The sequence below is a fragment of the Ovis aries genome, chromosome 6 (genome assembly GCF_016772045.2).
Source record: "Ovis aries strain OAR_USU_Benz2616 breed Rambouillet chromosome 6, ARS-UI_Ramb_v3.0, whole genome shotgun sequence".
Classification (NCBI taxonomy): Eukaryota; Metazoa; Chordata; class Mammalia; order Artiodactyla; family Bovidae; genus Ovis; species Ovis aries.
In genome coordinates, this window is record NC_056059.1 from 84916550 (window position 1) to 85060728 (window position 144179).

General features: G+C 37.7%; 3 protein-coding genes, 1 long non-coding RNA gene, 1 other non-coding gene and 1 pseudogene across 11 annotated transcripts in view; 2 read left to right on the plus strand and 4 right to left on the minus strand.

The window, feature by feature from the left end:
• The first annotated feature begins 15217 nt into the window (after positions 1-15217).
• Positions 15218-53788, plus strand: YTHDC1 (YTH N6-methyladenosine RNA binding protein C1). 6 transcript variants are annotated; one of them, XM_012180082.4, is made up of 17 exons: positions 15218-15514; positions 26338-26439; positions 26803-27131; positions 27260-27686; positions 32851-32940; positions 33406-33459; positions 34038-34132; positions 36236-36344; positions 36454-36571; positions 43767-43851; positions 45022-45188; positions 47727-47809; positions 48970-49006; positions 49079-49142; positions 49251-49313; positions 50799-50933; positions 52783-53788. In XM_012180082.4, the coding sequence occupies exons 1-17, from the start codon at positions 15487-15489 to the stop codon at positions 53005-53007; spliced, it is 2211 nt and encodes a 736-aa protein (XP_012035472.1). In that variant the 5' UTR covers positions 15218-15486; the 3' UTR covers positions 53008-53788. The 6 variants fall into 6 exon arrangements, with proteins under 6 accessions (XP_012035472.1, XP_027826836.1, XP_027826839.1 ...); XM_027971035.2 differs by having other exon boundaries at positions 49103-49142; XM_027971038.2 differs by having other exon boundaries at positions 26803-26924.
• A 2233-nt stretch (positions 53789-56021) lies between these two features.
• LOC132659961 (uncharacterized) lies at positions 56022-64750 on the plus strand. Its single transcript, XR_009601054.1, has 2 exons — positions 56022-56716; positions 63572-64750. It is a non-coding gene; the product is annotated as an uncharacterized LOC132659961 (long non-coding RNA).
• A 493-nt stretch (positions 64751-65243) lies between these two features.
• Positions 65244-89742, minus strand: LOC101122029 (UDP-glucuronosyltransferase 2B31-like; annotated as a pseudogene).
• A 6013-nt stretch (positions 89743-95755) lies between these two features.
• Positions 95756-117160, minus strand: LOC101116729 (UDP-glucuronosyltransferase 2B31-like). The gene is made up of 6 exons (XM_004009869.6): positions 116382-117160; positions 115625-115773; positions 103811-103942; positions 100979-101066; positions 99836-100055; positions 95756-97389 (listed from the first exon to the last, which is right to left on the minus strand). Exons 1-6 carry the CDS (start codon positions 117145-117147, stop codon positions 97110-97112), a joined length of 1635 nt encoding a protein of 544 aa, XP_004009918.4. The 5' UTR covers positions 117148-117160; the 3' UTR covers positions 95756-97109.
• A 12355-nt stretch (positions 117161-129515) lies between these two features.
• UGT2B7 (UDP glucuronosyltransferase 2 family, polypeptide B7) overlaps positions 129516-144179 on the minus strand; it is a 16135-nt gene continuing 1471 nt past the window's right edge. The window contains exons 2-6 of one of the 2 annotated variants that reach the window (XM_060416659.1): positions 143868-144016; positions 137508-137639; positions 136943-137030; positions 133542-133761; positions 129516-130596 (exon numbers count right to left, since the gene is read on the minus strand). In XM_060416659.1, coding sequence (XP_060272642.1) covers positions 130320-130596; positions 133542-133761; positions 136943-137030; positions 137508-137639; positions 143868-144016 — 866 coding nt within the window. In that variant the 3' untranslated portion in view covers positions 129516-130319. 2 annotated transcript variants of the gene reach the window in all.
• TRNAS-GGA (transfer RNA serine (anticodon GGA)) lies at positions 140792-140863 on the minus strand. Its single transcript has one exon. It is a non-coding gene; the product is annotated as a tRNA-Ser (tRNA).

A 144179-nucleotide genomic window follows, 5' to 3' on the forward strand; every position in this document is an offset into this window, starting at 1 on the left:
ACCATCTGCAGTGATTTTGGAGCGCAAAAAATATAAAATCTGACACTGTTTCCACTGTTTCCCCATCTATTTCCCATGAAGTGATGGGACTGGATGCCATGATCTTTGTTTTCTGAATGTTGAGATTTAAGCCAACTTTTTCGCTCTCCTCTTTCACTTTCATCAAGAGGCTTTTTAGCTCCTCTTCACTTTCTGCCTTAAGGGTGGTGTCATCTGCATATCTAAGGTTATTGATATTTCTCCTGGCAATCTTGATTCCAGCTTGTGTTTCTTCCAGTCCAGCGTTTCTCATGATGTACTCTGCATAGAAGTTAAATAAGCAGGGCGACCATATACAGCCTTGACATACTACTTTTCTTATTTGGAACCAGTCTGTTGTTCCATGTCCAGTTTGAACTGTTGCTTCCTGACCTGCATACAGATTTCTCAAGAAGCAGGTCAGGTGGTCTGGTATTCCCATCTCTTGAAGAATTTTCCACAATTTATTGTGATCCACACAGTCAAAGGCTTTGCCATAGTCAATAAAGCAGAAATAGATGTTTGTCTGGAACTCTCTTGCTTCTTCCATGATCCAGTGGATGTTGGTAATTTGATCTCTGGTTCCTCTGCCTTTTCTAAAACCAGCTTGAACATCAGGAAGTTCATGGTTCATATACTGCTGAAGCCTGGCTTGGAGAATTTTGAGCATTACTTTACTAGCATGTGAGATGAGTGCAATTGTGCAGTAGTTCGAGCATTCTTTGGCATTGCCTTTCTTTGGAATTGGAGTGAAAACTGACCTTTTCCAGTCCTGTGGCCACTGCTGAGTTTTCCAAATGTGCTGGCATATTGAGTGTAGCACTTTCACAGCATCATCTTTCAGGATTTGAAATAGCTCAACTGGAATTCCATCACCTCCACTAGCTTTGTTCGTAGCGATGCTTTCTAAGGCCCACTTGACTTCACATTCCAAGATGTCTGGCTCTAGATTAGTGATCACATCATCATGGTTATCTGGGTCGTGAAGATCTTTTTTGTACAGTTCTTCTGTGTATTCTTGCCACCTCTTCTTAATATCTTCTGCTTCTGTTAGGTCCCTACCATTTCTGTCCTTTATTGAGCCCGTCTTGGCATGAAATGTTCCCTTGGTATCTCTAATTTTTTTGAAGAGATCTCTAGTCTTTCCCATTTTGTTCTTTTCCTCTATTTCTTTGCATTGATCGCTGAAGAAGGCTTTCTTATCTCTTCTTGCTATTCTTTGGAACTTTGTGTTCAGATGCTGGTATCTTTCCTTTTCTCCTTTGCTTTTCACCTCTTTTCTTTTCATAGCTATTTGTGAGCCCTCCCCAGACAGCCATTTTGCTTTTTTGCATTTCTTTTCCATGGGGATGGTCTTGATCCCTGTCTCCTGTACAATGTCATGAACCTCATTCCATAGTTCATCAGGCACTCTATCTATCAGATCTAGTCCCTTAAATCTATTTCTCACTTCCACTGTATAATCATAAGGGATTTGATTTAGGTCATACCTGAATGGTCTAGTGGTTTTCCCTACTTTCTTCAATTTGAGTCTGAATTTGGTAATAAGGAGTTCATGATCTGAGCCACAGTCAGCTCCTGGTCTTGTTTTTGTTGACTGTATAGAGCTTCTCCATCTTTGGCTGCAAAGAATATAATCAATCTGATTTCGGTGTTGACCATCTGGTGATGTCCATGTGCAAAATTTTCTCTTGTATTGTTGAAGAGGGTGTTTGCTATGACCAGTGCGTTTTCTTGGCAAAACTCTATTAGTCTTTGCCCTGCTTCATTCTGCATTCCAAGGCCAAATTTGCCTGTTACTCCAGGTGTTTCTTGACTTCCTGCTTTGGCATTCCAGTCCCCTATAATGAAAAGGACATCTTTTTTGGGTGTTAGTTCTAAAAGGTCTTGTAGGTCTTCATAAAACCATTCAACTTCAGCATAGATACTCAGATGCTTACAATTCAAGTCTATTATTTGTACCTAAAGTGGTTTTATCATAATCAAGTTATGATCTACAGGCTTTGTGTGAAAGTCGCTCATTCATGTCCGACTCTTTGTGACCCCATGAACTATAGAGTCCATGGAATTCTCCAGGCCAGAATACTGGAGTGAGTAGCCTCTCCCTTCTCCAGGTGATCTTCCAAACACCTGGATAGAACCTAGGTCTCCTGCATTGCAAGCGGATTCTTTACCAGATGAACCACAAGGGAAGCCCAAGAATACTGGAGTGGGTAGCCTATCCCACTGAGAAATACTGGGGTGATTGGTAGTTTAAGGACTTCATTGTGCTTCACCTACAGTAAGAACTAAAATGTTCAAACTTACTAGCAAAAAATTAGAAATTTTAAAATGATGTGTCATTTTCCTTTTTAAAGGAAATTAAATTACACTAATTGCGATTGACAATATGGAACAGGACGGTTGGAAAGAATATAAACTGGTATAAATTTTCAAGAGGGGAATTTTGCAATAATTATAAAATCTTGAAAAGTATACCATTTGAGATTCTACTTAGAGGAATTTATTTATTTACCAGGGGAAAATATGTAACAACCTAAAAGTCTAAAATTTAAGGAATTTAAGTAAATCATAACAAAGTTCTACTTGCATTCCTGTCTGCTTCTAGTATTCTTTCTGTGCCTTCGAAGTTGGAAAGTAAAAACTACATTTCCCAGATACCCTAGCTGTTGGCGTTGGGATGGGTTTAGGACCTGCCACTCAGAGACCAGAGATCAGTGAACGCCGGAGCGCAGCGGGAGCGCAGCCGAAGCTGGTTTTGATGCTGCGAACCCTGGCGGAGCCTGTATTGTTCTGTACCCCATACAACCTCGCGGTTTCCTAATGGCAATGCTACTTGGGAGTAAGGGTTGGCGGTGTGGTTCTGGTGAGTGGAAGTCCTTCCCGGAAGCTCCCGGATGCCAGAGTTTAAGCCACCTAACACCGGGTAATAAATGTCTCCTACTTGGGCCAGATAGAATGGTATGCAACCATGGCTAACAGCTCATTCATACGATGGAATACGACACACATCAATTTAAAAATTACGTGGTCAAAATTTGATCACATAGTAAATTCTGTAATTTTATTTTTAGGGCTCAATCGTTCATTTTTTTATAGCTTAATCATTTGCCTCATAAACTGTTTACTTAAAGGCCCTCTGTTGCTGCTGCTGCTGCTAAGTCGCTTCAGTCGTGTCTGACTGTGCGACCCCATAGACGGCAGCCCACCATGCTCCGCCATCCCTGGGATTCTCCCTCTATAATAGCTTTAAGAGCTAACAATTGAATGTGGTTGTAGGAAAATTAAAAATGATTTTTTTTTTAACAAAGCACTTTAAAAGAGTTCCCTTCTGCTTTTCAGCTAAGCCACGATTCTGTTGCTGTACCACTCACTTTCCAGCAAAAGCATTTGTTTTTAGGTATCTGTCTGTCCTGTATCATTCAAACAAATTTGGCTAAAATCCACATAAATGGTAGAAATCCTGCTCTCCTCCATGTTGTTTTTGCTCATCTAATTCTTGGGAGAGAGAAGGAATGTGGAGGGTAGGTTTAATTTTTTTCTGAACAATTCATCAGTGTTTTTTCTGCTTGTTCTCTTGTGTTAAATTAATTAAACAAGGTGACAGTTACATGTGTTCGTGTGTAAGTCACTCAGTTGTGTCTGTAACTCATTGTGACCCCATGGACTGTAGCCTACCAAGTTCCTCTGTCCATAGGATTCTCAAGGCAAGAATTCAGGAGTGGGTTGCCAGTCCCTTCTCCAGGGGATATTCCCAACCCAGGAATCAAACCTGGTTCTCGCACATTTCAGGCAGATTCTCTACTGTCTAAGCCAACAGGGAAGTATGTCCTACTCTTCTTCCCTCTAAAAAATAGCCTTTCAGAAAGGCTGGCACAATTTAAGTCCAAACTTACCCAACTAAAAACTGTCCCAGTAACTGTCATTACTACTATCAGTAACGACAAGAACAACAACAATAAAGACTTCCGTTTCTTTAAGTGCTTACTTCTGTAAGGCCACATATGCTTTACTTGCTAAATCTGCAAGTCTTTGAGGCGGATACTGTATTCTGATTCCCATATAACCTCAACATTAGGACACAGAACAGAAAGGGGTTAATTTAATCAATAGCCAAGTGGCAGAGTCTGGATTATAACAGAGAGCCTGATTCCAGAGTTTTTAAAGAGAGAAAAATTTGTAGAGTCATGCCTGTCGAAAACCAAATTACTAGATGCATAGAGAAGTTGATAGAGTTATCATATTTAAAATGATCCAATCATGTTATTCCTATCAGTCACTCAAGATGCCTGTTAAAATTTCAAGTTCCCAGGTTTATAACAATCCCCTGAATCTGATTTCTGGGTTCAAGGCCAGGAATCTACATTTTCAATAAATTTTCCTTATGAATCCTATGCATAGTATACTTTGAGAACTCTAGATCAAGAGGGTCAAGTTCAGACTCTGTATTTTGGGACAAAAACCAATGTCTTGGGCAGTACTTGCTGTGTAACAGATGTACAATAAATACTTTTGGGAGAAACCCAAAGGGGCAAGAAGGGGAGGAAGTAGGTTCGGCTACTTAAGTTTTGGATAAAACTAAGGCTTAAAATGGAGATAGGAAGACAGAATAGATTTCTTGCAGAAATCCTGTACATATTCCAGGATTTGTTTTCTGTCCTGTTCTTTTTTCTCCAAAAGATGGTAGCCCTTGAAAAACAAATGCATTAACTTAAGCATAAATGTAACTACTTACCTTTTAAATGCCTTTCATTCTATTCCTTTTTATCTCCCCTTTCTCTGCTTGCACTGGCATGCAAACTGGTTGTTCCGGTCAAATGAGTCAGTTTGGATGGAAGCAATGATGTACAGGAGCACAGCTTGTGTTGACACCCCAGTCAGACATTTACGAAAGTAGTGACTGCAGTCACTACTAGACTGTGGTGCAGTCACTACATCTAGAACAGTAGGTCTGTTCTAGTTCGTCCATGGAATTTCTAAAACGTTCCCGGAAATTTGACCTGAAAGGTGTTTCAGAAAGGCTGGCACAATTTAAGTCCAAACTTACCCAACTAAAAACTGTCCCAGTTATCTTAAGACTATATTATTATTATTTTTAAAATATTTATTTGGCTGTACTGGGTCTTAGTTGCAGCATGTGGGATCCATTTCCCTAACCAGGGATCAAACCTGGGCCCCCTGCTTTGGCAGCATGGAGTCTTAGCCTCTGGGCCACCAGGGAAGTCCCTAAGATGACATTACTATTTTTTAGAGTAGTTTTAAGGACTGCAAGGAGATCCAACCAGTCCATTCTGAAGGAGATCAGCCCTGGGATTTCTTTGGAGGGAATGATGCTAAAGCTGAAACTCCAGTACTTTGGCCACCTCATGTGAAGAGTTGACTCATTGGAAAAGACTCTGATGCTGGGAGGGATTGGGGGCAGGAGGAGAAGGGGACGACCGAGGATGAGATGGCTGGATGGCATCACGGACTTGATGGACGTGAGTCTGAATGAACTCCGGGAGTTGGTGCTGGACAGGGAGGCCTGGTGTGCTGCGATTCGTATAGAGATTTCCATTATTAACATTCCCCACCAGAGTGGTAATTGTTATAATTGATGAATCTATACTGAAGCATCATAATCACTCAAAGTCCAAAGTTTATCTTAAGCACATTTTCAGTGTTGTACATACTTTGGGTTTGGACAAATATATAAGGACATGTATCCATCGTTATAGTTTCAGAGTATCCACAGCCTTCAACCCCAGATAGCCACTGATCTTATTGTCTCCATAGGTAGACAGTCTTTTCAGATTAGCGCGATTCCTCCATTGTCTGGAGTACCATAGTTTGTTCATCCATTTACTTACTGAGGAATATCTTGTTTGCTTTCATATGTTGGCAATTATGAATAAAGTTACTATAAACATCCATGTGCAGTTGGGGTGTCAACTCCATGGGGTCACTGAGGCAAATTAAAAATCCTGTTTATATGAGCAAAAAATAGATTCAAACTGCAAGTAGTTAGGAGCACTTGACTGAAAAGAGTCAGGGGAAAGACTTTATATAAGAAAGCACAGAAGCTTATAGCTTAAGGCCTAGATGGTTATTTGTGATGTGTTGCACTTAGTGGTTTGATTTCGTAAACTTGAGACATTTACAGGTTTAGGATTTGGTTTGCTTACATCAGCCCCTATGGTGTTAGAGCCATCTAAGAATAATGGCTTCCTCATTTAATTAATTTCACAAAGGTAAGATTATCTGTCCAAATGCAAGGATAAAATGCAGCTAAGTCTCAGAAAGAATTGCAGCTGAAAACTCGAATGCTGTAAGACAACCACAATGGGTATTTTCCTTTTCTGTTTCCCCTTTGCATTTCTTCCTTACTAGAAGATCAATCTTACCTGCTACTCAGTCCACATTGTGGTGATTAGTTCAAATATTCAAGTGTTAATTATAGCTCAGTCACACAAAGAAAATGATCCTTGGTCTTAATTCACTCCTAAATCCTGCATTACTCGCATCACCTGCGGCCAGGAGCGACCATGACATTATACAGATATAGCCACTGGGAGCTGTATATGTGAGCGCAGTGGTTTGCTGGAACTGGCTTATAATGACTTGTGTGCGTGTGCTCAGTCACTCAGTCATGGCCAACTCTTTGCAACGCTATGGACTGTAGCCTTCCAGGTTCCTCTATCCATGGAGTTTTCCAGGCAAGAAAACTACAATGGGTTGCCATTTCCCACTCCAGGGAATCTTCCTGACCCAGGGATTGAACCTGCATCCCTTGCATTGGCAGGCAGATTTTTTTACCACTGAGCCACCTGGGAAGCCCTATACAAGAGCTAATTGTAAATTTTCAGAAATTTTGCAAGCTGGTTTTTAATGGGATTATTTAAAATTAGATTATATATGGAGTCCATCAAGTATATTATCACCATGTTTATTTAACTTTATGCAGAGAACATCATGTGAAATGTTAGGCTGGATGAATCACAACCTGGAATCAAGATTGCTAGGAGAAATATCAACAACCTCAGATATGCAGACAATAGCACTCTCATGGCAGAAAGTGAAAGGAACTGAAGAGCCTCTTGATGAGGGTCAAAGAGGAGAGTGAAAAAGCTGGCTTAAAACTCAACATTCAAAAAACTAAGATTAGGGCATCAGGTCCCATCGCTTCATGGCAAATAGAAGGGGAAAAAGTCGAAGCAATGACAGATTTTATTTTCTTTGGCTCCAAAATCACTGTGGAAGGTGACTTCCTGCCATGAAATTAAATATACTTACTCCTTGGAAGAAAACCTATGACAAACCTAAACAGCATATTAAAAAGCAGAGACATCACTTGGCCGCCAAAGTCTGTTTAGTCAAAGCTATGTTTTTCCAGTAGTCACATATAGATGTGAGAGTTGGACCATAAAGAAGACTGAGTGCCAAAGAATTGATGCTTTCGAGTTGTGCTGGAGAAGACTCTTGAGAGTCCCTTGGACAACAAGGAGATCAAACACATCAATCCTAAAGGAAATCAACCCTAAATATTCATTTGAAGGACTGATGCTGAAGCTCCAGTACTTTGGCTACCTGATGTGAGAAACTGACTCAATGGCAAAGACCCTGATGCTGGGAAAGATTGAGGGCAGGAGGACAAGGGCCAGTAGAGGAGGAGATGGTTGGATGGCATCACCAACTCAATGAACTTGAGTTTGAGCACACTCCGGGAGACAGTGAAAGGGAAGCCACCTGGCATGCTGCAGTCCATGGGGTCACAAAGAGTTGGAGACAATTTATCAGTACTGAACAAAAAAGTTGTAAATAGATTATTTTAAAAACAAAAGTAATAAATTTCAAAGCTCACCACTTTAATTCTTTCAACTAAAAGTTAATGCTGTCTCTGTTCTTGAGCTTATTTATATTTTCATCGATTGCATCTGTGTTGTGAAAATACTACACAATTGTGTTACTGCACACTTTTCAACTGAACATATCACTTTGTTCATGATATGGTCTTACTTTGGTAGCTTGAAATAGGTCATCATGGAATTATCTATACCATAGAAATTGGCAAACATTATAAAGATAGTTTTCCCTTCTGGAGAGCTGGTTGTTAAATATCTACCAGCTCACCACCAATTAAAGGAATCAAAACCCTTTATTATCTCCTTCCATTGTACTAGAAGACAAGTTCCTTCAAACTAACTGTAACACAATTGATAATACAATTTATGCTTCTACAGTTTTTTTAATTATTTTTTTAATTGAAGTATAAAGTGAAGTTGTTCAGTCATGTCCGACTCTTTGCGAACTCATGGACTGTAGCCTGCCAGAATCCTCTGTCCATGGGATTTTCCAGGCAAGAATACTGGAGTGGGTTGCCATTTCCTTCTTCAGGGGATCTTCCCAACCCAGGATTCAAACCCAGGTCTCCTGCACTGCAGGCAGACTCTTTAACTTCTGAGCCAGCAACGAAGCCCCAAAATTGAAAATAAATTGAGGTATAGTTGGTTCAAAAAATAAGATGGTAGTTTTAAGATTATTACTGCTAAGAGATGACTATGAGTTTGGATAGCTAGATAGCAGTTTGCATAGCCATGTTCACAAGTAACCACAATGAGAACAGCAAGTGTCATGGGACTACAGGGTAGACAGTGATTACCTGAGACAGGCTGGATGATATATTAAAAAAGAAAAAAAAAGAATATATAAATGTTTGTGCTCAGATGCTCAGTCATGTTCAACTCTTTGGGGCCCCATGAATCATAGCCTGCCAGACTCATCTGTTCATGGGATTCTCCAGGCAGGAATACTGGAGTGGGGTGCCATTTCTTCCCCAGGGAATCTTCCTTCCCCAGGAATTGAACCAGTGTCTCTTTTGTCTCTTGCATTAGCAGGTGGATTCTTTACCAGTAGTGCCACCTGGGAAGCCCAATATACAAATAAATACATGGTTTTCCTTTATAGAGTTACATTTCCTGGTGGCTGAGATGGTAAAGAATCTGCCTGCAATGCAGGAGACCCAGGTTTAATTCTGGGTCAGAAAGATTCCCTGCAGGAGGGCATGGCAACCCTCTCCAAGATTCTTGCTTGGAGAATCCCATGGACAGAGGAGTCTGGTGGGCTACTTCAGTCATAGTTGGACATGACTGAAGCAACTTAGCACACACACATACATGTATACTATGAAATGATTCCTGCAATCAAGTTAATATACATCTCTATCCGTTTACATAGTTATAGTAACTGTTTTTCCCCCTTTGGTGTGGTGAGAATACTTGAGATCTACCCTCTAAGAAAATCACAAGCATGTGTAAAATGAACTATGAACTAGTCACCATGCTGTACATTAGATCCTAGAACTTAGTCATCTTAAAGCTGTTGTGAAAGTGACAGTGAAAGTGAAGTCGCTCAGTCGTGTCCAACTCTTTTCGACTGGACTGTAGCCCACCAGGCTCCTCTGTCCATGGGGTTCTCCAGGCAAGAATACTGGAATGGGTTACGATTTCCTTCTCCAGGGGATCTTCCCAACCCAGGAACTGAACCCACGTCTCCCGCATTGCAGGCAGACGCTTTAACCTCTGAGCCACCAGGCTCTCCTAATATTGTATTCTCTTATTTTATTAATCTTATTTTTAAAAATATGTGTGTATGGATGTGTGTTAGTAACTCAGTTGTGCCTGACTTTTTGCTGCCTCATGGACTATCTAGCCCACCAGGCTCCTGTGCCCATGAAACTCTCTAGGCTAGAATACTGGAGTGGGTATCCATTCCCTTCTCCAGGGGATCTTCCCAACCCAGGGATTGAACCCAGGTCTCCTGCATTGCAGGCAGATTCCTAACCATCTCAGCCACCAGGGAAGTCTCTTTTTAAATAGATGTATATGTTTGTATTTAGCTGCGTCAGGTTTTAATTGCATCACGAGAGATCTTTCGATGAGGTGTACAGGTTCAGTAGTTGTGGCTCACTGGGTTTAGTTGCTCCTCATCATGTGGGATCTAGTTCCCCAACCAGGGATAGAACCCAGGTCCCCTGCACTGCAAGGAGGATTCTTAACTAGCGGGCCACCAGGGAAGTCTCTGTTATACTAAACTTTTTGATGTTATTATTTTATAAAGATACTTCATCCTTACCAGCCATAGGTGAAGATGGGAAAATAGAGAGGCAGGAGCATCACATCAGGTCCTATTAAATTAGCTCACATAGTACTTTACAGAGGCACTCAGGCTGGCAGTAAAAAGAAAAGAGGGTGGAAGATGAAGGCACGCTAGGCTTTATGCATCTGGAAGTCCAGATAAGCATTTCAGTAAAAGATACAGACTCCTATCTCCTGCTCTCCTCTCACCTACATGCACTCGCTTAGAAATAGGAAATGTCCTCGTCTGCATCAAACTCTTCAGAATGAGCAAATACAAGGCCTCTAGTGGAAAAGGCCACAGACAATGACAGTGGGCTCTCGGCTTCTTTACTACTGCCTTGAGCAACTATTTTAAACACAATTGCATGCTGCTCAATGTTAAGTTCAATTTAGAGATTTGCCTAAAATTCTTCATATGTAATTTTTAAAAATGAAATATTTCAAAGACACTGAAGACAGTAACATAACCCTCATATTAATGTATTAATAATTAATAATACTTAATGTAACATGTATTAGTATAATTGCTTTGACATGTATTTAAGTTCTTTCTTATCTTTAAATAAAGCATATCTGATGAGCATTAACTCCTCCTTGTACCCTTTCTCAGTTCTATTCCTTCCTCACATCCCATAATTTTTTATTTTTCATACATTATTTCTGTATAAAATAATACATTTTATGTGTTTTTAACATTTAAACAATATTACGACAGCAATCTGAAAGCTCCTGTTTCACTTAACATTATGTTTTTGAAATTCAGCCATGTTTTAAATGTAGCTCTTGTTCATTTTTAATGCTGTGTTATGTAACTGTGTATGAATATAACACAAATTATCTATACATTTAATTCTGTATTCCATGCCTAGGTATGATTATATCATACTTTCAGTTCAGTTGAGTTCAGTCGCTCAGTCATGTCTGACTCTTTGCCACCCCATGAATTGCAGCACACCAGGCCTCCCTGTCTATCACCAACTCCCGGAGTTCACTCAAACTCACGTCCATTGAGTCGGTGATGCCATCCAGCCATCTCATCCTCTGTTGGCCCCTTTTTGTTCTGCCCCCAATCCCTCCCAGCATCAGAGTCTTTTTCCAATGAGTCAGCTCTTCACATGAGGTGGCCAAAGTACTGGAGTTTCAGCTTTAGCATCAGTCCTTCCAAAGAACACCCAGGGCTGATCTCCTTTAGAATGGACTGGTTGGATCTCCTTGCAGTTCAAGGGAGTCTTCTCCAACACCACAGTTCAAAACCATCAATTCTTCAGTGCTCAGCCTTCTTAACAGTCCAACTCTCACATCCATACTTGACCACTGGAAAAACCATAGCCTTGACTAAAAGGACCTTTGTTGGCAAAGTAAGGTCTCTGCTTTTCAATATGCTATCTAGGTTGGTCATAACTTTTCTTCCAAGGAGTAACAGTCTTTTAATTTCATGGCTGCAATCACCATCTGCAGTGATTTTGGAGGCTCCCCCCCCCAAATAAAGTCTGACACTGTTTCCACTGTTTCCCCATCTATTTCCCATGAAGTGATGGGACCAGATGGCATGATCTTCGTTTTCTGAATGTTGAGCTTTAAACCAACTTTTTCACTCTCCTCTTTCACTTTCATCAAGAGGCTTTTTAGTTCCTCTTCACTTTCTGCCATAAGGGTGGTGTTATCTGCATATCTGAGGTTATTGATATTTCTCCCGGCAATCTTGATTCCAGCTTGTGCTTCTTCCAGCCCAGCATTTCTCATGATGTATTCTGCATATAAGTTAAATAAGCGGGGTGACAATATACAGCCTTGACGTACTCCTTTTCCTATTTGGAACCAGACTGATCTATTAATCTGTCTTACTTTACCACACTGTGTTACTATAGTTTTATGATACGTGTTGAAGTCAGGTAGTGCTAATCCTCCAAATTGTTCTTGTTTTCCTAAATTATTTTGACTCTTCTAGACCCTTTTCACTTCCCTACAAATTTAATTTCACCTTGTCAATTTCTTTTAAGAAACTCCACTGGGATTTTGAATGAGATTGCTTTGAATTTATAGATCAATTCACGGAGGGTTGACATCAATAGTGAGTCCTTCAATACATGATGAGTATCTTTTCATTTATTTAGGTCTTCTTTAATTTTCTGTCTACAGTTTTATAGTTTTCAGAATTCCTAAGTATCTTATATTTTCAATGCTATTGTAAATGTTTTTAAATTTTATTTTCCAATTGTGTGTTGCTATATTTAGAAATACAATTGATTTTAACATATGGCATTTTATATTACTTCTCTAAGTACCATGTAACAACATACCCCCAAGTTTAGTGGTTTCAAGAACAACCTTTGTTATCTTTTGTCATTTCTGTGGGTCAGGAATTTCAGAACCACTTAGCTGGGTAGTTCTGGCTCAGGAAATTGAGGTCAGATTAGGGCTGCAGTCATATGAAGGCTAATCACCTTGAACTTCTTTAGGTTGCATATTTATGTTTTTTTAATCTTTTCCAATATTCAAGACTCAACTTCCACATTTTGCTTCCTCTTGTGGCTAATTCTGGGCCTTGGTTTTAGTCTTTCTGCTATACAAATTAGCAACCATTAATAACTACTGTCTTGATCTGTTTATCTCATTCATGGTTATAAAATGATGATGTCCTAACTTCTAACATTGCTTCACCCTGGACACATATTAACTTGAATACCTCCCTAAAGAGAAACTTTCTTTCATCAACTACTTGCCTGGTAACCATGAGATACAGTTCTAATTTGAAAGACAGGTTAAATGATGACTTCTCTTGTTTACCATTTTTCAAAATAATGAACTGGTTCCCTAGCATCACCCAAAGGGGACTGATAGATTTTTTTGAACTATGATGAATTCAAGGATTTAAACATATTTGGTATATTTCGGTCCACTGCAATTTTATCTTTACAGCTGCTCAAAATGCCTCATAGTTTGATAGGGCCCTAGCATTCTCTTGCCTGGAAAATCCTATGGATGGAGGAACCTAGTAGGCTGCAGTCCATGGCGTCACGAAGAGTCGGACACGACTGGGCAACTTCACTTTGACTTTTCACTTTCATGCATTGTAAAGGAAATGACAACCCACTCCAGTGTTCTTGCCTGGAGATTCCCAGGGACAGGAGAGCCTGGTGGGCTGCCATTTATGGGTCACACAGAGTCAGACACAACTGAAGCGACTTAGAAGCAGCAGCAGCAGCATTCTCTTAATGACAAGATGTTCTAGGTTCATATTGTATATTCCCTTTATTGATATTGTCTAAGACTCTGTACTGAGTTTACTTTACTCTTCACTCTATATAACCTTCCCAGGGCAACAGAATCCAACTACCTTTTTTTTTTTTTTTTTTCCTGAATTCACACACTTCATTGATACATACTTCAGTCAGTAACATTGGACAAAGGTAAGGCAGTTGAAAGGGATGGTGGAGGAAGAGTCTTACTGGAAAGTGCCTGCCCCAATTAAAGGAATTAAGCTTCAGTAAAAGCACACAAACACTGATGGTTCAAGATGTCTTAGGTTAGCAGGCACCAGTTTGCAACCTGTTCTATAGGACCTGGCCCTGGTCTGATTTAATAGTAAACATTGCAGAAAATGTTTCAGAGATGTTTAAGATTTTGCTGTTTTCCTGTTAGATGTGCTGCTCATCTTGAACTTGTGTTGGCTTATTTTCTCATTTTATAGGTGTGGATCTGTGGAAAGCCAAAGGTGTTTTCCATCTCTGTCCAGGGGGCTCACCCCTGAAATTATTTCTCTCTGTAGATACTGAGCTGCTTTTGTTTTCGGTTGGGTCCTGATTAGGCCCTTACTCCTAAAGATGTGGCCTGTCTCAAACATTATCTCAGCCACTTGCTCTCTCACTCATTATCTGGGTGGTAGCTCAGTGATGTTCTTTGTGGATCCTTGACCACACCAAGGTCTCTTTCCTGATCAGAGCCTTTGGGTGTGCTGGTCTCTGCTAGAAGACCCTTATCTCCACCTTTTTCTGGGTATCAGTCTCAACTCCATCTCCTCAGGACTTTATATAAAAAGCCTTCACCTATCCCCCCTGCCTTGCCATATTAGCTTTTCCTTTCATACAATTCATCATGATTTTTAATTTTTTACTTATGCTTTGTCTTCCTCAGTAGAACATAAACTAACTCCTTAAAGAGAGAAACCAATCAAGGTCAAAGAACAAGGCAGCATAGATCCTGTCTTTCTTTAAATTTGTCATTAGTTTGGTTTTTTATCTTAACAATGTTAACCTTTTCTTTTTTTTGCGTTCAAATCTTCTTTCCCTTGTAAACTCAGTTATGGAACAGTGAAGCAAAATTACATTTTCATCCCTAAGACAATGAACTTTAAGCAAGTGTCCTCGAAGATCTTACCCTATCATGTAAAAGGATTTTTGGTCACTTTCGTAGTTTTCATTTCTTAAGTCTGTTTAACTCAACTGTGTACCCTAGGAGCTCGATACATGTTTAAGTCAAATTTATGTGACTTACAAAGCTATTTTAAAATACAATATAATTCCTTTCCCCAGTAAAAAAACTAGTAGGCTTTTGTTACAAGTATGCTGATCGCATCCTGAGCTGCCTTTCGGTAAGCCTTCAGCACCAAATTAGAAAGTACATCCTGTACTTAGTGGAGAAAGTGGTGGCCGCACAGGGACTGGCCCAGACTTGTGCTAAATAAACCTTCAATTTTCAGAACTGAATCAGGTGTCCCGCGGAGAGACAGGAAGCATCTTTGCCTTGAGGCTGGAAGGTACTTTAATAGGCGCTTCAGGTGACAAAACCTGGGAGTACACAGGATAGCACGTAACTCGAAATACTTAATCACTAGAAATGAAACTCATTCCAGAGACTTCCGGGGTGCGGGGGGCGGCACGACGTGCGGACGTTACGTCACGTTCTCTTGCCCGTCCCGCCTCCTCGTCCCTCTCCGCACTGTGACGTTCCCAGGGAGGAACGTAGCGTAAACAGCGCAGGGCACTTCGGGAGCTGGATTGTTTCACGCAGGAAGCAGGCTCCATTTTAGCGCCGCCCGCCGTCGCCATCTGTTTCCCTCCCCCCAACCCCCCGCCTTCCCCCCCGCCTCGCGTCTTTAAGCCCCAACGGGAAGGCTGGGCCTAAGCTGCGGGTGGCTAGAGTGAAAGGAGCGAAGGGGAAAAAAGAGAAAGGGAAGAAGCGGGGAGAAAGGGTGAATCGGGAAGGCTAAGTGTAGAGGCCACGGTGCGGAGCGCGCAGCCCAGCGGACGGACTGACGGACGCGCCTGTTTTGCTGCCGCGCCTGCGGCACCCGCGCGAGTCGCCTCGAAGCGGCCCCGGCGGTAGCAGCAGCAGCGGAAACAAGAGGGGAGCAATGGCGGCCGACAGCCGAGAGGAGAAAGGTTAGTGCGGAGAAAGGTGGCGAGCGGACTCGGGGCTCTGGAGTAGTCGCCCGAACCGTGGCCGTCATTGTGAGTTGGGGGTTGAGGAGGTTAGCTTACCCCGCGCGGAGCCGGTCTCCTCAAGGACCAGGCCTGCCCTTTCGTCCTCGGTCTCCACATGACCTAACACTTCATCTAGCCTTGGATTTTTTCTTTGATCCTAATTTCCTTCTTCACGTAACGTTTATGCGTCCTGGGCGCGGCTGAGAGAAGGCCTCTTCTGAGTTGCAGGCCCTTTGGTTTATTTCCTGGTAGTATTATGCGGAGGTAATGCGTATTTTCAGAACAATCTTTTCTTTTAGGCTGAATTTCGAAAACCCTTAATGCCACGATTAAACCTGGTAGTCTAGTAAGTAAAGATGTTTAAGACGTGGTATAGATAGATGATTAGTCAGGAGAAATGTCGACAAGTAATTTCTGGCTGTTCCTGTTAAGTAGGCAGTGGCAGGAATGGCCTATTTGGTTACATATTTACTTATTATGGGAAAGGTAATGTTTGAAAAGATGATTATGTGGTTCAGGCCAGGCAGAAAAAATCTTGGCCCCTATTCTGAAAGACACACGTTTTGCGTAGTTCCTGGAGGGTAACTAGGAACAAATGTAATTTATAGAGTCGGAGGGATACAGTTGCTTTGAAATTTGGGAGGAACTGATGTTGCCAGAATGAAATATCAGGTCTTTTGAAATACTGGCCTTCCTGGCCTAGAAATGTTAATGTAGATCCAGAATCAATGCAAGTCTGAAGAGTAGTCTAGATTGGGTGGTGCGTTAAGGTTTTTTACAACCCAAAGATTACTGTAATAGTTTTGGGAAGGATATAGCTGATTATTAAAAAATGTATACATAGATGGCCAGCTGCTGCCCTGTATTTCTCGGATCTACCCTTTTGTGTGGCTAATTTACTTGGCGAGGGGAGCAATTTGTTAAATGGACTGTAGAGTCAAGTTCCATTAGATCTGTGATCTCTAATTTTGCTCCTTAAAAGAAGAAAAAGTCAGTGAACTGGAAAAATCAGTGAACTGTTCTAGGGATACGGACAACCTTGGGAAATGGACTAGGTGGGAATATGTTTAAGATAACTGCTCCTGGTTTAAGCAGGAGATGGTGACTGGGTTTAGTAGTTGAATTTTCCTTCCTTAAATGAGTCCTAAAAATCCTCTCCCCTCCTTTTTAGCAATCCAGAAGGAATGCAATCATGGGATTGATTAGGTTTTAGTAGTTGAATTTTCCTTCCTTAATGAGCCCTAAAAATCCTCTCCCCTCCTTTTGAGAAATCCAGAAGGAATGTGATCATAAGATTGCATGATGTTGGTAAATAAAACAAACTGCTTTTAATTAGAAGTATAGTATTAAATAGATGATTTTAATCAGTAAGAATTAACTCAGTCAACAATTGTTTCAAGAGTGTAATCTATGAGCTATGTGTGTGGGGTGGCGGTTGTGGTATTCGAGATGAGCTAGATAAAAAATGAGTAAAACTTGGTACTTCGCAAGAGTTACTTGTCTCAAGATGAACATAGTTGTAAGTCAGTTATGGAGTAGACACAGTTGTACACGAGGAAAAAGAGTAGGTGCTATATTGAATTTTTTGCTTTAGAAATGGATTTAGAGGTGAAAATGTCTAATTACATGAATACTTAGGATAAATTGTCCAGCTTTTGAAAGGCCTCACATTTGTGTAGTTTTTAAAAACTTAATTTTCATAATTGAGCTTATTTCAAAATTTATGATAAAAGGGCTTATCTTATAGTTTAAGATTGTCTATAATTTACTGGGAAAGCTAGCAGATACATACCCTACTGGAGATGCTTATTTAATTTTGAAATGGTAAGATTTCTAGAATAGCCTACTTTGCAAATAAGTAAACTGAGGCCTAGGGTGTCTTACTTTCTTGATATTTGTCAAACAGCTGGAAAATAGCTAGAATTAGAATTAATACTTGACTTTATTTTCACATTGAACAAGGAAAAATGAGCAGCTCAGTACTTACTGTCATCAGTTGTCTTGAATGAAACGTTAAGAAATTATAAAGATAAGCCCTGTAAGAATCTTAGACATGGCACAAATCTTAAGCCTTTCTTTAAAGATTCTATAAGTGGTGTAAGATCTTGATAAGAAATGAGTTTAGGTTGCAAAAATTTGCTATAAATAAGAGAACAGTTCAACTTTTGGTCATAAACCCCTTGTATTATTGGGCTTTTGCACATTTGCTACGTAATAAGCAGACATTACCTTGTATAAATGCTTCTGTAATACCTACACCTGAAAGCTCAAGCCTGTAATTGGAGAAATTGCCTGCTTAATTCCTGTGGTGATTATCCAAAGTGGAGATTTGGAAGATGTTGAAATGTTGGTGGTATTATTGAATGTTATTTGCTGCTTTTCTGTATAAACATCTTTGCATTTAATTTAAGTTCTTAAAAAGTCCTTTCTGGAGAACAGTTACACAAGTTTAATATATCTAAAATGTGGATAATGAGGTACCACTTTAAAAGGTAACATGTTTTTTTGCGTGTTACCCAACTGGAAGCTCCATGAGGGCCAGGAATATGTCTGTCTTGTTTACCCTATTCCTGGTGTACAGTAATTGTCTCAGTACCTTGAATAAATGATTTAGAAAATTGTAGTTAGTTAGTTCAAGGTTGGACTTCATTAAAAACTGGTTAGTTATATGATATTTGCTATTTATGTCCAAAGTTGAGTTTCTCAGTTTATACATAACACACATTCATGCAAGTACATATAAATATGTGCATTTGGTAACACACACGCACACACAAGTCCTCACTCTAGTAAGTCCTTAGGGCTAGATAGTGTTTGTTCACTTTAGTTAGGGCTTTATAAAGCATAGATTATGTGTAATATTCCAGTGTATTTGTTTTATCCATGATAGACGTAGGACAGAAAGCTACAAATGCTCTCCGTAGACTTCAGTTGTTTGTTTTTTGAAAGACAGGAAGTTTGGATGGGATGGGAAATCCAAGTCTCTTCTTTGAGAGGAGTGACAATTTCGAATGACAAAAAAATAACTGAGAGACTCGTCTAATCTAAAACAAAACAGAATGGGAGGCTCCAGGAAATGTTGCTCCATTGCCAAACCCCGCTATAACTATATTAACTGAATTAAAATAACAACCGTAATGTATTGGTGCCCTATGTTAGACACAAAAAGCACAATATATTTAACTGCTCAGTTTTTTTTGTTTTTCCTCCCTTTAAATACTTAAGGTCTTAGTCTGGACCTGGATCCTGAAATAAATAGTACTCTGTATCTCCTGATCCAGAAGCTTCCAGAGTCCAAAAAAACAAAAAACGAACCATTTCTCAGATAAAGATTATTTTCGACACTGATATCCCTGGAGTTAAGGACTGTGGCCTTTCAGGCCAGGAATTTCAAGGTTGAGGTGTAATTCTGGTAGAGTGGAAAGAGTACTAAGTTGCAAAAATTTGCTGTAAGTAACAGAACAGTTAAACTTTGGTCATAAACCCCTTGTATTATTGGGCTTTGCACATTTGCTACGTAATAAGCAGACATTACCTTGTATAAATGCTTCTGTAATACCTGTACCTGAAAGCTCAAGCCTGTAATTGGAGGAATTGCCTGCTTAATTCCTGTGGTGATTGGATTCAGAACTGTGAGATTTTATTCACAGTACTTGAATTCATTGGGCTTTTTGGAATACTTGTTCCATACATAACCTTCTAAAGGTTAAAAACTACTTTGAAAGCCAGTTAGATTTTAAAGTTCCTGTGCTTATCTTATCCAAACAAATACTCCCATCTACAGAAGACAAGCCTTGTTGACCAACACAGTTTTGAACAGGTTCTCTAAAAACAGTGATTTTTTTCTTTGTTTTGTTTGTTGTATTGTGGATCTGTATATTTATCTCAAAACTCAGTTTGTTAATAGTTTGTGATGGTAACATAAGATGATGCTCGCTTAACCAGCGATGATAATGAAGTCCATGTATGAACATCATATACTGCATATGCAAAGCATTCACAGATGATTGTATTTCCATAAGGGAATCAAGCTAGCAGCAGCGTGCTTTGTTTTGTTTTAAATCAAGACGTATTTGAAAGTCAGAGAATTCAAGTAGAAATCTGAATTTGGAAATCCTCTTGAAAATTTATAAGCTCTGACAGGGTACTTGCATTTCTCTTAAGACAGTGAATCCACTGGAGTTGAGTAGGGTTGTCCCCTTTAGCATTCCTACTCTTTCACAAGATATCTTGTGTACTAAAAGTATATATGTTTGGTGTTCCTGTTACCTCAGTGTCTTGAGTTGAACCTTAAATTTTTTTGTAGTTACTTAATATCAGTGTTGCTTAAGAGTTATGGGTATATGCATTCTAGGGTCAGGCAGATAAAATGCTTTTTTAATAGAGTGTGTGTTGGCAAATAGATGGAGAAACAGTGGCAGACTTTATTTTCTTGGGCTCCAAAATCATTGCAGATGGTGATTGCAGCCATGAAATTAAAAGATTCTTGCGCCTTGGAAGAAAAGCTATGACCAGCTTACACAGTATTAAAAAGCAGAGACATTACTGATAAAGGTCAGTACAGACAAAGCTATGACTCTTTCAGTAGTCACGTATGGATGTGAGAGTTGGATTATAAAGAAAGCTGAGCGGCGACGAATTGATGCTTTTGAACTGTGGTGTTGGAGAAGACTCTTGAGAGTCCCTTGGACTGCAAGGAGATCCAACCAGTCCATCCTAAAGGAAATCAGTCCTGAATGTTCATTGGAAGGACTGATGTTGAATCTGAAACTCCAATATTTTGGCCACCTGATCAGAAGAACTGACTCACTGGAAAAGACCCTGATGCTAGGAAAGATTGAAGGCAGGAGGAGAAGGGGACGACAGAGAATGAGATGGTTGGATGGCATCACTGACTCAGTGGACATGAGTTTTGAGTTGGTAATGGACAGGGAGGCCTGGCGTGCTGCAGTCCATGGGGGTCGCAGAGAGTCGGACACTACTGAGTGAGTGAACTGAACAGTGTGTGTCTTAGTCACTCAGTTGTGTCTGACTCTTTGTGACCCCATGGACTGTAGCCCACCAGCTCCTTTGTCCATGGAGATTCTCCAGGCAAGAATACTGGAGTGGATTGCCATGCCTTTCTCCAGGGGATCTTCCCAACTCCGGTCGAACCCAGGTCTTCCATATTGCTGGCAGATTCTTTACCATCTGAGCCACCAGGGAAGCCCTATGTAATACAATAGGTAATGGCAAGGGGTAAGTATGGTCTATGTTCAGGAAGTATTGGTAAATACCCTGATGAAACATAAAGCCAGATTGTCTCATGCACAGCTTTGACATAAATTACCTTGTCTGTGTCTTTACCAAAGACTCTCAGGACTGCTCCATCTGGTGGTTTTCAGGTAAGAATCTGGGCCCCTAGTGATCAAATAGTCTTTTATTAAAATGTAGAATTTATGTTTTTACTTTAAACCCTTGGAGCTTTCAGAAACAAACCATCCAAGAGCTAAATTCATTCTACAGGCTCTTAATGTATAAGTTTGAATAGATTTGAACTTTAAATGGGAATACTGTTTGTGTTTCATTTGAGTTACTTTGTTGCATCGACACATTGTGAAAAATTCATTTTTTGCTGTGGCTTTAAAAGGGTCTTTTTTTTTTTTTTTAAAGACTTTATATAGATTTCTCAAAAAATAAATAAAGCACTTTAAATACTGCATTTGAGGGGCTTCCTTGGTGGTCCAGTGGTTAAGAGTCCACCTTGCAATGTAAGGGACTTGGGTTCAATCCTTGGTTGGGGAAGATCCCACATGCCACAGAGCAGCTAAGCCCATGCGCCATAACTGTTGAGCCTGTGCTCTAGAGCCCAGGAGTCTCAACTGCTGAGCCCATGTGTTGCAGCTGCTGAAGCCCTCGCACCCTTCTGCTCTGCAGCAAGAGACGCTGCCGCAATGAGAAGCCCATGTGCCATCACTCCTGAGCCCAGATTCTAGAGCCTGTGCAATGAAAAGCCACCACAATGAGAAACTCAAGCACCACAAAATAGCTTTTGTGCAGTGAAGACTCACCACAGCCAAAAAATAAAAATAAATAGATCTTTAAATAAATGAATTCATCTAAAAATCCTATTAGGAAATGCTGCATTTGGGTTATATTTTATATAGAATTCTTAACCAGGCATCTGCTAACCTTTGTTCATTTTATTGCTAATATTCTTATGGTGCTGCTGTCAAACTACTGTGACGAAATTGAACATGTGCATATCACTGTGCAGAATAATGTTAAATTTCAGGATAAAACGAGTGATTTAAAGCATAAAATAAGTCACACTGGAGAACCAGTGGTTGTTACTTTCTTCTTCCCCAAAAGGATGTACCAGGGGTAGGTTAATCTTTCATAGCAGTAACTTCTGAGATTAGTAAAATAATCCTTTATAGCTAATTCATTTTAAATTAAAAACATGAATTAAAATACATACAAAGTGTACATTTTCTGGCCAATGAATGGTCATAGGAAGCAGTTAGCTTTATAACCTAATACTCTCTAATTATTTTAAGAATACATCTTACATTTATAATTAAGCAAAACTAAGCAAGTGGTGATAGTTTGGATAACACCTTCCAAGTATTTGGAACATTTCTTCCACAGTAGTTGGAGTCCCTGGCTCCTCTCTTTGAACCTAAGTAGACTTTTATGATTGTCTTGGAGTAAAATAACTATGGCCCCTTTTCTTTTGGGCTGTATTATCTTTAGAGCTCTAAACCACCACGAAAGAGGTTGACCTATGCTGAAGCTGTCATGGTAGAGGGTGCCATTTGAAAAGCATGCCCTAGGAGCCCCAGCTGTTTTGAATCTATCCAGCCAGTGTGAATAAGCAAGCCTTCAGATGGTTTTAGCCATCCTTTAACCACAGCCACCTGCGAGACTTTAGTTGAGCTTCAGAACCATAAGCAGTAATAATAAATAACTGTATTGTTTTAAGTCACCAAGTTTTGGGATAGCATGTTAAATTTACTGCAATAGTCAGAATATTTATATATTTGTGTTATTGAGGAAAGAGGATTTTGTTTTATATTCAGGACTATATTTTGTGTATCATGTACCCTAGTCATTATTAATGCAAGGTTCAGGAGGGTCAAATACCTGCTCCCCCCGCCCCTCCCTGTCCCCACCCCAAACAGTGATCCTTTTATTCTAAATACCTCTTATCAGAGGTGAAGAAACTGGAGCTCAGATTGGGACTTCCCCAAAGATACCTAGCTCTTGAATGATGACCTGGATTTTCTTCCTTTCAAACACAAATCTCATCTGTATCATATTTCAGCAAATAAAAGATTTCAGTGGTGGAGAAAAGTAACAAATACAATCTTTTATATCAGGGAGTCAGAAAATAATATTTTAGGCTCTGGAGGCCTCATAAGGTCTTTGTCGTATATTCTTTTCTCTTTTAAAAGCACAATCTTAAAAATGTCGAAACCATTCTTGTCTTGCCAGTCAAAAATAGGCCGTGGGCTGAATTTTGTCCTGCAGGTCTTAGTTTTTCAATTTTGTGATAAAATCAATCACATTTTTGTTGTCCTAGAGTATAAAGTGGGTAAAAATTTGTAGACATCAAATGAGGATATTATAGTTGAACTTAAAGGAAATTTAAGATGCTGCAGTGTTTGGGATACAGGGCTTTGTGATGCACTAATTTGAAATTAATTACTAGTGCACCCAACCTTTCAGTGATGCTTTGTGGTTTTTTGTTACACTTTGTTTAAGGGTACTTCTATTGTTTACATGTAATTTAACCATATATTTAGAAAGCCTGAACTCTAGACAAGTGAGTTTTTGTAACTTCTGAGCTTCTTATTTCTTTATCTGCAAAGTAGTCTATCTAAAATATACTTTATGTGTATCATGTATGATATGTATGAAAGTGATAAAATGTTGGAAAAGCAAGTATTGGTTAGTATTTTAAAAATTTGTAAATACTTTCTAAAACGGCAACTAATCTTTGGGTTTGTCTAATACAATTATTTATTGAAGTTTTTAAAGAGTATAGTACTCTTTTTGTAGGGTAACCATAGTTTAGGCATGTCTAAAATTTAAATTGATATAATCAGCTTCACAGTATTTCTTTCTGTGTTAGATTTAGCGTGTATAAAAGTATATAATTTCATGTGACTTCAAGCTTTTGGGTGGATATTTCTAATCAAGAACTAGCAATTTCTTGTAAAGATTTAGGTAGCACTGTATTAATTGTCTTATTTGCTGTCATGTCATAGTTTTTTTTTTTTTTTTTTTTTTCCTTTTGGTTCTACAGATGTCTTATCTTTCAGGATTTGTTGGACCCACTTTTTTACTGCCTAGAGAACTTTGACCCAAAGATTGCTTAATATCTGAAAAACATGGATTTCTAAAAATCAAATTATCTGTTTTTATTCTTTATTTATAATATAAATGGCAACCCAGTCCAGTACTCTTGCCTGGAAAATCCCATGGACAGAGGAGCTGGGTAGGCTGCAGTCCATGGGGTCGCTAGGAGTTGCTAGGCATGACTGAGCGACTTGACTTTACTTTTCACTTTCATGCATTGGAGAAGGAAATGGCAACCCACTCCAGTGTTCTTGCCTGCAGAATCCCGGGGATGGGGGAGCCTGGTGGGCGGCCGTCTCTGGGGTCACAGAGTTGGACATGACTGAAGCAACTTAGCAGTAGCATCCAAAGATTGTATTTGCACTGTTCAGGTTTCGAGGGGATTGTCTTCAGTGAAAACATGAACCCATAGGATGAGAGAAACCATCTTGGTTTACATATCTTGATTTTCAGTAACATTAAAAAAAAAAAAAGGAAGCCGTCCATATAGTATATATTCATTTTAGAATAATAGTAAAGTACAGGGAAGCATTTTTATGGTTCAAAGAAATCAGTTACTATGCTGTTTCAGGCATACGTAATTTTCAGTGTTCTAAGTAGCAACTGTGGCTCCAAGTACAGAAGATTTGTTTTCTGTATTCTCTGTCACCTTGCTTTTCCTCTTATTTTACCTACATTATCTGCTTTAGTTCTCTTCAGTCCCTGATTTCTATTCCTCTTTGGGGAAGTTTGAGTTATATCTAACCTGTTCAAAGACCTCAGGTTAATAAACCTTGTTACACTTTGAGTGGGCTTTGCTGTTTGGCTAGAGCCATGGGTACAGTTGTCCTGTCTCATCAGTTTTAATGATTTTATACCTCTTGTTATGGCACCTTAAATTTGAAAAGATATTTTTGATGCTTGTATGCTTAGTGTTTAAAACGTTAACCATTAGCTTAGTGCCTTATTTGGGGGGAAAAATCAGTTTAAAGTAGTAAATACATAATTGCATATATTTCTAAGAATTTTTTTGTCCTGTTAGACAGGATGGGGGGGTATGAAGGGGGGTGGGATGATGAAACTGAGTTGTAAGTTTTTGTGATCATTGGAAGTATCAGTTATAGTCAGTGGTTCCTTTGTCTGGACAAGTTATACTTTTTATAGTCCAAACCAGCAGCCTCAAATGTTTCTGGTTATGTACCCCATCACTAATTTCCTTCTTTTAACCTGCTTCGACTTTATTTCAGACAACAGGATAGCTGTAGCAATAGTACAAAGATTTTTTTTGCTTTTCAACCACATTTCACATGTTAACATTTTTTTACCATATTGGTCTTTCTAATTCATTCACACTCCATCTTTTGTCTGTTGCAGACAGGATGCTTCTTTGGTCCTAAATACTTACATATGTATTTTCTAAAAAGTAGAATTCTCTTTTACTTAACAGTAGTACTATCAAAATCAGGAAGTTAACATTGATACTTGTACTCTGCAGACCTTACTTAGATTTCACTAGTTTTTCCAGTTAAGTCTCAGATCATGTGCTGTATCACATGTCTTTTAGTCTCCTTTAATTATTTGAAGTGTTTTCCTACTGTTTGTATTTCATGATATTGATGTTTTGGGATGCCTCTAAATTTGGGTTGGTTTTGTATTTGTTTCTTTATGTATAGGTTTAGGTTTTGTATTTTGCATAGGAGTATTGCAGAATTGTTCCATGAGTAGTGTGTCATGCCAGGGTCCATGATACTGCTTTGACCCACTGTGGGTGATGTTAACTTTGATTACTTGTTTAAGCTGCAGTCTACCAGAGTTTCTGAATTGTAAAATGGTAATCAGTAAGTATTTTCCCAAAATACACAATCTTTGATAAAGACGCATGCTGTCTCTTCAGTTGTGCCTGATGCTCTGTGACCCCATGGACTGTAGCCTGTCAGGCTCCTCTTCATGGGATTCTGCAGGCAAGAATGCTTGAGTGAGTTGCTGTGCCCTTCCCCCAGGGATCTTCTAGACCCAGGGATCAAACACATCTCTTCACATATCCTGCATTGGCAGGCGGGTTCTTACCACTAGCACCACCTGGGAATCCCTTTGATAGATATGTTTATTTAAAAGTTATGCACCTGTATTGTTGTTTTTTTTCATTGTGTACAGTTTAAAGCAGTTGACAAAAACTAGAGATGAAAGGATGATGCACAAATAAGTTCTCACTTTTTCTTTTTGTACTCCAGTATATCCTTTCATACCCTATGTGATATATACTCTAGGCTTTGTAGACCAGGGCTCTGTATCATATCCTCTACTTTGTATGGTTTTATAGGAATTATTCTTGTGTCTTGATCCTGAAATAAAAGCTCCTTAAAGGTTATGTTCTCATACTTAAATAGCTTCACAGTAAGTACTCAAAAATAAATACTTAATGATTTTTCCCCATTGCTTTTTAATTTCCTTGCTTTCAGATGGAGAACTTAATGTTCTAGATGATATTTTGACTGAAGTACCAGAACAGGATGATGAACTCTATAATCCAGAGAGTGAACAAGATAAAAATGAGAAAAAGGGTAAGATTTCTCTTTATTTTGTTAAAATAACAGTGTACATAGAGATAAATATCTTAAGTCTTTGCTTTCGTACTTGTTCCTTGAGGCTCTTAACACCAAAAACACAATCATAACAAGCACTGGTACCCAATTCCACATGAAAGAGAGTAATATATATTTTTTCAAACATGTGAAATGTCTCAGATAAGTGAATTTATTCCAGTATTTGAAAGCTGTGTTTTCTTTATGATTAACTTTGGAGTACAAATATTTCAGAAGACATTTTAAAGAAATGAGGCTTTTTTTTCTCTCTGATATATTTACTTGTTGAACTTTGGTGAAATAAGTCTTAATACCCAGACTTTTTTTTTTGGTATTTTCAAGGTTCAAAAAGGAAAAGTGACCGAATGGAATCTGCTGACACAAAGCGACAAAAGCCTTCTGTTCATTCAAGACAGTTGATTTCTAAGCCACTGAGCTCATCAGTTAACAACAACAAAAGAATGGTTAGTACAAAAGGAAAATCAGTCACAGAGTATAAAAATGAGGAATATCAAAGATCTGAAAGAAACAAGCGGTTAGAAGCTGATCGGAAGATTCGTTTGTCAAGCAGTGCCTCCAGAGAACCTTATAAGAGTCAACCAGACAAAACTTGTCTGCGGAAAAGGGATCCTGAAAGGAGGGTCAAATCCCCTACACCAGATGATTCTGAGGTAGTAAATATTATTGCAGATATAATACAGAAAGCAATTCTTTCAATTCTGTTTGAGGCTAGAACTGTTTATTCACTCTGACCTTGTCTGTTGTATGACTGCTGATTCCCTTTTTCTTTAAACATCAGAGAATTGGGCTTGAAGTGGATAGACGTGCAAGCAGATCCAGCCAGTCTTCTAAGGAGGAAGTGAACTCTGAAGAATATGGCTCTGACCACGAGACTGGCAGCAGTGGTTCTTCTGATGAGCAAGGCAACAACACTGAGAATGAGGAGGAGGGGGTGGAAGATGTGGAAGAAGACGAAGAGGTAGAAGAAGATGCAGAGGAAGATGAAGAGGTGGATGAAGATGGAGAGGAGGAGGAGGAGGAAGAGGAGGAGGAGGAGGAGGAAGAAGAGGAGGAAGAAGAGGAGGAAGAATATGAACAGGATGAGAGAGACCAGAAGGAAGAGGGAAACGATTATGACACTAGAAGTGAGGCTAGCGACTCTGATTCCGAATCTGTTACCTTCACGGATGGGTCTGTCAGATCTGGTTCAGGAACAGATGGATCAGGTACTAATTTTTATATGTAAAAGTTTTTTAATTGACCTGATTGATGTTTTTTTTGAATATTTTAAAATTGAATTATGAAATTTGAGGCACTGTGGGATGTTAGTAAGACTGTCCTGTGTTTTTGTTCTTTTTTTAAAAAAATATGGTGTGTTTTGGGATGTATTACGCACTTGAATAAGATTTACATTTCTTAGTAAAGGTGTTTCTCAGCTCCAAATTGATTGTATTGCAAATGCACATTACTTTATTTGTTACTCTAATAAGGAAATACATCTGAGGTTTTTAATGTTATAAATTCTTAGATTTACATACTAGGCGACACCACCTTTTTTAAACACTGCTGTACTTAAAGTATATTCATATGGAACCTATCTGCTAGGTATTACAGTATTTTCATGTTAAATGCCTCTAGATTTCCATAATGTGGCAACGGAAATCAAAATAACTTTGTTTTTCTCTTGGGAGCATGAAGTTTTATTTTTATACCTTTGGGTTGACTGGGGCAATGCCTCCAGAGGGCTGGGTGTAAAAGATATTAGATGGAAAATAAGAGTATAAAATTCTTATGAGAGACTAGGAAAGGATACTAGATGCTTTGCCACTTTCTCTGACCCAGGAGACTTAAAGTAGGAATAGTAGATAGTTGTAGTCAGTAGGCTGAAGGGACCCTCTTTGGGGGAGAAATTCAGAAGGTAGAGCAAGGAGAGGTCAGGGTCCTTAAAGAACATTGGCCACTAATGATGATTCTAGTCCCATGGCTGTCTTAATGTAAAGGTGCAATCAGATCTGCTACATAGGCCAAATGTAACAAACATTGGAAGACAAGAAAAGTTCTATTCTTTTGATACATGTGATAGTTACAATGTCGTCATAGAATTTTATCATTTTAGTAGTACATTGTTGGTTAATCATATTCTTAATAGTGTAAATGTTAGAGCAGATGGCCAGGTATTCTCCAGTTGGCAGCTGAAGTAGTGCTAGCCTTTTACTCACCAGAGTCTAGGTTTGGGAGTTAGGTTTTTGAAGGTGGTTAAAGAGTTAAACTGAAAAGATGGGTAGTTGGGTTTAATACAAAAAAAACTTGTGGAATCTGTTACTATTATTCCATCATACTTTGCATAGACTGATGGGATATGCATTTATAATTTATGATAATGGATGGAGAACACAAATTGCATTGAAAGTATGAATGAGTGTTCTTTTATTTTGGAGAATGTGTGAAAATGTAGAAGTAGGGGACATTTTATTGTAGGAATCTTCTTTTTGGTCTCTACATTAGGAATGGTATTTCTTAGACTTTGAATGTTTCTTATTTAAGTTAAATAGGGGAGACTTATTTGGAGAAGGGAATGGCTGGCTACCCATCCCAGTATTCTTGCCTAGAGAATCCATGGACAGTAGAGCCTGGCAGGCTACAGTCCATTGGGTTGCAATGAGTCGGACACGACTGAGCGAGTAAACACGCACGCCAAGGAGATTGTATAAATAGATCAGATCTAAAATCATGTGTATTTTTAATAAGCTCCTAGATGCTAATACTTAGCAAGATACTTATTCATACTTTTATGTTTTTTTGTAGATTAGATATTTTGTATTGACTACTAGCCAATGGTTTTTAGAAAACCTGGGTATTAAAACTGTTAAAGAGATTTATTGTTAGAGATACCTGGAACTCTTACTTTCCTTATTAAAGGAAGCTTTGCGATTTTCTTTGGAAGAACTCTTACATGGAACATGTTTTAAAGACTGTTTAGTATGCAGGATATTATTTTTATCACGGAGCAGTTTCTGTTACTGTGAAAGAGAAAGAACCTGAAACTCTTTAAAAGAATACAAAGGATGACAGTTTAGTTTCCTTGTCATGAATTTTCTAGACTCTGGTTTATTTTACCTTATTTTTTCCTCAGAACTTTAGAAACTTCCTTTTATAATAAAAGTGACACAGTTGGTGCTTGTTAAAGGTTATTTTTTAGGTGAACTGTTTTTTTGATTTGAGAATAATAGGAGAGGGGATCATAAACTTAAGATCAGTGGAAGTTAGTTGTACAAAAAAGATAAAAACTCCTTGGAGATTTTTCATGGTAATAGAATATTTAACGTTAATATAAAAAATTGTTGGGCAAGATCTGCTTCTCTTATTTTTCCTGCATTATCTTAGTTGAGATTCTTTTAGTACTTAGAATCATAAATTATTATTTTTAAACAGCAATAGGAGTTGTATTATTTTTTGTGATCAATTTGTAATGTTTGGAAATGTTAGTCACTCAGTTGTGTCCGAATCTTTGCAACCCCATGGACTGTAGCACCCCCAGGCTCCTCTGTCCGTGGAATTTTCCAGGAGAGAATACTGGAGTGGATCACCATTCCTTTCTCCAGAGGATCTTCCCGATCCAGGGTTGAACTTGGGTGTCCTGCATTGCAGGCAGATTCTTGACCATATGAGCCACCAGGGAAACCCTGTAATGCTTAGATTCCCTAGCTGTTCAAATAGGAAAAAGTAAAAGAAACATGTTAGACGTTTTGAAAGAAATAATTTAGAATGATTTTTTTAAAACAAAGTTTATTTTTCTAGTCTCCTTCATGTGCATGTTAATTGATTCAGTGAATTCAGTTCCTTCTGTATGCTAGACGCTATATAAGAATGTGTAGTCAGTGAACAAAACAGACATGATGAGAAAGAGATTTGGGATGTGACAAAAACTCCTGTTTCTCATCTGTTTGGTTGAGGTTTTCAGTTATTTTGTACCAAAACTTCAGTTTAATTTCTTTTGAAGTCTTAACAGTTTACCCCAAGGGAGAGGATTTTAAAACTTGAAAGTTAGGCCTCATTCAAAGCTGGCAAGCCTAGGAATACTTTTTTCTATAGCTAATTACATGAATATCATCAGTATGTTCCCTATGGGGTCACACAGAGTCGAACATGACTGAAGCGACTTAGCAGCAGCAGCAGCAGCAGTATGTTCCCCAGTTGCTAGCTTTAAATGGGCTTGGTTTTGAAATTGTGTCAGTATGTACTGCCTTGCCTTTCCTGTTTGCCAGAGTTAGAAACATCAGCATCATTTATAAACTTCTTGTTAACAGTCTTATTTGGAGAAGGTATTAGTAGTAAATTACAAGGGGGACAAATGCTTACTTAAAAGGAACTTATTACCTTGTAGTTTTCCCTCTTTAAACTAGCTTAAACTTAGAATCCACTTTCAAGAACAGTAGTAAAATATCTTTTCTATTCTCTTAATAAGAATAGAGCTCTGGGCTTGTACTTTCAAGTTAGAAACTAGGATCTGCCACTCAGAAACCATGGGACCCTGCCCAAGTTTCCTAACCACACCACTAAGTTGAGGTTTCCTTTTCTATAAGTGAGAATAATGGTATTATGTATCTCAAGAGTTTGTTTTAAGGATTAAGGGAGATAATCTATTTAAAGCTGTTAAAATACAAGTTTATATGAAAGATTGTTGATTATCATTTCAACATTCTCTTATTTTTATAAAAATAAGTATATGTGTTTTCTCCCATCATATTTGTTTTTTTTAGCTGTAAAGGTGCTTATCATGATGCAATTAAAATACTGATAAACAGTGACAGGAAAGCCTAATTCCATTTTATGTCTTCATTTATATGCTTATAAAGTTCCAAATTAAGCTTGAAGTTGTTTTTATAAGTAATACAAACCTTTTCTGTCTATTAAAGAGTCCCAGCTTTTTAACAGCACTATACAGACTATCACTGAGATTTTTAGAGATAAATTTTGAATTGAATTTGAAAATAAGCGGTAATTCAGGAAGGAAATGGTCAAAAAGAATGTATTTGAAGACACAGAAGCAAGCAGTAGCAACCAGAAGGGAGTTACTAATTTAGTGTAATTTTTTGTTTTGAACAGTTGAAAACCTTTGAGTTCTGGGGTTCATTGGACATCTCAAATCAGACTTGGAATTTTGCTGAAGAATGATAGTAAACTTTTTAAAAAGAGGACTTAAAACAGTGATACTTGGTGCATAGAAGGGAACATTGTAATTTTTTTTTTTAGTTTATTTTTTGTTGGGGTATAGCTGATTAGCAGTGTTGTGCTAGTTTCAGGTGAACAAGGAAGGGACTCAGCCATAAATACACATGTATCCATTCTCTCCCAAATTCCCCTCTCATCCAGGCTGCCGAATAACATTGATCTGAATACCTACTCTGCTATACAGTTGGTCCTTGTTGGTTACCCATTTTAAATACAGCAGTATGTACGTATCAATCCCAAGCTCCCTAACTATCCTTTCCGCTCATTCCCACCTCCCCACCCCCAACCATAGGTTGGTTCTTGAAGTCTGTGTGTCTGTTTCTGTTTTGTAAGTTTGTTTGTATCATTTCTTTTTAGATTCCACATATAAGGGATGTCATAAGATATTTTTCTAGGTCTGATTTCATTCAGTATGACACTCTCTAGGTCCATCCCTGTTGCTGTAAATGGCATTATCTCATTCTTTTTAATGGCTGAGTAATACTCTGTTGTATATATGTATCACATATTCTTAATTTATTCCTCTGTTGATGGACTGTATGTTGCTTCCATGGCTTGGCTGTTGTAAACAGTGCTGCGGTGAACATTGGGGTGTATGTATCTTTTTCAATCGTATTTTTCTCCGGATATATGCCCAGGAGTGGGATTCAGGGTCATACAGGCTGAATGCTCTTTAAGGAACATCCATACTGTTCTCCATAGTGGCTGTGTCAATTTGCATTCCCAACAAAAGTGTAGGAGGGTTCGCTTCCCACACCCTCTCCAGCATTTATTATTTGTGGGTTTGTTGATGACAGCCATTCTGGCTGGTGTGAGGAAACACCATAAATTTAATTGAAAGAAAAGTAGTGTTTGCTTTGCAGAATTTTTTTTTCCCCCCTTTCAAAACTTTTAAGACTTTCTTTTATATATAGGGTAAGTAGTTTTTAATTAATGGCTGTGCATTTTTATTTGATTCAAATTGGTAGGAGAAATAAAAAATGTGCTTAGCTTTTGAACAGTGTCTGAATTGGAACACTTTCTTCTGAGGAAGTTAAGTAGGTCAGGAGAGGTTAGTAATGAATAATACTTATGGAAAATCCAGACATGATGATACATTCTTATTTGATTAACTTACATTGTAATGTTTTTAAAAATCTTGTCTTAATTCTTTCTTAGATGAGAAAAAGAAGGAAAGAAAGAGAGCTAGAGGCATATCTCCTATTATTTTTGATAGAAGTGGAAGCTCTGCATCGGAGTCATATGCAGGTATTCTCATTTACTCTTATTTGTGATCATATCTGACTGATTCTAATGTAATCTGCTGTAAAAAGTGTGGAGGCTGTAGTTTAGCGTGAACTTGTTGATGTTCATTAGTATTGATTTCTGGCATGTTCAGTGTAATAATTCTAGAAGAAACTAAGCTTTTTCTTATTATTTTAATCCTGTTCTGTTACTGCTTAAGTGGAATTTCACTTTTTTTTTTTTTCTTGGAAGATGATGATTCAGTGACTAGTTTTCTGAGTGAGAAATTGTTCAAATATTTTTAAAAACATCCAAACAACCCAAAAAGCAAAACACTCGTACACATTGAGAAGTATTTTTTTTGTGTGTGTGGGTGCGCCAGGAAGAATAATTTGTCTTGAATGAGAACTTTATGTGACAAGACTGTAGAAATTTTGTCTTATCTCTATTAAAGCCCAATCTGAACAAATGTACTTTGGCTAAATACAGGTTCAGAAAAGAAGCATGAGAAATTATCATCTTCCGTTCGTGCTGTCCGAAAAGGTATCATTTAAATTTGAAATTGTTTTCATTGCATGCTGCTTTAAAGTCATTATTTTGCCTTATTGGTTCTCCATTAATAGTTGGTTTTAATGTAGTAATGTTCTGATATATTGCATTAAGGGGGGAAAAATAATGTCTTACACAGAGCTCCATATTCACTTTTTATTGCCATATCTTTTAGAAAATAGCGAACATCTTCAGCTATCTTAGTTTCTGGACAGAGTGGATGGGGTGTGTGTGTAAAATATATATATATTTTTTAATAGCATAAGAATTTATTAACAATTTTAAATGATTAATGTGATAAAAATCCATAAAATTTATAGCTATTTTCACACAAAATATGGATCTGATATATCAGAACATTACTATATTAGGTTTGCCTTCTTGCAAAATGCTGGTGTCTTTTCTTAGCTTTGCTTTACTATGTGTTGTGGCTTAGCTTTTCAGGTTGAATGGGTGATTATGAATTTTAAAAGTTTAGCTGGGTTGCGGAGGGCTAATTTCAGTTAGTACAACTTAAATTCCTCTGTGTGATAATGGCGTCTGGTTAATCAGTTTGGATTTCTTTTTTTCAGATCAAACCAGTAAACTCAAATATGTTCTACAGGATGCAAGATTTTTTCTCATAAAGAGTAACAACCATGAGAATGTGTCCCTTGCCAAAGCTAAGGTATTAGCATCAGTTCTGTTGAAACTATTCTAACCTTGAAAATTTTAACTGTGAAGGTGGACTTAAGTATCACTTGAGTACATGAGATACTGTAATATTCATTAAAGCTTTAAAGCTCTCTCCCCCAGTTGCCCTGCAGGATCTGCTTTTTTTGACTGGTTAAGCAACCCAAGTAGTAACTTTAAGTTTTCTTTTAAATTTTCTGAAGATGAGTTTAGAAGTAAAATTACTCAATATTTGAAGAATATATTTCATTATACATTGTACTGCAGAAGTGGTTCAAGTTTTGTGTTTCTTTATTCAAGTTGCTAGCTTATTATACCAACACTTTTTAAAAAGGTTCTTTAGTCAGCCAGTTTTTGTTTTATGTTACTGCTTGTTTTCCACCTTGAGGTTTTCTTGGAAAGAAGGTGTTCCTCTATGGAGAATCTCAAAAGTAAGATCACTTGGATTTCAAAGAAAAGAGAAGACTCAGTTTATAGGCCTACCCTAGCCTTTACAAAAGGGATGTACCTGGTTGCTGTCAGATGTTGTAACATTAATTTTTTTCTAATGTCTTTGCTATAAACTACATCTACTTTTTATACAAAGTATTACAGTATTTTCATATTTTTGGTTTAAGACAGTTTCCACTGACTTCAAGAAAGGTAAAACTAAACTTTTTTTTTTTTTTTAAGATATTTCTGTCAGTATTAATGATCCTGTATTTCTGATTTGAGGTTAACCCATTAAATTTTACAGATGGAAGGAATAATATGCCAAATGGAATATCTAATGGAAATTTATTCTGTTCCTTAGCTGAAGTGGATTTAGGCAAAAGTATTTAAGCATCTAATGTGAATTAGATCTAGTATGTATCAGCAGATCAAACTGAATTGGAGCTTTTGCTTTACTTTACCATTCTGCCTCTTAATCTTTCATGAAGAAAGAATTGATTAAAATGTTTTGGAAATGGTAGCTGTGTTCCAGCTCTACATAAAACACAAGTCTTCAAACTATTGGTATATGAAAATTTGAACTTAAATTGAAAAGAGAAATGATTCAAACTTAAAAGAAATTCTTCCCTGTGGTTTACTAACATATTTTTTCATCATTAGGCAGTTTTTATTTTACTTATTTTTATTTTATTTTTTAAATTAAGTTTTTTTTTGGCCCTGATGCACTACATGTGGGATCTTAGTTCTCTGACCAGGGATTGAACCTGTGTACCCTGCAGTGGAAATGCAGAGTCCTAACCACTGGACCACTAGGAAAGTCCCTGAGCAAGTTTTGTTTTTGTTTTTTTAAATTATGAAACTAGGATAACACATTTATTGGAAAATTTCCACTACAGATTACAGTTAACTTTTTAAGGAGATAAATTAAGATTTTTTTTGTTGGAGTTTCAGTATTAAACTCTAAAATTAATAGAGTGAATATACAAAAGTAGAATGGTATAGTAGACGTGAAAAGCACTATGAACCAATTCAACATAATTAAGATTTATACAGTTTTCACACAATAGCAGGGTACAAATTCTATTCATGTTCCCATAGACTATAATCCAGGAGACAATTGGAACATATCCAAGGATGTAAAACAAAGTGAAAAATTTCATGGTCTAAAGGTATTGAAATCGTACAGTCTGTTCTCTTATCATTGTGGAATTATGTTAGAAATCAGTGTCAAGAGATATTTGGAAATAACACATATTTTCAAATGCATTTTTTGTGACATTTACCAAAAGAGATCTCTGACTTAGCCATTGAAAGTCTAGACACAATTTTTAAAGAAGAAATGTACACATTGTGATTCACTTTCAAACAAAATGTTTTTCTGGTAGTAAAAGTAACTGTTGGTGATTGTTTTTATTGTATAAAATTCTAGCTCATATGTTTTGGTCACCTCCTGCCCTCATGTGTTTTCACTTGTAGTTTTAATATTTTTGTTAAGTTTGGTTAATTTTCTCCATATTTTTCCCGAGTATTATATTATTTTGATTGCTGATAAATAGGACCTTTATTCATAATAGCTTATTGGTAGCCTTGGTCTTTTGCAAATATAATTGGAAACATAAAAGATTTATATTAATTTCAATCTGTGATCTTCACGTCATTTATATAGGGTGTATGGTCTACACTGCCTGTAAATGAGAAGAAATTGAATGTTGCATTCAGATCTGCAAGGAGTGTTATCTTAATATTTTCTGTGAGAGAGAGTGGAAAATTTCAAGGTAAAATTTCAGTGTTAATTTTTCAAGGGAAATTTCAAGGTAAAAATAATTTGGATATGTAAAAACATTAATTATATTTGCATGAATACATTATAATTTATTCCCTTAGGATTTGCAAGACTTTCTTCAGAATCACATCATGGAGGATCTCCTATACATTGGGTACTTCCAGCAGGAATGAGTGCTAAAATGCTGGGAGGTGTCTTTAAAATAGATTGGATTTGCAGGTAAATTATACACTTCACTGTAGATAATTAAAATTGCCCTTGTTTTGAGTGGGCTACCAGTTGATAATGTTAACATTACAGTTATGTAGTTGTAATTTATTATCCTAATTATTCTCCCCTTTTTTGGTCTTACTCCTAATCTGATTGGGATCTGTGGGGTTTATTCACCAATGTTGAAAGTAAAAATAATATTATATACTTTATCGCCTTTATCATCTAAGGTGAATAGGGCAAAGATTTAGTCAAGAGTTTTATGTATTTCATTGGTTCTCTGTTAGTAACATAGCAGAAATTTATGAACCAGACAACTGCTTGGAATGTTATTTAACATTTATATTTAGTGGTTTAACTTGACATTTTATTACTGTAAAGTGGGAAAATAGTCACTCTTTGGCGTGGCTAAATAACATTTTGGAGGTGACTAATTGAGTTGTGAACAAGTAGTGTTTTTTAAGGAAATTAGCAAAGTCATGTTAGTAAGCATTGTGATCCTTGAAACTGAAATAATTAAGATTTAAATGTTTGTTATAAAAATAGACTTATTTTGAACTTAGAGTTATTTACTACTTTTTTTGACTTTACTGAATGATTATACATTATTTAAAAAAAATGATTAAAGCAGTCAGTTTAGATAATGCAAAAAAACTTAACACTTCAGGAAATGGACAGTTTGTTGTCTAGAACTGCCAGCCGGGGTGAAAGCAGAAAGCTTTTATAGGATAAATAATAATGAACAAGAAGGATACTAATAAGAGATTATTTGATTGGGTGGGGTAACATTGTCAACGTTGCTTGGGATGAGGAAGCCCAGAGCTGTCTTCATGTTTGGGGATTGGCTGACAGGACATACTGCATTTCTGGTCAAATGGAGCATTTACAGGGACATGAAAGTTACCTAAATTTGTTTGCTGGTTTGGCACCTTGGGCAGGAGTGACTCCATTTTGGGCCTAAAAAGGTATTTCAGCAGTCTGAAAAGCTAGTTATTTAAGTGATCTTGGCATGTGCAAATCTACTATTTGTAAAATTAATTTTAGTTAAATAAGAATTATCTGAAAGGGACCATATGGATTTTTTGGTATTATAAGTTGACTTAGGTGGATTTTGAGGGGGATAGAGGAATTAGATAAGAAGGAAAAATAGCTATTCGTTTTCAGGAAGGCAAACTAACACACAGGAGAACTAACACAGAGAAGAACCATGAAATCAGAAACCTTGGGGGTGGGAGGTGGGGTATGTTGGGAGCCACCTTTTTAATGAAGCAAAGTCAGTAAAGAGAACAACAAAAGGCAAAAATTATTATTAATGTGGGTCAGCCTAAGGAGTTAAACTTTTACTTTGGGACAGTGAAGAACTAAGAAAATGCACGGGCAGTGATACAGCAAACTATGTTGATATTTAATAGAGTAGTGAAATGCTAGATACGTACAAATATATCACCATTACTTTCTATAGGGAGAAATTAGAAGCAATCTAAATTCTCCTGTATAGGAAATTGGTTACGTAAATTATGGTTTGTAAGGTAATACGGTACCATGGAAAGATTTAACAGATGAAAGGATACATAATTACATTGAAATGCATTGTTAGCATGGTGAGACTATAGATAATATTCCCATACTCCATTGTACCCAGGGTTTTAAAATGTAGTTCTTTATTTCTAAAATTAACCAATCAAAATTACAAAGTTTAGAAATCTGGTGGTAGTTTATAAGGAAGACAAGTTATTTTTCAGAGATAAGACATTTTTACTTATAATTTTTTTGATAGATAAAGGCCAAAGGAAAGGCTTGCTAAGTCTATGGTTTTATGACTAGAGACATTATTGGTGTTACGGAAAGATATTTGGAGATGATGCTTTCTTAGGAATAGAAGAAAAGTAATTACCCAGTTTTAGATTGGGTGGTAGCAAATTTTATTTTGGATGTTACTTACCTAACTTTTATTTTCAAATTATTGATAAGGAAATTTCTCAGTTTTGGAATATTAATTTATACACAGATTATTGTCTCATTTTCTTCCTCATTGACTTACTGGCAGTTTTACTATCTTATTTATATTAGCAACAAAAGAGGTAAAAATTAAAATAGTCCATCCTTCTAGCACTTTGTGCAAAATTTTAGGTAGTAATTCTTATTTTTAAGTAAGTTTTAAGGTTTACCTGAAAAGAATATTTTTAAATTTAAAAAATTACAGCTTTAAAAAGAAAAAGTCACAAGTATGTTCAAGAGTAATTTTATAGTACTTGAAAGTTCTGAGGAGGCACATGATGTTATTACATTGATACTTCCTTGGGTAAGTCACTTGAACTGTTCTCCACATGAAATGAGAATTACTTTTAACTGTTGGTGTTAAAAGGATTCAGTTAAGTCACTCAATCGTGTCCAACTCTTTGCGACCCCATGAACCACAGCATGCCAGGCCTCCCTGTCCATCACCAACTCCCGGAGCCTATCCAAACTCACGTCCATTGAGTCAGGAATGCCATCCAACTATCTGATCCTGTCGTCCCCTTCTCCTCCTGCCCCCAGTCTTTTCCAGCATCAGGGTCTTTGCCAATGAGTCATCTTCACATCAGGTGGCCAAAGGATTGGAGTTTCAGCTTCAACATCAGTCCTTCCAATGGACACCCAGGACTGATCTCCTTTAGGATGGACTGGTTGGATCTCCTTGCAGTCCAGGAGACCTCAAGCATCTTCTGCAACACCACAGTTTAAAAGCATCAGTTCTTCAGCAGTCAGCTTTCTTTATAGTCCAATTCTCACATCCATACATGACTATTGGAAAACCATAGCCTTAACTAGACAGACCTTTGTTGGCAAAGTAATGTGTCTGCTTTTCAATATGCTATCTAGGTTGATCATAACTTTCCTTCCAAGGAGTAAGTGTCTTTTAATTTCATGGCTGCAGTCACCATATGCAGTGATTTTGGAGCCCCCAAAAATAAAGTCAGCCAGTTTCTGCTGTTTCCCCATGTATCTGCCATGAAGTGGTGGGACTGGATGCCATGATCTTAGTTTTCTGAATGTTGAGTTTTAAGCCCACTTTTTCACTCTGCTCTTTCACTTCCATCAAGAGGCTCTTTAGTTCTTCACTTTCTGCCATAAGGGTGGTGTCATCTGCATATCTGAGGTTATTGATATTTCTCCCAGCAATCTCGATTCCAGCTTGTGCTTCCTCCAGCCCAGCGTTTCTCATGATGTATGTAGTCTGCATAGAAGTTAAATAAGCAAGGTGACAATATATAGCCTTGACGTACTCCGTTTTCCTATTTGGAACCAGTCTGTTGTTCCTTGTCCAGTTCTAACTGTTGGCTTCCTGACCAGCATACAGATTTCTCAAGAGGCAGGTCAGGTGGTCTGGTATTCCCATCTCTTTCAGAATTCTCCGCAGTTTATTGTGATCCACACAGTCAAAGGCTTTGGCATCATCAGTAAAGCAGAACTAGATGTTTTTCTGGAATTCTCTTGCTTTTTCGATGATCCAGTTTAAAAGGATTAAACTTTAATAAATATAAATCAGATATTATAGTTACTAGAGTTTTATTTAAGTGCCTTTTGGATTTAATAACTGGCTCTGAGTTTTTTTTAAATGTGGTCCTTGGATCACTTGCATCAGTAGTATCTGATTATTAGAATGTAGGATCCTGACATGCGCCTCAAACCTGTATGCATACACTCATGGTCACTCACTCAGTTGTGTCTAACTCTTTGTAACCTTTTGGACTTTAGCCCGCCAGACTCCTCTGTCCACAGGATTATTTTCAAGCAAGAATACTGGAGCGGGTTACCATTTCCTCCAGGGAATCTTCCCAACATGGGGATAAAACCTGAGTCTCCTAAATCTAGTGTATCTTCTGATTTGCAGGTGGATTCTTTACCACTGAGCTATCGGAGAAGCCCCGTAAGGCACACTTGAGTTTTTAAGACTAGATGGTGCATGGTAGCACATGAGGAAGGAAGCATGCATAAAAAGTCATTCATTTAAGTTGCCACTGGGAGTTAGATCAAAATAAGATTAAAATTATAAAATATTATTCAACCAGAATTATATCTGTGTTTTAGCGTCACCCGTATCATGTCCATTCCAAATAACCCATTTCTCTTTTCTTTCATGGTTTCTCTGCTATTCCTATTAGCTTTAATGACCACCTATTATTTAGTACATGCAGTCTGTGTACAGTTCATGTTCTTTTTTTAAATATGTCACATTTACTAAGCTCCTCAAAGTAGAGAATCACTGCCATGTTACCTAGAATACTCACAGTAGAGATAATCATATGTAGGCCTCTTCATTACATGTCTGCTCAAAAGCTAGTTTTTAGGATGCCTGCTCTATAATCGTGATAACCACAGATGTACCATTTCTCTTAGTTTTAACCTGAGCCCTGTTTTACTTAAGGCTGTGATATTCAGGCTGAGATTAACTAATTTGTCAAAACAATGGGCACATGTCTCTGGAATCCAGTTAGAACCAGTGCCATCAAAGAGCCACCGAAGAATTTTAACCCCGAGTGACTCAACCAGCTCAACATAAAGCCTTTTTTTGGGACCAAGAGTAATCCATGGCTAATGTTTAAATAACAGTGACAATTCTGTGTAGTAATAGCTTGAAACCTTCCTTTGCTTTGGTAGTTGAAAGTGAAAGTGTTAGTTGTTCTGTTGTATCTCTTTGTAACCCCATGTATTGTAGCCCTCCAGGCTCCTCTGTCCATGGAACTCCAGGCAAGAATACTGGAGTAGGTTGCCATTCCCTTCTGCAGGGGATCTTCCTAACCCAGGGATAGAACCCAACTGGGTCTCCTGCATTGCAGGTGGACTCAACCATCTGAGCCACCAGGGAAGGTTGTAGGTTATTCCTTTCTGTAACTTATTAACTGGCAATTTAGAAGAAAAATATAAGAAACTATTAAAATACAGTTTTTAACTATAGATCTGTGTCTGGATATTCTAGGCTTTGGTATAGATTTAGTCTAGCTTAATGATGATCTCTTTCCTCCCAGCCCTCCCTGAAGTGGCGGGGTGGGGATGTGTATATATATATATATATATATATGTACACACATATTTTTATTTGTATACATTCTTGAACCACTCTTGATGTGTAAGGTAAGATGTCTTTTAGATGAAGATTCAGCCCTTTTAGTAGTATCTGCTGCTACTGTCGCCAAGTTACTTCAGTCGTGTTCGACTCTTTGCGACCCCATAGACAGCAGCCCAGTAGGCTCCTCTGTCCCTGGGATTCTCCAGGCAAGAGTACTGGAGTGGGTTGCCATTGCCTTCTCCAGGGCATGAAAGTGAAAAGTGAAAGTGAAGTTGCTCTGCTGCTGCTGCTGCCAAGTCACTTCAGTCGCTCTAGTGGGCATTTATTTTCACCACTCATTGCTCACTTCTGCCATACATTGACATCACCACCACAACAGATCATGCCACTTTGTAACTTTAATCTTTTACTGTAGATGTTAAAAATATTTTCTGAGGTTTAAAAAAGTCCAAACTTTGAGCATTTAATATTCATCTTTAAAAAAATTCGCATAAGGCTAGAAGTAAATGGTTGTATAGCTTGTCCATTGGACCAGGTCATTTGCTTGTAATTTTTCTTCTCCGTTATGTCTTCCCTCAGGTCCTTTTCATTGCTTCAGAAGTATCTCTGCTTTACCTTTCTACCTATGACTTTTCCCAAGTCACTTTTCTTTCAGGCTTCTCCCTTAGGCCACCTTTACCACGAAGCATTTCTGTTTGTTTCTTTCTTGCTTGCCAAGATAAATATGACCATTCACATTAAAAGCAAAAGTTCTATACTCTGCTTATGGTATTCATTCTTTTTACTTGTGTGTGTTTATTTATTGTTTGGTGAAAGCTGAAAAAAGGTTAGGAATTAAAGCTTTTATCGTACTCATCTTTGTATGTCTTTTGAGCAGTTTTACTTGTAGATATAGTTCTTTAATTAAAGCTTTATTTAATTTACTTTATGCACAAATAGATAAAACATTATTGAATGATGTTAATTTCTGATTTTTTTGGCAACAGGTATTTATTACATGTCATGTTTATGGTTCATTGTTGTGCTATAAAAATGCAGGGTATTTTTTTTTCTCTAAACTTGCTGAGACTATTTTGCCCTGTGGCTCAGAAACTGGAGCCTATAATACAGAGTGAAGTAAGTCAGAAAGAGAAACACCAATACAGTATATTAATGCATATATATGTAATTTAGAAAGACAGTAACGACGACCCTAATGCAAGACAGCAAAAGATGCAGCAATGTAAAGAATAGACTTTTGGTTGGTCTGTGTTGCAGAAGGCGAGGGCAGGATGATTTGAGAGAATAGCCTTAAAACATGTATATTACCATATGTAAAATAGAGGACATGAAGCAGGGTACTCAAAGCAAGTGCTCTGGGACCACCCGAAAGAGGGTGGGTTGGGATGGGAAGGGAGGTGGCAGTGGGGGTTCAGGCTGGGAGGACACGTACATTCGTGGCTCATTCATGTCGATGTATGGCAGAAGCTACCACAATATTGTGAAGTAATTAGTTTCCAATTAATAATTAAATAAATGAAGTATAGCATTGTAGTGTAAGAGGAGAGGTAGTGCATAATTAATACATGTGAATATGTAAATTTATAATATAAAATTTTGTATTATCAAGAGCTAGTCTATGTGTGGTAGAGAATATTGCTTTAGCAAAAGGGGAGGATAATTGAATCTGGGAAAGCAGTCTTGAACCAAGGGTAGGGAACGTGTATTCATGTGGTATTAACTACCTGGTTAAAGTTCATCTCTTTATTGATCAGTTATTAAAATATACAAGATTTTTAGTATATAGATGTAAGATGTAAACATTTGATGTGTTATTTCATTTGCAAGCTACCTAAAACAAGTTTGAAGAGAGTGGCGCTATCCTTATAAGATGAAGAAACTCAGGCTCAGAAAAGTTGAGAGAGACCAAACTGTCTTGGTGTCTTAGCTCATGTTTTTAAGCATATTTAGCTTTTTTTTTTTTTTTTTTTTCTCCTTTTTGAGAATATAGGAGAATGAAAAGTGTGTCTCTGAATGTGGCTTTGTTTCTGGGAAGTAATCTCTATCTTATTTAGTCGCATTTAAGTCATGATTAACAGGAACTCACTACTAAAGTAGTATAAGGTCTTTAAAAGATTCTGCAAAATAATATAATTGATATCACTTTGTGTTTAGGCGTGAATTACCCTTTACTAAGTCAGCTCATCTCACCAATCCTTGGAATGAACATAAGCCAGTAAAGATTGGACGTGATGGACAGGTTTGTTGTTTTAATTGATTCTAAAAAACATATTTAATCACTGTTCTAGAAATCTTTATTGAGTTAGTTTAAAACCATTTTTGAATGAATTTCTGGAAATGATTGGGGAAAATATTCTTATTTGGAGTTTGTGATTACTGTAATTATGACTGATTGAATGACTTCCATTAATGTAGAAAGGTAGATTTATGTGCTACTTGATTTATACAATTGAAGGAAAAGTTTTTGAAGAGAACTGGCATGATTTTAAAAACCTTTTAGGTTTAGGTTTTTCATTGTATTATTACTGTTTAACAGATTCTGATACATTTTATAAATGCCACTTAACATCTTTACTGAAGTTTTCTGAATAGAAAGAAACTTTATTAAAAGGAGATGAATGTGTGTATATGCAGGTTGTCTAGTCTGTAGATGAAATTAAAAATTTGCCGTGATTTAAAATAAATGTAGGCCTGTGACCCTTAGTTTTCTAAATGTAATTTTGAACCAAGTTTTTATTGCTCATGAGTGAAAATGTTGGTAATTTAAAATAAAAATTATACAAAGCCCATATTTTAATTTGCCCTTGTTAATATATTTCAGTGCATTTTGCAGTTCATAAACATGAAAATTGTTGACACACACTAAATATTTTTTCTCCATTATATTTAGATGGATGACTTCGTCCTGATACTTAATGTATTTTGCACAAAGAAATATTCCTTTGTTACAGAGGTGACTGTCACAGATTCTCTAGTTAACCTTGCAGATTCTGTGCTGTGCTTAGTCGTTCAGTTGTGTCTGACTCATTGCAACCTCATGGACTGTAGCCCATCAGGCTCCTCTGTCCATGGGAATTCTCCAGGCAAGAATACTGGAATGGGTTGCCATGCTCTCCTCCAGGGTATTTTCCCAACCCAGGGATCAAACCCTGCTCTCCCACATTGCAGACCGATTCTTTACCGTCTGAGCCACCAGGGAAACCATTTTTCCCCTTACATAAATACATGAAACACTTTTGAAAAGTTTTTTTTTAAATCATTCAAGGAAGTTGATCTCATGTGATCATCAACCTTGGGAAGGAAACCTCCAAGTCAGCCTGTTTTTGTTCTGTACATCAGGAAAATAGAACAAGTCTATCAGACGTTTCTCCCTTTTTTCATTTTGTAAATTACTGCTTTCTTATTCCAGGAAATTGAACTTGAATGTGGAACCCAGCTTTGTCTTCTATTTCCCCCTGATGAAAGTATTGACTTGTATCAGGTCATTCATAAAATGCGTCACAAGAGAAGAATGCATTCTCAGCCCCGATCAAGAGGACGACCATCCCGTCGAGAACCAGTCCGGGATGTGGGAAGGTTAGAAACGTTCTTTGGACTGATAATAGGCACATATATCAGAATAACATGATGGAGGAATGTGATTCGTCAAAAGTTTGTCCTGCGGTAAAGAAGAAAGAGAAAATCCTCAAATCAAGCTGCATGGACTAGTTTGTGGCTTCATTGAGGATTTCAGATGGTCACCTTGGTCTCAGTCATTTTTCAAGAGGAAAATGGGGATCTTTCCTTATGCAGAAAAAATTATCTGCTAAAGAGTGATAACCAGTTTAGATTAGATAGTAATCTGATAATCCAATGTATATCATTGAAATGAGGTAGGCCTTTGTTGCTAAGAACAGGCTAGAAAGGAGGAAGAGGAGGAAGTCTTTATTTGCAAAAATTGTTAATATTTTGTAAAAAGCCTTTTCTTTCAGGTGTGTCTCTGGATAAGCCTTATCAGATATGGGACTTTTATAAAGGATCACTATTATTTTTTCAGAAGATGACGCCTCATTTATTAGAGGATAAAATATTTTAAGTTATTTTGATATTCAAGAGGAGCATTGTTGGGACTATTTCAGATTTTACCATCGTGATGTGTTAACCCCATTCTCAATATTGTCTAACATGTACCCCGTGAATTCACACATCTTGCTGAGCTTCTGAAAACAATAGGTTCTTTCCAAAGGGGATCAAGTGGCCCTGGGAGACCCGGCAACAAACCAAAAAGAAGGGCTGTTGCTGTGTCTGTTTACAGCTTTTCCAGATGCTGGCAGTACCTGTGGACTTAAAAGTGTTTTTTAGAGGATCGCCATGGTTGTTGATCACTACTTTATGAACTAAACAGCATTTTCCAGGAAAAGGGGTTTTAACTTGTTACAGAATTGGAGAAGTCTTTGCAAAGGACTGATTTAAGCCCTTCACCCAACACCTTACCCTGAGTAGATTTGCATACAGCTAAATCTAAAATATTCTGCTAAAGACTGTTGGATGTGTGGTTGATGGGATGAAACCTTTGGTTAAGTTTCCTTTTGGTGGAAACATCCTGTGGTAGGTACAGATAATCCAACAAGAGTCCCCATTTCTTTGAGCTTAAGAAGGACACTGTCAAGTAGGTAGGAGGAAACCTGGCAGAGCCCCCTTACTTTTGGCCTAAAAGGACTGATCACCAAGATGTCTTTTGAAGTTTTAAGCTAAGAGATTTCCAGTGCAATACAGTACATACAAGTGAAGTTTTTACCTCAGATTTGCAATGGACTGTAAACTATACTTATTACACCACTACTCCTCTCAAGCCTGCCAGGGCCTCCATATTTGTATGTGGCTTACAGCTTAAAGTCAGTAGTTGGACTACTTTATGAACTGTTACTATCATGTTTTATACCGGTCGTAAATGCACTCCCCAAACTACAGGAAAGCGGTATGTTTATTTTTTAAACCAGTTTTTAATTTTCTTAGTCTTATTTATTGTAGATGCAACTGTTTTATTATGTTGGGGGGCTTGGGTTTATTGCAGCTTTGTAGTTTGAGTGAACTTGTGTTGCAGAAGTTTATGAAAGCAGTAAACATTCAGAAATAACTGGAAAGCTAGTGATGCCCAGGTTATTACAGAGATTTTGACAATAAGGGTAAAAAGATATATTTATTATTACCTTAAAAAACTTGAAATTTTGTTTTTTCTTTTGTGTAGCTCTTTATTAAATGCTAAGTAAAATGAAGTGTATTTCATGATGTATATACATTAACCTTAATGGTTACATTAACCGTTGAGATTTATGGAAGATCATGAAGAGCAGCCTGCTGCAGATAGTAAAGTTTCACCTTCTAAAGAATACATTTTGAATTTGTATTATGAAACTCTGTTAAAACTCTGCCCCATTATTTTCCAGTTTATTTTAAGGCATTGTTTCTGGGAAAAAAATTCCCATAATTTGTAAATGTTATTAACTTTAAAAATTAGTTTTTCAAAGTATTTAAACATTTTTAAAACTTTCCTGTAAAATAGCTTTTAATAAGTATCAAGTTTTCTGTATGATCATGTGAAAAGTATAATTTTGTACAAAGCAGAAGAAAAATATTTAAGAAATACATAATTTTCTTTAGCTTTAACCTAAAATGACATTAATAAGTTTAAATATATAGATTTTAGGGTTACCTGTTGTGTAATGATGAGAAGTTTTTTCCCCTTTATTTTACCTGAATGAAGAATTTATTCAGAAAAGTGTTTTAATTGTTAAACTGGATATTTATATTAGCTTTAGGGTAGCTCATTTACTTTTGTTTAGATAACTAAAATGTGATTTACGTATTTTGAGCAGATTACTTTTAAGTGTCTGATCATAGCACAAGGATTAGAGAATATGTTTCTTTCTAGAAATACATCTAAGGATTGATGTATAATAATTTGAGGAATTAAAATTTAGAGATTTTAAGATGTTTATCCACCAAAGACAAGGCTGTTATTTTAAAGGAAATAATGAGCTTTTCTTTGTACTTACTTCTGTCAGAAACTCTTGCTTTGCTGTTTGTTCTGCTAGCAGTTTTTGGTTTAATTTCTAATGTGTCTAATTTATGTAGGCGTCGACCAGAAGATTATGATATTCATAACAGCAGAAAGAAACCAAGGATTGACTATGCCCCTGAGTTTCATCAGAGACCAGGTTAATATTTTATAATCCTGCAGATATTTGACTTGAAATTATTAAAAGCAACAACAGCACAGAATCTTCTATCATGACCCTATAGTTTTAAAAGTGAGAAAACTTTAGGATAGCTATTAATGACCTGAAATTGTAGGAAATGGAAACTGCACTTGTGTTTTAAGTGTTTAAAGATTAAGTGTAGTTAGGGAAAGCAATGAACTTACACTCTTATTAGGATTTTTATTCTCTTTGATACTTAGTATTTCCTGTGGTAGAAAGCTTTACTTGGAAACTGAAATTATGCTATATTTTTCTAAATACATCTTTGATTTTCATATTTTTAGAGAGGAATGGGAAATGCTTGGTTTGTAATCTAAAAGCAGCTTTTCAGTTAACCTTTCCCTTACTGGAGTTGAAAAAGGCACACTATAGTTAAGAGAACATATTTATTTAAAACAGTCATGGACACACTTAGAAAAATCAGACCATTTGGAAGTTGGTGTTAGTGAGCATTACAGCATTGTTACATGACAGGTGGCTTGATAAGCCTCATTCTTCTCCAAAATGGGATATTCTGAAGAAGTAAAATTTTTCCCCAGTAACTTGGCCACTTGAACTTTTTCACATTTTAATTTACTAAGTTCTTAGAAGAAGAGGGGAGAATATTTCTCTGATTACTGTGGTTCTTTCATTTAAAATGTATATATTTTAATTTTTGCAACTTTTGTTAATTTTGTTTTTCTCCCCTTAAGTTTGCATTTTTTAAAGCTTTGGTTGACTTAGCAAGGCTTATGTATACTCAAGGTGGAAGGTAAACATTTGTTTTAAGGAAGACCTATTACAGTGTCCTCAAGATAATTCCTCTGTCCTTACCTTCCTGTGGTGCAGCATGAAGAAATTTCTGTCTAGCAAGAATTGGGGTGTGGATTTAGAAGATCCATATGCAAACCTCTCTAACAGTTTATAATTCTGTGATATCAGTAAGTTATTTAGTTACTTTCTAATTATGTAATCTGAGAAGAAAATTTGAAAATGGAATAGTATGAAAATAGTATCATTTTAATAGCTTCACTATTATATCATGGGAAGAATTGAAATGAGTGGTAAGGAAGGTTTAATTATGATGCCATAATAAAAAATACAAGTTTGATATACTAAAATGCTTGATGTTTGAACAGGGTATTTAAAGGATCCACGATACCAGGAAGTAGATAGGTAAGTTGGGTTCATTTTTGTTCAGTTTTGAATTACATTCTTGGAACTAGTTTATGAACCACCTGAATTTAGTTTCACAAATCTTATTCCCAACAGACGGTTTTCAGGAGTTCGCCGAGATGTATTTTTAAATGGGGTAAGCATTTCTTTTTTTTTAATTTAATGCACATAATAAAATCAGTATCTGCTTGATTTTGTAAGTTCTGGGTTTTTTATTTATTGACATTATCATCTTTCATTTTAGTCCTACAATGATTATGTGAGGGAATTTCATAACATGGGACCACCACCACCTTGGCAAGGAATGGTTTGTATTCTGTTTTTGCAAGTTATATAATTTCATTTGCAGTTCCATACATTTTGAATGCTTACTTGGAGTATGATTGTTATAGTTACCCATGAAGAGACATAAAATACATGTCTGGTGATAAGTAAAATTGCATGCTCTTTTTAAAGGCTAATGAATGATTGGATTTGTATTAACAGTGGAGGCTTAGTTGATAAATGTTATGATTTATTATTGTGGTGGCTAGTAGTATAAACTCTTCAGGGTTCAAATACCTTCCCTTCTCAACTCTGACTTTAGATAAGTTTCATAATACATTTTTGTCTTAATTTTCCTTATCTGTGAAATTTGGATAACTATTCATTCTTTGACTCATCAAACTGTTTAGTACCTACTCTGCAGAACACTGTTTGCTCTTGGTGTACATCGGTGAATAAGTTGGACAGTATGCCTATGCTTGTATAGTTTAAAATTTAATGGAATAGTGTCAACCTCTTAGGATTGTCAAGAAGCTAAGTTTGCAAAATACATGTGAAGTTTAGCATAGTGCCTGACCCTGATATTCAGTAAATTCTCTATGTTAAATAAGGTTAACTAAATCTTGTTCCTGAACTTTAATTTTTTTTCTTTCTCTAAGAAAATTAAATGTTCTTCTTAGAGTATATTTTAAAGTATTAAAGATACCTGAAGCATTAATTCCTAATAAAATAAAACAGCTTGGAAGTTTAATTTGTTCTGATTGTTTCTTACCTTTTTATCTTGAAATGCTTCCTGTAATGTGGCGTTTTCATCTGACTTTTGTTTCACTTAAGGTACTGTATATAGACAGATTAATTATTTCTTTCCTTTAGAGTATGAAACTAAAAAAATATTTAATAGTAATATCTTGGCCCTAACTAGGAGGAGAACTACCTTGATTTTCCATCATTCATTTTATAATTGCATTTAAAAGTTCATTAGCTCTTTAAAATCATTTATGCATAGTATTAACATGACTGATTCTAGAGTCAGAATGTCTGATATTGTGTCTAACTTCTACCCCCTTTAGTAGCAGTGTGAATTTGAGCAAGTGACCTAACCATTTGGAGCCTCAGTTTCCCTTTTTGTAAACTAGGATCACATAATAATACTATGAGCTATAATTCTATTAGTACCTATCTGTAGGGTTGCTGTGGGGATTAAATGAGACTTGTAAAGTGCTTAGGACAGTGCCTGGACAATAGTAATCACTGTGTAGGAGGCGTTTGATTTCTAGTGGTATTGTATGGTATGTAAGTATAAATGTTACGTGTTAGATGATGGAGTTTAAATATTCAGAAGTTTTATTGCATTGTTTTTCAACAAGCAAATAAAGAGGGTATTTTAAAGAATGCTAATGTCATCAAAGTAAATGGCTTCAACAGAGTAAATTCTTTGGGATGGGTGGTTTGGATAGGGGAATTCTAAGAATGGTTTGTTACCAAGGATGTTTTTTAGATGCTTATGAAAATGGTTTTCTTTTTTTAGACTCCTTATCCTGGAATGGAACAACCTCCACACCATCCTTACTATCAGCACCATGCTCCACCTCCTCAAGCTCATCCCCCTTATTCAGGACATCACCCAGTACCACATGAAGCAAGATACAGAGATAAACGAGTAGTAAGTGCACAAGAAGGCAAAAGCGTGAGGGAACTACTTAGAATTCTGTAGATAATTTAAATGTGGGGGACACCGACTTACTGGAAAAGACCCTGATGTTGGGAAGGATTGAGGGCAAGAGAAAAAGGGCGACAGAGGATGAGATAGTTGGATGGCATCCCAACTCAGTGGTCATGAGTGAGATAGTGAAGATAGTGAAGGGAGATAGTGAAGTACAGGGAAGCCTAGTGTGTTGCAGTCCATGGGGTCAAAAAGAGTCTGACATGACTTAGTGACTGAACAACCACCAGATTATGTTGATTGATAGATAATGGTTTCATATTCCTATTGCAGATTGTTTAGGCTAATCTCTTTGATTATTTCAGTGGATTATTTTTGAGTTAATATTTCTGGGTCTTCAATATAATAGTTGGGCTGAGTTTGTTTATTAAATGCTCCACACATGATGACTCTGCTGGGCCACATAAACTTCTTCTTATCTTCCCACATGATAAAGAACATGCATGTCTGAGAACCAGTCAGAGCGGTAGTTTCCTATATTTGAGATACTTTCATCTGTCATTTATTTCCTTATCTCATGAAGTTATTAATCCTTCAAAATAAAGTCACACTAGGACCATTAATATTTAGTAAAACAATCTGAGAATTCTAACAAACAGACTTTTGGAGAAGGAAATGGCAACCCCCTCCAGTATTGTTGCCTGGAAAAGCCTGTAGACAGAGGATCCTGGCAGGCTGCATTGCAGTTCATGGAGTCACAGAAAGAGTCGGACATGACTTCACAACTGAACAGCAGTAGACTTTTAGTAGTGTTTTTTTTTTTTTTCCCCAACCACTCAAAGAAGTATACAGCCAATGTACGATGAAATCTTCGTTGAATAGCTAGGTTGTGGTGTTTTTAAAAATGCCTTTTTTAAATGATCAGATTATTTTCAAAAAAGTAAGTTTTTCTGAGACTCTTACCAAAATATTCTTGTCCTTTTTAACAGGTTGTGCTTCATGCACCATTATATAGTAGCTTTCTGGCTAATATATATGTGTAATGTATTTTGTATTTACTTAATTGCTTTTTTTTTAATATATGAAAGGTAGTGTGAAAATTTGAATCTTATAAGCTGACTTTTGAAGAAACAAAGTTCAGTAAGTAAAGATGAGTTGAGAACTGAAAGAGGAACTCTAGAGCAGGGGTCAAGCTTAGTAGTAGCCACAGTGACAACCTTGCACCTCACTTACTTGCTTATCTTACCCTTCACCGTTCTCCTCAGCCTTATGTGTATTATTAGCTCTGTGTGAAATAGACTTCATAGTATTACTGCAGTACATATTTTTAAAAAATTCTGTCAAATTCCATAAATTGTTAACAGTGATTTAGTTTGAAAGAAAATCAGGAATGGAAGAATTCCCAATTTCACCTTTAGAGGGCAGAGTTGGTTTGCTTTAGTTTGTAGACTCAACGGAGGAAAAATTAAGTAGAATCCACCTGTTGAAGAAAAACATTGACATTTAGCATAGGTGGCCCCATGTATTGATGTTATTGATCATGTGTTTGGAGGTCATCATTAGGTGATTATTTTGGCATAAATCTTATAAAAGAGATTGGGTAGAGAAATTAAAAATTGACTACAAAAAATGCTTTTTATAATGAGGTCTGAGTAAATCATTTGTTGTGTCTAATTAGTAAGACATCAGAATCCTTCTTATAAACAGTGTCAAAATTGCTTTCTGTGAATTAATACATTAGGGTATTTCTTTAGATTCTTCTCTCTACCAGACAATAATTACCATAAATGGGCTCATAAATTACATTTGATTTTTGACATACCTTTTATCCATTTCTTACCTTTTCTAGCATGATTATGATATGAGGGTGGATGATTTCCTTCGTCGAACACAGGCTGTTGTCAGTGGCCGGAGAAGTAGACCCCGTGAAAGAGATCGGGAGCGAGAACGAGACCGACCTAGAGATAACAGAAGAGACAGAGAGCGAGATAGAGGACGTGATAGAGAAAGAGAAAGAGAGCGATTATGTGATCGGGACAGAGACCGAGGGGAGAGAGGTAGATATAGGAGATAATGCGCTTTTGGAAGCACTGATTGTTTAAAGATACAGAATCTTGTATTTTTCTTTTTGTGTGTGTTTACAAGTAGTAAATTTATTTTCAACTGTCTACTTAAAAAGTTCATTGTGTAGAAGGATTTATTATGACCCTCTTTGTTCCAAGCATGCAGTATAATAAGAACTGGAAAAACTCAAATCCTCCAAAAATGCACAGTTGACAATTTGAGTTGATACTTTTATTGGGACAGAATGGAACAGTCCAAGAATGTAGATACTGATTCAGTCTCTGTAAATCTTCATCTGCTTTTAGGGTGTTCATCCTAGAGTTATTTTTTGTTCATTTTCTTTCTTTTGGATCTTGATTGATGACTGCCATGATATTTTGCTTTGATGTATTTCTACATGTAGTTGCACACGGTTCAGTAAAAATAATGCTGCTATCAAGTATGCAAATATTGAAGTATGATGGTTTGACTCTATGGCAGTGTTGTAGCAGCCTCTTGGTTTCTCCCTTTCCCTCTTTTTTTTAATCTTAAAAAAAGTCACTTTTTATTTTTCTTCGTCTTCAATGATGAGAGCAATATTAAGAAGACATTGCTATCTAATTTTTAATCTTTTTAGATAGGAAAACTTATGTTCAGTAGCATGGTTGATGCTATTGGTTTAGCCTTCTCCTCCAAACTGTATACATTGGCTTGGAATGTTCACAATTTGCGTGTGTGGCAGCAGAAGATAATTCCCATATTCTACATTGCTACTGTTTTGTATAAAATAAATTGGTAAAGATTGACACTTATCTCTTGTGTTTCTTTCTTGTCTGAACGCAAGTTTGTTTTCTTGTGTATGATGTATGGGTTGGCCAAAAAGTTCATTTGGGTGTTCCATATGATGTTATGGAAAGACCCAAATGAACTTTTTGACCAACCTATTAGTGGACATAAAAGAATGCTTTGTGCTTAGAAATTGTGGGAACCCTATTTGTCTTTTTTGCGTATTTTATCAAAAATGATTAACCTAGGTCAATTATATATAAATGCTTACTTTTGTTTCTAGTGTAAGAACTAATGATACACAGTGGAATTTTATTGATATTTTGGTTAAGGTATTCATTTGGTAGCATTTTTGGATCTACTTTGGTTACAGGATTATTTTGTTTTTTCAGGTTTTGTGTTCATCTTTGATAAGTTAGATATTTCCTATTTTACTTTTAAAATACACCTTTAAAATTAATCCTCATAGAGTTACTTAAGTTGATCATTAATCCCTCTCAGTAGTAGCAATAAACTATAAAATATAGTTTATAAGAGATTTACATTTTTTTTCATAAATCCACACGTTTATTTACTTTATAGTAAGTTTAGATACTTCAAGGGTGCAACATCACACAGGTTCTGTGTCCAGTAGCAGGAAGGTTGCTTTGAAATTGGGCATGAACCAATTTTCTGTGAGCGTGAGTTACCTTTTTCCAGATTACTCTGGTTTTGTTAGGTTATCTGCCAGGATTTACTGTGGTGTTCTCTGCTTTGTGTACATAAGCAGATCTCTTGCCTAGATAGAATTCATCCCAAGCATATACACCTTCAATTTTCAGCAGAGCTGTGTGTTCCCTCTGGTTCCATAGACCCCGCTTTTAGCCAGTAAAAGTGGCCTTGTACCACAGCCTTCCAGACATATCTGTCATTTTAGACATCCTGCTCCCAGCAGGCCTCTGCAGGATCCAAGATGGCTGAAAGAGCTGTATTTTAAGTTACCATTTTGGCCTTTGTTATGTTGAATATTTAAATATTTGTGATACTTGCATGTTTGACACTGTTGTAATTCTGTACTAGATCATGTTTATAATTTTATTAGTGTCAAAAGAAAACAAGAACTTCACTGTTGAATGATTTTTAAAACCTTTAGTTTACTGCTTTCGTATTCTCATTGGCATTTAGAATATTTTCCCATGTGCTCCCAATTAGTGTTTAGGTTGGTACAAAAGTAATTGTGGTTTTGCATTGAAATATATTCTTAAATAAATGTTATGTTTACATCATTTTAGCACATTTCTTTATGTTGTTGCTGAAGATTTATAGCTGTTTAATTTAGACTAGAGAAATGATATTAGACAAAAAGCAAATTCAAGCAATTTTCTAATCCGAGTTCAAAATGGCTTTTATGCGACAACCAGCTCTGGTTGGACCAAGAAGCTCCAAAACACTTCCCAAAGCCAAACTTGCACGCCCAAAAGGTCATGGTTACTGGTGGTCTGTTATCAGTCTGGTCCACTACAGCTTTCGGGATCCTGGCAAAACCATTACATCCAAGAAGTATGCTCAGCAGATCGATGAGCTGCACTGAAAAGGCCCAGTTCTTCTCCACAACAGTATCTGACCACTCAACCAGTGCTTCATAAGTTGAAAAAATTGGGCTATGAAATTTTGCCTCATCCACCGTATTTACCTGACCTCTTGCCAACTACCACCTCTTCAAGCATTTTACAACTTTTTGCAGGGAAAATGCTTCTACAACCAGCAGGAGGTAGAAAATGCTTTCCAAGAGTTCATTGAATCCTGAAGCATAGATTTTTGTGCTACAGGAATAAGCAAACTTGTTTCTCATTGGCAAAAATGTGTTGATTGCAGTGGTTCCTATTTTGATTAATAAAGATGTGTTTGAGTCTAGTTATAATGATTTAAAATTCACAGTCCAAAACCACAATTAACATTTGTACCAGCCTAATAGATAAATATTTTGTTCAGTTGCTCAGTTGTGTCTAGCTCTTCGTGACCCCATGGACTGCAGCACATCAGGCCTCCTTGTCCTTCACCATCTCTCGGAGCTTTCTCAAAAACTCATGTCCATTGAGTCGGTAATGCAATCCATTCATCTCGTTCTCTGTTGTCCCCTTCTCCTCCTGCCTTTCAGTCTTTCAAAAAAAGGATTTATTTTAAATCTCTGCAGTGGGGTTGAGAAGAACGAACACTTATGTATTAAGAAACCTGGATTCGGAATCAGCGTTGCCTTTGATTAAACCAACTGGTAATAAATTTCACTAACATTTTGTTTATGTTCATGAGTACATTTTACAGGTTAATACCAGTTTAGTTGCTCAGTCATGTCTGACTCTCTGCGACCTCATGGACTGCAGTATGCCAGGCCTCCCTGTCCATCACCAACTCCCGTAGTTTACTCAAACTCATGTCCATTGAGTCGGTCATGCCATCCAACCATTTCTTCTTCTGTCGTCCCCTTTTCCTCCCGCCTTCAATTTTTCCGAGCATCAGGATATATGTACATATATTTAATTCATTGACCCAGCCATCATAAAAAAATCTTGCTTTTTTCCATATCAGCTGTATTTTTTATCTCAATCCCTCCACTGAAGAACTGTGACCACTATCTTTTGCTTTAGAAAAAGCTTTGCTTGTCTCTTCATCTTCCTTTACTGCAGATTCTCTTTATTTCTCTTTGCCAGCACTTTGGCTGTCCTAAATTGCTAGTCTGATGGGATGACATGAACCTTGACCCTCAAACTACCTTACCCTTGTCAGTTCGTGATTATCACTAGCACTGAGTTCTACCCCCCTAAATTTTAGGCACCCTTCTGCATCCTCGGGCTTCCCAGGTGGTGATGCTGCCTGCTGCTGCTAATTCGCTTCAGTTGTGTCTGACTGACTGTGACCCCGGAGACGGCAGTCCACCAGGCTCCCCCGTCCCTGGGATTCTCGAGGCAAGAACACAAGTGGGTTGCCATTTTCTTCTCCAATGCATGAAAGTGAAAAGTGAAAGTGAAGTCTCAATTGTGTCTGACTCCTAGTGACCCCATGGGCTGCAGCCTACCTGCTCCTCCATCCATGGGATTTTCCAGGCAAGAGTACTGGAGTGGGTTGCCATTGCCTTCTCCGCAGGTGCTGCTAGTGGTTAAGAGCTTACCTGCCAATGCAGGAGATAGAAGAGACTTAGGTTTGATCCCTGGGTCAGGAAGATACCCTGGAGAAAGGTGTGGCAGCCTATTCAAGTATTCTTGCCTAGAGAATCTCTTGGACAGAGGACTTTGCTGGGCTATAGTCCATGAAGTTGCAAAGAGTCAGACATGACTGATAGACTTTAGCACACAGCATAGCACACTGCATCCTGAGTCTCAGATTAATCCCTTCTTTCCCTGTCATGTAACTATGATCCTATCTCCTGACCTGGATCAGGGTCCGTTGTCCACTCTAACAGTTACTATTTTCTTTGCCACCGAGTCATTGGTATGAAGAGTCCAAAATGAGATATTCATAGCTTTATGTTCATTGGTGAGTTTACTGTGACCCTTGATAGAACTGTCTTCACTACTGTACCCCCAGAAGCAGAACCTAGAAGAACCTGGGTATTGAGCATTTTCAGGCTTACTCCCCCAACCCAGGTTTCAAGAGTTCCCCATTTTTCTATCCAGACCCTGACTTTCGTAGGAAAACCGTTGAGGTGGTGAATTGAATCTTCTTTGTAGACTTCGATCTTTGCAATTATATTCTAAGTCTGGTTTTTTCAGCTGCGGAAGAAAGAGGCTAAACACCGCCAAGGAGAACTTCTGACTTGCACAACGTATTTTGATTTGATGTCTACTTAAACTGAGTTTGTCATTTACAAGACTTCTAAAACTTTTTGTTTGTTTTTTAAAAAAAACCCATGTCACCCTGTAAACTGTATTATTACCAGTAGTAATTTCCACATAGGCATTGTCTGGTGACTCAGATGGTAAAGAATCTGTAACGCAGGAGACCCAGGTTCCATTCCTGGGTCGGGAAGATCCCTTGGAAAAGGGAATGTTTACCCACTCCAGTATTCTTGCCTGGAGAATTCCATGGACAAATGAGCCTGGCAGGCTATGGTCCATGGGTTGCAAAGAGTTGGATATGACTGAGTAATTAATGCTTTCACAGTGTACTGTCCATAAATGAATACTTTTTATCTTCTCCACATACCTCACTGGTTGTATGATTCTTATAAATTGTAATGTTGCCAAATGCTAGGAGCTCTCAGTGTTGCACATATCATCAGGAGTGAGATTGTTATTGCTGGTTATCAATGAGTTAGCCAGTTCCCACATCTTACCGTGCAGGTCTGCTTTCTAGAGCCAGTTCTGGTACAGCCTGTCTCAATATATTCTCAGAAAACAGAGTCTGAGATAAGGATCAGAAAACAGAGTCTGAGATAAGGATCAGAAAGCAGTAGTTTATTTTGAGAAATCCTAGGGTACAGGAGTAGGGAACAGGAAAGGATGAGACAGGAAGCGAGAAAAGTTAGTACACATATTACGAAGCTAATGAGCAAGTGGAACCTAAGTCCACTGGGCCCCAGTAAGAAGCCATGTATAATACACTCACAAATGACCACCTGAACGATGGGAGAGGGCTCCTATTCAACATTCTGCTAGATTATGCTTGTGTGAGATGAGTTCCTTCAGCAGTTTCATGCAGTGGTGTTGAAGCTCTTTTGTAGAAAGTGAGAGATGTGTACTACCCAATTATAACTGCAGAAGCTCCTTGGCACAGCAAAAGCTAGTGAGCAAAATGGGTTAAAAAGGTAGGAGGTAGGACATAAGAGGTGTGAAATATACAAGAGCCCTCCCTTTTTCCTCATTTCATTTTGCAGTAATTATGAATGAAATATTTTTGACTGCCTTTGAGGTTACTAAATAAGGTTAAACTTTAGTTTTTAAAATTCTCATTTGTTCATTATGTTTGTTCTGGTATGTGTGTGTGCGTTGTGTGTGCTGGCCTTAATCTGCCATTTTATAAGCTATCCATAAATGTTTTCTGATCTTTGCTTGTCTCTTTGTATTTAAGAATGAGCAATAGATCAAATAAATCACTGGGATTGCTCTGTACCTGTAAAGGATTTGTTAACTGGCTTTGATTTTTATGCTGAGTGTGTATTAATTAGACATTACTCAGGGGACCCATACATGTCAGAATGAGAAAGGATTTACTTTGATGTGTTACACTGATTTTAGGTACTTTATTTCTCCCTGGACAATTTTTCAGTTTCTATACAAAAGAACTCTAATTTTGGGAGTTGTGGGGTAGGTAGAATGTAGAAACCACAGTATAACAGTCTAGCTATAGATTTTTCTATTCTCTAACTTTGTCTGCACCAGGATCCAATCCAGGTTCATAGATTGCATTTAGTTGTCATATCATCTTAGTCTTTCTTAATCTTAGATAATTAATCTTTTAATCTTAGCATTTAGTTGTCATGTCATTCAGTTTAGTTTCTCAGTCGTGTCTGACTCTGCAGCCCCATGAACCGCAGCACGCCAGGCCTTCTTGGCCATCACCAACTCCCAGAGTCCACCCAAACCCATGTCCATTGAGTTGAAGATGCCATTGAACCATCTCATCCTCTGTTGTTCCCTTCTCCTGCCTTCAATCTTTCCCAGCCTCGGGGTCTTTTCAAATGAGTCAGCTCTTCGCATCAGGTGGCCAAAGTATTGGAGTTTCAGCTTCAATATCAGTCCTTCCAATGAATACCCAGGACTGATCTTTAGGATGGACTGGTTGGATCTCCTTGCAATCCAGGGGACTCTCAAGTCTTCTCCAACACCTCAGTTCAGAAACATCAATTCTTCAGCGCTCAGCTTTCTTTATAGTCCAGCTCTCACATCCATACATGACCACTGGAAAAACCATAGCCTTGACTAGACGGATCTTTGTTGACAAAGTAGTCTCTGCTTTTGAATATGCTGTCTAGGTTGGTCATAACTTTCCTTCCAAGAAGTAAGCGTCTTTTAATTTCAGTCTGCAGTCACCATCTGCAATGACTTTGGAGCCCAGAAAAATAGTCAGCCACTGTTTCCACTGTTTCCCCATCTATTTGCCATGAAGTGATGGGACCAGATGCCATGATCTTAGTTTTCTGAATGTTGAGGTTTAAGCCAACTTTTTCACTCTCCTCTCTCACTTTCATCAAGAGGCTCTTTAGTTCTTCTTCACTTTCTGCCATAAGGGTGCTGTCATCTGCATATCTGAGGTTATTAATATTTCTCCTGGCAATCTTGATTCCAGCTTGTGCTTCCTCCAGCCCAGCGTTTCTTATGATGTACTCTGCATAGAAGTTAAATAAGCAGAGTGACCATATACAGCCTTGATGTACTCCTTTTCCTATGTGGAACCAGTCTATTGTTCCATGTCCAGTTTGAACTGTTGCTTCCTGACCTGCATACAGGTTTCTCAAGACGCAGGTCAGGTGGTCTGGTATTCCCATTTCTTTCAGAATTTTCTGCAGTTTATTGTGATCCACACAATCAAAGGCTTTGGCATAGTCAAAGCAGAAATGGATATTTTTCTGGAACTCTTTTCGATTACTTAAGATTATGTATATATTATTAAATATATATTCCAAACAAAAATTGATGTCATACTATTAATTTCAAACAAGAAGAATGAAAAATGAAAAGCAAAATGTGATAAACAATCATTTCTATGGGTAGAACTAACTGATTAAGAACATGTAAAAATTGTGATATTTTAATGTACTCTTGGAAACTGATAGATGAAGCAAACAAAAATTAGTATGAAACTTGATTGTTTTGGGAAAACAAGTTTCATCTGTTGAATTCTGTAGCTCCATATAGAGTATATACATTCTTTTCAAGAGTGCACACATGAAACATTTGATAAGATTGACCTTGGACAGGGTCACAAATGAAATCTCAACGAATTCTGAAGTATTTATAGAAACATCTCTGACTTGAATAAAATTTAAAAAATCATTAAAAGGGAATGTCTTATCTGAAAATGCTGTAATTTGAAAAGATACAATCACTGCAATATTCATAGCAGCACTATTTAGCAAAGACAAGCAACCTAAATGTCCACTGGTGGATGAATGGATGAAAAAGATGTGTTGTGTGCACGTGCGCACACACACACACGTAAATATAGTGGAATATTACTCAGCCATAAGTGCATGCATGCTCAGTCATATCCTACTCTTTGTGACCCCATCATCTGTAGCCTGCCAAGTTCCTAAGTCCATGGAATTTTCCGGGCAAGAATATTGGAGTGGGTTGCCATTTCCTACTCCAAGGGATCTTCCCAATCCAGGGGTTGAATCTAAGTCTTCTGAAGTGGCAGCGAGATTCTGTTACCACTGAACCACCTGGAAGGCCCCACTCAACCATAAAAAGAATGAAATAATGCCATTTGCAACAACATGGGTGGACCTCGAGATTATTGTACGAGGTGAAGTAAGTCAGGTAAATAGGATACTGTTTATATGTGGAATCTAAAAAAATAATACAAATTTACTTACAAAAACAAACAGACTCACAGAAAACAAATCTATGGTTACCAAAGTAGAAGTGAGGGAAAGGATAAATTAGGATTTGGGGATTAGCAGATACAAACTATAAACTGCTATATATAAAATAGATAATAACTAGGTCCTACTATATATAGCACAGGGAGCTGTATTCAATATCTTGTAATAAACTGTAATGGAAAAGAATATATATGTATATATATATAAATCACTTTGCTGTACACCAGAAATTAACATTGTAAATCAACTATTTCAATAAGTTGTTTTATTTAAAAAGCATGTTTAGACTGTTCAGAGATGAAAATGCAGGTAAGAATGGGTTGGGGTGGGAAGTTGACTATAAAAATTCTAGAAATCAGAAATATATTCATTGAGTATATGAACGATAATGGAACTGAGTGGATGAACAGAAAAATGAATATGATAAATTGTAGAGAGAATTAGTGAATTTTCTGTTTTTCTGACTGAACCTTAAGAGAGCCTCTAGATCTGAAGGCTCTAGGAGTTTTCAGTAAACTGATTAGAATATGTGTTTGTTTGCTAATACGTTACATCAGAGCTCTCCTGATTATCTGTGGTGCTTTTAAAGTTCTCATGTGTCTTAAGTGTTTTCCTGGCCATACTTACCCATCCTGTGCTACACTGCATTATTTGTAATCTGATTCAGTGTGTTTGCTTTCCTTTTTATTTCATTCTTTCCTGGCTCATGTAACTTGCATGTCCTCATTATGACTGATCAACCCAGCTCCAAAGCTCAACTTCTCTGACCTTGAATTTCTGGTTAATTTTTACCAGTTAATCTGTCTTTTGTGAATCTTGTTTCTTTGCCAGTCACTCTCAGTCATGGTCGTCCATGACTCTGGGATTCTAGATTTTTTGTTTTTACAAATGACAAATTGACCTTTCATACCTTCTCGAAGCCAAGGAAGAGTCAGTAGAAAAGCACCACAATAGAAAAGGAGTTCGGTACATACAAAAAAGAGTCTTGAATGGATAAAAAACAACAAACCAAAACTACCATACAAAAAAATGGGTGATCATGTTAATAGAGATTTGCCAGTTAAATCAATAAAATACTATATTTCTATATATTTAGCATTATTTGATTTAATATCCATCATAGAGGAGACCCCAATTACCTGGTCACTCTAGGGCTGGTTTGATGGATGTTTGAACAGATTGGTGATGAGTTCAGAGATGAAAGCTTATGTGGGCTTTTAGGGGAGGAAAACTTTCCTTCTCTTTTGGGTTCATTGTCTGATCTTATAATTAAATTTGCATAATACAGATAAACAAGGAAAAACATTTAATTTTGTATATATGAGAGCCCATAAAAATATGAGACTCAAAGAAATGACCAACCAGGCAGATTTTATACCTTTTAGACAAAGAATACCTTGATGAAGAATTGACAAGGTAAAGGGGTTTGCCCTTTGCATGGCAAATTCATGAAAAAGTAGCAAGTTTTGTTTAAATAGTCTTCTCAGCCCTAAATTCCTTATCTCTGTTGATAAGGATGCCTTCTACTCTCTTGGAATAGAGGGTAACTCCCTGGGCAATTTATTTCCTGCTATCAGTGGGGATAGAGGAAAGTCAGAGTATCCTTACATCAGTTTTCTCCTAAGTAACTTTACTTTCCTAAGTATTTAATTAAAAGTAACATGCCAAAGTGTCATAGTTTGGGATGGCATATTTGGCTTAGACTGAGCTAGCTATTACTTACATAGAAAATAGTCTATTCTACCATACATTTGAACAGTAAAGAAGTGACCACCAGGGGTGCTGCAGACCCAAGGGGACCTACTTTTATTCATGTTTGTCAGTTCTGTCTACTACCACTTTTATGAACTTCATTTTACAGACAAGCTGTGCCTTTTATTTGGCTTCCCAGGTGGCACAGTGGAAAAGAATCTGCCTGCCAATGCAGAAGGTACAGGTTCATTCCCTGGCTCAGGAAGATCCCCTGGAGAAGGAAATGGCAACCCACTCCAGTATTCTTGCTTAGGAAATCCCATGGTCAGAGGAACCTGGCAGACTACAGTCCTTTGGATCACAGAGTCGTACATAACTGAGCACCTACACATGCCTCTATTCACCTGAATTTTATTATGATGCTGGGCTTAAGGATGCAAAAACCTTTGGGATGTTAATGAATGAAAAATTTGAAGTACTATTTGTCTGTTATACCAATTTTCAATTTATTGTTTCAACTCCAAATTCAGCTTTGTGATTAGAGACATATCTTATTGTGTTTTGCTTTATTATTTATTTATTAATCTGTTTGCTGTAGGTTTGTCATACTACTAAGTCACTTCAGTCGTGTCCGACTCTGTGCGACCCCATAGATGGCAGCCCACCAGGCTCCACTGTCCATGGGATTCTCCAGGCAAGAACACTGGAGTGGGTTGCCAGTTCCTTCGCCAATGCATGAAAGTGAAAAGTGGAAGTGAAGTTGCTTAGTCGTCATCAGTTCAGTTCAGTCGCTCAGTCGTGTCCGACTCTTTGCGACCCCATGAATCGCAGCACACCAGGCCTCCCTGTCTATCACCAAATCCTGGAGTTCACCCAGACTCATGTCCATCGAGTCAGTGATGCCATCCAGCCATCTCATCCTCTGTCGTCCCCTTCTCCTGCCCCCAATCTCTCCCAGCATCAAAGTCTTTTCCAATGAGTCAACTCTTCGCATGAGGTGGCCAAAGTACTGGAGTTTCAGCTTCAGCGTCATTCCTTCCAAAGAAATCCCAGGGCTGATCTCCTTCAGAATGGACTGGTTGGATCTCCTTGCAGTCCAAGGGACTCTGAAGGGTCTTCTCCAACACTACGGTTCAGAGGCATCAATTCTTTGGCGCTCAGCCTTCTTCACAGTCCAACTCTCACATCCATACATGACTACTGGAAAAACCATAGCCTTGACTAGACGGACCTTAGTTGGCAAAGTAATGTCTGCTTTTGAATACGTTGTCTATGTTGGTCATAACTTTTCTTCCAAGGAGTAAGCATCTTTTAATTTCATGGCTGAAATCACCATCTGCAGTGATTTTGGCCTTAATTGTGTTGAATATGCTCAGTTGCTCAGTTGTGTCTGACTCTCTTTGCTACCCCCCAGACTGTAGCCTGCCAGGCTCCTCTGTTCATGGGACTTTCTCGGCATGACTGCTGAAGTAGGTTGCTATTTCTTCTTCTAGTGGATATTCCTGACCCAGTGTTCCATCCCGTGTGTCCTGTGTCTCCTGCATTGCAGGCTGATTTTTTATCTGTGAGTCACTGGGAAAGCCCCTATGTTGAAATATGTTTCCTCTGTGCCCACTTTGATGAGAGTTTTTGTCATGAATAGATACTGAATTTTATCACATTGGTGATATTTGTATGATTTTTACCTTGCCTTTCGTTACTGTAGTGTATCACATTGATTGACTTGCATATGTTGAACCATCTTTGTAATCTTAGAATAAATCCAAATTGATCATGGTGTGTGATTCTTTTTATGTGTAATTGAGTTCAGTTTGCTAATTTTTTTGTTAGCTAATATTTTAAAAGGATTTTTGCATCAATATTCATCAAAGATATTCACCTGTAATTTTATTTTTTATTGTAAAATTATACATAAATCAGCATTTTAAAAAGTAGAATTAATTACTGAAAGATATATGAAATTAGAATTTTAAATTGACTATAATCCACCTTATATTTTTAGGTACCATTTTTCTTTGATGAACAGAACTGATCATTTCAAGAGGAATATTTTAAGTGTTTATCAAGAAATACACAGGATTATTTTCATCCTTAGAGTTGAGTGGATTAACTAACACAATATATTCAATCAAGATTAAAATTTTGGGTAAAACAGGAAGACACAGTTCTTGTCAAATATGGAGGAAAATCTCGTCACAGCTTGGTCCATAGTGGTTGAATTAAATGGAATAACACTATCTATCATGTCTGCTAGCCTGAGATCTCACAGTCTACTCCCTCTTTTTCTTCTCTCCTGTCTTAACAAACTTTTGATAGCAAAGCAAGCAACCTTTTATGGCAAGGAAAATAACAGTTGTCATACAGGCCAGCAGGAACCCAGTCACATCCAGAGAGTGGTACTGGAAGCAGGTGAGGTAGGCAGCTGGCCACAGGTGCTTGGGCTCCTTTGTGGCACATGACAAACTCGATCCAGAAGACTGCTCAGTCCAGGAGCTTCATAGGCTGATCACGTAGAATGGTTCATAACCTCAACACATTCTTTGTATACCTAAAGGAAAACCAGAGAGACATTAATTTATACAACGAACCAGGAAAGATAAATCTGTGAAATTTTCATGCAGTTAGTATAAATGAATCCCACATAAAAGAAGGAAAATATATTATTTTCCTTCAGTTCAGTTCAGTTCAGTCGCTCAGTCGTGTCTGACTCTTTGCGACCCCATGAATTGCAGCACACCAGGCCTCCCTGTCCATCACCATCTCCTGGAGTTCACTCAGACTCAGGTCAATCGAGTCCATGATGCCATACAGTCATCTCATCCTCTGTCGTCCCCTTCTCCTCCTGCCCCCAATCCCTCCTAGCATCAGAGTCTTTTCCAATGAGTCAACTCTTCGCATGAGGTGGCCAAAGTACTGGAGTTTCAGCTTTAGTATCATTCTCTCCAAAGAAATCCCAGGGCTGATCTCCTTTAGAATGGATTGGGTGGATCTCCTTGCAGTCTAAGGGACTCTCAAGAGTCTTCTCCAACACCACAGTTCAAAAGCATCAATTCTTCGGCGCTCAGCCATCTTCACAGTCCAACTCTTACATCTATACCTGACCACTGGAAAAACCATAGCCTTGACTAGACGGACCTCAGTCGGCAAAGTAATGTCTCTGCTTTTGAATATGCTGTCTAGGTTGGTCATAACTTTTCTTCCAAGGAGTAAACGTCTTTTAATTTCATGGCTGCAGTCACCATCTGCAGTGATTTTGGAGCCCCAAAAAATAAAGTCTGACACTGTTTCCACTGTTTCCCCATCCTTTTCCCATGAAGTGATGGGACTGGATGCCATGATCTTCATTTTCTGAATGTTGAGCCTTAAGCCAACCTTTTCACTCTCCTCTTTTACTTTCATCAAGAGGCTTTTAAGTTCCTCTTCACTTTCCTTAGGGACAATTAAAGAGAGCTTATGGGCTAGAATTTGTTAAATGAATAGAATTTGAAGCTATGAAAGAGAGAAAAGATGGGGAAGGAGAAATATCAAAGTCTAAAGAGTTGAATGAGTTAAATCCCTAAGGCAAAGAAAGAGAAGAGAAGAAATAAATACATGATTTGAGTGTTCAAAACTTGAATCATCCAGTAAAGAATTTTTAATAGATAAGTTTTGAAATTCTGTCATAACCCAGAGATAGCTGGTATGTCTATGATGAGGTTCAGAGACACATCCAGGCGGGGATGAGTAGGAGTAGCCCAGAAATCGATATTGACCTTTTATTAGTGAAGTAACAGTTAAAAGTGTGGAAGTGAATTGCCTTGGTTTGAATCCTGACTCTGACTCTGACTCTGACTCTGCTGCCTGTTTTTCATTCTTCCTAGTTCACAGTTTTTTTTATTGTTAAATGGAATGAATGGAAATAGTACCTATCTGATTATTTTGAGGAATAATGTGTTGATTCTTAGAGGCATTCCTAGCATAAAGTAAGCTCTCAGCAAATGTTTGCTAGTATTGTTGTTTTTATTACTAGTTGTTTTAGAATCTGGAGAAGGCTCAACATTTCACTTCCAGGCTTTGCAGTTACATTTATTTCTACAGTTGAAATGATGCTGGACTAACAGTCAAGAAAGAAGGAGGAATAAAGAAATATGACTCAGGAGCTCTGAATCACAAAGTGCTGCAACATGGCAGTGTAGCGATAATTATTGAGGCAACTTCTCTCCCTGTTCTGTACAAAACAGGTGGGGAGCACTGGGTTTTTGAGAAAAGGTCAGTAATCCAGACACATTTTTGTTATACTCTAGGGAAAGACTATAATGAAAAAGTTACTTAGTATGTGCAAAAAGACTTAGTACACCTTGTAGAGTTTCATAAACATTCCGTATATATCAGGTAATAAATTATTTTCATTTTTGGACAGCAGCTTTACAGTACTAAAGATTAAGAAATGTATAAAGATACTAGAGAGATGTACTTTTACATAAAAACCACCAGGTGAAGCCTGTAGCTCAAAAAAGAAGAAAATGTGATTCTTATGGTACTCATTCACTGTATTTGTGCTAAAATAAAAATACTACTACTTTTAAAACAAAAGTGTCCACTGTCACTGTGCTATTATTACCAATATATTCTCAAAATGTTTTCTTTCCAAAGTTACCATGAAGCAAAAGGGGAAAATATATATATCATAGTTATGATATTAATAATATCATTGAAATGGATGCTTATCCTGAAATAATTTGGAAATCAAATATTCCTGGTTTTAGAAAATTTGGCTTTTCTACAGGAATATCCCAATGTATATCTTCTAAATCAATTATGTTATGATTTTACATTCTTCTAAATAACAACTAAAAGAACTAAGAATATACCTATATTTATAAGTGGTATCTACATAGTTGAAATTGGGTAAATTAGAAGGTTCTGATTGTTTACTGTTTATCAGTGATGGGGTCAAAATATAAGCATAGAAAATTTGGAAAATATTAAGTGTAATTGGAATTTGAGCTGGATTATGTCACACTGGTTTCCTGAAAATAAACCATTTTAGAAGAGTTCCAAAACATTTGTGGAGTTTACACACTGAAAGAAAGTGTTAACTGTCAGATGAATATCTTGTAACATTCATAGTCCCTACTCTTACTCTGTTCTGGATGCTTCTTCTTAATCCTTCTGTTACCATTTCAGTGATTCCTCTCATTCTAACGAGCAACTCTTCCAAAATTGCTCCACTATCCCTAAACCTGAGATAAACATTTTCCCTAAAAACCACTGAGAAAAAACTCAACATGACACTCAAAATGGTTACTGATGACTGTTTTCAAAGTTTTGAACAATCTTACTCCTCATTGTGTTTATATGAAGTCTCATTTGTCTTTATATGAGAACTTCTCTAGGAAGAGTATCTAGAAAAACAAAACTATACTTAAAAAGGATTATTAATGACTTGCTTCAAAGTATTGAGAAAATCTGTTCTTAACATTGTTTTCAAGTCCAATCTGATGGCTCTTCCCTTGGCCTTCATATGAATGATGTTATCATGTTGATCAGCAAACAAAGGAAGGCCCACCATAGGGATCCCATGGTAGACCACCTTGTAAATGCTGTTGGTTGCACCACGAGTTATGAAAGCTTTGGTTTTTGGGTGGCCTAGGGTTGAGTGAATTTCAGTAGAATTATTAACTTTAAGTCTTAGAAATAAAATGAAAAATGGGCATTATAAGGCACTGAAAGAAGCAGTGTCTTTTAGATAACAGATGATGATACATGGGAAACTTCATTTAAACTGCTTTCAGAACTCAGCAAGAATCCATTAAGTCTGCTGAAGAGGTAAGTGAAAACTTCCTGAAAGAAGTGCTTTGTCACATTAATTCCACTAGTGAATCCAGGATTGGGAGGTGAACAAATGGAAAGAACAGTCTGGATAAAAGGAAGCACATGAACAAAAAAACCAGGGAAGGGCATGTCAGAAATATATTCTCTTATTGGAGAAGGAAATGGCAACCCACTCCAGTATTCTTGCCTGGAGAATCCCAGGGATGGGGGAACCTGCTGGGCTGCTGTCTATGGGGTCGCACAGAGTCGGACACGACTGAAGAGACTTAGCAGCAGCAGCAGCAAAGAAATAGTGAAGCTATTTATTCAGATAAGAAGGGAGTCAAGGCAACAGGAAGCATAATTGTAGTGGAACTGCAAGCAGAGGGAGGAAAAACCAAATTTTATCATGAAATGTGACATGGAATGCCCACATTTTATGTACTTATTACTGTTTCTATGAGGCCATGACCTTTCACACATAATAGCATAGACAAATGAGATTTTCAATGACAAGTATAAATATTTGAGAAATCATTAGGTGGTCTTCAGTCTAGTGCAAAACAGTCACAGATTACTAATAACTTACAATTTACTTTATTCGTATACTAACTCTCAAATTTAATAGTTACTGGTTTATTTCTTTTTGACTGTTATAGAAGGGAGCTAACATATCCACAATATAACTCATTATTTTATTAGAGTTTTTGTCTTTTTGTTTACAGAAAGGAAAGTACATACAATCATGCATGCAATGAGAAATATTTTTACAAATTGATGTAATTGTGTCCAATTCTTTGTGACTCCATGGACTGTAGCCTGCCAGGCTCCTCTGTCCATGGGATCCTCCCAGCAAGAATTCTGGAATGGATTGCCATTTTCTTCTCCAGGGTATCTTCCTGACCCAGGGATCGAATCCAGGTCTTCTGCATTGCAGGCGGATTCTTTACCATCTGAGCTATAGGGAAGTCTCTAACTTATCAATAATCAATGTAACTTATGCTGCCTAGGAAGTATAAGTTCTTTTAGACTGCAAATTGTTAAGCCCTACTTCCAACAAAAATGGTGACTGGTAGTATCTTACATGAATCCAGAGTATTAGCACTATTATAAGTTTCAAAACTGTTGAATTTAGAAAAGAAAACCATGTTACTACTTATAAATATCAATAAGGCTGTTGACAAAGTTCCAAAATGATGTTGCTAAAATTTGTCGAATCAAACCTGAACATTTTGACAATGAGGCACAAAGCATTGACAGCATTGATTAATGTGGTTTGCTTGCCCAGTACCAAAATAAGATAACCAACTTTGATTCCCAGCAAATTCCTTTAACTGTACTTTAATTTACTAGCGTTTGACTTCTACTTGTCATGTGAATGTAAAATAACTAAGTTCTCAGCAAAAAATTAGTATAGGTGCTTAGAAGAAGACTATATAATCAGATGGCAAGCTAAAAAGTAGTTCACAAATTTCCAAAATGATATTTTACATAGTAGAAAATAACACCCAAGGGTATTGTACATGGTAGAAAATAGATTACTACTATATTTTATGGAGGAGGAGGCAACTGAATCTTTTGCATGCCAGTCTTCCTCATATTTGACATCTTCTTACAGTCTCTTTTCCTTCCTCAGTTTGGAGGACAAACAGAGTCCACTAGGAGTCAGACTTAACAATGGGCAGGGTTCATTGTAAGGGCAGGACCCCCTCTTCACACTTTGATCTGACAGGGCCCAGTCAACCAGGGATGCTGATGTTTCTCTTTTTCTAAATCACTGTGGCTGGTTGGATGTCTGGAGGCAGTTTGGGGAGCCCTGACCATCCTTTCTCTATCTAGGTAGCTCCCTGAAAAGCACACTGAATAGCGTACCAAAATTTAGAGGAAATAAAAGGGGCCAGGATTACCTGGCAAGTACAAATTGCATGGCACATTTCCGGATTTTATCACAATTAACATTATTGTGCTACTACGCTTACTGGATCATCAAAAAAGCAAGAGAGTTCCAGAAAAACATTGATTTCTTCTTTACTGACTATGCCAATGCCTTTGACTGTTTGGATTACAACAAACTGTGGAATATTCTGAAAGAGATAGGAATACTAGACCATCTGACCTGCCTCTTGTGAAACCTGTATGCAGGTCAGGAAGCAACAGTAAGAACTGGACATGGACCAGGTTCGATGCATGATACTGGAGGCTGGGGGCTGGTGTACTGGGATGACTCAGAGGGATAGTACAGGGAGGGAGGAGGGAGAGGGGTTCAGGATGGGGAACATGTGTATACCTGTGGCAGATTCATGTTGATGTATGGCAAAGCCAATACAATACTGTAAAGTAATTAACCTTCAATTAAAATAAATAAATTTATATTTTAAAAAAGTGTTTAAAAAAATAAAAAAAGAACTGAACATGGAACAACAGACTGGTTCTAAATAGGAAAAGGAGTACGTCAAGGCTGTATATTGTCACCCTGCTTACTTAACATATGCAGAGTACATCGTGAGAAACCCTGGGCTGGAGGAAGACAAACTAGAATCAAGATTGCCAGAAGAAATGTCAATAACCTTAGATAAGCAGATGACACCACCCATATGGCAGAAAGTGAAGAAGAACTAAAGAGCCCCTTGATGAATGTGAAAGAGCAGAGTGAGAAAGTTGGCTTAAAGCTCAACATTCAGAAAACTAAGATCATGGCATCCGGTCCCATCACTTCATGGCAAATAGATGGAGAAACAGTGGCTGACTTTATTTTTCTGGGCTCCAAAATCACTGCAGATGGTGATTCCAGACATGAAATTAAAACACGCTTACTCCTTGGAAGGAAAGTTATGACTAACCTAGTTCAGTTCAATTCCGTTCAGTCGCTCAGTCGTGTCCGACTCTTCGCGACCTCATGAATCGCAGCACGCCAGGCCTCCCTGTCCGTCACCATCCCCGGAGTTCACCCAGACTCACGTCCATCGAGTCTGTGATGGCATCCAGGCATCTCATCCTCTGTCTTCCCCTTCTCCTCCTGCCCCCAACCCCTCCCAGCATCAGAGTCTTTTCCAATGAGTCAACTCTTCGCATGAGGTGGCCAAAGTACTGGAGCTTCAGCTTTAACATCATTCCTTCCAAAGAAATCCCAGGGCTGATCTTCTTCAGAATGGACTGGTTGGATCTCCTTGCAGTCCAAGGGACTCTCAAGAGTCTTCTCCAACACCACAGTTCAAAAGCACCAATTCTTCAGTGCTCAGCCTTCTTCACAGTCCAACTCTCACATCCATACATGACCACAGGAAAACCATAGCCTTGACTAGAAGGACCTTAGTCGGCAAAGTAATGTCTCTGCTTTTGAATATACTGTCTAGGTTGGTCATAACTTTTCTTCCAAGGAGTAAGTGTCTTTTAATTTCATGGCTGCAGTCACCATCTGCAGTGATTTTGGAGCCCCCAAAAATAAAGTCTGACACCATTTCCACTGTTTCCCCATCTATTTCCCATGAAGTGATGAGACTGGATGCCATGATCTTCGTTTTCTGAATGTTGAGCTTTAAGCCAACTTTTTCACTCTCCTCCTTCACTTTCATCAAGAGGCTTTTAGCTCCTCTTCACTTTCTGCCATAAAGGTGGTGTCTTCTGCATATCTGAGGTTATTGATATTTCTCCTGGCAATCTTGATTCCAGCTTGTGTTTCTTCCAGTCCAGCGTTTCTCATGATGTACTCTGCATAGAAGTTAAATAAGCAGGGTGACAATATACAGCCTTGACGTACTCCTTTTCCTATTTGGAACCAGTTTTTGTTCCGTGTCCTGTTCTAACTGTTGCTTCCTGACCTGCATACAGATTTCTCAAGAAGCAGGTCAGGTGGTCTGGTATTCCCATCTCTTTCAGAATTTTCCACAGCTTATTGTGATCCACACAGTCAAAAGCTTTGACATAGTCAATAAAGCAGAAACAGATGTTTTTCTGGAACTCTCTTGCTTTTCCATGATCCAGCAGATGTTGGCAATTTGATCTCTGGTTCCTCTGCCTTTTTTAAAACCAGTTTGAACATCAGGAAGTTCATGGTTCATGTATTGCTGAAGCCTGGCTTGGAGAATTTTGAGCATTACTTTACTAGCATGTGAGATGAGTGCAATTGTGCAGTAGTTCGAGCATTCTTTGGCACTGCCTTTCTTTGGAATTGGAATGAAAACTGACCTTTTCCAGTCCTGTGGCCACTGCTGAGTTTTCCAAATGTGCTGGCATATTGAGTGCAGCACTTTCACAGCATCATCTTTCAGGATTTGAAATAGCTCAACTGAAATTCCATCACCTCCACTAGCTTTGTTCGTAGCGATGCTTTCCAAGGCCCACTTGACTTCACATTCCAGGATGTCTGGCTCTAGATTAGTGATCACACCATCATGATTATCTGGGTCGTGAAGATCTCTTTTGTACAGTTCTTCTGTGTATTCTTGCCACCTCTTCTTAATATCTTCTTAGGTCCATACCATTTCTGTCCTTTATTGAGCCCATCTTGGCATGAAATGTTCCCTTGGTATCTCTAAGTTTCTTGAAGAGATCTCTAGTCTTTCCCATTGTGTTCTTTTCCTCTATTTCTTTGCATTGATGGCTGAAGAAGGCTTTCTTATCTCTTCTTGCTATTCTTTGGAACTCTGCGTTCAGATGCTTGTATCTTTCCTTTTCTCCTTTGCTTTTTGCCCCTCTTCTTTTCATAGCTATTTGTAAGGCCTCCCCAGACAGCCATTTTGCTTTTTTACGTTTCTTTTCCATGGGGATGGTCTTGATCCCTGTCTCCTGTACAATGTCACGAACCTCATTCCATAGTTCATCAGGCACTCTATCTATCAGATCTAGTCCCTTAAATCTATTTCTCACTTCCACTGTATAATCATAAGGGATTTGATTTAGGTCATACCTGAATGGTCTAGCGGTTTTCCTACTTTCTTCAATTTGAGTCTGAATTTGGTAATAAGGAGTTCATGATCTGAGCCACAGTCAGCTCCTGGTCTTGTTTTTGTTGACTATATCTATATAGAGCGTCTCCATCTTTGGCTGCAAAGAATATAATCAGTCTGATTTCGGTGTTGACCATCTGGTGATGTCCATGTGTAGAGTCTTCTCTTGCGTTGTTGGAAGAGAGTGTTTGCTATGACCAGTGCATTTTCTTGGCAAAACTCTATTAGTCTTTGCCCTGCTTCATTCCACAGTCCAAGACAGCATATTAAAAAGCAGAGACATTACTTTGTCAAAAAAGGTCTGTCTAGTTAAGGCTATGGTTTTCCAGTAGTCATGTATGGATGTGAGAGTTGGACTATAAAGAGAGATGAGTGCTGAAGAATTGATGCTTTTGAACTGAGGTGTTGGAGAAGACTCTTGAGAGTCCCTTGGACTGCAAGGAGATCCAGCCAGTCCATCCTAAAGGAGATCAATCCTGGTGTTCATTGGAAGGATTGATGTTGAAGCTGAAACTCCAATATTTTGGCCATCTGATACAAAGAGCTGACTCATTTGAAAAGACCCTGGTGTTGGGAAATATTGAAGACAGGAGGAGAAGGGGACGACAGAGGATGAGACGGTTGGATGGCATCACTGACTCAATGGACATGGGTTTGGGTGGACTCTGGGAGTTGGTGATGGACAGGGAGGCCTGGCATGCTGCAGTTCATGGGGTCGCAAAGAGACATGAGTGAGCGACTGAACTGACTGATGTTTACTGTTAAAATTTAACTCCTGAGAACATCTGTATGTTTACTGTATCCTCAGGAATCCTTGAAGGTAAAGGGTAAATGACAGGCATAATTTGGCAATTTCTGTACCTGCCCACACTACTATCATAATATCAGACATCACAATGCATCTCTTAAATATACTTCTTTTTTTATCACAATATTACTTCAAAATTCTCATCAATCAAAGACACCTGTGCTACTTTAGCACCTGCTGTGTATATTTTGGTTTTTATCTGAGGGGCTTCCATGCTGGCTCAATGGTAAAGAATCCGCTTGCAATGCAGGAGACACAGTTCAGTCCCTCGGTTGGGAAGATCCTCTGAAGAAGAAAATGGCAGTCCACTTCAGTATTCTTGCCTGGGAAATCCCACAAACAGAGAAGCCTGGCAGGCTACGGTCCATGGGGCCACAAAAGAGTCAGATACAACTTAGTTACTAAGCAATAGCAACCACATGAATATTTGAGATAAGCTGAAGGTATTAAAATGGTTTACCTTTATTACAGAAGATGTCTAAAATCTGACCTTTTATAGAGTGTAACCAACTTATTAAATATTAATAACTGTCCACTATTAAGTTACTGTGCATATCTTTTGTGGAATCTGGGCAAGGGCTGATGCAATAATATTAGCTCTTTCTTCTGACATATTAGTGACAATTGACCCCAAAGAAAACACCACAATAGCATTTTCTCCAGAGCTCTGCACAAGCTCTTCCATTTCCTGTGAAAAAAAGCAGTTTCTCCATTACAAAAGAGCAACAGCGTAGCAAACATTTGTTGAAGAATGACTGCAAACAGTTAAAGAGAAAATCTGATATTTTGAGGAATTATTATAATTGTGGCTGTTTTTCAAAATATTGTGGTAAAATACATAAAACATAAAGCTTGCCACGTTAACTACTCCTAAGTGTATAGCTTAGTAAAGTATATTCATATTCTGCAACCAATCTCCAGAACTTTCTCATCTGGCGAAAGTGGTAGTTAGTCTATGTCCATTAAGAAACTCCATTTTCCTCTTCCCCCAGCCCCTGGCAACCTTCATTCTTCTCTTATGTTTCTACAAATTTGACTAGTCTGGATACCTCATATCAGTTGAATTTTGCAGTATTTGTTTTTTTGTGTGTGATTTACTTATTTCACTCATGTAAGATTCTTCATTGTGACAAATGTCAAATCTTTTAAAACCTGAGTAATATTTCATTGTTTGTAGATATCACATTTTGTTTGTGGATTATGTGTTGATGGACACTTTGGTTCCTTCAGCCTCTTGGCTCTTGTGAATAGTGCTTTCGTGAATGTGGTGTGCAAATAGATCTTGGGATTCTAATATCAATTCTTTTGGATACATGCCCAGAAGAGGAATTTCTGGACTATGATTATATTTTCAAATTTTTGAAGAATATCCAAATTATCTTCAGTAATAGCTGTCTTTTAAGACTTCACTCCTTAGGTCCTTGAGAAGGATATGTGTGATTTGAGGACAGTTTTTTCAATCAGGTATATTTGTGGGAATGTCTGTGTATGTGTGTGTGTTTGTGTATGTGTGTGTGTGTGTGTGTGTGTGTGTAAGCAAGAAATGAGATAGAGCCAGTACACATAGTAATGAGGGGATAATATAATCTTGATAACATGATTATGCTTAGACTCTTTATCAGTAATGTAATCAATTACTAACATAGATTCTTAGCAGGAGGGATGACCACAGGATCTTAAGTCACCTTTAATTCTTTATTGTTGTAGTTCTACTACATTATCTGTTTACTCCAGTCAGACTTTCTAGGGAATTATTTTAGCTTATTCATTACTATTTCACTTCTCTGACTATGAGCACTAAGAAAGAATTATAATATAAATGATTTTATCAGTTGGTCAGCTCTGTAATTTTTATGCCTTACTTTAAACTTTCAGAATTTCTAAAATACTCTATCTAAATTACTAATCACTGACATTGAAGAGTCTGGTATTATGGTTTGGAAGTTCTGTAAAGCAATCCTTTGAGTCCTATTTATATATGACCCAGAGATATGCCTATGTGATTACATATTTCGGTGACCATATTGCTGGGTTTGTTTACATATTACACCCTTTGCCCTGAGCTCATATTGTATGATCAATGTCACAGTAGGCTGTGCTATGTGCAACTGCTGTGAAGGACTCTTGCTATCATCTCAATGGGTACCCCAGAGAGCATCTGCTCCCCAGTGGGACAGCATTATCCTGATACAAAATAAATAGGAACATTACAATAAAAAACCATAAGACAATATCCAGGATGAATATACATGCAAAAATTCTCATCCAAATAGCAAACCAAACTCAAGAATACATTAAGAGGACCATATAGCATGACTAAGACAGATTTATCCCTGAGATGAAAGGATGGTTCAACATACCAAAATCAAACACAATACTTTATACCAATAGAATACAAGACAAAATAAATTGATCATCTCAGTAGATGCAGAAAATGCATTTGACAAGACAAAAAAATCCTTTTATGATTAAAAACCCTCAACATACTGGATATAGAAAGAACATACCTCAGTAATAACAGCCATATATGACAAATCCAAAGGTAACATTATACACAATGGTGAAAAGTTAAAGGTTTTTATCTAAGATCAGGAATAAGACAAGGAGGGCCACTCCCACACTTAGTCAGTTTAACCTAGAAGTTCTGGCTAGAACAACGAGGTAAGACAAAAGAATCAAAGGATCCAAATCAAAAAGGAATAATAGAAATTATCACTTTTGCAGATGACAAATTTTTTTTGTATAGAAAATCCCAGACAGTCAACCATAAAACTGAACTAATCAACAAATTAAGTAAAGTTGCAAGATATATGGAGAAGGCAATGGCACCCCACTCCAGTACTCTTGCCTGGAAAATCCCATGGACAGAGGAGCCTGGTAGGCTGCAGTCCATGCGGTCACTAAAAGTCGGACACGACTGAGTAACTTCCCTTTCACTTTTCACTTTCATGCACTGGAGAAGGAAACGGCAACCCACTCCAGTATTCATGCCGGGAGAATCCCAGGGACGAGGGAGCCTGATGGGCTGCTGTCTATGGAGTCGCAGAGAGTTGGACATGACTGAAGCCATTTAGCAGCAGCAGCAGTAGCAAGATATAAAATCAACATACAGAAATCAGTTGTATTTCTGTATACTAGAAGCTCTATACAGTCAACAAAAACAAGACAAGGAGCTGACTGTGGCTCAGATCATGAACTCCTTATTACCAAATTCAGACTCAAATTGAAGAAAGTAGGGAAAACCGCTAGACCATTCAGGTATGACCTAAATCAAATCCCTTATGATTATACAGTGGAAGTGAGAAATAGATTTAAGGGCCTAGATCTGATAGATAGAGTGCCTGATGAACTATGGAATGAGGTTCGTGACATTGTACAGGAGACAGGGATCAAGACCATCCCCATGGAAAAGAAAATGCAAAAAAGCAAAATGGCTGTCTGGGGAGGCCTTACAAATAGCTATGAAAAGAAGAGGGGCAAAAAGCAAAGGAGAAAAGGAAAGATACAAGCATCTGAACGCAGAGTTCCAAAGAATAGCAAGAAGAGATAAGAAAGCCTTCTTCAGCCATCAATGCAAAGAAATAGAGGAAAAGAACACAATGGGAAAGACTAGAGATCTCTTCAAGAAACTTAGAGATACCAAGGGAACATTTCATGCCAAGATGGGCTCAACAAAGGACAGAAATGGTATGGACCTAACAGAAGCAGAAGATATTAAGAAGAGGTGGCAAGAATACACAGAAGAACTGTACAAAAAAGATCTTCACGACCCAGATAATCATGATGGTGTGATCACTAATCTAGAGCCAGACATCCTGGAATGTGAAGTCAAGTGGGCCTTGGAAAGCATCGCTACGAACAAAGCTAGTGGAGGTGATGGAATTTCAGTTGAGCTATTTCAAATCCTGAAAGATGATGCTGTGAAAGTGCTGCACTCAATATGCCAGCACATTTGGAAAACTCAGCAGTGGCCACAGGACTGGAAAAGGTCAGTTTTCATTCCAATTCCAAAGAAAGGCAGTGCCAAAGAATGCTCGAACTACTGCACAATTGCACTCATCTCACATGCTAGTAAATAATGCTCAAAATTCTCCAAGCCAGGCTTCAGCAATACATGAACCGTGAAATTCCTGATGTTCAAACTGGTTTTAGAAAAGGCAGAGGAACCAGAGATCAAATTGCCAACATCTGCTGGATCATGGAAAAGCAAGACAGTTCCAGAAAAACATCTATTTCTATTTTATTGACTATGTCAAAGCTTTTGACTGTGTGGATCACAATAAGCTGTGGAAAATTCTTCAAGAGATGGGAATACCAGACCACCTGACCTGGCTCTTGAGAAATCTGTATGCAGGTCAGGAAGCAACAGTTAGAACAGGACATGGAACAACAAACTGGTTCCAAATAGGAAAAGGAGTACGTCAAGGCTGTATATTGTCACCCTGCTTATTTAACTTCTATGCAGAGTACATCATGAGAAACACTGGACTGGAAGAAACACAAGCTGGAATCAAGATTGCCAGGAGAAATATCAATAACCTCAGATATGCAGAAGACACCACCTTTATGGCAGAAAGTGAAGAGAAACTAAAAAGACTCTTGATGAAAGTGAAAGAGGAGAGTGAAAAAGTTGGCCTAAAGCTCAACATTCAGAAAATGAAGATCCTGATATCTGGTCCCATCACTTCATGGGAAATAGATGGGAAACAGTGGAAATAGTGTCAGACTTTTTTTGGAGGGGCTTCAAAATCACTGCAGATGGTGATTGCAGCCATGAAATTAAGACGCTTACTCCTTGGAAGAAAAGTTATGATCAACCTAGACAGTATATTCAAAAGAAGAGACATTACTTTGCCGACTAAGGTCTGTCTTGTCAAGGCTCTGGTTTTCCCTGTGGTCATGTATGGATGTGAGAGTTGGACTGTGAAGAAGGCTGAGCACCGAAGAATTGATGCGTTTGAACTGTGGTGTTGGAGAAGACTCTTGAGAGTCCCTTGGACTGCAAGGAGATCCAACCAGTCCATTCTGAAGGAGATCAGCCCTGGGATTTCTTTGGAAGGAATGATGTTAAAGCTGAAGCTCCAGTACTTTGGCCACCTCATGCGAAGAGTTGACTCATTGGAAAAGACTCTGATGCTAGGAGCAATTGGGGGCAGGAGAGGGGGGCGACCGAGGATGAGGTGGTTGGATGGCATCACTGCCTCGATGGAGGTGAGTCTGGGTGAACTCTGGGAGATGGTGATGGACAGGGAGGCCTGGTGTGCTGTGATTCATGGGGTCACAAAGAGTCGGACATGACTGAGTGACTGAACTGAACTGAACTAAACAATGAAACATCTGAAAAAAAAACTATCCCATTCACAATAGCATCAATAATAAGAAAATAACTATAAATTAATTTAACCAATGAAGTGAAAGATCTGTACAATGATAACTACAAGACTTTGTTGAAAGAAATAGAATAAAACACAAAGAAATGGAAAGATATCTTGTGTTCATGGATCAGAAGAATTAATAGTTAAAATGTCCACACTCTCCAAAGCCAAAGATAACACGCCTCTCAATTTCAAATTATACTGCAAATTACAGTATTTAAGACAATAATGTATTGGCCTAAAAATAGAAACATAAGACAATGAAACAGAATACAGGATCCAGAATTAAATCATTGCATGTACAGTCAACTAATATTCACAATGAATGCAAGAACATCCAATCTTGAAAGAATAGTCTCTTCTTTCTCTTCTGAGGAAACTAGATTAACACATGCAAAAAAAAAAAATTAAGAAAAAGAATGAAATAAGACCCCTAACTTACACCACTCACAAAAATTATTTGAAAATGGATCAATGGTTTAATATGACCAAAAATAATAACATTCCTCAAAGAAGCTCCTATTTTTGTTTTCTTTTTTTTTTTGGATATGACACCAAAATCACAACAAAAGAAAAAGAAATTAACTAATTGGGACTAAATCAAACTTAAAAGTTTCTGCACAGCAAAAGAAACAGTCAGATAAAAATGCAACCTACAGTATAGGAGAAAAATATTGCAAACCACACATAAAAAGAGGCATTAACATCATATATATATTATATATAACTCATACATCTCAATAATCAAAAAATTAATTGCAATTGGCAGATAGACAAGATAGACATTTTTCCAAAGGTACCCAAATGGCCAGCAGGTATCTGAAAAGATGTTTACCATCGTTGATACTCAGGGCAATGGAAATAAAAACCTCAATGAGATACCATCTCACACCTGTTAGAAAGTCTACCATTAAGAATATAAACGATATGTGTTGATGAGACTGTGGAGAAAAGGAAATGTAAATTGGTTGAGTGTCTGTGGAAAACAAAATGTAGTTTTCTACAAAATTAGAAAGAGGTCTATTATGTGACCCAGAAATTTCACTTCTGGGTATATACCTGAAGAAAACAAAAGCAGTGTGGTAAAGAAATATTTGTTACAGCTGGTTTTAGAAAAGGCAGAGGAACCAGAGATCAAATTGCCAACATCCGCTAGATCATGGAAAAAGCAAGAGAATTCCAGAAAAAACATCTATCTCTGCTTTATTGACTATGCCAAAGCCTTTGACTGTGTGGATCACAATAAGCTGTGGAAAATTCTGAAAGAGATGGGAATACCAGACCACCTGACCTGGCTCTTGAGAAATCTGTATGCAGGTCAGGAAGCAACAGTTAGAACAGGACATGGAACAACAGACTGGTTGCAAATAGGAAAAGGAGTATGTCAAGGCTGTATATGGTCACCTTGCTTATTTAACTTCTATACAGAGTACATACATCATGAGAAATGCTGGGCTGGAGGAAGCACAAGCTGGAATCGAGAAATATCAATAACCTCAGATATGCAGATATGCAGATGACACCACCCTTATGGTAGAAAGTGAAGAGGAGCTAAAAAGACTCTTGATGAAAGTGAAAGAGGAGAGCGAAAAAGTTGGCTTAAAGCTCAACATTCAGAAAACGAAGATCTTGGCATCCGGTCCCATCACTTCATGGGAAATAGATGGGAAACAGTGGAAACAGTGTCAGACTTTATTTCTGAGGGCTCCAAAATCACTGCAGATGGTGACTGCAGCCATGAAATTAAACGATGCTTACTCCTTGGAAGAAAAGTTATGACCAACCTAGAGAGCATATTCAAAAGCAGAGACATTACTTTGCCGACTAAGGTCCTTCTAGTCAAGGCTCTGGTTTTTCCTGTGGTTATGTATGGATGTGAGAGTTGGACTGTGAAGAAGGCTGAGTGCCGAAGAATTGATGCGTTTGAACTGTGGTGTTGGAGAAGACTCCTGAGAGTCCCTTGGACTGCAAGGAGATCCAACCAGTCCATTCTGAAGGAGATCAGCCTTGGGATTTCTTTGGAAGGAATGATGCTAAAGATGAAGCTCCAGTACTTTGGCCACCTCATGCGAAGAGTTGACTCATTGGAAAAGACTCTGATGCTGGGAGGGATTGGGGGCAGGAGGAGAAGGGGACGACCCAGGATGAGATGGCTGGATGGCACCACGGACTCGATGGACGCGAGTCTGAGTGAACTCCGGGAGATGGTGATGGACAGGAAGGCCTGGTGTGCTGTGATTCATGGGGTCGCAAAGAATCGGACAGGACTGAGCGAGTGAACTGAACTGAACTTATTCATGGAGCCAAGGGGAAAATTCCAGTCCCTTATAATGAAAAAGCAAAATGGCTGTCTGAGTAGGCCTTACAAATAGCTGTGAAAAGAAGAGAAGTAAAAAGCAAAGGAAAAAAATAAAGATATACCCATTTGAATGCAGAGTTCCAAAGAAGAGCAAGGAGAGATAAGCAAGCCTTCCTTAGTGATCAGTGCAAAGAAATAGAGGAAAACAATAGAATGGGAAAGACTAGAGATCTCTTCAAGAAAATTAGAGATAGCAAGGGAATATTTCATGCAAAGATGGGCTCAATAAAGGACAGAAATGGTATGGACCTAACAGAAGCAGAAGATATTAAGAAGTGGTGGCAAGAGTACACAAAAGAACTGTACAAAAAGATCTTCACAACACAGATAATCACAATGGTGTTGATCACTCACCTAGAACCAGACTTCCTGGAATGCGAAGTCAGGTGGCGTTCAGGAAACATCACTATGAACAAAGCTAGTGGAAGTGATGGAATTCCAGATGAGCTATTTCAAATCCTAAAAGATGATGCTGTGAAAGTGCTGCACTCAATATGCCAGCAAATTTAGAAAACTCAGCAGTGGCCATAGGACTGGAAAAGGTCAGTTTTCATTCCAATCCCTAAGAAAGGCAATGCAAAAGAATGCTTAAACTACCGCACAATTGCACTCATCTCACACGCTAGTAAAATAATGCTCAAAATTCTCCAAGCCAGGCTTCAACAGTAGGTGAACCGTGAACTTCCAGATGTTCAAGCTTGTTTCAGAAAAGTCAGAGAACCAGAGATCAAATGGCCAACATCCTCTGGATCATGGAAAAAGCAAGAGAGCTGCAGGAAAACATCTGTTTCTGCTTTATTGACTATGCCAAAACCTTTGACTGTGTGGATCACAAAAAAACTGTGGGAAATTCTGAGAAAGATGGGAATACCAGACCACCTGACCTGCCTCTTGAGAAATCTGTATTCAGGTCAAGAAGCAACAGTTAGAACTGTACATGGAACAACAGACTGGTTCCAAATGGGAAAAGGAGTACGTCAAGGCTGTATATTGTCACCCTGCTTATTTAACCTACGTGCCGAGTACATCATGAGAAACCCTGGGCTGGATGAAGCACAAGCTGGAATCAAGATTGCCAGGAGAAATATCAATAACGTCAGATATGCAGATGACACCACCCTTATGGCAGAAAGTGAAGATCTACAGAGCCTTTTGATGAAAGTGAAAGAGGGGAGTGAAAAAGTTGGCTTAAAGCTCAACATTCAGAAAAATCAGATCATGGCATCCGGTCCCATCACTTCATGGCAAATAGATGGAGAAACAGTGGAACCAGTGACAGACTTTATTCTTTTGGGCTCCAAAATCACTGTAGATGGTGACTACAACCATGAAATTAAAAGATGCTTACTCCTTGGAAGAAAAGTTATGACCAACCTAGACAGCATATTAAAGAGCAGAGACATTACTTTGCCAACAAAGGTCTGTCTAGTTAAGGCTATGCTTTTTCCAGTAGTCATGTATGAATTGAGAGTTGGACTGGAAAGAAAGCTGAGTGCCGAAGAATTGATGCTTTTGAACTGTGGTGTTGGTGAAGACTCTTGAGAGTCCCATGGACTACAAGGAGATCCAACCAGTCCATCCTAAAGGAAAACAGTCCTGAATGTTCATTGGCAGGTCTGATGTTGAAGCTGAAACTGTGAACTTCAGCTACCTGATTTGAAGAACTGACTCATTGGAAAAGACCCTGAGGCTCAGAAAGATTGAAGGCGGGAGGATTAGGGGACAACAGAGGATGAGACTGTTGGATGGCGTCACCGACTCAATGGATATGAGTTTGAATAAACTCTGGGAGTTGGTGATGGACAGGGAGGCCTGGCATGCTGCAGTCCATGGGGTTGCAAAGAATTGGACACTACTGAGTGACTGAACTCTACTGAACCGAAGGGAAAAAACCAAAGTGCCGATCACTTGGTGAATGCATGAAGAAGATCTGATACACACATGTGCGCGCACACACACACACACACACACACACACGCACACAGAGGCACAGACATAGAATATATGCATCCATGGGAAAGGAATTCTGTCATATTTGATAACATGGATGAACTTTGACAAGATTATGCTAGAATTTGTACATTCATTCTAATCTTTTATCTACTTCTATAATTAAATATACATTATGACATATATTTTGAAAATTGTAATCTAACATATTCTTTTTTATCCTACAAAAAATTATGATCTTATTATGTTTGTTATTTTCTACTTGTTTCCAAATAAGTCTCATATGTAGATGATTTAGGGTAATGAAGTATTCTTTGATAGTTCAATTATAATGGTGTAATGTGCACATTGATACATTGTTTAATCATTGCTTAATATTGGATATTTATATTGCTTCCTGTGTTAACTCTTATGAATTACTGCCCATAATATTGTTTTTGCACATCTTGATTATTTTTTTCTGTATCATTTCATAGGAGTATTTTGTGAAACCAAAGGCTATAAGCATTTTTAAGATTCTGGACACATTTTGCCAAACATCTTGTTCCTTCAAAATGTACAGAAATTTTCTGAAAACCTAATAGTTAATGGAAAAGGTGGTAGTTTGAAAGAACAGTTTCTCTGTATAATAAAACTTTCACAGTCAATGACTTGGATTCAAATCTTGTTTCTCCAACCTAATAAAAATACATATTATTACTAATTATTGTGATTTACTGCTATTCATCTTTCTCTTTTACCTTATTCTTCTCCTGCTAATCTCTTCTCCTATTAACATTGTCACTTTTCTGAAATGAGAATGGGGAAATCTTTTAAAAAATGGAGTTAGGTAGCACAGAACTTTCACTAATCTTATCTCAGCTTTTGGACACTCTGAAAGTTAACAGAGATAACCCAAGCTTTTGTAATCAAAAGTGATATTGTGTTTTACCTTTGAAAAAGATGTTTCATTTTTCCACCAATAAGAGACAAGAAGAATTTCTTGAGAGATCACAAAATAGTTCACAGATTAAATTCTTGCTTTCCTTCACATGGACTGTCATCCTAAACCAAAGAGAATTTTTATAATTTGAAAATATGGGCAATTTTCAGATTCATGTATGAATAATTATTTGGTCCTCTTCACATGTACAGAATTTATGGTTCTGATGTATGCAGTGTAAATTCTATCAGGCAGCTATGATGTTAAGACCTACATTCTTTTAAGGGAGCTTTTCTGATGTTTTCTTTAAGCTTAGTATAGGCAGAAAACACCTGGTCATTAGAATAAATGAGAATAAATTCTCCCTTTTATGTTGTAAGATGTAAAACCCTGGAGTTTTTAATGAGGAATGGTTTAAACGCTGGTGTGAAGGTGAGAAATGTTGGGTTTTGTTGCAAAAATTGTTAGGTCATACATTTCATACATTTATATTGTTGAATAACTATTAACCTCATTACTACTCCACCAGTTTTTCTTTCCTGTCTTCCTCCGCACATGCCCTATCCCTTCTGTTTATTCCTAAATATCCTTCAGATCTCACCTTAATAACAGTGCCTCAGAGATAATTTCTATGATTCACCCTGGATATTTCCTTAGTGTTGTGGTCTTTTCTTCTTATAATAATTTTAACACAATTTTTGTGTGCTGTTATTCTTTTACTTCCCTGGTGACTCAGAGAATAAAGTGTCTGCCTGCAATGCGGGAGACCTGGGTTCGATCCCTGGGTCGAGAAGATCCCCTGGAGAAGGAAACGACAACCCACTCCAGTATTCATGCCTGGTCCCATGGACAGAGGAGCCTGGTAGGCTACAGTCCACAGGGTTGCAAAGAGTCGGACATGACTGAATGACTTTACTTTCCCATTCTATCTTACATAAAGTATCAGGTGGCAGAAACTGTGCCTACACCATATCTCTGCATTATAGCACTTATTTCTGGAATATGCTAGTCACCATTATAATTTTTTGAATGAATGTCTGATGCTTTATTATGTGTTCAATAATGAATTCATGATTTGATCAACATATTCTCAAAGTCTCATGAGTTTCTCATTTCTCCAGGATACCCTCCTTCCCAGTTTACTCTTTAATGATAGTAAAATCCAGATACTGTGTTTGCATAGAAATAAATGAGTTTTCAGTTGGCAGATCACTTTTGTAAGCTTTCTATATCTTGCTCATTGAAATCAAATATTCTAAATAAAGCAAACAGACTTATTGAAAATGCAAAGTAAACAAAACAAAGCAAATAGGAATATGCCACATTAGGCAGGGGTTTGGCAGCTTTGCAGTGGAGGCCTCCAACAAATTCAAAATTTGGTAGCAGAAGGCAAGGGAATTCAAAATCACAGTAGGTTCAAATGAGCCACATCTCACCTTTCCCCATTGTCTCTGATAATGTAGTGGGTCTTCTTGAAAGGAAAAACAAAAACAAAAGCAAGAAGGAAGATTAGACAAAATGAGAATGCTACCATGTGAATATTTTAAGTAATTTTTAGAAAGGAGCTTAGAATGATACAGCCAAAGATGTTTGAAAGTGTCTGTTCTTTGATAAAGCCATTAGATACGGGTATAATGTAATACACATGTGTGTTCAGTCTCTCAGTCATGTCCAGCTCTTTGAGATCCCATGGACTGTAGCCTGCCAGGCTCCTCTGTCCATGGGATTCTGCAGGCAAGAATAATAGAGTGGGTTGCTGCGTCCTCCTCCAGGGAATCTTCCCAACCCAGGGATCAAACCTGGGTCTCTTGCATCTCCTGCATTGGCAGGCAGATTCTTTACCACCAAGCCACTTGGGAAACCCTATAATATAATAATATAACAATAGAATAATATTATATTATAATATAATATGGGCTTCCCTTATTGTTCAGCTGGTAAAGAATCCACCTGCAATGCGGGAGACCTAGGTTCTATCCCTGGGTTGGGAAGATCCCCTGGAGAAGGGAAAGGCTACCCACTCCAGTACTCTGGCCTGGACACGAATAATACAGTATAGAAACTGAGATAACCAAATAGGAAGAATTTCTAAATCCTATCTAGATACTAGTGCTCCAAATATGTGTGTCATTTCTCAATTTAAGTGACTTCATCTATCAAGAAATTTTATGGAGTTTCCAGTGATTTTTTTTAAGTTAAAAAAAAATTTAGTAAGTTGGATATATAATTGCTTGGAGAATTTCCAAGTTCTTCAGTCTGTAGCTTGTTACTTCCTGAAATGTTCTGTGTTAGTGATGGTCCACAGGGTTCTACTATCAGTTCAGTTCAGTTCAGTTTCTCAGTTGTGTTTAACTCTTTGTGACCCCATGGACTGCAGCATGCCAGGTCTCCCTGTCCATCACCAACTCCCAGAGCTTACTAAAATTCATGTCCATTGAGTCAGTGATGCCATCCAACCATCTCATCCTGTCATCCCCTTCTCTTCCCACCTTCAATCTCTCTCAGCATCAGGGTCTTTTCAAATGAGTCAGCTCTTCGCATCAGGTGGCCAAAGTATTGGAGTTTCAGCTTCAGCATCAGTCCTTCCAATGAATATTCAGAACTGATTTCCTTTAGAACTGACTGGTTATATCTCCTTGCTATCCAAGGGACTCTCAAGAGTTTTCTCCAAGACCACAATTCAAATTATTAATTCTTCAGTGCTCAGAGTCCAACTCTCACATCCATACATGACTACTGGAAAAACCATAGCTTTGACTAGATGAACCTTTGTTGGCAAAGTTGTCTCTGCTTTACAATATGCTGTCTAGGTCATAACTTTTCTTTTAAGGAGCAAGCGTCTTTTAATTTCATGAATGCAGTCACCATGTACAGTGATGTTGGAGCCCAAGAAAATGAAGTCTTCATTGTTTCCACTGTTTCCCCATCTATTTGCCATGAAGTGATGGGACCGGATGCCATGATCTTAGTTTTCTGAATGTTGAGGTTTAAGCCAACTTTTTCACTCTCCTCTTTCACTTTCATCAAGAGGCTGTTTAGTTCTTCACTTTCTGCCATAAGGGTGATGTCATCCAAATATCTGAGGTTATTGATATTTCCCCCAGCAATCTTGATTCCAGCTTGTACTTTATCCAGCCTGGCATTTCTCATGATGTACTCTGCATATAAGTTCAATAGTTCAGTTCAGTTCAGTTGCTCAGTCGTGTCCGACTCTTTGCGACTCCATGAACTGCAGCACACCTGGCCTCCCTGCCCATCACCAACTCCCTGAGTTTACCCAAACTCATGTCCATTGAGTCAGTGATGTCATCTAACCATTTCATCCTCTGTCGTCCCCTTCTCCTCCTGCCTTAAATCTTTCCCGACACCAAGGTCTTTTCAAATAAGTCAGCTCTTTGCATCAGGTGGCCAAAATATTGGAGTTTCAGCTTCAACATCAGTCCTTCTAAATAAGCAGGGTGAAAATATACAACTTTGATGTACTCCTTTCCTTATTTGGAACTAGTCTGTTGTTCCATATCCACTTCTAACTATTGCTTCTTGACATGCATACAAGTTTCTCAGGAGGCAGGTAAGGTGGTCTGGTATTCCCATCTCTTTAAGAATTTTCCAGTTTGTGGTCATCCACAGTCAAAGGCTTTGGTATAGTCGATAAAGCAGAAGCAGATATTTTTCTGGAACTCTCTTGCTTTTTTGATGACCCAACAGATGTTGGCAATTTGATCTCTGGTTCTACTTTGCCGTATAATTTAAGTGTTTCTGTATTATTTATGAGATCAGTGGATTATTTTATATTTTCACTTCATCTTTACACTTATAGGAGAAAAATTCTTGGAACTTTATACAAACACACTTTCTGAGGCAAAAAGTTAGGGCTCATCCTAAAAACTAAAAGATAACTTACCTAAGCACTTCGCTGTAAAACAGATTCCATTTGTTTGCATTAAGTGCCTGGAAACAGAAGTCAAAATAAAGTACATATATCATATTTTTTAGCCTTTCCATGAATGTCATATGGTCATTTAGTTCTGACATAATAACAGGTATCTAGGATGGTGGGAATGGAATTTTTCCACTATATTTTTCAATTGAATAACCAGGGTGAAACAGACTGTACATTAAAGGTATTTTAAGTATCTCAGCCAGCAACTCACCACAAGTCCAATGGCATCTGCAAGAACGACCTTGAACCTTGATTCCTGTAGCTTTGTCATAAGTTTCTTGTTTGAAACAACATCTTCTCAAAACTTCATAGTAGTATCAAAATATTCCAAAATTGCATTTTTTAGCATTGAGAAATGTGTCCAAAATGAGTGTTTTGACACACTCATCCACACATCTTGACAAAATGCTTGATAAAATTTTTATAATCATCGTTAGCTAAAGAAAGCCTCAAACTTAATAGCAGATGGTTTGTTGGGATCAATAAGAATAGAAACTGAAGATGTCAAAACAGTCAGATCATGACCCCTTGTGAAAAGTTGATCCAGAATCATCTTCATATTAATCCAATGACTATATTCCACTGGCCATGCCGGCACCTTTCCACAACTTCCACAGCTAAAGCAGCAAGTCAGCCTTAGCAGCAACAGAAATGACAGACAGTTCGTAGACATCTTATTTGTATGCAAAAATTGCTGAATCCTTTTGCCATTGCTCATGCTTATATCTCCTCATGCTTATGAGGAGGTACCCCATGTCCCAGGTCAGAGAAACCCCAGTAAGAGGATAGGTGCTGGAGTGCAGCTGTGCAGCGCTTAAGTGGCTGTAAGGAGGTACCCCATGACCCAGGGCAAAGGGGAAGCCCCAGAAAGATGGTAGGAGGGGTGAATTCGCATTTAGAATCAAATCCCATTCCCTCTAGAGATGCTCAGAGGGCTCAGACAAACCTTGTGTGCACCAGGACCCAGGGACCCTACAGAGACAGAGCTATGTTGAGCATCTCCTGTGGAGGTACGGGTCAGCAGTGGACTGCCACAGAGACAGGGACCCTGGGTGAAGCAGACTTGGGTATGGCATAAACCCTCTTGGAGGAGGTCACCATTAACCCCACCATAGAGCTGCCAGAACTTACACAAGACTGGGAAATAAATTCTTGAAGGGCACAAACAGAACCTTGTGTGCACCAGGACCCAGGAGAAAGGAGCAGCGACCCCACAAGAGACTGACCCAGACTTGCCTGGAAGTGTCCAGGATTCTCCAGGAGAGGCGTGGGTCGGTTGTGGCCTGCTGCAAGGTTGGGGGCAGTGGGTGTAGCAGTACATGCATGGGATCTTTTGAAGGCGGTCCCATTAACTTCATTACCTCCACCATAGTTTGGCCCCAGGTAAACAGCAGGGAGGGAACACAGCTCCACCCATCAACAGAAAATTGGATTACAGATTTACTGAATATGGAGCCATCCATGAGAACAAGACCCAGTTTCACCCTCATTCAGTCTCTCTCATCAGGAAGCTTCCATAAGCCTCTTATCCTTCTCTATGAGAGGGCAGACAGAATAAAACCGCAATCACAGAAAACTAACCAATCTGATCACATGGACCGCAGCCTTGTCTAACTCAGTGAAACTATGAGCCATGCCATGTAGGGTCACCCAAGACAGATGGGTCATGGTGGAGAGATCTGACAAAATGTGGTCCACTCCACTGGAGAAGGGAATGGAAAACCACTTCAGTTTTCTTGCCTTGAGAACCCCAGGAACGGTATGAAAAGGCAAAAAGATAGGACACTGCAAGATGAACTCCCCAGGTCAGTAGATGCCCAAATACTACTGGAGATCAGTGAAGAAATAACTCCAGAAAGAATGAAGAGACAGAACCAAAGCAAAAACAACACCCAGTTGTGGATGTGACTGATGATAGAAGCAAAGTCCGATGTTATAAAGAGCAATATTGCATAGGAACCTGGAATGTTAGGTCCATGAATTAAGGCAAATTGGAAGTGGTCAAACAGGAGATGGCAAGAGTGAACATCGACGTTTTAGGAATCAGTGAACTGATTCCTAAATGGACTGGAATGGGTGAATTTAACTCAGATGACCATTATATCAATGACTGTGAGCAAGAATCCCTTAGAAGAAATGGAATAGCCATCATAGTCAAGAAAAGAGTCTGAAATACAGTTCTTGGATGCAATCTCAAAAACGACAGAATGACATCTGTTCATTTCCAAGGCAAACCATTCAATATCATAGTAATCCAAGTCTATGCCCTAACCAGTAATACTGAAGAAGCTGAAGTTGAATGGTTTTATGAAGACCTACAAGACCTTCTAGAACTAACACCCAAAAAAAGATGTCATTTTCATTATAGGGGACTGGAATGCAAAAGTAGGAAGTCAAGAAACACCTGGGGTAACAGGCAAATTTGGACTGGAGTATGGAATGAAGCAGGGCAAAGGCTGATGGAGTTTTGCCAAGAGAGGGCACTCGTCATAGCAAATACCCTCTTCCAACAACACAAGAGAACTCTACACATGGACATCACCAGATGGTCAACAATGAAATTAGATTGATTATGTTCTTTTCAGCCAAAGATGAAGAAGTTCTATACAGTAAGCAAAATCAGGAGTGGAAACCGACTGTGGCTCAGATCATGAACTCCTTATTGCCAAATTCAGACTTAAATTGAAGAAAGTAGGGAAAACCTCTAGACCATTCAGGTATGATCTAAATCAAATCCCTTGTGATTATGCTGTGGAAGTGAGAAATAGATTTAAGGGACTAGTCTGATAGACAGGGTGCCTGATGAACTATGGATGGAGGTTTGTGACATTGTACAGGAGACAGGGATCAAGATCATCCTTAAGAAAAAAAAAAAAATCCAAAAAGCAAAATGGTTGTCTGAGGAGGCCTTACAAATAGCTGTGAAAAGAAAAGAAGCAAAAAGCAAAGGAGAAAAGGAAGATAAACCCATTTGAATGCAGAGTTCTAAGGAATAGCAAGGAGAGATAAGAAAGACTTCCTTAGTGATCAGTGCAAAGAAATAGAGGAAAACAATAGAATGGAAAGACTAGAGATCTCTTCAAGAAAATTAGAGATACCAAGGGAACATTTCATGCCAAGATGGGCTCAACAAAGGACAGAAATGGTATGGACCTAACAGAAGCAGAAGATATTAAGAAGAGGTGGCAAGAAAACACAGAAGGTACATGCAGAAAAGATCTTCAGGACCCAGATAATCACGATGGTGTGATCACTCACTGGTGCCAGACATCCTGGAATATGAAGTCAAGTGGGCCTTAGAAAGCATCACTATGAACAAAGCTAGTGGAGGTGATGGAATTCCAGTTGAGCTATTTCAAATCCTGAAAGATGATGCTGTGAAATTGCTGCATTCAATATGCCAGCAAATTTGGAAAACTCAGCAGTGGCCACAGGACTGGAAAAGGTCAGTTTTCATTTCAATCCCAAAGAAAGGCAATGCCAAAGAATGCTCAAACTATCACACAATTGCACTCATCTCACACTCTAGTAAAATAATGCTCAAAATTCTCCAAGCCAGGCTTTAACAGTAGGTGAACCGTGAACTAGATGTTCAAGATGGTTCCAGAAAATGCCAAGGAAACAGAATTCAAGTTGCCAACATCCTCTGGATCATCAAAAAAGCAAGAGAGTTCCAGAAAAACATCTATTTCTGCTTTATTGACTATGCCAAAGCCTTTGACTCTGTGGATCACAATAAGCTGTGGGAAATTCTGAAAGAAATAGGAATATCACTCCACCTTACTTGCCTCGAGAAATCTGTATTCAGGACAAGAAGCAAAAGTTAGAACTAGACATGGAACAACAGACCGTTTCCAAATAGGTAAAGGAGTATGTTAAAGATGTGTATTTTCATCCTGTGATGTTTGGATGTCATCACCAACTCAATGGAGATGAGTTTGAGTAAACTCTGGAAGTTGGTGATGGACAGGGAGGTCTGGTGTGCTGTAGTTCATGGGGTCACAAAGTGTTGGACACAACTGAGTGACTGAACCAAACTGATGCTTATATCCAAAGAGAAATCAGTCAGGAAGTTAAATTATAACAGCTCCACCTCAAGTAAATATATAAATAGCAGATGTGGAAAGCAACTGAAAGGGCAAAGTGTAGAACACTTCCAGATTATACAGTGTGTTTAATATTGGTTTGTCAGTCATCACACATTTAAATGTAAGTTAAATAAGCAGGGTGACAATATACAGCCTTGACGCACTTCTTTTCCTATTTGGAATCAGTCTGTTGTTCCATGTCCAGTTCTAACTGTTGCTTCCTGACCTGCATACAGATTTCTCAAGAGACAGGTCAGGTGGTCTAGTATTCCCATCTCTTGAAGAATTTTCCACAGTTTATTGTGATCCACACAGTCAAAGGCTTTGGCATAGTCAATAAAGCAGAAACAGATGTTTTCCTGGAACTCTCTTGCTTTTCCATGATCCAGCAGATGTTGGCAATTTGATCTCTGGTTGCTCTGCCTTTTCTAAAACCAGCTGGAACATCAGGGAGTTTATGGTTCACATACTGTTGAAGCCTGGCTTGGAGAATTTTGAGCATTACTTTACTAGCATGTGAGATGAATGCAATTGTTCAGTAGTTTGAGCATTCTTTGGCATTGCCTTTCTTTGGGATTGGAATGAAAACTGACCTTTTCCAGTCCTGTGGCCACTGCTGAGTTTTCCAAATGTGCTGGCATATTGAGGGCAGCACTTTCACAGCATCATCTTTCAGGATTTGAAATAGCTCAACTGGAATTCCATCACCTCCACTAGCTTTGTTCATAGTGATGCTTTCTAAGGCCCACTTGACTTCACATTCCAAGATGTCTGGCTCTAGATGAGTGATCACACCATCATGATTACCTGGATCATGAAGATCTTTTTTGTACAGTTCTGTGTATTCTTGCCACCTCTTCTTAATATCTTCTGCTTCTGTTAGGTCCCTACCATTTCTGTCCTTTATCGAGCCCATCTTGGCATGAAATGTTCCCTTGGTATCTCTAAGTTTCTTGAAGAGATCTCTAGTCTTTCCCATTCTGCTCTTTTCCTCTATTTGGAAGAAACACAAGCTGGAATCAAGATTCCTGGGAGAAATATCAATAACCTCAGATATGCAGATGACACCACCCTTATGGCAGAAAGTGAAGAGAAACTAAAAAGCCTCTTGATGAAAGTGAAAGAGGAGAGTGAAAAAGTTGGCTTAAAGCTCAACATTCAGAAAACGAAGATCTTGGCATCCGGTCCCATCACTTCATGGGAAATAGATGGGGAAGCAGTGGAAACAGTGTCAGACTTTATTTTTTTGGGCTCCAAAATCACTGCAGATGGTGACTGCAGCCATGAAATTAAAAGATGCTTACTCCTTGCAAGAAAAGTTATGGCCAATCTAGACAGCATATTCAAAAGCAGAGACATTACTTTGCCGACTAAGGTCCTTCTAGTCAAGGCTATGGTTTTTCCAGTGGTCAGGTATGGATGTGAGAGTTGGACTGTGAAGAAGGCTGAGCACCGAAGAATTGATGCTTTTGAACTGTGGTGTTGGAGAAGACTCTTGAGAGTCCCTTAGACTGCAAGGAGATCCACCCAATCCATTCTAAAGGAGATCAGCCCTGGGATTTCTTTGGAAGGAATGATGCTAAAGCTGAAACTCCAGTACTTTGGCCACCTCATGTGAAGAGTTGACTCATTGGAAAAGACTCTGATGCTGGGAGGGATTGGGGGCAGGAGGAGAAGGGACGACAGAGGCTGAGATGGCTGGATGGCATCACAGACTCGATGGACGTGAGTCTGAGTGAACTCCTGGAGTTGGTGATGGACAGGGAGGCCTGGCGTGCTGCTATTCATGGGGTCTCAAAGAGTAGGACACGACTGAGCGACTAAATTGAACTGAACATAGTTAAATACTGATGCCCTTGCACAGAACGTCAACTATATCTTGGAAGGAATAAAAAGTGTAAAAATAATAGCAAGTGAGAGGTCTTGTGACTGCAGCCCCTTTGACACAGAATTAGAAATAAAGTGACATCAGCAAGTTGGAGGGTTAAGAGGGTCCCAATACTTGTATCCCACATAAAATCTACAAAAACAATAAATGCACAATTAGGAACCATTGAAAAATATTTAGAACTAAAATTTAAATTCTCTTCGTTGGAAATTCAGTGTATTCTTTAAGATAATTTTCTCTGTGGTACACAAATTTACATATATTTACATATGTTTCATTTTATGTCCAAAGAAGAATGTCATGCTTATTTTTTGTAATTTTTGCAACTTGTTATTTACTTAGTAATGTGACATGGACAGTATTCAACAATATTGTCCATAATCCATCTGTTTTCTCTCATGCTGTACAACTATGTTGTAAGTTAGTTAGTGTGTTCATAAACTGATAGCAATTTAAGTGCTAGTGGGAATTCAGTATATAATTATGAACCCAACTATCAATGCAGGAAACATAAAAGATGTGGGTTTGGAAAATCCCCTGGAGGAGGGCATGGCAGGCCACTGCAGTATTCTTGTCTAGAGAATCCATGGACAAAAGAGCCTGGCAGGTTGCAGTCCATGGGGTGGCAGGAAGTCAGATACGACCTAAGTGACTTAGCATGCATGAACACATGCAAGCCTTTCTGAATGACAGATAACCAAGATGTAGAGTTGCAGTGTTAAACAGTACATTTAAATTTTATTTTCAAAGGGTATCTCCACATTATACAAACAGAAAAATAGTTCTCCCATATTATTTGTTCTGAAAATTATTTTTGGAAAATAGTTTGCTTTAAACAAATTTTAAATTATGAAAATATGATAACACATTTATAGAAGACTTGAAAAATGCAGTTACATATAGTTCCCTGTATATTACAATTTTTAGGTAGATAAGATTTTTAGTTAGAATTTCAATATCAAACTCTCAGAAATTAATAGAATTCATCTATAGAGAAGTAGAAGAATATAGTAGACCTGAAAAGCATCATGAATCAATTTAACATATTAAGATTTATGCATTTTTTACATAACCTTAGGACACAAATTCTACTCAAGTTCCTATAGACTATAAACTAGGAGATACTGAAACATATCCAGAGACATAAGTGACTTAATTTCCATTTCCCAAAGCACCAGTGACCTTTGTCCCTTTTTATATGTCATTGGCCATTTCACTTCTGTGACTTTCTTATTCATCTTCATCTATTTTCATATTGGACTATTTGACTTTTTTGGGGGGATTTGGAGTAATTCTCACTGTACAATAATGACAAACCCTTTTTTTGTTCTATAGATTTGTGGAAAATTATTTAGAGCTATATATGTGATTTAATAATATTATCTACTATGGTACCATAGTAATTCTATCTTTTTAAAACATGGTAATTATGTTGAGAGGCAGTATGGAAAATTCTATGGCACATTTTTCCTATCATTCCCTAAGCATCAATTTACTTTTAAATAATTTGAATAAATTATGCCTTAGACTGATGAGTGTTTGTTATATGACTTAAATGGTCCTCTTGGTCAATAAGACCCATTTCCTCACCTGGACCACCTTGATTATAAACTGCTTTCCTATGTGCAGTTTACAAAAGTGACTTCAGATTGCTGTCATTTGATTTACCAATTTTCCATAAACTTTATGTCATTTTTGTATTCTGTCCATTGTTATCTGATGTTATCTGATTATGTCAGTCAGAGGTGTCTGTGCACACCATGTGAAACACTGTTATAACATATTCAATGATTTTTTAGTAAAACTTCTGATTTAAAATAATAAATTTCAATATTTACGCATTTACTTTTATATAATTTTCACCAGCTGTCATCTGGGTACAACATTTTTCTAAATCTTAAACCATTAAAACATTCCTTGTAAACAAATTTTGAAAGGAGGTGCTGAACTGTGAAAAGCCATTTTGTCACAGGAAGATAGGAGCCTTTTCATAACTCCTTCCTGTTGGAATAAGCTGGAAGAATTCCACCTATGGGGCATTTCTGCTTTGGGACCCAAATACAGCTATTCCCTTTTCCTCTTCATTCCTGTTTCAGCAAATTTTCGGCAACGGAACAGAAAACATTTTGTGATGACAAATACAGCAGCTGCCACACAGGCCAGCAGGAACCCGATCACATCCAGAGAGTGGTACTGGAACCAGGTGAGATTGTGGGCGGCAGGTCGCAGGTACTTGGCTCCTTTGTGGCGCATGACAAATTCGATCCAGAAGACTGCTCGGTCAAGGGGCTTTATAGGCTGATCACGTTGAATGGTTGATAACCACATAGCATTCCGTTTATACCTGAAGGAAAATCAAAGAGACATCAATTTATAGAATGAACTAGAAAAGTTAAATATGTGAAATTTCCATGCAAAGAGAGGAAATGAGTGCCACATAGAGTGGAAGAACAATTGATTGTTTTTCTAAGAGATAATTATAGAGATCTAAGCTCATCAGCCGGGAGAAGGAAATGGCAACCCACTCCAGTATTGTTGGTGGAAAATTTCATGGACAGAGAATCCTGGCAGGCTACAGTCCATGGGGTCGCAAAGACCTGGATATGACTAAGCAACTGAACACACATACAGGAGCTTATGGGCTAGAATTTGTTGAAGGCATAGGATTTCAAGCTATGAAGAAAGAAGACAAGAGAGAAGCATCTGTAGCTTGAGAATGGAATAAGTTAAATTGTGAAGTTGAAAAGAAAAGAAATACATGACTTGAGCTATCCAGTAAGGAATTGTTAAGAGATCTGGCAGAGAAGCTTTGAAACACTATCATAATCCAGAGATAGGCGGTAAATACATTGTGAGCTTCAGAGACATGGCTAGACAGCACTGGCCAGGAGGTGGTGTTGACTTTGTATTAGTGAAGCAGTGGTTAAAGTGTGGAAGTGAATTGCCTTCGTTTGAATTTGCCTTCTGCCTCTTTTTTCTCAGACTTTTTGAATGGGAATATATACAGTATTTCTTAGTTATTATATACAGTGCAGTAAATTTTTCCTAATATTATTATTTTCCCTGCTAGTTATTTTAGAATACAGAGTGTGCCAAACATTTCACCTTCAGGCTTTCGAGTTTTATTTGTTTTTACTGTTGAAATGATGATGGACTAACAGACAAGGAAGGAGGAATAAAGCGATATGATGCATGAACTTTAAATAACAGTGTGGTAACAATGGAGGTAACTTCTCTCCCTGTTCTGTAAAAAACTCAGGGGGAGCATTGGGTATTTGAGAAGAGGGTAGTAGTTCAGAAATACTTTTAATAGAGTAGGGAAAGTTTATAATGAAGAAGTTACTTAATATGTATAATGGACTTAGTACAATGTGTGCCATTTCATAAATAGTCAATATATATCAAGCAGTACATTATCTTTGTTTGTTGATGCTAGCTTTACATTATTAAAAATTAAAAAAATACACAAAGATACTACACAGAGTTACTTTTACATAAGACTGCCTACTGAAACATATATTTCTTTTAAAAAGAAAGAAAACATTCTTCTTATGGCAGTCATTTAGTGTAATATTTGTGCTAAAATTAAAATTAAATAACACTGTTTTTAAAGCACAAATGACCATTGTCCTATTATTACCAATATAGTCTCAAAATGCTTTTTTCCAAAGTCATCATAAAACAATAGGGGGAAAATACATGCATCATATTTGTGATATTAGTAGTAATAATATTATTCAAGTTAAACCATGAAACAATTTGAAAACAAAATGTTTCTGGTTTCAAAAAATTTGGTTTTTACATAGGAATATCCCAACATGTCTTTTCAAAGTCAATTACTTTTTGATTTTACAGTTCTTCAAAACAAGACAAAAATAACCTAAAGAAGAACTAAGAATGTACCTACATTTGGGCTTCACAGGTGGCACTGGTGGTAAAAAATAAATAGTCTCAAAATAGTTGTAATTAGAGAGTTAATTAGATAGTTCTAGATGTTTATCTTTCATCTTTTATGGAAAAAATATTAGCACAGAAAATTTGAAAAGTGCTCAATGTAATGAGAATTTGGGATGGATCATGTCATGGTGATTTACTAAAATTAGACCATTTTAGAAGAGTCTAATGGAGAAGGCAATGGCACTGCACTTCAGTACTCTTGCCTGGAGGATCCCATGGGTGGAGGAGTCTGGTGGACTGCAGTCCATGGGGTTGCGAAGAGTAGGACATGACTGAATGACTTCACTTTTACTTTCATGCGTTGGAGAAGGAAATGGCAACCCACTCCAGTGTTCTTGCCTGGAGAATCCCAGGGACGGGGGAGCCTGGTGGGCTGACGCCTATTGGGTCCCACAGAGTCAGGCACTGAAGCGACAGCAGCAGCAGCAGCAGAAGAGTCTAACACATTTGAGGAATTCATACGCTGAAGGAAGGTCGTAAGTATGCAGATGAGTGCTTAAAAAGTTCATAGTTTCCTACTTTTACTTTGTTCTCAGTGCTTCCTCTTAATGTTTGTTACCACTGAGGGATTCTTCTCATTCTAATGAGGAGCTCTTTCAAAATTTCTCCACCATCCTTAAGCCTCTGACAAATCTTTCCTCTAAAGCCACTGAAAACACATAATGTGACCCAATAGGTTACTAATGACTATTTTCAAAGCATTGAGCAAATCTTACTCCTCATTGTTTTTACTGAAGACTCCTTGCTGCCTCTTGTGTCTTCCTATGAGAATGCCTCTAGAAATAATATGTGGTAAAAAATATATGTTTATATATATATATATATATACTCACGAAGGATTGTTAATGACTTGCTTCAGTGCATTGAGAAAATCTGTTTTTGACATTGTTTCCAAGTCCAATCTGACAGCTGCTCCCTTGGCCTTCACTCGGTTGATGTTATCAGGTTGCTCAGCAAACAAAGGAAGGCCCACCATAGGGACCCCGTGGTAGATGGCCTCATAAATGCCGTTGGTTCCACCATGAGTTATAAAGGCCTTGGTTTTTGGATGACCTAGGATTGTGTGAATTTCAGTAAAATTATTAATTAAAAGTCTTAAAAATGAGATAAGGGCATTAGAAGACACTGAAAGAAAGCAATGCTTTTCTTTCTTTCTCTCTCTCTCTCTTTTTTTTTTTTTTAATATAACCCTTGATTACACATAGGAAACTGCATTTAAATTGCTTTTGGAACTCAGTGCAAGAATCCACTAAGTCTGCTGGAGAGGTAAGTGAAGACTTCATGAAAGAAGTATTTTACCTTTTGAATATCATAAATGAATTCAAGATCGGCAGGTGAATAGCTTGAAAGAATAGTCTGCGTAAAATAAAGCGGATGAACAAAAATACCAGAGGAGGGCATGTCAGAAATATATTCTCTTAAAGAAACAGTAAAGTCATTCAGTCCGATAGAAAGGGTGACAAGGCCACAGGAAGGGTAATGGGAGTTGTTCAGGAGCCAGAGGAAGGAAAAGCTACATTACCATAATATGTGTAATTGCCTCAAGGAAATGATTGCAGATTTTTTCCTACAGAAAATGAAGGGTCATTGGTAATAAAAGAGGAGCCGGTATTTTTCAGTGGAACTTTTTTTTTTTTTTTTAGTGGAACTTAAAATATCTCTATGGGGGCGGGGGGAAGATAGAGAATTCAAAGACAGAACAACAGTCCATGAAGTTATTTAAAAGTTCATGATTAGAAAAGATTACAGCTAAAATAAGACACTTTGATTCTAACTATAAGGGACATCACTATGTTTAATAAAGTGACAGCTGCTATATTTTCTATTTTCACCTAGAGCTGGAAATAAAAATAAAGGAGTAAAGTTTTCTTTTTTAGTGTTTCAATAATAAATGCTCAGTAAGTTTGTTTCCTGTTGAAGTATGATCACTCTGCTCAGCTGTTACCCATGCTTTCAATTGCTCTACCAAGTCTCACCAAGAAGGTCATTCTGGGGGACCCACTTATACAGCCGAGTATTGGGTCCTAAGGTGTCTGGTTTCTTGCCATCGTATCTCCATAGAACCTGTTAAAGTAAAGAAAATATTCCATAAGTTGAACTTCAAGTTTATAGGGATAGAATTCTAAAGAGATTGAAGACATCTAGTTAAATGTCTTCCATATGACACTTTGTCATATTCCATATGACATTCAGCTGAAGCTGAAACTCCAATACTTTGGCCACCTGATGTAAATAACTAATTTTTTAGAAAAGACCCTGATGCTGGGAAAGATTGAAGGGAGGAGGAGAAGGGAACGACAGAGGATGAGATTGTTGGACGGCATCACCAACTCAATGGACTTGAGTTTGAGTAGCCTCTGGGAGTTGGTGATAGACAGGGAAGCCTGGTGTGCTGCAGTCCATGGGGTCGCAAACAGTCAGACATGACTGAGTGACTGAGCTGAACTGAGCTGAACTGATGACAGTTAAGGAAACAAGGACATGAGCTCTTAAGTAATAATATCTACTAATACACTGCCATCAATAGGAAGACCCACATTTTATGAACTTATTCAACCAGGTGTGGTATGCACTAATGACACCTTACATATGATGCCATAGAGAAATGAGATCTTGAACAGCAAATTTATAAATTTAAGAAATTGCTATGTGGTATCCATTCTATTAAAAAAAGTAGCAAGTTATTAATAACATACATTTATTTTGCTTTATGTCATACACTAGCTTTTATTTTTAAATTTAATTGTCTCTTACTGATTCCTTTTGGATTCATAGTAGGGACTTTACTTATATACACTTACTCATATAGCTTAAGTTATTTTTACTAGAGTTTTATATCTTTTGGTTTACAAAAATGAATACATTCAGTCAGCCACTTATGACAATATTTCTGCCTATTTAGTAATTTATTAATAGCAAGTTAATTAATGCTGTTTAGGAAGATAGCTTCTTGTAGATTACAAATTGTTAAACACTACTTCCAAGAAAAGTGTCTATTAGCAATTTTTGACATGAATCCAGTGTATTAGCACTTTTCTAGGTTAGGAAATTCTTTAACTTTAGAAAAGAAGAGTCTGTTAGCAATTTGTAAAACTATTTTTTTCTATACTCAGAGGTTTTTATTTTTATTTTAAAATATAAATTTATTTATTTTAATTGGAGGTTAATTACTTTACAACACTGTATTGGTTTTACCATACATCAACATGAATCTACAAAACAGCTGTTGGTAAAGTTCAAAAACTGTGGTGCTAAATTAGTACCAAGCAATCTTCATAAACTGGATTATAATTTTTAGTTGTTTAACTTCTACTTGCTATCTGAATGTAAAGTAGGTTTCCGGCGAAAAATTAGCATGTGTGGTTAGGAGAATACTGCAATATCAAATAGTAAACTAAAAAAGTAGTTCACAAACATCCAAAGACCCTTGCTGTATTTTATATATTAGAAAATAAGTTACTACTCTCTTTTATGGAAAAGGAGGCAGCTGATCCTTTTCCATGCCAGTCTTTCTCATGCTTGACTCCTTCTTACAGCCTATTTTCTTTCTTCAATTCAGAATAGCAATAGAAGCAGAGTCCATTAAGGACCAGACTTTACAATGCACCGGGTTCATCCAAAGGGCAGGACCCCACCTTCACCCTTTCTCTTTGCTCTTCCTGCCTCAGACTTTGGCAGGACCCAGTCAACCAAGGTGGCTGATGTTTCTCTTTCTTTGAATCACTCTGGCTATATGGATATCTGGCAGCAGCTTGTGGTTCCCTGACCATCCTTTCTCTGTGTAGCAACCAGAAAAGGACACTGAAGAAGGCTGTTTCAACATTTAGGAGAACGAAAGGGGTTGGGATTTCCTGGCAGGTAGAAATTGCATGGCACATTTCAGATTTTTGTCAGTATTGCTTAACATTATTGTATTATTGGGCTTCCCTGGTGGCTCAGATGGTAAAGAGTCTGCCTGCAGTGCTGGAGACCTGGGTTTGATCTCTGGGTTGAGAAGATCCCCTCAAGAAGGAAACGGCAACCCATTCCATTATTCTTGCCTGGAAAATCCCATGGACAGAGGAGTCTGGCTACAGTCCACAGGTTTGCAAAGAGTCGGTATTATGCCTACTGTTAAAATTTAACCTCTGAGAACACCTGTATATATATATTGTGTCCTCAGGAGCCCTTCAAGGTAAAGGAGTAAACTACATAACAGAATCTGAGATTTCTTTTCCCGCCTACAACACTATTATAATGCCAAAATTTATACTGCTGCTGCTGCTGCTGCTAAGTCACTTCAGTCGAGTCTGACTCTGTGTGACCCCAGAGACGGCAGCCATCAGGGTCCCCCGTCCTTGGGATTCTCTTAAATATATCTCTTCTTGATTATAATGTTAGTCCAAAGCTACTGTCAATCAAAAACACTCTATACCACTCTAGCATCTGCCATGTATATTTTTGTTTTTTTTAAAATAAATATTTCAGATAAGTTGGAGCTATCCTAGTAGTTTACCTTTCTTGCAAAAATTTTCTGTAATTAGACTTTTTATAGAGTTTAACAGACTCATTAGTTGCTGCTGTCATTCAGTTGCTAAGCTGTGTCCAATGCTTCGCGACCCCATGGACTGTAGCCCACCGGGCTCCTTTGTCCATGGGGTTTTCTAGGCAAGCCACTGGAGTGGCTTGCCATTTCCTTATCCAAACGATCTTCTCAACCCAAGGATCAAGCCTGAGTCTCCTGCATTGACAGGCATACTCTTTTACTGAGCCACCAGAGAAGCCCAACTTGTTAAATAGTTGTCCATTATTAAGTTACTGTTGTGTACCTTTTGTGGAATCTCGGCAAGAGCTGATGCAATCATATTGGCTCTTTCTTCTGTCATGTTAGTGACCATTGATCCCAAAGTAAACACCACAATACCATTTTCTCCAGAGCTCTGCACAAACTCTTCTATTTCCTGTGAAAAAAACATTTGCTCCATCACAAAAGAGCAACAGCATAGCAAACATTAACTGAAGGGTGGCTACAAACACTATAGATAGGAATTAATAGTGACTTTTAAAAAAAATGGCAAAATATCCATAAGATAAAATTTACCATCTTCATCATTTCTAAGTGTATAGTTCAGTAGTGTTAAGTATATTTGTCTTGTGGAACCAATCTCTAGACATTTTTCATTTCAAAACTAGACGTCTATGTCCATTAAGAAGCACCATTTCTTCTTTGCCCAGCCCCTGGAGACCTTCATTCTACTCTACGTTTCTACAAACTTGAGAGTCTAGCAATCTCATAAAAACTGAATTGTACAGTATTTGTATCTTTGTGATGGATTATTTCACTTAGCCTAAGGTTCATCCATGTTTTGCCTTGTTTCATATTTCCTTTTAAGGGCTGAGTTATATTTCATTGTTTGCAGACACCACATTTTTTTTTTTTTTTTTGGCTTTATCTGTCGATGGATGCTTGGGTTTCTTGAACCTCTTGGCTCTTGTGAATACTGCTTTCATGAACATGGTGTGTAAATATCTCATCCTAATTTCATAACTAACTTCAATTTTTCATATATATCCCCAGAAGGAGAATTGTTGACCTATTGAGAGTCCCTTGGACTGCAAGGAGATCCAACCAGTCCATTCTGAAGGAGATCAACCCTGGGATTTCTTTGGAAAGAATCATGCTAAAGCTGAAACTCCAGTACTTTGGCCACCTCATGCAAAGAGTTGACTCATTGGGAAAGACTTTGATGCTGGGAGGGATTGGGGGCAGGAGAAGAAGGGGACGACAGAGGATGAGATGGCTGGATGGCATCACGGACTCTATGGATGTGAGTCTGAGTAAACTCGGAGTTGGTGAGGGACAGGGAGGCCTGGCATGCTGCGATTCACGGGGTCGCAAAGAGTCAGACATGACTGAGCGACTGAACTGAAGTGAACTGGACTGAACTGAACTGATGGTAATTCTATTTTTTATTTTTTGAGGAATCTCCATAGGGTTTTCATTAATAGCTCTCTTTTAAACAGATGTTATCCCTGAGAACCTTGGGAAGGAGATATGTAATATGAGGTTAATTTCTTCTAATATGTGTATTTGTGTAAATGTGTATGTGTGTAAAAGCAAGAAAAAGACTATAGTGAGGAGATACTATTAAACAATGCTACACTCAGATTCTTCATCAGTAATGTCATTGATTACTAACATAGATTATTGGAAAAATTTGCTTCCCTTGTGGCTCAGTTGGCAAAGAATCCACTTGCAATGTGGGAGACCTGTGTTTGATCCCTCGGTTGGGAAGGTCCCCTGAAGAAGGGAACGGCAACCCACTCCAGTATTCTGGCCTGGAGAATTGCATGGACTGTACAGTCCACAGGGTCACAGAGAAAGAACTGGACACAACTGAGCAACTTTCAGTTTCACTTTTTGCTTCATCTTAATTATTTATTATTATAATCCTACTAAATCATTTATTTATTCCATACATTCTGGTGAGTTATTTTAGTTTCATCATTTGTATTTTATTTTCCTGACTATTAGTACTAAGAAAAAGATGATTCTAATGACTTTCTCATTCTTTCAGCTCTGTAATTCTTATACCTTACCTTAAACTTTGCCAATATTTCCCAGACTCTCTCTCTAAATTACTAATCACTGACAATGAGGAGTCTGGTATTGCTGTTTGTATGTTGTAAGAAAGAGTCCTATGAGTCCTATATGTAGAACCCAGAGATATATCTGTGTATTTATATATTTGAGTGATCATATTGCTGAGTTTGTTTCAGTTCAGTTCAGTTGCTCAGTCGTGTCTGGCTCTTTGCGACCCCATGAACCACAGCATGCCAGGTCTCCCTGTCCATCACCAACTCCTGGAGTACACCCAGACTCATGTCCATTGAGTTGGTGATGCCATCGAACTATCTCATCCTCTGTCGTCCCCTTCTCCTCCTGCCCTCAATCTTTCCCAACATCAGGGTCTTTTCAAATGAGTCAGCTCTTCGCATCAGGTGGCCAAAGTATTGAAGTTTCAGCTTCAAATTCAGTCCTTCCAATGAATATTCAGGACTAATCTCCTTTAGGATGGACTCGTTGAATCTCCTTGCAATCCAAGGAACTCTCAAGAGTCTTCTCCAACACCACAGTTCAAAAGCATCAATTCTTCAGCGCTCATCTCTCTTTATAGTCCAACTCTCACAATCATACATGACCACTGGAAAAACCATAGCCTTGACTAGATGGACCTTTGTTGGCAAAGCAATGTCTCTGCTTTTCAATATGCTGTCTAGGTTGGTCATAACTTTCCTTCCAAAGAGTAAGCGTTTTTTAACTTTGTGGCTGCAATCACCATCTGCAGTGATTTTGGAGCCCCCCAAAATAAAATCTGACACTGTTTCCACTGTTTCCCTATCTATTTCCCATGAAGTGATGGGACCAGATACCATGATCTTAGTTTTCTGAATGTTGAGCTTTAAGCCAACTTTTTCACTCTCCTCTTTCACTTTCATCAAGAGGCTCTTTAGTTCTTCACTTCTGCCATAAGGGTGGTGTCATCTACATATCTGAGGTTATTGATATTTCTCCTGGCAATCTTGATTCCAGCTTGTGCTTCTTCCAGCCCAGTGTTTCTCATGATGTACTCTGCATAGAAGTTAAATAAGCAGGGTGACCATATATAGCCTTGACATACTCCTTTTCCTATTTGGAACCAGTCTGTTTTTCCATGTCCAGTTCAAACTGTTGCTTCCTGACCTGCTTACAGGTTTCTCAAGAGGCAGATCAGGTGGTCTGGTATTCCCATCTCTTTCAGAATTTTCCACAGTTTATTGTGATTCACACAGTTAAGGGCTTTGGCGTAGTCAATGAAGCAGAAATAGAGGGTTTTCTGGAACTCTCTTGCTTTTTCCATGATCCAGAGGATATTGGCAATTTGATCTCTGGTTCCTCTGCCTTTTCTAAAACCAGCTTGAACATCTGGAAGTTCACGGTTCGCGTATTGCTGAAGCCTGGCTTGGAGAATTTTGAGCATTATTTTACTAGCATGTGAGATGAGTGCAATTGTGTGGTAGTTTGAGCATTCTTTGGCATTGCCTTTCTTTGGGGTTGGAATGAAACCTGACCTTTGCCAGTCCTGTGGCCACTGCTGAGTTTTCCAAATTTGCTGGCATATTGAGTGCAGCACTTTCACAGCATCATCTTTTAGGATTTGAAATAGCTCAACTGGAATTCCATCGCCTCCACTAGCTTTGTTCATAGTGATGCTTTCTAAGGCCCACTTGATTTCACATTCCAGGATGTCTGGCTCTAGGTGAGTGATCATACCATCATGATTATCTTGGTCTTGAAGATCTCTTTTGTACAGTTCTTTTGTGTATTCTTGCTACCTCTTCTTAATATCTTCTGCTTCTGTTAGGTCCATACCATTTCTGTACTTTATTGAGTTTGTTTGCACTTTCTTAATGTCACAGTAGGAGGTACTATGCGTAACTGCTGTGAATGTGTAGTTCACATCAAACTAAATAAAGCTACTGGTGAAGCTGTCTTTGCTGGAATTCTTTTAGAGTTATTCTATTGAGTAACCCCAGATCCTCATCAGTTCAAAGTAATTTTGTCACTAATATGCTAGAATAAATCCACATTCCTCAATGTACTCTCCTAAAAAAATTGTATGCTTGGAATTATATCAGAATTATTTTGTCTTGTAGTGCTTTATACTTTCCAATATAAATTTTTTATCTTCTATATTAGAATAATTCCATGTTCCTCACTGTACTCTATTACAAAAAAAAAAAAAATGCAGAGAAGCAGGTTTCCTGAGTAGCTAGTGAAAATGATGTACGTCTCTTTTAAACTTCTTTCCTTTTTTTTGTTTTCAATTTATTATTTTTCTCTTCTGGAGAATAATGACTCAACCCTTCCATCATAAAATGTATATTTTTTGACCCTACTTATGATCACAAAACATTTTTTAACCTATTTTTAACAGAGAAAAAAAATGGAATCTTTTTTCAAACTTTAACCTTGCAGATTACATTGTGTAGAAAATTCTTTAAAGATGTAATTTCACCCTGATGATATCAGTCTCAATATGAAGGTAAGTGAACTTTCCTATGACTAACATGGTGTGTGCATACTCAGTTGCATCAGTTATGTCCTAGTCTTTGCGACCCTGTAGGACTGTAACTTACTAGTCTCCTCTGTCCATGGGATTCTCCAGGCAAGAATACTGGAGTGGGTTGCCATGCCTTCCTGCAGGGAATCTTCCTGACCCAGGGATTGAACACACATCTTTGGCTCCTGCATTACAGGTGGATTCTTTACCACTGAGCCATCAGGAATGACTGACTCATATGGTACATCCAGGTCGTAGGTATATTTCCAGTGACCTTTAGCAGTATTTAAAGTTACGTGTCTTCAGTATTTTGTCTCATTGTCTTATTACTCAAAGCTGATTTTTCTCTGCTCTGGAAGATTCATCTCTATCATATTGTAATACAGCCTTTCTTTAAAAATTAATCACTGATGTGGACTGATTATTCTCCTTCTCTGACATCTTTATGAAAATAACACAAGCTTATGGCAAAAGCATGCAGAATACAAAAAGTTATAAAAATGAAATAAGGTATACTACTGAGTAAGGATATCCTTAGTTTAAAATTCACACACTTTTTTAAAAGAATAAAATATATTTGACATAAAGCATTATGTAACTTAAGGCATATAATGTATTGATTTGATACATTTATATATTGTAATAGGTTTGCCATTTTAATGATGTGTGCATCTCCATAATGTCACACAATTATATTTTCTTTTTCTGTGATTGTAATAACTAAGATCTAGTCTCAGAATGATTGATGATTGATGATTATAATATTGTTGTCTACATTCATTGGTCTGTATCCTATATCTCTAGCACTTATTTACTCTGAGATGCAAGTTTGTACCCTTAAAAGCATCTCTTTATTTCTCTCAGCCCTTAGCCCCTGGTAACCACTACCATATCACTCTCCTTTATTAAAAGTCTGACCTTTTTTAGTTTCCTCAAACAAGGGATGGGTGTGTGTGCTTAGTCACTCAGTTGTGTCTGACTCTTCGCAACCCCATGGACTGTAGCCTGCCAGGCTCTGCTGCCCATGGGAATTCTCCAGGCAAGAATACTGGAGTGGGTTTCCATGCCCTCCTCATACAAGGGATATCATACAGTATTTGTCTTTGTCTTTTCAAAAAGATAAACAAAAATGACAAACTTTAGCTAGAGTAACAAGGGAAAGAAGACTCATAAATGAAGTTAGAAATGAGAGAGAAGACATTAAACTGATATCACAAAAATACATAGGGTCATAAGTTACTGCTGTGTAGAATTATATACCAACAAATTACGTACCACAAAGAAAAGATAAAGTCCTAGAAATACATAATAAGTCAAGACAGAATCAGGAAGAATTAGAAAATTTGAATAATTATAATGAGTAAAGATATTGAACCAGTAATCAAAAATCTCCCAACACAGATAACACCAGGACTAGAAGTCTTCACTGACAAATTCTATAAAATATTAATATTTTCCGTTGCTGTTGTTGAGTCACTAAGTTGTGTCTGACTCTTTGCAACTCCATGGCCAGTAGCATGCCAGGCTCCATGGGGTTTTCCAGTCAAGAATACTGAAATGGATTGCCATTTTCTTCTCCAGGGGATCTTCCCAGATCAGGGATTGAAAGTGTGTCCCCTACATTGGCAGGCAAATTCTTTACCACTGAGCCAACAGGGAAACCAAATTATACATTCTTTTTTTCCTCCCTATTTGTGTATGTATTGTAAATTCTCAATGATCTTAGTTTAACTTAGAATAAAATTTATTTCCTGGTCCATAGAAATATGTGAATTTCAGAATTTGGAGGAAAGAATTCTGAAAACTATGGAGGAATTTGATGCTGGTGACAAAGTCTAAAAAAAAAAATCTAAAATATTCCTTCAAGGTCAGGGAACTGCATCCACCATGACACACAAGGAAATGGTCATCACTGCATTGTTGTCCAAGCTCTTTAACTTGGAGAGCCCCATGTCCACACTAACTTCTGAGCCCATTCTCAGGTCTTCTTTGGAGGCCGCAAGCAAAGTTATATCAACAAGGAGAAAGACTATATGACCAAAAATGCCCCCTACCCAAGGGGTTCTCTCCTAAGATAATTTTCCCAGGCTTTAGAAATGGCTTCTAAATTGCAAGGTTCTTTCTTATTTTGGGTTCCAGGGACCCTAGGTATCCACTGGTTGGAACTCAAAGATTCTTAAACTCCCCTGGGGTAGGGACATTTAACATGCATATGTGTGATTTTTTTTCTTCTGCCGAAGTATAAACATTATAAGAATCAAAATAATATTAAAGGGAGATTTTCATCTCTGTACATCAAAGAACTGTAAGTACCATTAGTTCAAATATGGTTGATGAAAATTGTATGAAACTTATCATGAAGTCTTTCATTAGAAAAGACAGTAAGTTAATATCATTTTTGCTTTTTCAACCTGAATCTCTTTAGTTCTCCCACCTGATTCACTTGTCATCTTTTAGGAGTTTCACAGTTACATTTCAGAGACTGCTTAAACAGTATGGACCTCATATTGTAAACAATGTTATGACTCTCTGAAGAGAATACGAATTTCTCCTCCAAATATGTCTATGTAAACTTGTAATATAGTTTAAAAAGCCAAAGAAAGGAAAGTAGTAATTCTGAGAGTATGAAGCTCCATAGAGACTAAAGTGGGATCTCTGTCAGTCCCTCAGACATATCCCCTCATAGCATGAAGCTCATGCTCAGTACTTACTCCAAGGGCTGAGAATCATTGCTTCAAAAACTTTTCCTAAAAAATTAAACAGGAGAGAAGGAACATTTCTAAACTCATTCTACAAGGCCAATATTGCACCTTGATATCAAATACACAAGAACATTATAAGTAAAGAAAACTATATGCCAATATCCATGGTAAATATATATACAAAAATTCTCATCCAAATATCAGGAAACCAAATTCAACAACACATTAAAATAATCGTATACCATGACCAAGTAGAATTTATCCATAGGATGCAAAGATGGTTCAACATCCAAATCAATAGATGTAATACATAGCATTAATAAAATAAAAGGTAAAATAACTTGATTATCTCAAGAGATGGAGAATAACATTTGACAAGATAACATCCTTTCCTGATAAAACCTCCTATATGTTGGGTGTAGAAGGAACATACTTCAACATAATAAAGACCATATATGATAAACCCAAAGCTAATATGATCAACAATGAAAATTTGAAAACTTTTTCTCTAAGATCAGGAACAAGACATGGATGGCCTCTCACACTCATTCAACATAGTATTAGAAGTCCTAGCTAGATAAATGAGGCAAGACAAAAAAATAAAAGGTATCCAAATCAGAAAGGAAGAAGTAAAATTGTCACTCTTCTTTTTTTGGATGACATAATTTTTTTGTACAGATAATCCCAGAGGTTCAACCAAAAACCTGAACTAATCTACAAATTCAGTAAAGTTATAGTATAAAAAATCAACATAGAGAAATTAGTTGCATTTTTCTATACTAATAATGAAACATCTAAAAAGTTATGCTATTTACTATATGATCAAAGATAATAAAATAACTAGAAATAAACTTAACCAATGAAGTGAAAACTCTGCACAATTATAAGACTTTGTTGGAAGAAACAGCAGAAAAAAACAAATACATGGAAAAACACAATGTTTTCATGGATCATAAGAGATAATACTGTTGAAATATCCACGCTACTCAATGCCAGCCAGAGCATCACTCCTACCAATTTCAAATTCTACTACAAAGCTATAATATTTAAGACAATATGATATTGGCCTAAAGATAGACAAATAGAACAGTGAAAGAGAATGCAAGGTCCAGAATTAAAACTGCATTTATAGTCAATATTTGACAAGGAAGACAAGAACACCTAACTGGGAAATGTTAGTCTATTCTTTGTCTTCTGAGAAAACTAAGCACATGCAAAAAAGTGAAAGGAAATCCCTATTGTACACATTTCACAAAAATGAATCAAAGACTTCACATAAGACTAGACAGCATAGTAGTCTTTAAAAAAAAAGTGGAGACAAGCTTCCTTAATATTGGCTTTGAAAATGATGTTTTTGAATATGACACCAAAATCATGATAGAAGAAAAAATCAACGATAGGACCATATCAAACTTGAAAGCTTCTTCACAGCAAAAGAGACAATCACCAAATGAAAATACAAGCTACAGAATGGGAGAAAAGTTTTTCAAATCACATACTCAATGAGGAATTGATATCAAAACTATTGATGCATTTTGCCAAAAGTCAATTCTTTAAAAAGTAATGAAAATTTCTGAGAACCTAATAATTAATAAAAAAGTTATTGTTTGAAGGAATAGTTTTTCTATATAATGAAATCTTCACAGTAATTGGCTTGGATTCAAATCTTGTTTTACAACTTAATAACAACAGGTACATTTACTGATTATTATCATTATCCTACTGTTCATCTTTCCTTGTCATTCTCCCTTTCCTTCCAACCTCCCTTCGTACTAACACTATCATGTTCCTGAAATGAGAATGGTGAAATCTTTCAAAATACATGGTTAGGTAGTGAAGAACTGTCACTAATCTTATTTCACCCTTTGGACACTATGAAAATTACCATAGATAACTCAAACAATTTGCAATCCAAAGAGTTTTCCCTTTGAAAAAGATACCAGTTTAATTTTTCCACCAATAATGAGTAGACAAAAGGATCTTTTAAGAGATCACAAAATAGTTTGCTGAAGATTATTTGCTTCCTATTTAAGTTTTAACTAAATTTAAAATGAATCATTTTAATTTATAACATTATATTCTTGCTTTCCTTCATTAGAAATAGAGCCCTATGAACTGAAGAAATTTTATAATTGGACAGTTTTCAGATTCAAGTGGCACAAATTGTTTGGTCTTTATCATAATCTGCAGAATTTATGATTCCTATATAGGCAGTGTGCATTTTCACTGTGTTCATTCTGTCAGGATGCTATGATGTTGAGACCTACACTCCTTAAGAGAGTTTTGCTGAGGTTTTTGTATAAGGTCAAGGTAAGCAGAAAACACTTGGCCTAATAGATGAAGTTATTCCTTTTATGCTGTAAGCTATAAAACCCTGGGATTTCAAATGAGGACTGGTTTAAAAGCTGATGTGAAGGCAAGGAAATGTTGTATTTGGCTGAAAAAATTGTTAGGGCATACATTTATGTTGTCGAAAAATAATTTTCATTTTGTCTGGAGCACAGGTGAACAGAGTCAATCCTCAGAAAATAATTCTACCTTTTCATCTTGCTCATTTAATTGCTGAAACCTTAAGAAATTCTTAACATTAAAATTTTAAATTGTTATTAAATTATATTTTATTAAATTACTTTTATTAACTTAATTTTTTTCTAATAAAAAAACTTTAAAAATTTATTTTAAAATCACTTCATGGGATATCTGCTTTCTAGGATTTTGCTGGAGAGCATGATCTTGATGTGTTAGGAAACCAGTCTTGATTCAATTAGTAATTAAATCCAGGTGGCTGGCACACATTGGGCTATTGATAGTATGTAATAGCAGATGGGGAAACAGTGTCAGATTTTATTTTGGGGGGCTCCAAAATCACTGCAGATGGTGACTGCAGCCATGAAATTAAAAGACACTTACTCCTTGGAAGAAAAGTTATGACCAACGTAGATAGCATATTCAAAAGCAGAGACATGACTTTGCCGACTAAAGTCCTTCTAGTCAAGGCTATGGTTTTTCCTGTGGTCATGTATGGATGTGAGAGTTGGACTGTGAAGAAGGCTGAGCGCTGAAGAATTGATGCTTTTGAACTGTGGTGTTGGAGAAGACTCTTGAGAGTCCCTTGGACTGCAAGGAGATCCAACCAGTCCGTTCTGAAGGACATCAGCCCTGGGATTTCTTTGGAAGGAATGATGCTAAAGCTGAAACTCCAGTACTTTGGCCACCTCATGCACAGTGTTGACTCATTGGAAAAGACTCTGATGGTGGGAGGGATTGGGGGCAGGAGGAGAAGGGGACAACAGAGGATGAGATGGCTGGATGGCATCACTGACTCGATGGAGTGAATCTGAGTGAACTCTGGGAGATGGTGATGGACAGGGAGGCCTGGCATGCTGCGATTCATGGGGTTGCAAAGAGTCAGACACAACTGAGCGACTGAACTGAACTGAGCTGAATAGCAGCAAAATAACAATACTTAATATTTCTTCTAGACCACTGAGTTTGTGTCAGGGACATTTTGGATGTTTCATATGTACAGTTTTTTTTCCCCACAGGAACAATATGAGGTTGGTACTATTATCATGACTTAGTGTGGTCATATCGTTACCATCCTTGTTTCCTTTATTTCATAGCAACTTGCTAAATGGTGTCCCTTTCTACTCTTCCTCCTTTACAATCCAACCCAGTGACTATATCTTATGTAGATTTATTTTTTTTAATGTGATCAAATCTTTCCCTTGACCCTTTTAAAGTTCTACTGAACACCTTTACTAGATGCTTCAAACTCCTCATAATTATCTGTCTCCAACTTACCTCTTCAGCATCATCTGACTCAGCTTCTTCCTTTTTTGATGGAACTTGGACTTCTTGGCTACTATTATTACTACTCAACCTGCTTTCCTTTTGTATCCACTTCTGCCCTCAGTTCAGTTCAGTTCAGTTCAGTCGCTCAGTCGTGTCTGACTCTTTGCGACCCCATGAACTGCAGCATGCCAGGCCTCCCTGTCCATCACCAACTCCCAGAGTTCACTCAGATTCATGTCCATCGAGTCAGTGATGCCATCCAGCCATCTCATCCTCTGTTGTCCCCTTTTCCTCCTGCCCCCAATCCCTTCCAGCATCAGAGTCTTTTCCAATGAGTCAACTCTTTGCATGAGGTGGCCAAAGTACTGGAGTTTCAGCTTTAGCATCATTCCTTCCAAAGAAATCCCAGGACTGACCTCCTTCAGAATGGATTGGTTGGGTCTCCTTGCAGTCCAAGGGACTCTCAAGAGTCTTCTCCAACACCACAGTTCAAAAGCATCAATTCTTCGGTGCTATACCTTCAATTATTCCTGAATGTCCTTTGGATCTCACCTTAATTATTAAAGACTCAGAGATATTTCTGTGATTGCTGCTAGATGTTTCCTTATCATTGTGGTCTTTCCATATTGTAAAAATTAACACACAAGTTTTATTACTTGTTTGTATTCTGTCTTTCCAGGTAAAGTGTCAAGTGGCAGAAACTGGGTCTCTGCCATTTCTCTGCATATTATCACTTACTTCTGGAATATGCTAGTCACTTTATAATTATTTTTAATGAGTGTCTGATGCTTTATTATGCATTAAATGATGAAATCATAATTTAACTGACATATTCTCAAAATCTCCCAGATATCCCTCTTTTATTCTGTAATGTTAATGAAATTCAGATACTTGTATTGGTGTGGGATATGAGTTTCTAATTGGAAGTCACTTTAGTTTCCTATGTCACTTTCACTATATTAAACATTATAAATAAAGAATGCAAAATTATTCCTACTGAAAATGCAAAGTTAAAGAAGCACAACAGATAAGAGTAGGTGACCTTAGGCAGAGGTTTGGCAGGTTTGCAGTGGAGGCCTCCAATAAATTCAACATTTGGTAGTAGCGGGCAAGGATATTCAAAATCCCAGTAGGATCGAAAGAGCCAAAATTCAGCTTTCTCCATTGTCTCTAATAATGTAGTCGGTCTTCCTGGAAGGAAGAAAAAAAAAACAAACAAACAAGACTCAGATCAAATGAAAATATTGCCATATATATATATGTTATGTAAGTTTTGGAAAAGAGATTGGAATGATGTAGCCAAAGATGTTTGAATGTTTCTATTCTTTGATAAAGCCAATATATATGTATGTGTATAATATATATTAAACATAAAATATCTGAAAACTGAACTACATAAATAAAAAAAATAATGCTACCTAGAAGCTTGTGTTACATATATGTGTGTAACTCTTCAATCTATGTGTCTTCATTTATTAAGACATTTTATGAGTTTTCTAGTGACTTTTTTCAAGTTAAAAAAGAAGTTTAGTAGGATGGATATACAAATTCTTAGAGAAGTTCTAAGTGTTTCAATTTGTGGTTTATGACTTCCTGGAGTGTCCTGTACTAATAATGGACCATAAGATTATATCTTACCCTATCATTTAATGTTTCTATACTATTTATGAGATTGATGGAACATTTTATATTTTCTTTTCATCATTTTACTTATAATAGACAAATTTCTGTGACTTCATACAAACTTTTATTCCAAGGAAAGTTAGGACTTCTTGCCACCAACTAAAAACCTGACTTACCTAGTACTTCACTGTAAAACTGGTCCCACTTCTTCTCATTTAACATCTGGAAGTAAAAGTCAAAATAAAGTACATATATCATATTTTTGACCCTCTCCATGAATGTCATGTGATCACTTAATTCAGACAATATAACAGGCACGTAGGATGGTGAGTATGGAAGTTTCCCACTCTTCCTTTCAATTGAATAACCGGGAGTGAAGCGCACACTGTACACTAATGGTACTTTAAGTATCTCAGCCAGCAGCTCTCCACAGGGTCCAACGGTATCTGCAAGGACAACATCAAACCTTGATTCATGTAGTTTTGTCATAAGTTTCTTGTTTGAAACAAGTTCTTTACAGATTGTTAGAGTAAGATCAGAATAGTCCTCAAATAAGCTTTGCAGTAACAAAGGAAATGTCCAAAATGAATTTGCCAGTTCTGTCCATTTCCTGACAAAATGCTTCAAAGCATTCTCAAAATCATCTTTAGTTAAAGATACTGAGAAATTCTCAAATTTGATGGCAGATGGTTTGTTGAGATCAATAAAAATGGAAGCTGAAGATGTTAAAACGGTCACCTCATGACCCCTCATGGCAAGTTCATCCAGAATTATCTTCATATTCATCCAGTGACTATATTCCACTGGCCACACCAGCACCTTTCCACAACTCCCACCGCTAAAGTAACAAGTCAGCTGTAGCAGCAGCAGAAGCGAGAGCCATTTCATAGACATCATGTTCATATGCAGTACTTCTTTAAAATAATTGTATCCTTTGGCCATTGCTCAGGCTTATAGCCGAAGAGAAATCAATCTGGAAGTTAAATTATAACTCCTACATTTCCAGCCAATACATGATATGAACAGTCAGCAGGTGCGGCAAGCAGTGAAAGGGCAAAGTGTAGAACACTTCCAGATAACAGTGTGTTTAATGTACTGTTTTGCCAGTGCTATCACTCATCTGCAAGTCAAGGATCTTGTACAAATTCACTATGTTATGTAAGAGATAAGACTAGTGTAAAAACAGTAGGAATGAGAGGCATTTTTATTTGCAGTCTCCTTGACACAGAATTTGAAATAAGGTGATATCTTCAAGATGGAGGTCTAGGAGGTCCCAACACTTGTATCCCTCACAAAAACAACAAAAGTAATGAATGAACAAGTACAAACCAATGTAAATTATTTGGGGAAAGTTCTGTTATAATGAAGGAGTAGAAACCCTGAAGAAGGCAAAGCGAAAACTGAAGATGTCCATGTAAAAAACATGGAAAATATTTTACATACATAACAACATCCTTCAATTCAAACCAGCTTGGCAGCATTAAGGATCCCTCCAACAGGATCTTCCCCATGGAAAGAAAGAGAGCAGAATTCCAAAGAGCATCACCTCTGTAAGCATCTGCAGCCTTTGTTATTGAGGACTTCCACAGTCTTCACCGGCACTGATTCCATTTGACAGAACTGCCAAAAGTCCCTGCTGCTGTGTCTTTCCTGAGACTGGAAATGTCACTGTGGTGAAACCTGAGCTTGAGGCCCCATCACTCCTGTACCTTGCTTTCCTTGGTTGAGATGTTACAGTGCCTTGCCATCTATGAGACTGAAGCTGCTGCTCTGTGTTCTGGCCCCAGGTTCTAAGTCAGTGCTTTTCTTGCCATAACTGGGGCCATTCTGCTGTTTCCTTGGACATCACTCTGTATTCCTGGGGGTTCCTGGGTAGTGCTAGTGGTAAAGAACTCACCTGTCAATGCAGATTATATGTAAGAAGCTCGAGTTCGATCCCTGAGTCTAGAAGATGCCTTGAGGAAGTCCATGACAACTCACTCCAGTATTCTTGCCTGGAGAACCCCATGGACAGAAGAGCCTGATAGGCTGCAGTCCATGGGGTCACACATAGTTGTACATGACAGAAACAACTTAGTACAGCACTCTGTATCCTTAATTGTGACTTTGACTGGCCATACCTAGGCTGAGCTGCTGCTGGTCGACATAGCCTCTCTGTATCCTAAGTCACAGCTTTAATCTATCATGCTGTACCACTGCAGCAACAGCTACCCATCTAATATTAATATATTAACTATATTATAATGTGTTTAACAATATAACTATATGCTTGATTTACATGCTTGCATTTTATATTTGTTAAGGGAAGAAAGGAGAAGAAATGTGTTTTTGCTGTTGTTCAGTTACTCAGTCATATCCGACTCTTTGTGACCAGATGGACTGTGGCATGCCAGGCTTCCCTGTCCTTCACTATCTCTGAGAGTTTGCTCATATTCATGTCCATTGAGCCAATGATTCCATCCATCTCTTCCTCTGTCATCCCCTTCTTCTCCTGCCTTCAATCTTCCCAGCATCACGGTCTTTTCCGATGAGTCAGCTCTTCAGTCAGGTAGCCAAAGTACTGGAGCTTCAGCTTTAGCATCAGTCCTTCCAATGACTATTCAGGACTAATTTCCTTCAGGACTGACTGGTTTGATCTCCATGCAGTCCAAGGGACTCTCAAGAGTCTTCTCCAGAACCACAGTGTGTTGTATTATCTTGTATAATTCCTTAGTTATCTTCACCAGGGCTCTTTGGTTGATTATGGTGATTAGAATTATAGTTTGGGTTTATTTTCTTTAGCCTGAAATCCTCTCTTTGGCTTTTCCTGTATGTCAGGATTCATAGCAAAGAATTCTTTCTGGGGTGGGTTATAGAGAAATGTATGTATTTTGCCCTCAGTTTTGAAAGTTAGCTTTGTTTGACAGAATTTTTGGCTGACAGTTTTGACTCTGAGCACTTTGAACATGACATCCCACTGTCAGAGAGCATCCATTGTTTCTGATGATATATAAGTAGTATCTTATTGGAGTTTGCTTTTATGGATGAATAATTTTTCTCTTAATGCTTCAAGATTTTCTGTCCTTAGCTTTCAACATTTCGCTAATGTCTTTGTATGGCTCTCCTGTGTTTATCCTACTTGAAATTGATTGAGCAAATGCAGAGTGTAGATTAATATTTTTCATCACAATTGGGATGTTTTCAGGCATAATTTTTTGAAGATTTTGCTTTTGCATTTTTCTTCTGGCACTCCCTTTTTGTGCGTGTTATTGTTGTTGTATTAGTCACTGAGTCTTGTCAGGCTCCTCTGTCCATGGGATTTTCCAGGCAAGAATATTGGAGTTGGTTGCCATTTCCTTCTCCAGGGGACCTCCCAGAGATTGAACCTATGGCTTCTTTCATATGCCCTGCATTACAGGCAGATTTTTTCCTACTGAATCACAGGGTCAACCCCTTGTGTAGGTATTGTGCTTAATTATGTTATACAATTACCTACCCTTCTGTTTATTTTTCTTTGCTCTGTTTTTCCTCTCTGTTCTTTGGATTATATTGTTGATCTATCTTAAGTTTTCTGGCTTTTTCATCAGTTCTTCAAATCTGCTGTTAAATACCTCCCACCTTAGTGAATTTTTCATTTCAGATATTTCAATTTTCTACTTCAAAATTTTCATTTGTTACTTCATAAAATATGATTTCTATTTACTATTTGTAGACTCTATTAGGTAGGACATTTTTATTACACCTTTCTTCTTTAAGCATAGTTTCCTGAGGATGGGTTGTATACTTCCAAGAATGTATCCATTTCTTCTAAATTCTCCAATTTGTAGGAATAATACTATTCCCAATAGTTTCTTATGATCATTTATATTTTTTATTTTAGTTTCTTATTTTACATATTTCAGTGTTTTGTCTGTTTTTTTGGTAATTTCCTTTGGGTCATTGAGCCCATTGACATTAGCTAATTTGAAGTTTTTCCTGTTAAAGCCAACCATTAGTACCTCTAACAGGAAGTTTGTTTTGCCTGCTTTTTCTCCATGTAGGTCACATATTCATATTTTTTTTTAATATATGTTGTGAAGTTATTGTTAAACTTTGCATTTAGACAGTAGAGTGTAGCTACTCTGGATACTGGCCCTTTTCAGCTCCATGTATTGTTACTGGTATTTATTTAGTGATGACATGGGCTATTTTAGTGAAGTCTTTTTTCCCCTACTGTGTTAAGGCTCTGATATGGTTTCTTGGAGGATGCAGCCTTGGGTATATTCACATTACTGGGCAGCAGTGATTTTAGTAGGGTGCTCCTTTTAACTGCCTCTTTTCTTACTTTTAGCTTTCACTGATTGTTGGGTGTTGAGTAATATTTTCTGATAATATATTGCAGGCAAACTCTTTGAAGTCAGCATATCAGGTGGATTTTTACCTCAGGAAGGCTCTTCATAGCTGTGTCCTTGATAAACTTGTTTGTCAATGGTTTGACCTCTATCTATTATGAGGCAACCAGATTTCTCTTAATTGCTTACCAAATTATCTTTCATAGTTTGTGGGCATTCTTAGGTTTTAACTTTATTTTCAAAATAAAGTGAGTTTCTTATTGAATAGCTTAGAGTTCTGTGTTTATGTCCTGAGTCTCCCTCTGGTCAAATTCTCTAAATCTTGGCCTCCAGAGCTGGGGAATAATAGTGGCATACTTCTTTCTGAGTGATATCCCCACTTTAGCAGTAAGACCGTGGCCTCTAGTTTTAGTTTGCGTGTTTCCTCATGGAAACTCCATCCTATGAATGACCTGGGGCAATGAGTACTTGGAATTTAGTATTCTCAATATGTTGCACATTAATGGAGCTTCTTCCTATCAGTGGGGCTAAGGGAATAAGGGAGATCCGTCTCGGCAACATTTGTCTGAACTTTGTCTCTAACACATAACTGTGTGTGTGAGAGAGATATAGAAAGTCAAGCAGCTTGATCCTTCCAAGAAGATACCACGGCACTCAAAAGGGAGCTGTGGGGAGTGAGAACCTCGTGCTCTTTCTGAACCTACCTGGAATAGAGTCTCTCACTCTGAGTAAAGAGGATGAGAGAGGGAGCAAGTTGAGGTTAAAATGCCACAGGCTATCACTCATTTTCCTGTTAGTGTATTTCTGGAATAAATGTATCTTTATTTGCTGTATGTCTTTAGGGTAATTTCTTCAAAAGACACTTTAAATAGTTGTCTTTAAAATATTTTTCACTTGTGATGCTTGTTTCATGTGGGAGCTAGTCTGTGGAACGTGCCATACTGCCATTCAGAAATTGGGAGGTTCAAAGTGTTCTTTAAAAGTTTCTCTATATTTTAATGCTTTGACACATTCTGTGTTCTTGTATACATTCAATAAAAGAACAATCAAGGAATTAATAGTACATTTTAATCCATCAGATAATTTTAATTTAGGAACCAAGAAAACATGTGAAAAATACAGAAATAAGCTTGGTTAAAGTTTTAGTCTTGCATTTTTTTTTTGTTTGTTTTCTGGTATTACTTAAATGCTGCACGGTGATGAAACCACAAGGCTTACTTGTTAGGGCCTGGGATTGGGTGAATGGGAAATAACTATCTAAAGGCTATAGAGTTTAAATACTCTGGATCTAGATACAGGTGATAGTTGCACATCATTGTACATTCATTAACTTAACACAGAATTATACAATTTATTACAGTTAAAAAGGTGAATTTCCTATAACATGAATTTTACCTCAATGGAAAAATGCAAATGGCTACCAATAGTTAGGTCAGAGGCCATGGTTTTGCAGCCCTTAGTTTGTACATATACATATTTGCTTGCTTATTTATGTTAGTTGATTTATAATTCTTTTGTTAGTTTCTCATGTTCAGTGAAATGATTCAGTATTTTTGTAGATTATATTTCATTATAGTTTATTATTAGATATTTGGTGTAATTCCCCTTGTGAGTGAGTGAGTGAGTGAAAGTCACTCAGTCATGTCTGACTCTTTGTGACCCCTTGGACTACCAGTCCACGGAATTCTTCAGGCTTGAATACTGGAGTGGGTAGCTGTTCCCTTCTTCAGGGGATCTTCCCAACCCAGGGATTAAACCGGGGTCTCCTGCATTGCAGGTAGATTCTTTACCACCTGAGCTCTCAGGGAAGCCTATAATTCCCCTTGCTATTTGGTAAATACTTGTTTCTTTTATATATAGTGGTTTGTTTTGGTTACACTGTATTCTTAATTTGTCCTTTCCCCTTTCCCAGGTAACCGTAAATTCATTATCTATGTCTGTGAGTCTGTTTCTGCTTTGTATATAGATTCAACTTGTGTTAATTTTTAGATTCAACGTATAATTTATACTTACAGTATGTGTCTTTTTCTGACTGATTTATATCACTTAGCTCAATATTCTCTAGGCCCATCTGCATTGTTACAAATGACATTATTTCATTCTTGCTTATGACTAATATTTCACTGTACACATATCCCACATTTTCCTAAGACAGTCATCTGTTGCTGGGCACTTAAGTGGCTTCTGTGTTTTGGCTATTGTACTGCTATGAACATCAGCGTGGATTGTATCATTTTGAATTACAGTTTTCTATTTTTTTGGATATATACTTAGGCATGGAATTGCTAGATATTGTGGTAATTGTATTATGACTTTTTAAGGAAACTCTATACTGTTTACCATAATGGTTGCTTCAATTTATATTTCCAGGAATAGTATATGAAAGTTCTGTTTCTCCACTTCTTCTTCAGTGTTTATTATTTATAAACTTCTTGATGTTAGTCATTCTAAACAGTGTGAAGTGATACCTCATTGTGGTTTTGATTTCTATTTCTCTGATAATTCAATGTTGAACAACTTTTCATGTGTTGTTTAGACATCTGTATGTCCTCTTTGGAAAAGAAGGTCTTTTTTTGGGGTGTTCTGCCCATTTTTGATTAGGTTTGCTTTTTGATATTGAATTGTATTGAACTGAATTATATTTGGGATGTTAACCACTTGTATTTTCTTTTTTTCTGCTAAATTTGGTCTTTCTTTGTTCTTTTTTTTTTTTCTTTCTTTTCTCTAATTGTTTTGGAAGGTAGGTTACATTTGAAATTTTTCTTGTTTCTTGAGGAAGGCTTGCATCATTATGACCTTCCTTCTTAAAACTGTTTTTGCTACACCCCATAGATTTTGTAGAACTGTGATTTCGTTTTCAATTGCTTGTGGTGTTTTCTCATTTATTCTTTGATTTCATTGTTGACCCATTGTTTCTTTTTAGAAGCATGCTGAATAGTGTTAATGTGTTAATTCTTTCCATCTTTTTCTTTTTTGTAGGGGATTTCTAGTTTCATACCATTGTGATTTAAACAATGCTTCATATAATTTCTAGTTTTTGCATGTCTGAGAAATTCTTTTTCTTTCCTTCTATTCTAAATGATAATCTTGCTGGTCAGAGTATCCTAGGTTTCAAGGTTTTCCCATTCAGGACTTTGTCTATAGCAGCACTCTCTGTATGGCTTGCAAAATTTGTCTCAAGAAATCAGCTGATAGACTTAGGAGGGTTCTTTTGAAAATATATTTTTTTCTTGCTTCCTTAAATTATGTTTTTATCATTAACTTTTGCATATTAATTATATATTTTGTTGTATCTCTATTTGGGTTTATTTTGTTTTTTATCCTTTGTGTTTTCTGTGCCTGGAAATCTGTCTTTTTTTCCTAGGTTTGGGAAGTTTCCATCCATAATTTTTCAAATACATTTTTAATCCATTTCTCTATCTCTTCTTCTTCTACAACCTTTATAATGCATAAATTGGCATATTTTATATCATCCCCTGGGCCTCCTATTTGCCTTCATTTTTAAAAATTTCTTTTTCTGTTTGCTGTTCTGATTAAGTCATTTCCATTATTCTGTCTTCCAGATCATTTATTCATTTTTCTGTGTCATTTAGTCAACTATTCATTGCTTCTAGATTGCTCTTTGTCTCAGAAATTGTTCCTTTTTGATCAGTCGAACTTTAAAATTTCTAATTCTTTGTTACAGTGATCTGTGTTTATGTCTATAATTTTTCTTAATTCAGTTAGTATGTTTATTACCCCCCTTTTGAACTCAGTGTCTGATAGACTGGTGTCTGTGTTTCTTTCTTTATTCTTTCAGGGGATGTCTCTTGCTCTTCTATTGGGGAATATTTTCTCCAGCTTTCCATTTCACTTAACTTTCTTTGTCTCCATGAATTTAGGAGAAATAGTTCTCTATCATGGTCATGAAATGGCGATTTTATGTGGGAGTGTCCCTGTATAGACTGCCTGTTTCCAGTTTGTTTTTGTTGTGAGCAGTGGTTTAGAAATGAATGTCAGTCACAAATTTTATCAGTGTGCACTGGGCATTACTGCCTTGATAGGGGATGTTGTTGTGGTCAGAGTGTCTAAAGCCTGTGCAGGTTGGGAGGCAGGACTTCCTCTCTGCTACATGGCTTTCTGAACTGAACTGAACAGGGCTTTCACTGCCCTGTCAGAGGTAGGATCTGATCTTTGCTTTTTGGAGTAGAAGCTCTGGGGTCAGACTCAGTTTAGTCACTCAGACATGTCCAACTCCTTGTGACCACATGGACTACAGCATCCCAGGCCTCCCTGTCCATCACCAACTCCTGGAGCTTGTTCAAACTCATGTCCATCAAGTGGGTAATGCCATCCAACCATCTCATCCTCTATCAACCCCTTTTCCTCTTGCCTTCAATCTTTCCCAGCATCAGTAAATACTGGGGGTGGGTCTGGTAAGAACTTTACAACCTTGAGACATTCGTTTTATTTACTGTAATAACCAATTGAAAAAGTATATAGCTCCCTTGCTAAAACTAGCAAGGAGGGTATTCTCCATCCCCCTTCTGATATCAATGTCAGAAGCTTTCTCTGTCCTTTTTCACTTTAATAAAACTCTGCTACACAAAAGCTCTTGAGTGACCAAGCTTGGGTCCCTGATCCCAAAGCTAAATCTTCTTCGGATATCATGAATTATACATCATTCACCATAAGCTATCATTGTGTTCCTTGTCCTAAGGGTGGGGAGTGCTGAAGCAATGAGGTCTGTGTGCTCACAGATGTCCTATATACAACCTGTGTAGTCATCTGTGGCTCTGCTCACATGCAACTTGAGTTCAATTCATGCCACTTCCTTTGTTGTGGTTGTCCCAGATGTAATGTAAGGCTATGGTATGAAGTGGATGGGGCCAGAGTCTTTGGTAGATGGACCATGGTATGCTGACAGTGGTGACTCTTGAAACACTGCCTAATAAGTGCCAGTATTGACATGACTTCCCACCTGGACCATACCCAAAGCCCCCAGATTTCTATGTATAGTCAGTCTGGGTCTTTTCCCAGTTGATATGTGAAATGAACAGGCCTGGGATGTTTGTGCTGCTTGGATTCAGGAGCATGGTGAAGTGACAGCTGCTGGTGTGGAGCTTCTCCTTACTGTTTGTTAGTAAGCCAGCCACTTCTGCACTTTTTGAGAGCCGCTTCTAGTCATTTGCACCCTTGATGTTTGTTTCAGTAGTTTCCCAGCTACCATGTAGGACCCCAGGATGGGCTGTCTGATCAGTAGTTCTGCTTGCTAGCTCTCCAGGATGAGGGTCCACCTGTGAGGGAGTTCTCTTTTTGTTTTTTCTGATCTCTCTAAGGGGCTAGGGGCTCAGGTTCCAGTTCTATGCCTTTTTTTCTGTCCTACTAGATTACAAGGCTTCGTGGGTAACTCAGCTGATAAAGACTCTGCCTGGAATGCAGGAGACCCCTGTTCGATTCCTGGGTCAAGAAGTTCCGCTGGAGAAAGGATTGGCTACCCATTCCAGTATTTTGGGACTTCCCTGGTGACTGAGATGATAAAGAATCCACCTGCAGTGCAGGAGACCTGGATTTGATCCCTGGGTTGGGAACATCCCCTGGAGGAGGGGATGGCAACCCACTCCAGTATTGTTGCTTGGAGAATTTGCATGGACAGAGGAGCCTGGCGGGTCTACAGTCCATGGGGTCGCAAAGAGTAAGACGACCAAATGACTAAGCACTCGATCACAAGGAAATGTTTCCTGTAGCTATATATTCATAGGAGTTTTGCCAGTTTCCAGTTAGTTTTCTCTGTGAATTGTTACACATGAAGATGTATTTTTGATGTGTTTGCAGGGAGAAGGGGTTTGATATCCTCATACACCATCATCTTGTCAGATTTTAAACCATTATGTTTAATTCCTACATATTTCTCAGTAAATTATCATTTTGTTGTTGTTGTTGTTCAGTCACTAAGTCATGTCTGACTCTTTGCAACCTCATGGACTGCAGCACACCAGGTTTCCCTGTCCTTTACTATTTCCTGGAGTTTACTCAAATTCATGTCCACTAAGTTGGTGATGCTATCCAACCATCTCATCTTCTACCCCTCCCCCACCTTTTCCTTTTGCCTTCAGTCTTTCCCAGCATTAGGGTCTTTCCGATGAGTCAGCTCTTTGCATCAGGTGGCCAAAGTATTGAAGCTTCAGCTTAGTATCAAACTTTCCAATGAATATTCAAGGTTGATTTCCTTTAGGGTTGACTGATTTGATCTTCTTATTGTCATTTACACGTTACATTAAAATATATCAAGTCAATGTGAAGACTAAAGTCATTGTGGAAATTCTCTATGTATTTAAATGAGAATGTGCTTAATTGTTAGTCATGTCAGACTCTTTGCAACCCCATGGACTGTAGCCCACCAGGCTCCTCTGTCCATGGGGATTCTCCAGGCAAGAATACTGGAGTGGGTTGCCATGCCCTCCTCCAGGGGATGTTCCCAACCCAGGGATAGAATCCAGGTCTCCTGCATTGCAGGTGGATTCTTTACCATCTGAGCCACCAGGGAATAGTCAATGCAAATTACATTTTACTATATACAACAACTATTCAGTGCTTTACAATATTAATATATTTAGACTTTTAACAACCTATGAAATAGGAGATACTGTTACTTTATCTGCATTCCACTGATGAGGCAGCGGAGGCATAGGGAGGTTGAGCATCTGATCCAAACCCATGTAACTCTGTAGTTGTTTCATGGTGACTTATGGATATACTGTGTTCAAAATGCAGCCTTTTAAACAGTATGTTATGGTGGCTACACTTTCTGTGTTATAGTTATCTTCAAAATGAAATATTAAGTTTCCCATTAAGATATGTCATAATTGTAATATTATTATAGAAGTATAAATATTGTTCAGTTATATATTAGTGCACAAAAACTGCCCTTAAATGAAGGGACTTAGAACTCATATTTCTGGGTGTTGCTGGGATCAGCTAAATGGTTCTTATAGGAAGTTGCTCAGGTGGTTACTGTCTTGTGGTGGCTGGGGTTGTAATCATCTGAACATACCTGGTGATTGGTTTATGAAGACTCAAAGTGCTGGGGGGCTGGAACTAGGAGGAATTGTTCAGTTCAGTTCAGTTCAGTTACTCAGTCATGTACGACTCTTTGCGACCCCAGGAACCGCAGCATGCCAGGCCTCCCTGTCTATCACCAACTACCAGAGTCCACCCAAACCCATGTCCATTGTGTCGGTGATGCCATCCAGCCATCTCATCCTCTGTTGTCCACCTCTCCTCCCGCCCTCAATCTTTCCCAGCCTCAGGGTCTTTCCAAATGAGTCAGCTCTCCGCATCAGGTGGCCAAAGTATTGGAGTTTCAGCTTCAACATCAGTCCCTCCAATGAACACCCAGGACTGATCTCCTTTAGGATGGACTGGTTGGATCTCCTTGCAGTCCAAGGGGCTCTCAAGACTCTTCTCCAACACCACAGTTCAAAAGGATCAATTCTTTGGCACTCAGCTTTCTTTATAATCCAACTCTCACATCCATATATGACTACTGGAAAAACCATAGACTTGACTAGACGGACCTTTGTTGGCAAAGTAATGTTTCTGCTTTTCAATATGCTGTCTAGGTTGGTCATAACTTTCCTTCCAAGGAGCAAGCGTCTTTTAATTTCATGGCTGCAATCACCATCTGCAGTGATTTTGGAGCCCAGAAAAATAAAGTCAGCCACTGTTTCCTCATCTATTTGCTATGCAGTGATAGGACTGGATGCCATGATCTTAGTTTTCTGAATGTTGAGCTTTTATGCATGTCTATTTTGTTGTTTAGTCACTCAGTCATGTCTGACTCTTTGTGACCCCATGGACTTCAGCATGCCTGGACTCCCTATCCCTCACCATCTCCCAAAGTTTGCCCAAGTTCATGTCCATTGCATTGGTGATACCATCCAGCCATCTCATCCTCTGATGCTGTCTTCTCTTTCCACCCACCCTCAATCTTTCCTAGCATCAGGGACTTTTCCAATGAGTCACATCAGATGACCAAAATGCTGGAGCTTCAGCTTCAGCATCAGTCTTTCAAATGAGTATTCAGTGTTGATTTCCCTTAAGATAGACTGATTTGATCTCCTTGCTGTCCCAGGGGCTCTCAGAAGTCTTCTCCAGGACCACAATTGAAAGCCATCAACTCTTTGGTGCATTGGCTTCTTGATGGTCCAGCTCTCACAACCATATGTGACCACTGGGAAAACCATATCTATCTACAAATGGTCTTTAATCACAGGTATTTCCACACTATACTTCCAGAAAAATAGTTCTCCCATATAATTTGTTTTACAAATCATCTATAGGAAAGTAGTTTATTGACTTAATTTCCATTTCATAAAGAATCAGTGACCATTGATACCTTTTATATGTCACTGGCTAGTTAACTTCTGTGAAATTCCTGTTCATATACTTCATATATTCATATTCATATTGGGCTGGTTGGCTTTTCTTTGGAGATTTGTAGTAGTTCTCATTGTACAGTGGACTACCAGTCCTTTTTCTGTTACATGTGTTGCAGGATGGATTTGAGAAAAATTATTGAAACCTATATGTGTGATTGAACAATACTATCTACTAAGGCACCATATTAGTTCTGTTTTTCTTTAAAAATGTGTCAATTATTTAGGCAGCTTTCATGGAAAATTCAGTGGTAAATTTTTCTTATAATTCTCCAGGTGTCAATGCTTTATTTTATTTTTAAAATAAATTATGCCTCAGGTTGATAAATGTTTGCCATATGACATGGATAGTAATCCTCTTGACCAATAAGACAGGTATACTTTCCTCAGCTGGGCCACTTTGATTTTACACTGCTTTCCTGATGTTCAGTTTTCAGGAGTGTCTTAAGATTGCTTTCATTTGATTTATCAATTTCCATGAAATTTATGTAATTTTTGTATTCTGCTCATTGTTATTATGTCCTTCATAATATGCCTAGTTTTATATACATATATATTCATGTGCATTTTGAGAAAATGAAAATTCAGTAAGACCATTTATTATATTATCTTAATATACAGTTGAGACTTACATCCATTATTGAAGGCTGAATATCGAAGCAAAAGAGATAAGGTGATTATTTTTAAAGATGATGAGGAAAAAATAATTAGGTCAAAATATCAAAGATTTTCCCAAATATCTCAGTTTTTTTTAAATTTTTTTCAATAGGAACCAGGTAGCAGAATCTATGTTTCTAATTCCACAAGCATTCCACTGGAAAATGAGTTAAACTGGATGAAGGCAAATGTTACATCATGGCTTTAGGTAAGAAGTAATGGTGAGGCTGGATGCACAGTTAAAAAGCAAGAAGTGTTACTGGTCTCACAAATGAAACAAAAAGGTGAATCAACACAATTCTGATTATTGTACAGTTTCTGTAGCAAGATAAAACTATAAAATTCTGCATCAAAATGAAATTAAAATATTCTGGATATCTACAAAATAACATGGATACTATGCATAAACTTGTTGCTGTGCACAATATGTGAAACATTGTTATATTCAATAATTTTTTGTATAATCTTTGAATTAAAATCAAAATTAATAAAATAAAACTATGAATTTCAATATATAGTCATAGAGTTTTATTTTTATTTAACTTCCTCTGGCATGTCAGATTTCTACTCTTAAGCACAGAAAATCCCTTAAAAACTAATTCTGATCTGAGGTGCTAAACTGAGACCAGCCATTTTGTCACAGGAGGATGGGAGCCTTAATTCCTTCCTGTTGGAATTAGCTAGAAGAGTTCCAGCTATGGGGCATATTTGCTTCAGGCCTCACATCCAGCTACTCCCTCTTCTTCTTTCCTGTTTTAAGAAACTTTCGGTAACAAAATAGATAACATTTTGTGAGGACAAATGCAGCAGTTGCCACACATGCTAGCAGGAACCCAATCACATCCAGAGAGTGGTACTGGTACCAGGTGAAGTCGTGGGCGGCTGGCCGCAGGTGCTTAGCTCCTTTGTGGCGCATGACAAACTCAATCCAGAAGACTGCTCTGTCAAGAGGCTTCATAGGCTGATCATGTTGAATGGTTGATAACCACATCACATTCTCTTTGTATCTGAAGAAAAATCAAATAGACATCAGTTTATAGAATGAACTAGAAAAGATAAGTATGTCACATTTTCTTACAGATGGTAAAATTGAATGCTTCATAGAGTGGAAGAAATACAGATTATTTCCCTCAGAGTTGATTAGAGACCTTAGCTTATGTAATACGATTTATAAAATACATAGGATTTCAATCTATGAAAAAAGAAAATTGAAAAGAGAAGTATTTGTAACTTAAGGAATGAATGATTTAAATCCCAAAGGCCAGAAAAGAGAAAGGAAATACATATTTTGAGTGTTCAAAGTTTGAACTATCCAGTAAGGAGTTGGTAATAGATTCGGTGGGTAGATTTTAAAATACTATGATAATCCAGAAATAGGAGACATATCCATGATGAGATTCAGGGACATGTCCAGGCAGTGCTGGTCAGGAGTTGATGTTGACATCATATTAGTGGAGTAATATTTAGAAGTGTGGAAGTGAAGTGCCTTGGTTTGAATCTTAACTCTGCCTGCTTTTTTCATTGTCAAATGGAATGTTAGGAATAGTATCTTTTCTGATTATCTGGAGGAATAATACATTGATTCTTAGGGGTATTCTTGGGCTTCCCTCATAGCTCAGTTGGTAAAGAGTCTGCCCTGGTTCGATTCCTGGGTCGGGAAGATCCTCTGGAGAAGGGATAGGCTACCCATTCCAGTATTTGACCCACTCCAGTATTCTTGGGCTTCCCATGTGGCTCAGCTGGTAAAGAATCTGCCTGCAAAGTGAGAGACCTGGGTTTGATCCCTGGGTTGGGAAGATCCCCTGGAGAGGAAAAGGCTACAGGGAGCCTGGAATGTGAAATCAGGTGGGCTTTAGGAAGCATTACTATGAATAAAGCTAGTGGAGATAATAGAATTTCAGCTGAACTATTTAAAATCCTAAAAGATGATGCTGTTAAAGTGCTGCACTCAATATGTCAATAGATTTGGGAAACTCAGCAGTGGCCACAGGACAGAAAAAGTCAGTTTTCATTCCAATTCCAAAGAAGGGAAATGCCAAAGAATGTTCAAACTACCATACAGCTGTGCTTGTTTCACATATTAGCAAGGTTATAACCAAAATCCAACTGAAGCTGGACTTCAGCAATGTGAACCAAGACTTCCAGATGTACAATCTGGGTTTAGAAAAGATAGAGGAACCAGAGATCAAATTGCCAACATTTGCTTTATCACGGAGAAAGCAAGTGAATTCCAGAAGAACATCTAGTTCTACTTAATTGACTACGCTAAAGGCTTTGACTGTGTGGATCACAACAAAATGCAAAATTCTTAAAGAGATGGGAGTACCAGACTACCTTACTATCTCCTAAGAAACCTGTATGCAGATCAGTAAGCAATAGTTAGAACCAGACATGGAAAAATGGACTACTTCAAAACTGGGAAAGGAGTATCTCAAGGCTCTATATTGTCACCCTGCTTTTTTAACTTCTATGCTGAGAATATCATGTAAACTGACAGACTAGATGAATTACAAGCTGGAATCAAGATTGTCAGGAGAAACATCAACAACTTCATATATGCAGATGAGGTTACCACTCTAAGGGCAGAAAGAGAAGAGGAAATAAGAGCCTCTTCATGAGGGTAAAAGAGGAGAGTGAAAAAGCTGATTTAAAACTCAACACTCAAGAAACTAAGATCATGGCACCAGGGCCCATCACTTCAAGGCAAATAGAAGGGGACAAAGTGAAAGCAGTGACTTAAAAAAGGCAGATTTTATTTTCTTGGGCTTCAAATTCACTGTGGATGGTGACTGCAACCACAAAATTAAAAGATGTTTGCTCCTTGGAAGAAAAGCTATGACAAACTTCGACAGCATTTTAAAAAGCGAAGACATCACTTTGCCAACAAAGGTCTGTGTAGTAAAAGCTATGTTTTTTCCATAGTCATGTACAAGTGTGAGAGTTGGACCATAAAGAAGACTGAAGGCCAAAAAATTTATGTTTTTGAATTGTGGTGCTGGAGGAGACTCTTGAGAGTCCCTTGTACTGCAAGGAGATCAAGCCAGCCAATCTTAAAGGACATCAACCCTGAATATTCACTGGAAGGACTGATGCTGAAGCTTCAGCTTCAATACTTTGGCCACCTGATACGAAGGGCAGACTGATTAGAAAAGACCCTGATGCTAGGAAAGATTGAAGGCCTGTTCTGTAAAAAACACAGTGGAAGCACTGTGTTTTTGAGAAGACGGCAGGGATTCAGAAATATTTTTGTAATACAATAGGGAAAGACTATAAAGAAGTGCAAAGTGCAAGTGTTAGTTGTTCAGTCGTCTGACTCTGTGCGACCCCACCAACTGTAACCCCCCAGGCTCCTCTGTCCATGGAATTCTCCAGGCAAGAATATTGGAGTGGGCTGCTATCCACTTCTTCAGGGGATCTTCCTGACCCAGGGATTGAACCCAGGTCTGCTGCATTGCAAGCAGATTCTTTACTTTCTGATCTACCTGGAAAGTCCAAATGTAATGGGAATTTGAGATGAATTATGTCATGGTGATTTATTAAAATTAAACCATCTTAGAAGAATTTAAAACATTTGTGGATTTTACATGCTGAAAGAAAGTATGCAGATGAGTTTTCATAGCATTCATGGTTCCCTACTTTAGCTTTGTTCTCAGTTCTTCCTCTTCATCCTTGTTACCTTTGAGGGATTCTTCACAATCTAGTAAGTTCCTTCAAAATTTATCCACCATCCTTGAGCCTTTGACAAACCTTTTCCCTACAACCATGTAAAAAACTTAAGGTGACACAGTAGGCTATTGTTGACTGTTTTCAAAACATTGAGCAAATCTTAATCCTCTGTTTTCACGTGACAGCCCCTTGCTGCCTCTCATGTCTTCCCAAGAGAACTTCTCTAGAAATAGTATATAGTAATATATATATATACACGTGTACATATACATATATATATACTCACGAAGGATTATTAATGACTTCGTTCAATGCATTAAGCAAATCTCTTGTTGACATTTTTTCGAAGTCCAAGCTGACAGCTGTTCCCTTGGCCTTCATATGAGCGATGTTATCAGGTTGATCAGCAAACAAAGGAATGCCCACCATAGGGATTCCATGGTAGATGGCCTCGTAAATGCCGTTGGTTCCACCATGAGTTATAAAGGCTTTGGTTTTTGGATGACCTAGGATTGAATGAATTTCAGTAAAATTATTAATTGAGTCTCAGAAATAAAATGAATACTAGAAGGCACTGAAAGAAACAGTGTATTTTAGATAACAGATGATTATACAAAGGAAAATTCATTTAAATTGCTATCAGAACTCTGAGCAAGAATCCACTAATTCTGCTGGAGAGGTTAAGTGAAGGCTTCCTAAAAAAAGAGCTTTGTCACTTGAACTTCATAAATTCAAGATTAGCAGGTAAACAAATTGAAAGAACATCTGGGTAAAAGAAACCGCCTGAACAACAATCACATCAAAAAAAACAAACAGGGAGGGCATGTCAGAAATATAGTTTATAAAGAAATCTTGAAGACATTTAGTTTGATAGGAAGGGTGTCAAGTCCAAAGGAAGAGTAATACTAGTGGTCCTGGAACCCAAGGATGGAAAATCTATATTTTATCATAAATGTGTAATTTTTCAAGAAAAATGTGATACAAATGAAGTTATTTTTTAACAGGAACAGACTCACAGACTTAGAGAATGAATTCATTCTTATCAGGGGGGAAGTGTGGGGTGGGGAGGGACAGATGGGGATTTGGATTGACAGGTACACAATGCTATATTTAAAATAGGTAACCAACAAGACACTGTTATAAAATAAGATTATATATATATATTTCCCAGTTCCTCTTTTTATTTCTTTTTTAAAAATTTATTTATTTTAATTGGAGTTAATTATTTTACAATATTGTATTGGTTTTGCCATACATCAACATGAATCTGCCACAGGTATACACGTGTTCCCTATCCTGAACCCCCCTCCCTCCTCCCTCCCCGTACCATCCCTCTGGGTCAACTCAGTGCACCAGCCCTAACCATCCAGTATCATGCATCGAACCTGGACCGGTGATTCATTTCATATATGATATTATGCATTTATTATAGAAAATAGAAAACTACTGGTAATAAAAGATGAGCTCTTATGTTTTAGTAGCATTTAAAATATCCCTATAGATTCCTTTGTTGTGCAGAAGCTTTTAATTTTAATTAGATCCCATTTGTTTATTTTTGCTTTTATTTCCAGTATTCTGTGAGGTGGGTCATAGAGGATCCTGCTGTGATTTATGTCGGAGAGTGTTTTGCAAGTGGTTGACCAGTTTTCCCAGTACCACTTTTTAAAGAGATTATCTTTACTCCATTGTATATTCTTGCCTCCTTTGTTGAAGATAAGGTGTCCATAGGTGTGTGGATTTATCTCTGGGCTTTCTATTTTGTTCCATTGATCTATATTTCTGTCTTTGTGCCAGTACTATACTGTCTTGATGACTGTGGCTTTGTAGTAGAGTCTGAAGTCAGGCATGTTGATTCCTCCAGTTCCATTCTTCTTTCTCAAGATTGCTTTGGCTATTTGAGGCTTTTTGTATTTCCATACAAATTGTGAAATTATTTGTTCTAGCTCTGTGAAAAATATGGCTGGTAGCTTGATAGGGATTGCATTGAATCTGTAGATTGCTTTGGGTAGTATGCTCATTTTTACTATATTGATTCTTCCAATCCATGAACATGGTATATTTCTCCATCTATTAGTGTCCTCTTTGATTTCTTTCATCAGTGTTTTATAGTTTTCTATATATAGGTCTTTAGTTTCTTTAGGTAGATATACTCCTAAGTATTTTATTCTTTTCATTGCAATGGTGAATGGAATTGTTTCCTTAATTTCTTTTTCTACTTTCTCATTATTAGTGTATAGAAATGAAAGGGATTTCTGTGTGTTGAAGCAAGGTGAAAAGACAGCCTTTGGAATGGGAGAAAATAATGGCAAATGAAGCAACTGACAAACAACTAATCTCAAAAATATACAAGCAACTCCTGCAGCTCAATTCCAGAAAAATAAATGACCCAATCAAAAAATGGGCCAAAGAACTAAATAGACATTTCTCCAAAGAAGACATACAGATGGCTAACAAACACATGAAAAAATGCTCAATATCACTCATTATCAGAGAAATGCAAATCAAAACCACAATGAGGTGCCATTTCACCCCAGTCAGAATGGCTGCGATCCAAAATTCTACAAGCAATAAATGCTGGAGAGGGTGTGGAGAAAAGAGAACCCTCTTACACTGTTGGTGGGAATGCAAACTAATACAACCACTGTGGAGAACAGTGTGGAGATTCCTTAAAAAACTGGAAATAGAACTGCCTTATGACCCAGCAATCCCACTGCTGGGCATACACACCAAGGAAACCAGAATTGAAAGAGACACATGTACCCCAATGTTCATCGCAGCACTGTTTATAATAGCCAGGACATGGAAGCAACCTAGATGTCCATCAGCAGATGAATGGATAAGAAAGCTGTGGTACATATACACAATGGAGTGTTACTCAGCCATTAAAAAGAATACATTTGAATCAGTTCGAATGAGATGGATGAAACTGGAGATGATTATACAGAGTGAAGTAAGAAAGAAAGAAAAACACCAATACAACATACTAACACATATATATGGAATTTAGAAAGATGGTAATGATAACCCTGTATGTGAGACAGCAGAAGAGACACAGATGTATGGAATAGTCTCTTGGACTCTGTGGGAGAGGGAGAGGGTGGGATGATTTGGAAGAATATTATTGAAACATGTATAGTATCATATAAGAAATGAATTGCCAGTCTAGGTTTGATGCAGGATACAGGATACTTGGCACTGGTGCACTGGGATGGCCCAGAGAGATAGTACTGGGAGGGAGGTGGGAGGGGGGTTCAGGATTGGGAACACATATACACCCATGGTGCATTCATGTTGATGTATGGCAAAACGAATACAGTATTGTAAAGTAAAATAAAAGAATAAAAAATAAAATAAAATATCCCTATAGAGCAGACAAGTGTAAAGAGAGTGTTCAGAGACAGAACAACAATCCACAAAGTTATTTAAAATTTCACTGTGAAAAGTAATTACAGTTAAAATAAAGATATTTGATTTGGGCCATAAGAAATTAATTGTGTGTAATGAAATGAGAATTTTTATATTTTCTTTTTTTTTTTTCTCCTAAGGCTGGAAATAACAATGAGGAAGTAACTTTTTCTTTTTGAGTTTTTCAATAGTAAATACTCAATAAGTTTGTTTCATGTTGAAGCACTATCAGTCTGCTCAGCTGTTATTCTTGTTTTCAATATTTGTTCTACCAAGTCTCACCAAGAAGGTCATTCTGGGGGATCCAGTCATACAGCCGAGTATTAGGTCCTAAGGTGTCCGGTTTTTTGCCACTGTATCTCCATAACACCTGTTAGAGTAAAGGAAATACCTTATTCCATAACTTAAATTTCACAGTTCTAGCATTAGAATTTTGTAGAGGTTTAAAGGCATCTAGATAAATGTCTTGTGTATGACAGATAAGGAAATAAGGATCAGAGATTTTAAGTAAAAACTACTAATGCATTGGCCTGAACAGGTATGCACACATTTTACATACTTAATTGTTATGTTAAATCAAGTATGGCTGGCGATCAGATTTCACACATGATGCCATAGACAAATGAGATTTTCCTTGACAAATATAACTATTTAAAAATTGTTAGATGGTCTTGATTCTATTGTCAAAATATTAGTGGCAAATTACTAATAATCTACACGTTTATTTTGAGATAAGTTGGAGCTATCATAATAGTTTATTTTTCTTGTAGGATATATTTGTAATCAGATCTTTTAATTATTTAAGAGACCCATTAAATAGTTGACACTTTAAAATTACTATATGTACCTTCTGTGGAATCTGGGCAAGGGCTGATGCAATTGTATTGGCTCTTTCTTCTGTCATGTTAGTGATCATCGACCCCAAAGTAAACACCACAATACCATTTTCTCCCGAGCTCTGGACAAACTCTTCCATTTCCTATAAAAAAGAATTTGCTCCATCACAAAAGAGCAACAACATAGCACACATTACTTAAAGGGTCCCTGCTGCTGCTGCTGCTAAGTCGCTTCAGTCGTGTCCGACTCTGTGCGACCCCATAGACAGCCACCCACCAGGCTCCCCTGTCCCTGGGATTCTCCAGGTAAGAACACTGAAGTGGGTTGCCACGTCCTTCTCCAATGCATGAAAGTGAAAAGTGAAAGGAAGTCGCTCAGTCGTGTCCGACTCTTCGCGACCCAAAGGACTGCAGCCTACCAGGCTCCTCCATCCATGGGATTTTCCAGGGAGAGAAAATCTAATCTTTTGAAGAATTATTAGAGTAGTGGCTTTTAAAAAAGTGTAGTAAAATACACATAAGATAAATTTGCCATCTTAATCACTCCTAAACGATTCAGTCAAGTCAAGTCAAGTGTTAGTCAAGTGTTAGTCACTCAGTCATGTCTGACTGTGACCCCATGGACTGTATCCTGCCAGGTTCCTCTGTCCATGGAATTCTCCAGGCAAGAATACTGAAGTGGGTTGCCATTCCATTCTCCAGGGGGATCTTCCTGATCCAGGGATTGAACCCTGGATTGTCTCCTGCATTGCAGGCAGATTCTTTATCAGATGAGCTACCAGGGAATCCCGTATGATTCAGTAGTGTTAAGTATATTCATGTTGTGCAACCCGTCTCCAGAAGTCTTCATCTTGAAAGACTGAAAGTCTGATCCCACTAAGAAACTCCATTTTCCTCCTTTTCCAGCCTCTGGCAAACTTCAGTGCTCTCTATGTTTCTACAAATTTGATTAGTCTAGATACCTTGTATAAGTTGAATTATTTGGTATTTGACTTTTTGGACTGTCTTATTTCATTTAAAGTTCACCCATGGTGTGCCATGTGTCATATTTACTTTTAATGGCTGAATAATGTTTTATTGTTTCTAAATACCACATTTTGTTTATGGATTTATCTGTTGACGGACACTTGAGTTGCTTCACTCCTTTGGCTCTAGTGGATAGTGCTCATGCTCATGGTGTGCAAATAACTCATTGAGATCCTCATTTCAATTCTTTTTGGATATATGCCCAGAAGAGGAATTGCTGGATCATATGGACATTTATTTTTTAAGGAAACTCCGTAATGTTTTAAGTAATGGTGTTTTTTTTTTTTTTTAATTTTTTCTACCAGACCTAATTTCCGAGGTCCTTTGGAAGGAGATGTGTCATATGAGGTCAATTTTTTCTATTGTGTTTATTTGTGCACTTGTGTGTATGTACAAGCAAGAAGTGAGATAGAGCCAGTACACAGTAGTGATGAGACTCTTTGCAATCCTAAGGACTGTAGCCCATCAGGCTTCTCTGTCCATGGGAATTCTGCAGGCCAGAATACTGGAGTGGTCTGCCATGCCCTCCTCCAAGGGGTCTTCCCAACCCAGGGACTGAACCCAGGTCTCCAGCATTGCAGGTGGATTCTTTACCATCTTAGCCAACAGTGATGAGGAGATGCTTTTAAACAATTGCTGTTTAGACTAAGACTACTCTTAGACTCAGACTCTTCATTTACAATATTATTAATTACTAACATAGATTCTTGGAAAAAAGCTATACTCCAGGATTTATCTCACCCTTATTTTTTATTATAGTTACACTAAATTGTTTTTTTCCATGCAGAATTATTTTAGCATATTCATTCACATTTCATTTCCATGGCTATTAGCACTGAAAAAATATTATGATTAGAATCATGTCTGTCATTCTGTAGCTCTATAATCCTTATTTTAAACTTTGTCACAGTTTTCCTAACTCTCTATATACTACTTATCAGTGACAGTGAGGAGTCTGGCATTGTAGTTTGAAGTTTCTGTGAAACAGTCTGATGAGGACTATTTATAATCCAACAGTGTCATACTATGAGATCTTTTATAACCCAGATGTGTACTTGTGTACTCACATATTTGAATAACCCTATCGCTGGTTTTGTTTACATATGACATCCTTTGCCATAAACTCATTTTGTGTAATTGATGTCACAGTAGGATGTGCTATGTGAAATGGCTTTGAGGGACCATCATCATCATTACCTCACTGAGTTTCCCAGGGAGCCAGTTTCCCTTTTCCACAGTGCGAGAAGCACCTCAGGGCTTTCTGCAGCAGAGATCTGGTCACTTTTTGAGTAGTCACCATCAAACTAAACACAGTTCCTGGAGAAGCTGTATTCACTTGGAATTGTTTCCTAATTATTTTGTCACTTTAAATAAATTTAAAATAAAAAGATCATATATCATGGTAAAGTGGGCTTTATAAAAAATTACAGAAAATTTCTGAGATTCTAATAATGAATGGAAAAGTTAGGAGTTTGATGGAACAGTTTCTTTATATAATGAAATCTTCACAATCATTGACTTGGATTTAAATCTTGTTTTCAACTTAATAACAACAGCTACTATTAATTAGTTATCACTATCCTACTATTAATCTTTTCTTTTTTCTTATTCCTCTCCCCCTTCCCTCCCCTCCTACTAACACTATCATTGCTGCTGCTGCTGCTGCTGCTGCGTCGCTTCAGTTGTGTCCAACTCTGTGCGACCCCATAGACGGCAGCCCACCAGGCTCCGCCGTCCCTGGGTATACTCTATCACTATCTATATATTATGTATCTATGTATTATATATCACTATAAAACAGTATCACTACTACTACTATAACACTAACACTATTCCTGAAATTAGAATGGGAAAATCTTTTTTTTTTTTTTTTAAATTTTACTTTACAATACTGTATTGGTTTTGCCATACACCAACATGAATCTGCCACGGGTGTAAAAATTAGGATTTTTTAGCACAGAACTTCACTAATCGCATCTCAGTCTTTGAATACTATGAAAGTTGCAAATGATTGGCAATTCACAGGGAGACTGAGCTTTATTTTTTAAAAAAATATCAATTTAATTTTTTCACCAGCAAGGGGAAGACAAAAGGAACTCTTAAGAGATCACAAAGTAGTTAGCTAAAGATTGTTTCTTCCTATTTACGTCTTGAAAGTGAAAGTGAAGTCGCTCAGTCTTTTGAACTGTAGCCTACCAGGCTCCTCCCTTCATGGGATTCTCCAGGCAAGAGTACTGGAGTGGGTTGCCATTTCCTTCTCCAGGGGATCTTCCCAACCCAGGGATCGAACCCTGGTCTCCTGCATTCCAGGCAGACACTCTAACCCCTGAGCCACCAGGGAAATCCATTTGTGTCTTAAGTCAATTTAAATGAGATCATATCAATTTAAGACAGATTAGATTCTTGCTTACCTTCATAAGGAATTCTTTGTAATTTTAAAGTATGGGAAGTTTTCAGATTCAAGAGATGCAAATTATTTGCTCTTTAGGGTCTGTGCAGAATTTATGGTTCTTCTACATGCAGTTTATATTTTTCCTGTGCTCATTCTCTTAGCTATGATGTTGAAATGCACATTCCTAAAGGGAGCTTTACTGAGCTTTTCTTTAGCGTAGGTGTATACACAAAACAGTTGGCCTAATAAACGTAGTGATCTTTTTTAATCTGTAAATTGTAAAACCCTGGGACTGCAAATGAAGAATGGTTTAAATGTTGATATGATTTAAATGTTTAAATGTAGGAAGTGCTGAATTTGACTGTAAAAAACTGTTAAGTCATACGTTTATATTGTTGAAGAATGGTCTTGTTTAGCTAGAGCACTGGTGAAGAGCTGCAATCCTTTGAAAAGAATTTTAGCATTTCATCTTGGTTATCTGATAGCCAAATCTTAAAAAAAATTTTAACATTAAAAACTTTTAAATTAAATGTTTTAAATTATATTTTAACTTAAATTTTATTAAATGTGGTGATGCTGATGGTGGTGAAGTTGCTCAGTCGTGTCTGACTCTTTGCGACCCTGTGGACTGTAACCTACTAGGCTTCTCCGTCCATGGGATTCTCCAGGCAAGAATACTGGAGTGGATTGCCATTTCCTTCTCCAGGGGATCTTCCCAACCCAGGGATCGGACCCGAGTCTCCCGCATTGCAGGCAGACGCTTTAACCCATTTAATTACTTTTATTTTTTAATTAAAAAACTTACTTTTAAACAACTCCTTGGGATATATACTTCCTAGGACTTTGCTAGATTATATTGATATAATCTTGATGCATTGGAAAACCAGTTTCCTTTAGTTTAGAAATTAGATCCAAGTGACTGGTACACATTGGGTTATTGACAGTATGGAATAGCAACAAAATGAAAATGATTACTGTAGTTAATATTTCTTTTGACTCACTGAATAAGTGCCAGAGGCGTTTGTTTCATACTAACAAATATTTTTCTCCACATCAATATGAAGTTGATTCTATTATAAGAATTAGTGTGGTCATATCTCTATGAATATCATAGTCTAGTTTTGCATCATTGTTGCCTGTAATTCACAACAAACTGCTAAATGGTGTCCCTTTACACTCTTGCCCCTTTACAAGGCAACCCAGTGACTAAATCCTGTGTGTGATTTTTTTGGTAATGTGATCATCTCTCTCCTTCTTTTTACCTGTTTAGTTTTCTTCCTAATGCTCCTACTAGATGCTTCAGTCAGTTCAGTTACTCAGTCCTGTCCGACTCTTTGTGACCCCACAGACTGTAGCATGCCAGGCCTCCCTGTCCATCACCAACTCCCGGAGTCCACCCAAACGGGTGTCTATTGAGTCGGTGATGTCATCCAACCATCTCATCCTCTGTCATCCGCTTCTCCTCCTGCCCTCAATCTTTTCCAGCATCAGGGTCTTTTCAAATGAGTCAGCTCTCCGCATCAGGTGGCCAAAGTATTGGAGTTTCAACTTCAACATCAGTCCTTCCAATGAACATTCAGGACTTATTTCCTTTAGGATGGACTGGTTGGATCTCCTTGCAGTCCAAGGGACTCTCAAGAATCTTCTCCAACACCACAGTTCAAAAGCATCAATTCTTCAGTGCTCAGCTTTCTTTATAGTTCGACTCTCATATCTATACATGACTACTGGAAAAACCTTGACTAGACGGAACTTTGTTAACAAAGTAATGTCTCTGCTTTTGAATATACTGTCTAGGCCGGTCATAACTTTTCTTCCAAGGAGTAAGCATCTTTTAATTTCATGGCTGCAGTCACCATCTGCAGTGATTTTGAAGCCCCCCCGTCCCTGCCCCAAATAAAGTCTGCCACTGTTTCCCCATCTATTTGCCATGATGTGATGGGACCAGATGCCATGATCTTAGTTTTCCGAATGTTGAGCTTTAAACCAACTTTTTACTCTCCTCTTTGACTCTCATCAAGAGGCTCTTTAGTTCTTCTTCCTTTCTTCCATAAGTGTGGTGTCAGCTGCATATCTGAGGTTATTGATATTTCTCCCAGCAATCTTGATTCCAGCATGTGCTTCATCCAGCCCAGCATTTTTCATGATGTACTCTGCACATAAGTTAAATAAGCAGGGTGACAATATACAGCCTTGATGTACTCCTTTTCCTATCTGGAACCAGTCGGTTGTTTCTTGGTTACTTGTCTCTAACTCACCTCTCTGTCATCATCATCTGTCTCTTTACTCAGTCTCTTCACATTTCAACTAATCTTGGACTTCTTTGGTACTGTCATTAAAATACTACCAGCTTTCCTTTTGAGTCTTCCTCCATACCTGCCCTATCCCTTCTACTTATTCCTGAACATCCTTCAGATCTCAATCTTAATATCAGTGCTTCAGATACTGCTTCAGACACTTTCTATAATTCATCTGGATGTTTCCTTATTATTGTGGTCTTCCCTTATTATAACAATTTTCACACAATTTTTTTTTTTTACTTATTGGTATTCAATGTTTCCAGTAGAGTGGCAGGTGGCAGAAGCTGTATCTACACCATTTCTCTGCATATTAGCACTTATTTCTAGAATATGCTAGTCATTTAAAAAATTATTCTTTTTATTTTATAATTCGTCTAAATATCATTCTTTATAATGTGCTGAATAATGAAGGTCATATTTTTACTGCCACATTCTCAAATTCTCCCACTGATCCCACTTTATTCTGTATTGATACTGAAATTTAGATACTTATGTTGCTATAGAAATAAATAAATGAGTTTCTAATTGGCAAGTCACAATATCTAGCATCCCACATCTCTCTCATTGTAACTGAGCATTCTAAATAAAGAATGTAAGATTATTAGTATCAAAAATGCAATGTAAAAAAAAGAAAATAAAAAGGAATAGGCAACCTTAGGCAGGGGTTTGGCAGGTTTGCAGTGAAGGCCTCCAACAAATTCAAAATTTGGTAGTAGTGGGTGAGGAAATTGAAAATCCCAGTAGGTTCGAATGAGCCACATTTCAGCTTTTCTCATTGTCTCTGATAATGTAGTCTGTCTTCCTACAATGAAAAGCAAACAAAACAAAACAAAACAAAACCAAGATTTAGATGAAATGATAATATTGTCATGTGAATACATTAGCTACTGTTTTGAAAAGAGCTTGGAATGATATAGTCAAAGATATTTGAAAGTGTCTGTAATCTGGTAAAGCAAATAAACATG

Excerpts from the sequence above, each read along its gene's own strand:
- YTHDC1 (XM_012180082.4), top strand. The coding sequence starts at position 15,487 with ATGGCGGCCGACAGCCGAGAGGAGAAAG. Across the intron at positions 32,941-33,405 it reads TGCATCGGAGTCATATGCAG|GTTCAGAAAAGAAGCATGAG; the intron begins GTATTCTCATTT and ends GGCTAAATACAG. Across the intron at positions 50,934-52,782 it reads GATACAGAGATAAACGAGTA|CATGATTATGATATGAGGGT; the intron begins GTAAGTGCACAA and ends TACCTTTTCTAG.
- LOC101116729 (XM_004009869.6), bottom strand. The coding sequence starts at position 117,147 with ATGGCCAAAGGATACAATTATTTTAAAGAAGTACTGCATATGAACATG. Across the intron at positions 115,774-116,381 it reads GTTTTACAGTGAAGTACTAG|GAAGACCGACTACATTATTA; the intron begins GTAAGTCAGGTT and ends TCTTCCTTCCAG. Across the intron at positions 97,390-99,835 it reads CAAGTCATTAACAATCCTTC|GTATAAACGGAATGCTATGT; the intron begins GTGAGTATATAT and ends ATTTTCCTTCAG.